We start from the raw sequence: 139,280 nt of genomic DNA, 5'->3' as shown, positions 1-139,280 counted from the left end.
GGAAAGTTTCACCTTTCAGAACATTTTCAGGCTTCGTGAGAAAGGAAATACACCAAAGATTACAGAATCACAGGGCTGGAGGAGACCTCAGGACGATTCTTGCAACCCTTTCCTTCCCCTGAACATTTCTTAAGTGGAAATTTGGTGGAGTGTCTTCACTGGATTGGAATAGTGCAATTGGTTGATTGCCTAATTGATTTGCCTAATACGTGACCCTTTGAATGCTTCATGCAGTGCACTCCTTGTACAGAGATCTTTGGCCAAGCTTGTAAGTTGTATTGCTAAGGAAGGCTGTATGATGCAATGAAAGGGGGACAGGAAATGAGAGGAGGCTGACCTAAAGATTCAGTTCCTCAGGGCCTGGTAAGATGCACAGAAGTTGGAGACGGGGCTGTGTAGACACATGCATGTAGTCCTGTGCTTCTGAGCGGTCAACAGGAAAAACGTTTGTGCTAGCACACCATTTACTTTCAGTACACAGAATAGTGAACATTTGCTAGGATAAACAGACGACTCATCCATCTGATGAAGCGGGTCTTTGCCCAAGAAAGCTTATGCTCCAAAATATCTGTTAGTCTGTAAGGTGCCACAAGACTTCTTGTTGTTCTCGAAGCTACAGACTAACACGGCTACCTCTCTGATACCAATCTATTTCTGTACCTTCACAAGATTAAGTCACAACCAAATGGACCTCTGTAGCAATCCTTAAATAAAATGCAAAAGCAAAGGGGGCAGGAGGAAAAGCAAAATATTTAAGGGAAAACATTCTCCACACTGCACTCTAAAGTCATAGAATCATAGAACACTAGGACCGGAAGGGGCCTCGAGAGGCCATCGAGTCCAGTCCCCTGCCCTGACGGCAGGACCGACCACTATCTACACCATCCCTGATAGACATCTATCTAATCTGTTCTTAAATATCTCCAGAGAGGGAGATTCCACAACCTCCCTTGGCAACTTATTCCAGTACTTGACCACCCTGACAGTTAGAAACTTTTTCCTAATGTCCAACCTAAACTTCCCTTGCTGCAGCTTAAGTCCATTGCCTCTTGTTCTCTCCTCAGAGGCCAAGAAGAACAAGTTTTCTCCCTCCTCCTCATTACACCCTTTAAGATATCTGAAAACCGCTATCATGTCCCCCCTCAATCTTCTTTTTTCCAAGCTAAACAAGCCCAATTCTTTCAGCCTTTCTTCATAAGTCATGTTCTCCAGACCTTTTATCATTCTAGTTGCTCTTCTCTGGACCTTCTCTAATTTCTCCACATCTTTCTTGAATTGGGGTGCCCAGAACTGGACACAGTATTCCAGCTGAGGCCTAACCAGCGCAGAGTAGAGCGGTAGAATGATTTCTCGTATCTTGTTCACAACACACCTGCTAATGCATCCCAGAATCATGTTTGCTTTTTTTTGCAACAGCATCACACTGTTGACTCATATTTAACTTGTGATCTACTAGAACCCCTAGATCCCTTTCTGCTGTACTCCTTCCTAGAAGTCTTTTCCCATTCTGTATGTGTGAAACAGATTATTCCTTCATAAGTGCAGCACCTTACATTTATCTTTATTAAACTCCATCCTGTTTACTTCAGACCATTTCTCCAATTTATCTAGATCATTCTGAATTTTGACCCTATCCTCCAAGGTAGTTGCAACCCCTCCCAGCTTGGTATCATCTGCAAACTTAATAAGCGTACTTTCTATGCCAATATCCAAATCATTAATGAAGATGTTGAACAGAACTGGTCCCAAAACAGACCCCTGCGGAACCCCACTTGTTATGCTTTTCCAGCAGGATTGAGCACCATTAACAACTGCTCTCTGGGTACGATTAGCCAGCCAGTTATGCACCCACCTTATTGCAGCCCCATTTAAGTTGGACTTGCCTAGTTTGTCGATAAGAATATTATGCGAGACCGTATCAAATGCTTTACTAAAGTCTAGGTATACCACATCTACTGCTTCTCCCTTAATCTACAAGTCTAGTTATCGTGTCAAAAAAGCTATCAGGTTGGTTTGACATGATTTGTTTTTTACAAAACCATGTTGGCTGTTCCCTATCACTTTACTACCTTCCAAGTGCTTGCAGATGACTTGCTTAACTACCTGCTCCATTACCTTTCCTGGCACAGAAGTTAAGCTGACTGGCCTGTAATTTCCTGGGTTGTTCTTATTCCCCTTTTTGTAGATGGGCACTATATTTGCCCTCTTCCAGTCTTCTGGAATCTCTCCTGTCTCCCATGACTTTCCAAAAATGAGAGCTAACGGCTCAGCTACCTCTTCTATCAGCTCCTTGAGGATTCTAGGATGCATTTCATCAGGCCCTGGCGACTTGCAGACATCTAATTTTTCCAAATGGCTTTTAACTTGTTTTTTTTTTATTTCAAAAACTAACTCTACCCCTTTTCCACCAGCATTCACTATGTCAGGCATTCCTTCAGGCTTCTTTGTGAAGACCGAAACAAAGAAGTCATTAAGCATCTCTGCCATTTCCAAGTTCCCCGTTACTGTCTCTCCCTCCTCACTGAGCAATGGCCCTACCCTGTCCTTGGTCTTCCTCTTGTTTCTAATATATTTGTAAAAGGCCTTCTTGTTACCCTTTATGCCTGTAGCTAGCTGGAGCTCATTTTGTGCCTTAGCCTTTCTAATTTTAGTCCTGCATTCCTGTGTTATTTGCCTATGTTCATTCTTTGTAATTTGTCCTAGCTTCCATTTTTTTTGGATTCCTTTTTTAGTTTGAGATCTTGCAGGATCTCCTTGTTAAGCCAAGGCAGTCTTTCCCCATATTTACTATCTTTCCTACATAGGGGAATAGCTTGTTTTTGGGCCCTTAATAATGTCTCTTTGAAAAACTGCCAACTCTCCTCAGTTGTTTTTCCCCTCAGTTTTTCCTCCCATGGGATCTTACCTACCAGCTCTCTGAGTTTACCAAAATCTGCCTCCCTGAAATCCATCATCTCTATTTTGCTATTTTCCCTCCTACCAGTCCTTAGAATTGTGAATTTTATGATTTCATGATCACTTTCACCCAAGCAGCCTCCCACATTCAAATTCTCAACCAAGTCCTCCTTATTTGTTAAAATCAAATCCAGAACAGTTTCTCCCCTGGTGGCTTTTTCAACTTTTTGGAATAAAAAATTGTCTCCAATGCAGTCTAAGAACTTATTGGATAGTCTGTGCCCCGCTGTATTAGTGTCCCAGCATATATCTGCATAGTTAAAGTCCCCCATCACCACCAAATCCTGGGCTCTGGATGATTTTGTTAGTTGTTTAAAAAAAGCATCATCCACCTCATTAGGTGGCCTGTAGTAGACTCCTAACAGGACATCACCCTTGTTTTTTACCCCTCTTAAACTAACCCACAGACTCTCAACACGTCCATCTCCTATGTCCATCTCCACCTCAGTCCAAGTGTGTACATTTTTTATATATAAGGCAACACCTCCCCCCTTTTTTCCCTGTCTATCTTTCCAAACCAGGCTGTAGCCTTCCATACCAACATTCCAATCATATCTCATGAGGATTCAGTAACTGATTTATAACAACATGAGAGAAAAATAAGTATAGAATATCACGTGCGCTGATGGGCAGTATGATGATAGTACAAGTATCTGTACATATATGCACAAGCATTTCTACAGGGCATATTACAATAGTACTGAGCTCCATTAAATGACTTCTTCGCCTTCTAAGTCACAGATTACCCAAGAGTAGGCAGGCCTCAGTGCTGAAAATTTCTGATCTAGGTTTCAAGGTTCTAGACCCATGAGTTTCCCCATGAACAGCCCAAACTTTATATTCGCTTCAGATCTGCCTCAAGACAGGAACTCAGACTGCAGTGAAAAGAAGCAAGCATGATGATTGTCTGAAGAATGACTTTGCTCTTGGAAAACACTTACTTTGATGCCAGAAGCCTCAGGAAACACCTAAAGAGGATATCAAAAGGAGACAAATGGAGGCTTAACTATCATCATTCTTGCCTTATGCCCTCTTCTTGAAGAGGAGCACAGTTATACCTGTGTTCAGAACTGCTGCATTGTCCATCAGCCATGCACTCAGAGCGTGCTGGGCTTATTTCTGCAGGAATCTACCAAAGTGGCTCCCTTCCAAGTCTTCGTCTACCAGCTCACATTACTAGCTACATGTGGGAGTGCAGCTTATTACAACAATTTCACAAGTTCATGTTTAGGAATCTTAGTTGCTAATATAAAACTACCCCAAGTTTTTCTGGAGAAGAGAGAGTTATTCTGGTTAGAACATTCTCTTTAGGGATCCTTTGAAATGAGAGAAAAGCTCACTCTATATTCTGTACCTCTTTCTCCAAGGGAAATGTGGTCCAAGTGTCTCCCATCTATAAGGCTCTGTTCTCAACACGATGCAGAACCATGGGATAGAGTCTTCAAGTAACTAACAGAAGAACTTGATTTGAATCCAGACTTTGGAGATCGAGTGACCATCACAAGAGAAGGATAGCAGATATGATGGAGAAGAACTATTTCAAGGGTATGATCTAAACATTCCCCAAGGATGCTTCTTTCATAACTTGAGAGATTCTGCCCAGCTACAACACTATTGCACTTTTCCAAGCTGCTTCTTTGTATGCAACAGGCCTCCACATCCCAGCCCAACAAGGCACACATTTTTCATTCAGATTTCTATAACAGCAGCAACGAAGGGTCCTGTGGCACCTTACAGACTAACAGAAAAGTTTTGAGCATGAGCTTTCGTGAGCAGACTCACTTCATCAGATGGCATCTGAGTGAGCCCTGGGCGGGGCCAGTAAAGGAGTCTTCTCGAGTTCGTAGCACATTTTTATGCAGGATACGATGTGCTTAAAGATTCTCTGCGAAGAGAGACCTTCTCCTTTCAATTTGGGAGACAGAGAGACCAGGAGTCTATCCATTTTCCGGGTGGGCTTGGTCCTGTCTATATAGAAGGCCAGCACCCTCCTCACGTCCAGGAGGTATAGGCGCGCCTCTTCGTTAGAGTTATGAGGCTTTAGATAAAACGAGGGTAAAACAATAGGTTCGTTAATATGAAACTCTGAAGAAACCTTAGGAACAAAGACTGGATGCAGCCGTAGAGTCACCGCCTCCTTGGAAAACACAGTGCAGGGTAACTTTGCCATAACTGCCGCAAGCTCGCTCACCCCGAGAGCTGACGTGATTGCGAGAAGGAAGGTCGTCTTTATCGTAAGTAGGCAGAGGGAAATCGTGGCTAAAGGCTCGAACGGTAGTCCCGTTAGCGCATTAAGCACCAAGTCCAAGTTCCACGAAGGTGGAAGCGGTTTCTGAGGCGGGGTATAGGTTTACCAACCCTTTGAGGAACCTGGTAACCATGGGATGGGCGAACACCATGTGCCCTTCCTCTTCGTGTCTGAACGCCGAAATGGCGGCAAGGTGGACCTTTAACGAGGATAGTGAGAGTCCTCCTCTCTTGAGGTCCAGTAAACACTCTAATATTACAGGTATAGGCACCGAAAGGGGGGCTAGTTGTTTCGTAGAACACCATGCCGTAAAGCGAGTCCATTTCTGCTTGTAGGTCTTTCTGGTGGAAGTCCTCCTGCTACTTTCTAGGACTTGCTGCACTTCCTCCGTACATGTGCTCTCTAGGGAGCTGAGCCATGGATTAACCACGCTTGTAGTTGCAGGCCTCGGGGGTGTGGATGCACTATAGACCCCTGGGCTTGCGTGAGCAGATCCGGCGCCACCGGAAGGGGCATCGGTGGCCGGTCCGACATGCACAGGAGTAGGGGGAACCATTGCTGTCGATCCCACGTTGGGACTATCAGTATCATTCGGGCTCCTTCCCTCCTGGCTTTCTGCAAGACTTTGTGGATCAGCACTGTGGGAGGAAAAGCATAAAGCAAGGGGCCCCTCCAGGAGATCGCGAATGTGTCCCCCAGGGACCTCCGTCCCAGTCCTGCCCTGGAGCAGAATCGTGGGCACTTCTTGTTGAGTGGCAAACAGGTCTATCTGGGGAAAGCCCCATGAGTGAAAAATCAGTCATAGCAGATGGGGACGGATCTGCCACTCGTGCATGAGTGCGCGACGCCTGCTCAGCTGGTCTGCCTTCACATTGTGAGCGCCTGGTAAGTACGAGGCTTTCACGGTTATATTGTTGGCGATGCACCAGTTCCACAACCAGACTGCTTCCGCACATGAGGCAAGGGACCGAGCTCCTCCTTGCCGATTTATATAAAACATGGTGGATGTGTTGTCTGTACTGATCCCAACTACTTCGCCTTGTATATGGTCTCGAAAGTGTCTGCAGGCATTGAACACTGCTCTGAGCTCCAGTATATTTATGTGCAGTGACTGTTCCGTGGAGGACCACAGTCCTTGCGTCACCTCTTTGCCCATGTGTGCTCCCCACCCTATGTGGGAGGCATTTGTAGTAAGAAAAACCGATATTTGTGGTTGGTGGAAGGGTACCCCTGTTAGCATGTTCTTGGGATTTACCCACCATTGCAGGGATTTACACACCTCTGTTGTGGGCAACACCACCCTGTGAATGGTGTGTGCTGCCGGTTTGTGTGTGCTCGCCAGCCAGTGCTGCATGCTGTGCATGCGTAACCTGGCGTTCTGTAGTACGAACGTTGCTGCTGCCATGTGGCCCAGCAGCTGTAAGCACGTCAGAACCGGCACCGTAGGGCTGAAGGTGATGACTTGCACGAGGGAGCCGATGGCCCAAGAGCGTGTCTCTGGTAGATACACTCTTCCTGTAATAGAATTTATGCGTGCCCCTATGAACTCTATGTCCTGTGTAGGATCTTTCTTTGATTTTGCCAGATTGATAACCAGGCCGAGCGAAGAGAACGTGCCTGCTGTGACACGTATCACGCGTAGTACCTCCTCCTTCGAGGCCCCTTTAAGTAGGCAGTCGTCCAGATACGGGAATATAAATACCCCCTGTCTGTGCAGGTAGGCTGACACCACTGCCAAGGTCTTGGTGAAGACTCTGGGGGCCGAGGAGAGGCCAAACGGTAGGACCATGTATTGAAAATGTTCTTCGCCTACCATGAACCGGAGGAATCGTCGGTGAGCTGGATGGATAGTTATGTGAAAATACGTGTCTTGTAAGTCGAGAGCTGCGAACCAAATCTCCATCGTCCAGGGCCGTAAGAATGGAGGCGATTGTGATCATCCGAAAGTGTTGCTTGCGCAGGTACCGGTTGAGGCCTCGAAGATGGACCTCCGGCCTCCTGTCTTTTTCTCCGTGAGGAAGTACCTCGAGTAGAACCCTTTCCCTTGCAGTTGCTCCGGCACTTTTTCCACTGCCCCTATGAGCATGAGATGGTCTACCTCCTGCTTGAGCCTCGCTACGTGGGAGACCTCCTGGAGGTGGGGCCTGGGTGGAGGTCGTGGCGGTGGGAGCGACTGGAAGGGGATGGCGTACCCCGTGGCTATGATCTCCAGCACCCATTTGTCTGTGGTGATCCTTTGCCATTGGTCGTAGAATGGTCGGAGGCGCTGGTGGAATAACAGCTTCGGATGGCCTCGTGCGATGGTAGTGATGGCGCAGCCCTGGATCTGTGTGTCAAACTTGTGGCCTTTGGCCCTGCCCCGAGGACGCACGGCTCTGTTGGGAACGTCGCCTGGGAGTTCTGCACTGCTGGTGCTGTTGATGTCGCCCTTGCTCGTAACCCCTGTGGTACTGGGGACGCTGTGGCTGGTACTGGTACCGTCTTTGCTGAGGGTAGTAAATCCCCAGGGTCCTAAGTGTGGTTCTTGAATCTTTACTGGAATGAAGGACCGAGTCAGTTGATTCAGCAAACATCTTCTGTGTGTCGAAGGGAAGATCGACCATCTCTGCCTGCAGATCCCTCGGTATACCCGAAGTCTGGAGCCAGGACTCCCTTCGCATCACCACTGCCGTAGCTATGGAGCGTGCTGCTGTGTCCGCAACATCCAGGGCAATCTGAACTCCTGTCCTCGAGGCCGCGTAGCCTTCTTACACGACGGCCTTGAGCACCGGTTTCTTGTCCTCTGGAAGCGAGTCCATGAGGGAGGTTAACCTAGTGTAGTTGTCGAAATTGTGGTTCTCTAGATGCGCTGCGTAATTTGCCATTCGCATCAGTAGTGTGGAGGAGGAGTAGACCTTTCTGCCGAACAGCTCTAGCTTCTTGGCATCTTTGTCTGTTCCCCGTCTTGAATGGAGATGTCTTTGATCTTTGTTGCGACGACTCTACCACCAAGGAATTTGGTTGTGGGTGGCTGAACAGGAACTCCATGCCCTTCGCCGGCATGAAGTATTTCTTGTCCGCTCTCTTGTGGACAGGCAGAATAGTCACAGGGGTCTGCCATACCGTAGTGGCGGACTCCAAAATTGCTTCGTCAAGCGGTATTGCTATTTTGGAGGAGGCCGGAGGTCTCAGATTTTTGAGGAGCTTATGGTGTTTCTCTTGCACCTCTGCTGTCTGGATGCCTTGCGTGAAGGCCACCCTTTTAAACAGCTCTTGAAACTGTTTGAGATCGTCCGGAGGATGGACGTCCCCCTGCCTTCTAGTTGGAGTCTGCAGCATGAGCGGAGGACTGAGAGAAAGCAACTCTGCAGCCCTGTCTGGAGAGGGGCTGCGGTGCCTTGTTTTCTGTGCAGCCTTCCCCCTCCCTTGAGGGGGTGGCTCCGCCCCCTGACGTGCAGGGGATCTCGGCCCCGTCCGCGCTGCGCTCGGCACACTCTTGGGCAGTGCCGCGCGGGCGGTGTCCTCCGGTGCCTGCAGGCTGTGTGCCTGCGCGCTCTGCACTGCTGGTTCCCCGGGGGTCAGTGCCGCTGTTTACGGTGCCGCCGGTACCGGCGCTTGTTTAGCCGGCGCCCTGCCTGGGGTGCAGGGCGGCTGTTTGATCATCAGAGGCTGAGCCCCCTCCACATGGCTCTCCGTGCCGGCGCCGATCAGCTGTTGCTGCAGCTGGGGGCTGTGCGCTCCTCCCGTCCCGCTTGCTGTTGCTGCCGGTAGGGATCGGGTTGGGGAGACTTTCCTCCGTTTTTGCGCTGATGGGGTGAGGGAGGTAGCTTTCCTTTTATGGGACCTGGAGGGTCCCTCCTGCTGCGGCCGCTCTGGCACGTCTGGCTGGAGGGCCTTGTTGAATAGCAGCATTTTAAGCCGCATCTTCCTGTCCTTCCTTGCTCTGGCTGTTAATTTTGCACAGAAGGAGCATTTCTGCGTGACATGGGACTCCCCAAGGCACCTTATTCTGTGACTGTGCCCATCAGACGCTGGCATTGCCTCTCGGCAAGACTCACATTTCTTGAATCCTGAAGAACATTGTTGGTGAGTTTCAGTTGTTAATGGGGTACTTAGCACCGTCTCTGTGCTGTTTTCCCCCTCTCCGATAGACTGCTGCGGCAGGAGGGCTAATGGCCCTAGGCTCCTGGCCTCTGGTGCTCCGCTTGTTACTAGGACTGGACTGAATTCATTCCGCTTGTTGTTTCTTGTTATTTCAAAAAAACCCACAACTGGCTAACTTAAGAATAGACTAAGAACTTGAAAACTTTAAAGAAAACAGCTAAAACCATTGAATACACTAACTTGGCCGTAGCCTAGTCGGATTCTGTCTGCAGCTGACGGCAGTTAAGAGGAACTGGTGGGGACCGGATCGCGCACGTGGCCAGGAGCGCGCAAGGGAGCAGCGCGCACCGGCACATGCGCGGTCCGGCAGAAACTGCTTGGAAGATCCGATCTGCAGCGCCAGGCAAGCCTGACACCTAATGTGGAGCACCCACGGGGACACTCAAAGAAGAATCATTGTTTAATGGGAAAGGAAATTTATTTCTTCAGTTGAAGGTTGCATTAGTTCAGTAAAGAAGATCAAGTGAAGGAACCAGTGTCTGATAACTCAAAGTCAGACCTGGTAGCAGTGGCTCTAGTTGAGGCTGAGTATCACTTTTCATTATAAGACCCTGCTTTAAGCTGCTCATAAACACTGCCAAAATTAAGCACAAAACAGCTGAATTTATTGATGCTGGATGTCTGCCTAAGGCTATACATCTTGGGAACATTAAAGCTAAAATGGTTATTGTATGAAAATGCAATCAAGGAAATGACTTGCCTATATTATAAAAAAAGTTTGCAACAGTTTCACTGAGATAGTGTTGCACCTCTGAGATTTGGAACAAAGATTTGACATGGAAAAAAAAATAGTACTGGTGTCAGGGTTGTGGGGAAATTGTCACAGGGCTGGCAAGAGGCACATTTGGCCAAGATTTCTTCATTAAGGACTTATGCTTAGTAGAGCCATGAATTTGGCAGCAAGATTTTTTTCAGAAGTTGTCTGCACTGAGAAAGCTCCAACCTACGAGCGACCATGCCCACAGAGAGCCCTATGAGGTTGTTTCAGTCCCTAACAGTTAACCATTAACAGCCCAAGTTAAATGAACCTTATAGCTACAAAATCCAAGCAGTGAAAAGTTAGAATGCCCAAATTAAGATTGCCTGTGTAAAAGACAGTTACCTTTTCTGTAACTGGTGTACTTTGAGACTGTTGCTGGACTGTTGCTCATATCCATTCCAAGTTTGGGTGGGTGCTAGCACATGCTCAGTTGTCGGAAGCTTTTTACACTAGCCAGTACCCATAGGGTCGGAGCAGTGCCTCCTCGAGTGCTGCTGATATAGCAACTAATATATGCATCACACGACCCCACCCTCTAACAATGCTTGGGATTCTCCTGGTCCAAGTGCAGGACTCTGCACTTGTCCTTACTGAACCTCAGATTTCTTGCAGCCCAATCTTCCAATTTGTTTAAGTCACCCTGGACCCTGTCCTTACCCTGCAGCATATATACCTCACCCCCTAGCTTAGGGTCATCCGGAAACTTGCTGAGGGTGCAATCCAACCCCTCATCCAGGTCACTGATAAATATGTTGAACAGAACAGGACCCAGAAATGAACCTTGGGGCACTCCACTAGAAACAGGCTGCCATCCTGACACTGAGCCGTTGATCACTACCCTCTGGGCCTGACCTTCCAGCCAGCTTTTTATCTATCTTACCATCCATTTATCCAATCCACATTCCTTTAACCTGCCGACAAGAATACTGGGGGAGACCATATCAAAAGCTTTGCTAAAGTCAAGATAAATCACATCCATTGATTTTCCCTTATCCACAAAGCCAGTTATCTCATTGTAGAAACTAATCAGATTGGTCAGACATGACTTGCCCTTCATGAATCCATGCTGACTACTCCTGATCACTTTCCCCTCCTCCAAGTGCCTCAAAATGACTTCCTTGAGGAGCCCTTCCATGATTTTTCCAAGGACTGATGTAAGATTGACTGGCCTATAGTTCCCTGGATCATCCGTCTTCCCTTTTTTAAAGATGGGCACTACATTTGCCTTTTTCCAATCATCCGGGATCTCTCCCGATCTGCACGACTTTTCAAAGATAACAGCCAAGGGCTCGTCAACAACATATACCACCTCCCTCAGAACCCTCGGATGAATTAGGTCCGAGCCCATTGATTTATGGGCATTTAGCTTTTTTAGACAGCTCCCAACCTGTTCTTTCCCCACCAAAGGCTGTCCACCTTCATCCCACAATGCATCACTTATCACATTAGTCCGGGAGCTGTCCTTGTCCGTGAAGACAGAGGCAAAGAAAGCATTAAATATTTCAGCTTTCCCTACATCATCTGCCACTGGGTTACCTCCCTCATCCAGTAGGGGCCACACGCCCTCGTTGATCACCTTCTTCTTGCTAACATGTCTGCAGAAACTTTTCTTGTTATCCTTCACATGCCTCGTGAGTCACAATTCCAGTTGCGCATTCGTCTTCCTGACAACTGCCCTACATTCCTCGAGCTATATGTTTATACCCCTCCCTAGACATCTGTCCAAGTGTCCTCTTTTTGTAAGCTCCCTTTTTGTGCCTAAGTCTTCCAAGGATTTCCCCAGTAAGACTTTCTGGTCTCCTACCATATTTCCTTCTCTTGCTGTGCATTGGGAGAGTTTCTTTCTGCACCTTCAATAGGGCTTCCTTAAAAAACTACCCGTTTTCCTGGACTCCTTTTCTCTCCATGGTAGCATCCCAGGGGATTCTGCCCATCAGGTTCCTGAAGGAGTCAAAGTCTGCTTTTCTGAAGTCCAAGGTGTGTAATTTGCTGCTCTTTCCTTTGGTCAGGATCCTGAAGTCTACCATCTCATGATCACTGCTTCCCAGGTTGTCACCCACCTCGACCTTCCCTATTAGTTCCTCCCTGTTTGTAAGCAGTAGGTCGAGCTGAGCATGACCTCTAGTCGGGTCCTTCAGCACTTTTACCAAGAAGTGATCCTCAACATTTTACAGAAGTTTCCTGGACTGCTTATGTACTGCCGTATTGGTCTCCCAACAGATGCCACGGTAATTGAAGTCCCCAATGATAACGAGAGCCCACGATCCAGAACTTTTTAAACTTCTCTCAGTTGTCTAAAAGAAGCCTCATCTACCTCAACATCCTCATTTGGCAGCCTGTAGCAGACACCAACCACCACGTCTCCAGTGCTGCCTACACCACTAAGTTTGACCCAGAGATTCTCAACAGGCTTTTCTCCCTCTATGTACTGGAGTTCCAAGCAATCATAGTGCTCTCTTACGTACAGTGCAACCCCTCCTCCTTTTCTCCCGTGCCTGTTCTTCCTGAACAGTTTATACCTTTTCATGGCAGCGCTCTAGTCATGCGAGTCATCCCACCAAGTCTCTGTTGTCCCAATCAAGTCATAGTTCTTGGATTGAGCCAGGGCTTCTAATTCCTCCTGCTTGTTACCCAGGCTTCTGGAATTAGTGTACAAACACCTTAGATAACCAGTCGATCTCCCTGCCCTCACTACTCGAACCAAGGGTCCACTTTTGCTGTATGTTCCTCTTTGCATTTCTTCCCGGCCTCCAAGTTCCTTTCTACCCACAGGGTTTCAGTCACCTCCCCCGAGCGAACCTAGTTTAAAGCTCTCCTCACTAAGTTTGCAAGCCTACTTGTGAAAATGCTCCTTCCTCTCTTGGGCAGGTGGACCCCATCTCTTCCCAATAGTCCTTGTGCCTGGAACAGTGTCCCATGATCGAAGGATCCAAAGCCCTCTGTCCAACACCACCTGCGTAACCATGCATTTACTTCCTCAATTTGACGGTCCCTACCTAGCCCTTTCCCTTCGACAGGAAGGATGGATGAGACCACCACTTGGCTCCAAATTCTTTGGCCCTTCTTCCCAGTGCCACATAATCCACAGTAACCCGCTCAAGGTCATTCTTGGCCGTATCATTAGTTCCCACATGCAGAAGTAGGTAGGGGTAGTATTCCGAAGGCTTGAGCAGTTTTGTAAGGCTCTCAGTCACAACCTGAGTTCAAGCTCCTGGTAAACAGCACACCTCACGAGACTGCAGGTCCGGGTGGCAGATGGATGGTTCAGTCCCTCTTAGGAGGGAGCCCCCCACCCACCACCACCCATCTTTTTCTTCTGGAGGTGGTTGTCATTGAACTCCCACCCCTAGGGCTACACATCCCCTGTCCCGCAGTAGAAGTTATCTTGCAATTTTCTTCCTGTGAGGCTCCTTCCAAAGCATTAACCACTGCAGAACCTGTGGAGAGTGCCTGAAAGCGATTACTTATCTCTATATCGATGGGGGACTCGTGTACTGGCCTTCTTTTTCTTCTAGAAGTTACATGCTGCCAGTTCTCTGCTTCATCCCTTACCGCCCTCCCTGGTTCTTCTACTGCTGTGCTTGCAAGATTAAATGCTCCCTTCTGTCAAGGAAATCTTCATCCTCCCTGATTGAGCGTCGGGTCGACACTTGAGCCTCCAGACCTCTAATTTTTAATTCTAAAATGGAGACCAGCTTGCACTTAGTGCAGACAAAATCCCTTCTTGCCTCAGGGAGCAAAACAAACATGGCGCATCCCCAGCAGGTAACACCAGCAGACCTGTCACTATCCATGCCTGTCATCCTAGAACAGTGATTTAAAAGAAAGGCAACGGTCTCTGGCCCCTTCCACTCCCTTCCAAACTCCCTCTCTACACTCCCTGTTTGCTTGGATACTGCTTTATAAAGCCCTGAACTGCCTCAAAGTCTCTTCCCTTACTGAGGCTCAGCATATCAGCAGAGGCTTCTAGATAACAAGCTTATTTAGAAGCCAACAGATTCCAACTGCCAGTCCCAGTCCACCCTCCATGGGGCCGGGGGGGACAAAACAATCAACAACCACACTCCACAAAGCAGAAAGACACCACAGCCACAAAGCCCCAAACACCACACACCCAGACAGCCTCTTACTTAAGAATCCTGTTTTTGCTTCTCCTTTACTTGCCTGGAGAACTTCCTCTCTAACACCCTGTTCACAAGCTCACCTGCCTGAACACCGCTTTATAAAGCCCTGAATTACCTCAAAGTCCCTCCCCTTACTGAGGCTCAGCCAATCAGCAGAGGCTTCTAGATAAACTTATTTGGAAGCCAATTTTGGAAAAAAGTGATTGCAGCACATCTGGGTGTACTGAACACTCATGGTCCATGAAAGATCTGCTGAGCTGGTCCACCAAGCGAATTGTGAACCCCGATAGGTAATGGGTCTGTTAAAGGATGTGCTGCTGAATACAGAACTCCCAGAGTGTCATGGCCTCGTGCCACAGAGGAGAAGACTGTGCACCCCCCGCCCATTTGGTTATATAATACATTGCTATCAGTCTGTACTCACCAACACGCAATGTCCCACTAGAATGTGCCAGAATGCCTCGCAGGCTAACCTGATGGCCCTGAGTTTCCTCACGTTTATGTGGAGTTGAAGGTCTGCTCTACCCCACAGAGCTGGGGTGTGGAACCTATCCAAGTGCATTCCCCACCCAAGCAGAGGCGTCCATTACCGGGGAAAGGGTTGGGGGGTTGAACAGAATTTCCATGTAGACTACCTGTTCATCTAGCCACCAACACAGGATGGCACCATTACCACTAAATCTATGCTGTCTCTGATAGGACAATACACTGAGGCTAGCCACAGCTGAGGAAGGCTCATGCGCAATCTAGTGCGTTGGACTACAAATGCACAAGCTGTCATGTGAACCAAAAGCTACATACAGCATCTGACTGTCGTGGTGGGTATGGTGATGATGTTGTGGATGATGGCCTCCACTGCCTGAAACCTGCTGACAGCCCCTACAAACTATCGACTTCCGTTGATCAGAAGACAAAGGTTGACAAATGGTTTGGCAGATCAGCAGCATGTGCTGAAGCACCCGATCCCGAGACCACCCCTTGACCAGCCAATCGTCCAGATACGGAAGGAGTTGTACTCTGTGCCTGCATAGATGGGCTGCCACCACTGCCATACGTTTGGTGAGGATTCTCAGGGTGGCGGACAGATTGAACGAAAGCACTCTGAACTGATGATGGCTCCCATCCACCAAATACCTCAGGAACATCCTGTGGGGAGGGTAAATAGCAATGTGGAAATATGCGTCCTGTTATCGAAAGCAGCAAACCAATCCCCATGTTCAGGCATAGGCAGGATGAGACCCAAGGTTATCACATAAAACCTCATCTTTTATACAAACTTGTTCAGGCCCTGTAAGTCCAAAATAGGCCTCAGACTCCCCCCTTGGACTTCGGGATTAGGAAATAACGGGAACAGAACTCCGGCTCCTGAACTGTGGCAGGATCCCCTCTATGGCTCCACTTTCAAAGAGGGATTGTAACTCCTGCCTGAGCAGGCTCTCTTGACAGGGGTCCCTGAAGGAGGACAGGGAAGGGGGCTGAGAGGGTATGAGGAAAACAATGGCGTATCCCCTTTCTACCGTGTGAAGGGCCCATCAGTCTGAGATGATGCTGCACCATGCATGGTGGGAAGGAGATAGGCAAAACGGGGGGGGGGGGGGGGGGGGGGGGGGAAGAGAGACAGGATGCCAGAACAACACTGGGAAATTGATTCACTGCTCCTGATCTCGCCGTCAAAACGTGGGCTTAGGTCCAGGTAGGCCTTTCTCGTAGCCCTATCCTTGGGACTGCTGACTGGGCTGTTGCCTGCCCATGTGTCTCCATCTCCGACTATCGTCCTTTTGTGGTTGGGGAAACTGCTGAGTATGCAGATGGAGGGCAAAGTGTCTACACTGGTTTGAGGGGGCATGCAAGCCCAGAGAACACCATGTGGCCCTCAACTGTTTAAGACTGGGGTCTTTTGTCAGTTTTCTCTGAAAATAATGAGGGCCCTTCAAAGGGGAGGTCCTGAATTGTCTGTTGGACCTCATGATAGGTCTGAGACCTGTAGCCCCACCTTTGCGCTTGACTACCCCCATGCCATGATCCGAGCAGCGGTGTCTGCAACACAGCGCCACTTACAACACTGCCCTGGAAACCAGTTTGTTTTCCTCCACCAACATTGTGAAGTCCAGTGTAAGCTAAGGGGGGACCAGTGCGGCAAACCTGCACAGTGCACCAACAGTATTATAAGCAGATCAAGGCGCTTAGGGTCTCTGTTTTTTGGGGAGGGACCCTTAACGCTCCCTGTGGTTTGCTGCATCCAAAACCAGGGAGCCAGGTGGGTAAATACGTGTTCATTGCCCTGGGAAGGAACAAAATAGCACGTCTCATTCTTGTGAGCCATGGGTAGGGCTGGAGCCACGGTCTGCCAAACTGTTTTAGCTGTTGTAGCCATGCTGGCAATTACCTTGATAAGAGAGACACACACCCTGGTAGGTCCAACAGAGGAGAAAGATGTCTGTAACTGGGTCCATCTCATCCTGAACCTACTCCACCTGGACCCCCAAGTTCTGGGCCACATCATCATCAATAACCGTGGGTTCAGCGCCCGTTGGTGTCTGATGCCTCTCTCACTATTTCCTTCTATCTTTCCCTGTCCAGTGTCCCTGTCTTACTTTCTGTAGACTAGCTCCGCACTAACCTACTATATCACTTATCCATTCTCTGTGGGGTCTGCCTCTCCTATTGGAGCCATCCATTATGCTGTATGCCGGGTCTTGATTTTTTGTTCGTCGCTCATTCTGCAAATATGCCCAAATAGTTGTAGCTTCTGTTTTATAACCTGCTGCAGCAAGTTCTCTTTTGGCTGTATCTTTCTATATACTTCCTCACTGGTGACCTTCTGCATCCATCCTACTTTCACAATCTTTCTATAACAACTCCTTTATGATGCCAATATTCTTCTTTTCGAATCTTTCGCTACCACCCATGTCTCACATCCGTACAATATGCTGCTGAACACACATTTTCAAGAGGCTGAGCTTCGTTCCTAAGCCAATTGCTTTGCTTTTCTAGATCTTATCCATCGCCTTCAAACTCACTCTTGCTTTCGCTATTTGTTGCTATTTCCTTCTTACAGTCTAGATTGTTATGTTTTTCCCCAGATATGTGGACTTCTCTATGTTCTCTTGTTCAGTCCTATCTCTGCTGATCTTCCTTCCTATTTCCTTATCTCCAAATACGATTGTTTTTGTTTTATCAATGTTCATAATCAGTCCGTACCACTGGGCCACCCTTCTCAACAATTGCTGGAAGGCCCTGCCATTCTTTAGAACAGGCGAGGCCGATGATCCCATGACCGCCTTGTCTGGTGAGAAGAGGCGAAGTCCTGCTACCTCCATCTGCAGGGTGGGAAGCAGGCAACTCCTAGTCCCCTGTTTGAGCCCCAGCAGGTACTACTGGATAAACAGATGGCTTGGTGACACCCAGAGCTAAGGGTATGCCTTCCCCAGTATACCCTAGGCTCTGCATGTGGCACAGCAGCTGGTTTGACCCTTGGCTCGGCACCTCCCCAGCACCAGGATCGTCAGCACTGAGGGAATCAGGATTGAAGGAACTTGTGTAGGCACCACAGGTGTCCATTCCTGTTCTGATGGTGCTGTCAATGCTGCCTATGCAGTCACTGATGATACTGACACTGTCGCCTCTGAGGTACACACCGGGTCTTGTGACTATTCCTGTAGAGGGACACCCAGAGATGCTGACTGTGCCAACTGCAGAATCTGAGGGGCCCCTGGCATCCTCAATGGCAATCCCATGGCCTGCTCTTGAGATTCACGAAAGGCCCAAGAGGTCCAAAAGGGCCATTGCACAGCACCTTGTATAGCCAGCGGACACCCCATATTGTCCACGCAACAACTAGGGTGCCTGAAGCAGCTGCAGTGGGATGGCCGTGTACTCCCAATGCACCCAGAACTGGAATAGTAGGAGTCTGATTCGGACGCCAACTCTGATGCAGACAACCACGGGGGAACAAGGGGTACCGGTGTGCCCATGTCTGCTGGGACAAGGTCCTCACCGGTGCCAGAGAATAGTACACCTAAAACTGGCCCCCAAGCTGTTGGGCTGCAAACAGCTCTAACGGCACTGGAGTGATCGTTTCATCAGATGCATGAGTGGGGGGGTGGTTTCAGAGGGATATTTAAAGAGTGGGGTCCCAGTAAGAGAGAGGGCCAGAGCTGACAAGGTCTATTCAGCAAAGTGGAAATGGCCCAGTATCAACAGTACTTATCAAAAGAGGAAAAAAGTCAGATCAGACAAGGGGATGTGAAAATATTTAACCACAGGACTCCTGCCTTATTCACATTCCTGCCTTAATTTCCGTAGCAAAAATCTGCATGCCTGCTGCCTCACTTGTCACAGAAGCTGGAAGGTGAGCAGTAAGTGAAGCAGTAGATAATGGGAAAATGTGTTGGAAAAATGCATTTTATCCCATCTCTGCCACAAAGTTCTGTGATTCCCACCAGTTTCAGAGGGCTGGTGAGAAGCTGAAGTCATTAGATGTGTATCGAACTTGTATCAGAGTTCATGCCATAGAACATCTTTGTATTTAAATGCATACGGTTTGGGTACTGTGAAGTAAATAAGGCCTTGAACAAGGGTGGGCAAAACACAGTCTGGAAGCTGGATCCGGTCCACCTAGCACTGCTATCTCACTAACTCACATGGATAGCAAATGTTCTGGCAAGTCACAGGGCATCGTTAAAGTGCTATAGGACTGCCTTTTTTGTTTTGCGCTGGCAAGTGTCCAGCTGCTACCCCCACCTTGTCCTTCCAGCAACCCAGCTGCTTCCAGGCTGCCCACTCCCCCCATTCACAGCTAGTAGGAGAGAGAAGTGATGAATTATGGTGTGCTGCCCCATACCACATCTCTACAGAGCAGAGGCCAGGTAGAGGGACAGACAATGGAGCTGCTTTGCACTGAAGAATGGCGAGTGACTGAGATGAGTGCCTCTTATGAGGCAGTGCACTGTTTCCAAGATTTCTCCAGCCAGCTAATAAGCTCCCTCCCGCTCTCCCTCTCTCTGAAAATAGAGGACAGCTTTCACTGTCTTAAAGAGACAGAACATAGCATCTCAGAAACTTACCCAGCAGCACACTGTCACACATCAACACAACCTTTGTGACAAAGTGTGTCTCAGTCTCTTTCACATACTTGCTCCAGCCCCGCCTCTTCCACCTGACACCTTACTCCTTCTAAGGGGCCCAGAGCTGGCCCCTGACAACCACCAAAATTCATGCAGTGGACCCTGCTGCAAAAGTTATTGGCCACTCTTGGTCCTAAGAGCAAAGGGTGGATCTGGACCGTGGCTTGCCTGGATGCAGACCCCAATGACTAGGGCTCCTCTCCTCAGCATCTGGCCCACTGCAGGCTGCTGCGGGTGGAACCCCAAGCCCACAGACCAGCATGAGGCAATCCAGGGCAGGATCCAACCCACAGACCCTCTGTGGCAGGGCCAGAAATGGCTCCACACACCACTGTTGCTCTCTTTCCCACTACCTGGAGAATGACAGCACCAAGAAGTACCAAAACTCTGATCGTCCAGAACTGCAGCAGCCCCCTACAACAATGAACCCCTCATTTTTGGCCTCACCCCAGAGACTAGCAGGGTTGCAAAAATATTCTAGTGCAAGAATCTCATGGCCCTGAAAGACAAAGTACAGATACTGAAGAAGACAGAGAGGTAGAGAAGGAAAGTCTCAGAGATCAAACTGGAACAGAAGCAAAGGAATCCAATATTTGGGACCCTCCTTCCACAGAATGTTACTGTATCCTATCACACTGAGAAGTATCAGATAGGTAGCTGTGTTAGTCTGTATCTGCAAAAACAACAGGAAGTCCTGTGGCACCTTACAGACTAACAGATATTTTGGAGTATAAGCTTTCGTGGGCAAAGACCCACTTCATCAGATGCATGCATGCAAGTTAGTCAGTCTATAAAGGTGTCACAAGACTTCCTGTCGTCTCACATTGAGGATACCCATCCTGCAAAGAGAATCTCACTTAAGAACAGACATAATAGTAATGGTGGATTTGGTCATTAGAAATACAGATTAGCTGGCTTAGTGCTGAACGGAAGAACTATATGGAAAATTGTATGCAGGGTGCCTAGATTAAATGTTCTGAGAGATCCGCAGACATATGTTCATACCATGCTAGGGAAGAGCTTGTATGATGGAAAACGTTAAGTACAAATGATGTAGGCGAGACAGGTCCTGGAGACCAAATTCAGGTTGCAAGATAAGTGATAAAGACCAGGACCTCCACATCCTACAAGCAGAGAGAAAGACAGAATGGCAGAACCTCAATGTACAACTAAAATGATGGTATTAGAGGAAGGGACTTAGGTTTATTAGGAACTGGGCTACCATTGGGGAAAGCAAGAACCTATACAGAAAGGATGGGTTCCACTTAAACCAAATTAGAGTTGTAGAAGAGGCTTTTTACATTAAAAAGGGCCAGGGAAAGAAACTGAGAATAATATAGCTTGAACAGACATCCAATGGAGAGGATCTATTAAACAGGGATTCGCTATATTCTGGAGAAGAGGAAAAGATAAAGGTTGACAAAGTAGACATACAAACTCAATTAAATAGTCAAATGAGAGTCCCATTCAATTACATCACTTTGAGCCACGCAAATATTGATCAATTTTTAAAGTGCCTGTATACATGCACTAGAAGCCGAAAGACTAAGATGGGTGAATGCTAGATATTAAATGAAGGGGCGCTCCACACGTGCAGCTCTAATGAGCCACATTTTGCCACCCACCGCTGCCCCATTCACTGCCACAGTAAAATAAGATTCTATGGCTTCCTTCCTGGATTAGTTTTAACTGTGGGTGTTTTTATGTTCTCCTCTCTCACCCTGCACCCATAGGGAATAAACTAAGTTTGTAGAAAGCAATGAATAATTCCCAGGCTGCAGAAGAAATAACTTAAGGCACACAGTGTGTGTTTTACCAGTTCTGTCCCTCCTCTTTTTTTTTTTTGGGGGGGGGGAGGGGGTTAAAGACAGGTTACTCACTGTAGTAACGGTGGTTCTTCGAGCTGTGTCCCCGTGGGTGCTCCACAATAGGTGTTGGGCTTGCCCGGCACCGCAGATCGGATCTTCCAAGCAGTTTCTGCCGGACCGCGCATGCGCCGGCACACGCCGCTCCCTTGTGCGCTCATGGCCATGTGCGCGATCCGTTCCCCGCCAGTTCCTCGACCAACCGCCTCGGATGCCCCTGCAAAACACTAACAGAGATCCGAAGCGGGGAGGATGGGCGGGTAGTGGAGCACCCACGGGGACACATCTCGAAGAACCACCGTTACTACGGTGAGTAACCTGTCTTTCTTCTTCGAGTATCCCCGTGGGTGCTCCACAATAGGTGACTACCCAGCAGTAACCCAAGATAGGAGATGGGTAAATCGGATCATGTGCAGCTTGTCCCCGAGAGGACCGCTGTAGAGAGACGGGTATCCTCTTGGACTACCCTGTGAAGGGCGTAATGTTTGGCGAAGGTGTCGTAGGATGACCAGGTCGCCGCTCTGCAAATGTCTTAACGCAACGCCCTTGAAAAAGGCTGTTGATGCCGCCACCGCCCTAGTGGAATGAGCCCTGGGCATGGCCAGTAAAGGAATCTTTTTGAGTTCGTAGCACATTTTTATGCAGGATACAATGTGCTTTGAGACTCTCTGCGAGGAGAGACCTTCTCCTTTTGATCTGGGAGCGAGGGAGACTAGGAGTCTGTTTTCCGGAAGGACTTGGTCCTGTCTACGTAGAAAGCTAGCGCCCTCCTCACGTCCAGGAGGTGTAGGCGCGCCTCTTCGTTGGAGTTATGAGGCTTTGGATAAAACAAGGGTAGAACAATAGGTTCGTTAATGTGAAACTCAGAAGAAACTTTGGGAACTAAGGCTGGATGCAGCCGTATGGTTACCGCCTCCTTGGAAAAAACAGTGCAGGGTGGCGTTGCCATGACTGCCGCAAGCTCGTTCACCCTACGAGCTGACGTAATTGCAAGAAGAAAGGTCGTCTTTATTGTAAGGAGGCGGAGGGGGACCGTGGCCAAGGGCTCGAACGGTGGTCCCACTAGCGCGGTAAGCACCAGGTCCAAGTTCCACGAAGGTGGAATCCGTTTCCGAGGGGGGTATAGGTTTACCAACCCTTTGAGGAACCTGGTAACCATAGGATGGGCGAACACCGTGTGCCCTTCCTCCTCGTGTCTGAACGCCGAGATGGCGGCAAGGTGGACCTTCAACGAGGATAGCGAGAGTCCTCCTTTTTTGAGGTCCAGTAAATACTCTAGTATTGTAGGTATAGGCACCGAAAGGGGGGCCAGCTGTTTGGTAGAACACCAAGCCATGAAGCAAGTCCATTTCTGCTTGTAGGTCTTCCTGGTGCAAGTCCTCCTGCTACTTTCTAGGACTTGCTGTACTTCCTCTGTGCATGTGCTCTCTAGGGAGCTGAGCCATGGATTAACCACGCTTGCAGTCGCAGGCCTTGGGGGTGCGGATGCACTATGGACCCCTGGGCTTGCATGAGCAGATCCGGCGCCACCGGAAGAGGCATCGGTGGCCGGTCCGACATGCGCAGGAGTAGGGGGAACCATTGTTGTCGATCCCACGTTGGGACTATCAGGATCATCCGGGCCCCTTCCCTCCTGGCTTTCTGCAAGACTTTGTGGATCAGCACTATGGGAGGAAAAGCATAAAGCAGGGGGCCCCTCCACGGGATCGCGAACGCGTCCCCCAGGGACCCCCATCCCAGTCCTGCCCTGGAGCAGAATCGTGGGCACTTCTTGTTGTGCTGAGTGGCAAACAGGTCTATCTGGGGAAAACCCCATGCGCGGAAAATCGGCCGTAGCAGATGGGGACAGATCTGCCACTCGTGTGTGAGTGCAAAATGCCTGCTTAGCTGGTCTGCCTTCACATTGTGCGCACCTGGCAAGTATGAGGCTTTCAAGATTATATTGTTGGCGATGCACCAGTTCCACAACCAGACTGCTTCCGCGCATAAGGCACGGGATCGAGCTCCTCCTTGCCTGTTTATATAAAACATGGTGGAGGTATTGTCTGTACTGATACCAACGACTTTGCCTTGTATATGGTATCGAAAGTGTCTGCAGGCGTTGAACACTGCTCTGAGCTCCAGTATATTTATGTGTAGTGACTGCTCCGTGGATGACCACAGTCCTTGAGTCACCTCTTCGCCCACGTGCGCTCCCCACCCTATGAGGGAGGCATCTGTAGTGAGAAAAACAGATATTTGTGGCTGGTGGGAGGGTACCCTTGTTAGCAAGTTCCTGGGGTTTACCCACCATTGGAGGGATTTGCGCACCTCCGGTGTGGGCGACACCACCCTGTGAACGGTGTGTACTGCCGGTTTGTATACGCTCGCCAGCCAGTGCTGCATGCTGCGCATGTGTGACCTGGCGTTCTGTACTACGAACGTCGCCACTGCCATGTGGCCCAGTAGCTGTAAGCACGTCAAGACCGGCACCGTAGGGCTGAAGGTGATGACCTGTACGAGGGAGCCGATGGCCCGAAAGCGAGCCTCTGGTAGATATACTCTCGCTGTAACAGAGTTTATGCGACCCCCTATGAACTCTATGTCCTGTGTGGGGTCTATTTTTGATTTTGCCAGATTGATAACCAGGCCGAGTGAAGAGAACGTGTTTGCTGTGACGCGTATCATGCGTAGTACCTCCCCCTTCGAGGCCCCTTTGAGCAGGCAGTCGTCCAGATACGGGAATATAAATACCCCCGTCTGTGCAGGTAGGCTGACACCACTGCCAAGGTCTTGGTGAAGACTCTGGGGGCCGAGGAGAGGCCAAACGGTAGGACCTTGTATTGGAAGCGTTCGTTGCCTACCATGAACCGGAGGAATCGCCGGTGAGCCGGATGGATAGTTATGTGGAAGTACGCATCTTGTAAATCGAGGGCTGCGAACCAGTCTCCATCGTCCAGTGCTGTAAGGACGGAGGCGATTGCGATCATCCGAAAGCGTTGCCTGCGCAGGTACCGGTTGAGGCCGCGAAGATCTAGGATGGGCCTCCAGCCTCCTGTCTTTTTCTCCGTGAGGAAGTACCTCGAGTAGAACCCTTTTCCTTGCAGTTGCTCCGGCACTCTTTCCATTGCCCCTATGAACATGAGATGGTCTACCTCCTGCTTGAGCCTCGCTACTTGGGAGGCCTCCTGGAGGTGGGGCCTGGGTGGAGGTCGTGGCGGTGGGAGTGACTGGAAGGGGATGGCGTACCCCGTGGCTATGATTTCCAGCACCCATTTGTCTGTGGTGATCCTTTGCCACTGGTCGTAGAATGGTCGGAGGCGATGGTGGAATAGCCGCTTCGGATGACCTTGTGCGATGGTAGTGATGGCGCAGCCCTGGATCTGTGTGTCAAACTTGTGGCATTTGGCCCTGCCCCGAGGACGCACGGCTCTGTTGTGAACGTCGCCTGGGAGTTCTGTACTGCTGCTGCTGTTGATGTCGCCCTTGCTCGTAACCCCTGTGGTACTGGGGACGCTGTTGCTGGTACTGGTACCGTCTTTGTTGAGGGTAGTACTTTTACTTTTTGTATGGAGGGGTGTAAATCCCCAGGGTCCTAAGTGTGGCTCTTGAATCTTTACTGGAATGAACGACCGAGTCAGTTGATTCAGCAAACAGCTTCTGCGAGTCGAAGGGAAGGTCAACTATCTTCGCCTGCAGATCCCTCGGTATACCCGAAGTCTGGAGCCAGGACTCCCTTCGCATCACCACTGCCGTAGCTGTGGAACGTGCTGCTGTGTCCGCAACGTCCAGGGCGATCTGAACTCCCGTCCTCGAGGCCGCGTAGCCTTCTTGCACGATGGCCTTGAGCACCGGCTTGTTGTCCTCTGGAAGCGAGTCCATGAGGGAGGTTAACCTAGAATAGTTGTCGAAATTATGGTTCGCTAAGTGCGCTGCGTAATTTGCCATTCGCAACATTAGAGTGGAGGAGGAGTAGACCTTTCTGCCGAACAGCTCTAGCTTCTTGGCATCTTTGTCTGTTCCCCATCCTGAATTGAGATGTCTGATCTTTGTTGCAACGACTCCACCACCAAGGAATTTGGCTGTGGGTAGCTGAACAGGAACTCCATGCCCTTCGCCAGCACGAAGTATTTCTTATCCGCTCTCTTGTGGACAGGCGGAATAGTCGCAGGGGTCTGCCATATCATAGTGGCGGACTCCAAGATTGCTTCATCAAGCAGTATTGCTACTTTGGAGGAGGCCGGAGGTCTCAGATTTTTGAGGAGCTTATGGTGTTTCTCTTGCACCTCTGCTGTCTGGATGCCTTCCGTGAAGGCCACCCTCTTAAAAAGCTCTTGAAACTGTTTGAGATCGTCCAGGGGATGGAAGTCCCCCGGGGCCGTAGCCTCGTCCGGGGAGGAGAGCGAGGAACCGCTGGGGTACGTCCCTATGGACCCTTCCGGTTCCTGTTGGTGATGGTACACCCTCTCACTAGAGGTCTGAGAGGGAAAATCTCGGGGTTCCATAACCAGTCCCCCCTGAGATGCTTGAGTCTCTGTCCCCGGTCGCAATTGCCCTCGGGGATATGCGATCGTCTGTGGGGATCTTTCCCTAGTAGATTGCCGATGGTGTCTATGCCCCGCGTGATAGGGGCGACCATGGCAGTATAGGCACTGCTCTTGGGAAGGTGACCTAGAGCACTCCCTTGGTGCATGCCCTCTGCGTCTGGGGGAGCGAGATCGTCGAGAGATCTGGGACACTGGAGAGAGTGATTTTGAATAGTATTCCAGCGGTTCAAACCCCAGGAAGGGTGAAGGTGGTCCCAGCCAGGGTGATGCTGGTTGCAAAAATGGAGAAGGGGGCTCCGGGTAGGCTAGGGGGTACCCCTGCCTTCTAGTTGGAGTCTGCAACATAAGCGGAGGGCTGTGAGAAAGCAACTCCACAGCCCTGTCTGGAGAGGGGCTGCGATGCCTCGTCTTGTGTGCAGCCTTCCCCCTCCCTTGAGGAGGTAACTCCGCCCCTTGACGTGTAGGGGATCTCTGCCCCATCCGCGCTGTGCTCGGCACGCTCGAGGGCGGTGCCGCACGTGCGGTGTCCTCCGGTGCCTGCAGGCTGCGTGCCTGCGCGCTCTGCACCACCGGTTCCCCGGGGGTCGGTGCCGCTGTTTGCGGTGCCGCCAGTACCCACGCTTGTTTAGCCGCCGCCCTGCCTGCGGTGCAGGGCGGCTGCTTGATTATCGGAGGCTGAGCCGCTGCCACGTGGCTCTCCATGCCGCTGCCGATCAGCTGTTGCTGCAGCTGGAGGCTGCTCGCTCCTCCCGCCCCGTTCGCTGTTGCTGCCGGCAGGGATCGGGCTGGGGAGGCTTTCCTCCGTTTTTGCGCTGATGGGGTGAGGGAGGCAGCTTTCCTTTTATGGGCCCCGGAGGGTCCCTCCTGCTGCGGCCGCTCCGGCACGTCTGGCTGGAGGGCCTTGTCGAAGAGCAGCATTTTAAGCCGCATCTCCCTGTCCCTCCTTGCTCTGGCTGTTAGTTTTGCACAGAAGGAGCATTTCTGTGCAACATGGGACTCCCCAGGGCACCTTATGCAGAGACTGTGCCCATCAGACGCTGGCATTGCCTCTCGGCAGGACTCACATTTCTTAAATCCTGAAGAGGACATTGTTGGTGAGTCTTTCAGTTGTTAAACGGGTACTTAGCACCTTCTCTGTGCTGTTTGCCCCTTCTGATGGCCTGCCGCAGCAGGAGGGCTGATGGCCCTATGCTCCTGGCCTCCGGCGCTTGTTACTGGGACTGGACTGAAAGCTGTCCCGCTTGCTCTTTGTTTGTTTGTTTTTTTTTTGAAAAATAACAACCGGCTAACTTGCAGTAGCCTAAGAACTTGAAAACTTTAAAGAAAAACAGTTAAAGCCTATTGAATACGCTAACTTGGCCTTAGCCTAGTCGGATTCCGTCTGCAGCCGACGGCGGTTAAGAGGAAGTGGCGGGGACCGGATCACGCACATGGCCAGGAGCGCGCAAGGGAGCGGCGCGCACCGGCGCATGTGCGGTCCGGCAGAAACTGCTTGGAAGATCCGATCTGCGGTGCCGGGCAAGCCCGACACCTATTGTGGAGCACCCACGGGGACACTCGAAGAAGAATCAGTGTTTCAACCCTCCTCCATGGGGGAGATTTAGTGCCAAGGCTGAAGGGGGAGGGGAAGATGTGTTCTTCCCCTATGGGGTATTAATGCCAAAGCTGAAGGTGGGGGCATTGTCTCTCCCCTCCCCATGGGGCATGAGTTAGCGCCAGGGGAATAAGAGTCTCTTCCCCAGGCCCTATGCGGGCGAGAGTAGCCATGTATCCCAGAAGCCATGGAGAGGACAGCACCATCTGTAGCCCCACTGGTGCCATTGAGACCTAACCCCAGCTGCTCCCCCCACCCACCAGACCACACTGCCAGCTGCTCTCAGTGCCAGGGTGGGAGGGATTGGTACCTTCTCAGTGCTGCCTGCCCCATGCTGCTACTCTTGGCTGGAGGCATACTGAACCCAGTCCACCACAGCGTGAAGTTCACCTAACAGGACCCTGACAGCCAGACACTGCAAACTCCACACAACTTTCCAGCAACTCTGGGACTGGCCCTTTAAATGCACTTGACACCCCCCCCACCCCCACTTGAGTGCAACGTCAGACTCTCACACAAATGCCACCACACCCCGACCTATGCCTACCCTGCTTGAGGCACAAGACCTGCCCGCTCCTACCTTTTGGCTACTGCTGGCATGAAGACAAACACACACTGTGGTAAACAGGGAGTGCAGGCCAGCCACCTACCAAAATGGCAGAGGTGCCAGGAAAAAAGGTGCCAGAATGACATTCTGTGGCTTCCCAGGAAAAAAACAAACTGGTTATGTTTTGTACAAAGAGTGCTTTGTAAGGTATTTTATGAAAAGTCATGATTCCTGAAACTCATTATCCTGTCAAAAATATGCATATTATTGTATACAGAATAATGAAATTTAGATATAAGACTTACCAAAATCCATGAGATGACCACAGCTTGCTACCCAGTGACGACAGGTGTAAACACCCTCACCTGCCACTGACCCCCAAGGGACAGTAAACAAGAGATTTATAGCTCAACAAGAGACTACTGCTCAAGCTCCAGATGACAGACTGCTTAACTCTGACTCACCACGGAACATCCAAAAGACCTGATGTTTGACTATTTCCAGGAACATGAATGGTGTATAATAAAACCAAGGTCAGTGGCATCACGAGATGGGAAGGAAATAGGCAGACAATACCTGGAAACAAGGTACTGAGAAGCCTCAGTGAATGGGATGGAACAGTCCTACCCAGTGCGTTTTTGGTAAGAAAAGAGGGGCCGGTATTAAGCCGGCTCCCCACCTCACCAACCCCCTTCCACGGTTCCTGCAGCTGGGACTATCAGTGGGGCTCCACACCCCAGCCAGCTCCCAACCCTGGTCCTAACTAAAATATGGTCTGTTTAGTATTCTGCCTGCAACATTCAGTAGGGTGAAAAAAACCAACTGCTTCATTCAATCTTGCTTGGTCTGATAAAGATTAGAATATAACCAACTATCACATATACAAAAATCACTTAAAAATTCTTTTCCACAGTTAACGAAAATAAATCATTAAAATAAATTTACTCATGTCTTTGTCTAAAGAGCTCAGGGCAGATGAAGTTATTCACCTTCTGCACTAACTATGGTTCTTTGAGATGAGTCCCCCATGGGTGCTCCACTGTGGGTATATGCGCACCCCTGTACCTCAAATTGGAGATTTTTTTGATAGAAGTGTCCACCGGTACTATGCATGTGCTCTCCCTAACATGAGGCCTCAAGGCTATCTAGTACTGCACAGGCGAAAGCCCCTCACTTTCTTCACCACCGCAAAGTAGAGGGGAGAGTAGGTTCTGGAGCACCCATAGGGGGACACACCTTGAAGAACTATTGTTACTGCATAAAGAGAGTAACTTCTTTTTTGAGTAGTATCCCTATGGGTGCTCCACTGTAGGTGACTCCTAAGTAGTACTCAACACTGGAGGCCGGGACGTTGGAGTGGAGTCTTATGACAGTACTATGGAGTTGAAAATGACATTAGGCACCAACTCTTCATTGATCACCTAATGTGCTGAGAGTGTGTGGGCAGAGGTCTAAGTACTACCCTACAGATTGCTGAGATAGGAATATCTAATGAATGCAACAAAGCAGAAATGGACCTCATGGGCATGCATACAGACTCAGGATGGAAACAGGTCCTTGCTAGCTATGGTTAATGCAGAAACCCATTTGGATAGTCTTTGAGCCAATCACAGTTTAGAAATCACTCTGAACTGAAGGAAGAGTTTAAGGGATTTCCCACCATCCCTAGTGAAGTGCAAGTACAATGCTAATGTTCTTCTAATACACAGTCTATGCAGCATCATCTCCCTGTTACCATCAAGTGCTTTTGGGGGAAAAAACGGAGATGGATTTGTTGATTTACCTGGAAATGCAGACAGTGGTGGGAAAAAAACAGGAGATGTGGCCTTAGATATAGATATTGATATTAATTAAAAGGGCCATAAATGGCAGGTGTGCCATCAGGGCTGCTACTTCTCTTATATGCCTCATTGAAGAGACTGCAGTTACAAACTGATCACCTCTTGTACACATCTTCACATGTGTGTGAGGTAAGTAGCCATGGACTCAAAGAAAGGTCTAGTCAAAGCCCTGAGAAATAGGTTAACATCCCAGGCTGGAGAATATCACGTCTCAGGTAAGAAAGAGATTCTCAATGCACTTATGGGGAATCTATACATCTAGCAGATGAGCAAACACCAAGTATGTGTCTACCTGATTGTGGAAGGATATTTTCCCTGCAGGATGTGCTTTAATGGAGCAAAGTGAAAGTTTTGACCCTTTGACATCTAAAATGCAGTGTAAAAATCAAAGGGATGGAAGCTGAAGTTCGGCCCACATGAATAGAATAGCTTTGACTTAGAATAGTTTCCATTTTGTACTTGTGTGTTGCGTAGTCACATTGACTGTGCGGTGACATCTTTCAGCTCCTCAGAGATTTCTGTCTCTAGATCTTGAGCTAAAAAAGGAGCCACAGTTGCAGAACTACAACTAACCAGTTTGGGTAAAGGACTAGTCCATTGTTTATGAGAGAAAGTGAGGAATCAGCTGAAGAGGAACAGGACACATTGCTATCTGTGTCAGGTATAAGAGTCATACTTGTCTTGCTCAAAGGGGGGCAGGGTGACTCTCACTCTCTCGTTGAATTTTCAACAGGGCCTTGAAGAGAAAACTTGGAATAGGCATACCACCCCATGGGAGGATGAGGGCACCTCTGAAGGAATGTTTCCACAAGCCAGAACTGGGGAAGCAATGAGGATACGTATTTTTCCAGAGAATAATGAAGAGATATTCAGTCATTTTTCCCTAAAGGGGAAAATACACGTGAAAAAACCCTCTGATTTCCTTTCCCATTTATGGGTTGTGCCAGAAATTCTGACTGAGGCTGTTGGCTTCCATGTTCTGTATCCCTAGTAGACAGGGATGAGCAAATTCTGAAGGACATGCCATTTCTGAAGGCTGAGTGCTTCTTTGAAGAGGGAGGAAGATTAAGGACACACTAAGCAATTTATGTAGAAGTCCATCATGACCTTCATGTGAGTATTCTTGATGAAAAGGCAGGAGGGTGTCCAAGCATTCCTGCTAGCACTTCACTCCAAAGTGATATGGTCACTTCTGTGGAAGCTATTTGCCCTGAACGTTGTGGTTGTGGAAGCAATCCCCCAGGCTAGCAGGAAGACATCTGTCCCCAGATGATGAATGTGTGTACTTTAGCCAGCGTGCCACTGAAATGCTGGTCGCTGTACCAGGGTTACTGCTTCAGTTCAATGAGAACCTTGTGGAATTTGGGTGGAGCAGTCTGTACTGAAAACCGTCTGCCCAAAGGTAGACTGTAGGAAATCTTGTAGTTCTACAGCTAGAATAATTGTTGCTACCAGGACCATCTTGAAAAATCTGTGTCTTCCCCTATTGTTAAGGGCCTTGAAATCTAAAATAGGATTCCAATCTAGCTGCACTTTGAAGATCAGAAACAGGAAAGAACCCCCGTGGCTCCTGAGTTGCATAAGGAGTGGTTCAATGACAAAAAAATTATGTATTTCCTGATTAAGCAGACTCTCAGGAAAAGGGTCAAGGAAGGTCAGCTGGAAGAGGGAAAGGGTGCAAACTGAATGGTGCAACTCTCTGAAATCATCCCTGGACCCATGTCAGAGGTGTGAAACAGGGCCAGGCAACTTCTGAAGGGCATGCTAAGTGTGTAGATGACAGCTGACATTGCAACAGTTATTCAGGCCCCTGATCACCACATGAAAAGCACTTGGGAGAGGTGCGTTGATAGATACTGGCCTAGGATGCAGGCTGCTTCTGCTTTTGAGCCCTGGTGCTCTTACACTATGACTCATAACTGTTCTCAGATGGTGAGGACTGAATGGTTGAAAAAGTGTTTCTTCTTGCAGTGTAGATTCCCAGGAAGCATAATGTGGTCCAAGAATGCAGGAATGGAGAGAAGGATCCATCTCTGTGGAGAGTTGAGTCATTCATCCTGGAAGTCTTCTCCACCTCTCTGGGCAAACCAGAAAGCTGTAGCCAAAAAGTCTGCCTCAGTACCACTGTGATGAAGACTGGGCAAACTTTTGCATCAGCTACATACTGTGTTTGGTCCACTGTGATTATACGATCCTCTTTAAGAACAGGCTGTAGAAGGGTACTTTTCTGGAAGAGAAAGATACTTGCTGGAGGGGTAGCTTCCCCATCCAAGTCGTCCTTTCTGCTCCGAAAAGCTTCCTCCAGACTTGGCTCAGAGCATCTGGCCAGCCAGGCTACAGGGACTATCTGGTGCGCTCTCTCTTAGGTTGTGAGACATGTATGCCTATGGCCCAAGGATTGCAATAAGGCAATGCGACGGCGCTCCATAGGTGGAGGAGGTTCCCATCAGTCTCACACCATAATTATGGGCTCACTTGGTGGAACAGGGAAGGATCCTCATATTGCAACAGTGGGTTATGAATTCCTCCTGACAACGATCAGACTTGTCTCTGGGAAGAGGCGGTACTGACAGCATACAGATCAGTTCCAGGAGCAGTTCTTGAAGTCAGGGTATGCTCAGTACTGAGGCCCTGGTACCATGCAATGTGGATTGCTCTTCTTCCCCAACAACCCAGTCTCCAGGGTACCAGAGTTCACGTTGTAACCTGGGTTCACTGTACCACAGGGGAGTGCCCAGGATACTTTAAAAGTACCAGTATTTCAGAGGGTGCAGAGCACTCACTAGGATAACAGAGCCCGTGTGTTACCGTGGGCTCACACGGCACTTCAGAGAAGTGTTCATTATATATGGTCGGTACTAATAGGAGAGAAGATGCAGAGCACTCCCTAGATGGGAGCTTTGTCACACCCAGTGACAAAAGTTTCCTGTGTGCCACACTTTCAGACTGTACAGTAAATTGTCTGTCTCTTTACTATTACCTCAGGGCCTGACTGCCTCTGGCTTCTCAGGTGATGTGCAGCCCCTGCTGAACAACAGACAGGGAGGAGGCACAGTGCCCTGAGTGCTGAGGGACACACTGGGGAGCCAAACACTCCATAGTATTTTTTTTCATTTGCTGGTGCTGAGGGCTGCAGGATTTTTCCTCATCTCTCTCTAGGAGGTTTTTTTCCCCTCCTGTGTTCAGGACTGCAGGGACGGAACCACTCTACCTGTTCAATCACTGGGAGTTTGTTTTCCTCTGGTACCAAGGACTACAGGGAAAGAAAAACTCCTCTGCCTGGCCAGTAACTTTGAGTTTGCTTTCCTGCAGTGCCACTGTTGGTGCAGAAGGCCACGTTGGAGTAATCCCCTCTGGCGGGCCAATCACACAGAGCCCCCCACACTTTTCAGGAGTCCTTTACAAGAGGGGTCTAACCCTTTTGAAGTTAAGGGCTCTGGGATAGTCCTTCAGCAGAGGATTCCCCTGCAGACTGAGGTGTCCTCTCCATAATGAACTTTTAACTTTAGCTCCCAGTTCCTATAACAGAGAGGTAGCCATGTTAGTCTGTGTTCTAACAAAACAGCAGTCACGTAGCACTTTAAAGACTAACAATGATTTATTAGGTGATGAGCTTTTGTGGGACAGACCCACTTCATAGCCATAAAATTTCCAGTCCAGACTCAGTTATGTAGTACAGAGGTCCAAAGAATTGCAATAAAAACTGACAAATCAAATATATAGGACTGAAGAGGGGGATGAGGTGTGGAGGATGTTAAGTGTCTTGCCTGAGAAAATTACAAACATCAAAGCAAGTGAAGCAGTCCTTGTAATCAGTGAGATAATTGGTGTCTTTATTCGTATCAAGTGTTAATGTGCCAAATTTGAGTATGAACCCCAGTTCAGAAATCTCCCAATGTAACCTGCAGTTAAGGTCTTTGTTGTAGGATTCCTCAGTCTTTAACAGAATGGCTCACTATTGAAATGCTCACTGACAGGCTTATATGTATTGAGATTCCTAATGTCTGCTCTGTGTCCGTCCATTCTTTGGCAAAGTGTGTACCCGATGTACATCATAGAGGTGCACTGCTGGCTCATCATGGAATATATAATATTAGCTGAGGTATGGAGAATGAGCCCCGATCTTGTAATTAATGTTGTTAGGTCCAGGGATGGTATCCCCAGAATAAATATGTGGGCAAAATCAGCAATGGGGTTTGTGTTAAGGAAAAGTTCCAGTGTTAGTATTCATGAGGTGTGGCCTGTGATTGCTAGTTCGACTCTCTCTTAGGTTAGGAGGTTGTCTATAGGCGAGGACAGGCCTGTCACCTAGGGCCTTCTGGAGCGTGGCATCATGATCTAGAATAGGTTGTATGTTTTTAATGATGCTGGGGGCTATAGACAATGACAAGTGACGTCGTTATTGATCTTCTTGGGCCTATCTTGAAGTAGCTGATTTCTGGATGTGTCTGGCCTTGTCTTTTTTTTAAGCTGCTCCCGGTGGGTAATTAAGTTTTACGAATGCTTGGTAGAAGTCCTGAAGTTTTTGGTCTCTGTCAGTAGGATCAGAGAGATGTGACTGTATCTAAGGGCTCGGCTGTAAACAATGGATCATGTGGTCTGTGCCAGATGGAAGCTGGAGGCATGTAGGTAAGCACAGCAGTCAGTGGGTTTCCAGTACATAGTGGTGTCGATATGGTCTTCAGTGATTTCTGCTGTGGTGTCCAGGAAGTCTCTCTCTTGCATGAAATAGTCAAGGCTGAGGTTGATGGAGGAGTGCGGGTTGTTAAAATCTCAGTGGAATTATTCCAGAGTCTCTTTACTGTGGGTCCAAATAATAAAGATGTCATCAATGTAGTGTAAATAAAAGGAGAGATAATACAGGATAGGAGCTGAGGAATTGTTCTAAATCAGCTATAAAAATATTAGCGTACTGTGGGGCCACACAGGTGCCCATAGCAGTGCCGCTAATCTGGAGGTACAAATTGTCCCTAAATTGGAAATAGTTGTAGATGAGAACAAAGTTACATAGGTCACACCCCAGATTTGCTGTGGTAACACCAGGGATGGTATTCCTGATTACTTGTAGTCCATCTTCATGTGGAATATTGGTGTAAAGAGACTCTCCATCCACGGTGGCAAGGACGGCATTGTCAGGAAAGTTTCCAATGTCTTGTAATTTCCTCAGGAAGTCAGAGGTATCTCAAATACAGTAGGAGTGCTGGTGGTATAGGATTTTAGGCAGGGAGTTCCTTAAGTAGATGTAGTTTTCTTTGGAATTCTAAAGCAGGATCAGAGGAAAGAGGTCTGTAAAATGTGTATTGGAAAGTTGTCTAGCTGTCTCCTGTTCATAGTATGACAGTCATGACAACAGCACCCTCTATCAGCCAGCTTAATTATAAAATGTCAGTTATTTTTGAGAATCAGGACAGCACAGCATTCACCACAGTTGAGATTGTTCACCTGGTGTTCTTTGCGTATAATGTCAGTCTGTGCACAGTTGTGGACGGATTGTATATAGAACTCTAGACTGTCATGACTACTGCGGGAGTCCACATAGAATTCTTTTGGTGTTGGTGGGGGGTGGTGGAATAAAGCGAGTCAGACTGATGTTCGTTAGTATGTTGGAAGTTTTCATTACTGCCATCTAAGGGAATAAGGGCCTGAAGGTCACCACAAAATTGTATTAACTTCCTCAAGGAGGTGGGGCAGAAAGTCCATCCCCAGGATAAGAGACTTCTCCTGGGTTGAGTTTGTAGCTGGAGAGATTAATAATATTATCCAGTGAGCTGTAGTTGTTACAGTGATGTATCCTGGGGTATGAAGTAATTAAGATGGTTTGTCCTTTTTTTGTTATGGAGTGGAAGGTGTGTATTATAGATTTCTTGTCTAGTGTAGGCGAAGTCCCATGCTGTGAGGTTTTGCATGGATGCTTGATTATTGATGAGAAGAAGTGGGTCTGTCCCACAAAATCTCATCACCTAATAAATCATTTTGTTAAAGTGCTACATGACTGCGGTTTTGTTTTCTTCCAGTTCCTGTGACACTGCCCTTTTAGCTCTGGCAGAAGGGGCACTTTTTGAGGCTTAACCAGGTAGTAGAGACAAAGAAAATGTCTGTTCCAGGAACTGCTTGTCGGAAGGCACCCCTCAGGCCTGGTCTACAAAGTTGATCCTAGATACATCAATTCTAGCTATGCTAATGTCGTAGCTACAATTGTGTATCAATCAGTTTTGTACCCTAATGTAGATCGGGGCTCTTCTAGCTCATGCCAACGTCCCTTAGTCAGGGTAGATGGCTGAGCCCAGAGAGATCAATCTTCCCATGTGTTCACAAATGCAAAAACACAAACTCTGGAAGACTGATAAGCAGAATGTCAAATGCCTGGTAAGTACAGACATACCCTCAGACCTGAGTAGCTCCAGCCATGAGGAATGCAGGAGAGAGAAGAAAATATTTTTTGAAAAAGGAAACAGTTTTCTAAATGCAGACGGGGTGGGGTAGAGTGGAAGGAGTTCCCCAAAAGGAGAGGAAAGAAACTCAAGTTTACTTCACTTACCCCCCCATCCAATCCCCTGAAGACTTGTCAGTTTTCATTTTTTTTAAAATCTGATATATAGTTGTGTCAATTCATTTTCAGCACTATTTCCAGATCTAAAGAAATGGGTCTGTCCCACAAAAGCTCATCACCTATTACATAATTTTGTTAGTTTTTTTAAGTGCTACATGACTGCTTTTTTGTTTTATGAAGATATAGACTAACACTGCCACCTCTGTGTACCTACAGTTCTAAAAGTTCTGTCTGTTTGGATTTTAAAAAAACTAAGGAAGTTAAAGGGAAACAATTATCTTAGACTATTAAGGAGAAAAAAAGAACAAAAATCAAAAACAGCTCTTCATGCTAATAATGTAGACAAGGACAACTGCTCTCTCAGAGGCGGTAGAAAAGGAAGTGAGGGGATTTCACCAGCACAGTGGCTAGACAGCCTCAGGTAGCCTCGAAGCAGATCACATGCATGGGCTCAAGAGACACTGCTACCAAAAACCTCTGATCAGAGGCAAAGGGGTGCACATACACCTACAGAGGAGCACCCATAGGGACGCTACTTGAAGGAGAATCTGCTCATACAATAGCTAGTGCCATCCACTACCCCTTTCATGAAGTGGTAAACAAATTGACTATACATTTATCAGGAGCTGGTCTTTAGCAATTTAAGATGGTTCATTTCTGAGGTGAAAATCTGCGGCCATTTACTCTGTTTTCACATGAGTGGTTCATAAGTTGCTTTGAGAACATTCATGTGATTTAGCTAGGTGTGTACAGCAAATTGTTGACTGAGCAATCACAGTAGCTAGCGGGGTTTGCTGCTTCACACTAGCAAAGCATCCTAAGACAGTCCAGATTGGAGAGTCAAGTGGTCCCATGATTCCAGGTTGCACTCTGGCAATCTGTCAGAGGCGGAGTTACTAAAGAGAACTCTTTTCCTGGGGTCTGGCTGGTGCATCCTGCCAAAAAGCTCAGATTCTAATTACCATATTTGGTGTTAGAAAGGACCCCTCCCCATGCCCAGGTCAGATTGGCAGGATGCCTAGAGATTTTTCCACCTTTGTCTGTAACATGGGGTAGCTCACTTACAGGTTTAAATGGTGGACTCTTTAACTTGAAGTCTTTCAAGCATGATTTGAGAACTTCAGACTGATGGTCTCTGGCTGAATTACTCTTACAGGAATGGGTGGATGAGGCTCTATGACTTCCAGAGTGCAGGAGGTCAGAGTAGATGACCATGATGGTCACTTCTGGCCCTAAAGTCTGAGCGCCTACGAATGCCTCCATAGCTAAAAAAGAGTAAAACTGTCGAGGCAAAAAAGCACCCTTTAATTGGAAATAAAATCCTGATAAGGAAAACAGATAAGAACACAAGCTCTGGAAAGTCTAGTGAAGCAACAAAAGTCTCAAACAGCAGAAAAATAAATTAAAAATAAAAATTCAGTTCATCAGAAGCCAGCGAACTAATCATCAGGATCACTGAAGGAGCACTCATGAAAAGGTCATTACAGAAAAACTAAATGGATCATTTGCATTGGTCTTGACTGAAGACAATGGAAGCGAGATTCCCACATCTGCAACATTCTTTTTTGCCTCTGAGGAGCTATCTGTAAAGGTCCATAAATTAATGTCTGTGTGGGGAAGTGTCAATTACTACTCATAACACATGAGCTACGGGTCACCAAATGAAATTAATAGGTAGCAGGTTTAAAAAACAAAAAGCACAAGGTTTTCATACAATGCAGTCAACCCATGGAATTCTTTGCCAAAAGATGCTGTGAAGGCCACAACTATAACAGGGTTCAAACAAGAACTAAAGTTCACGGAGGATAGGCCCATCAATGCCTATTAGCCAGGATGGGCAGGAATGATGTCCTTAGCCTCCGGCTTGCGAGAAGCTGGTGATGGGTGACAAGGAATGCATCACTTGATTACCTGTTCTGTTCATCCCCTCTGGAACATCAGGCCTTGGCCACTGTCGGAAGACAGGATATTGGGTTAGATGGACCTTTGGTCTGACGCAATATAATTGTTCTTATGTTCTTAACTGTGTCTGACTGAGGTGTCAATAGAGGTGGTTTTGGAACAGATTTATAAATTAAACAGTAAGTATTAAGTCACCAAGACCAGATGGTATTCACGCAAATGTTCTGAAGATACTATCACATGAAACTGCAGAACCATAAATGAGGGTACATAGCTTATCATTTAAATCCGCTTCTGTATTAGAGGACTGGAGCATAGCTAAGTTTGATTTTTCTAAAAATACACCAGAGGCAGTCCTCACAATTACAGGTCAACAAGCCTAACCTCAGAACCATGCGAACTGATTGAACCTACAATAAAGAATACAATAATCAGACACAAAGATGAACACAGTTTATTGAGGAACAGTCCACATGGCTTTTGTAAAAGGAAATTATGCTTCACAAATTAGAATTCTCTGAGGGGGCAACAAATGTGGAGAAATGTGATCCAGTGGATCTCTCATACACCAGCTTTCAGAATGTATTTGACACAATTCCTCACCAACACACTGAAGTAAACTAAGCAATCGTGGGATCAGTAAGGTTTAAAACAAACCAAATGAAGTACTTCACAAAACACAGCTTGAGAGATTTGCGGCCAGGGTATGTTCAAGACCACAACTGAAGCTGTATTCCAGAAAGAATTAGATAATTTTATGGAAAACAGCGTCGCCGATGGTTAACCAAGACAGTCAAGGGTCGTAGGTGCCCCAAGGCCTCTGCCTGCCAGATGCTGGGAGCAGATGACAGGAAATGGATCAATCTGCTGCCCTATTCTGTACACTGCCTTTGAAGCATCTGGCTATGGTCAGAAGACAGAACCCTGGATTAAGGATGGACAACTGGGTCCAAGTCAGTATGGCCATTCTAATGAAAAGTAGACCTGGCTACAACCAAGCATAATGCAAGCAGACATTGTGCAGGATTCCTGCCTCAATCTTGTCAATGAAACTTGACTTGCAACACCTTCTACTTAAGCTATTGCCTTAAAGTTTTGAAAGCCTTACCTCCTCCACGCATGTTGCAATATCATATTGTTGCAAGTTCTCTCTGAACTACACCATCTGTTCTAGATTGGATGGTGGTTTTGCTATGTGAATAAACGTTACTAGGATAGTTCCTAGTTGAGATCTCAGAACTCATTTTCAGGTGCCTAGAGTCAAAAAGGGCATGCATCATGCACATGCCATCTCTATTTTAGAAAGGTATCAAAGCTATGGTTCTGAGAGTACACATTTTTTTCTCTGTAGACCTTTTAATCAGCTCATTTCATATGCATTGTTAGACTGTTCCTGATAGTCAAAAAAAAAGCTAGCTTTTGTTCTTGATCCCTAAGTACCTTGAGCCTCCTATGTCTCTGGCAAACATCAACAGAACACTCTGTGTTCTCTTTCAAACTATATAGGATTATTTAATATTTGAAAATCTTTTAGCTAAAAAGCTCAACTACAGAAAGTTACCTTCACATCTTGGATATGGACACGATGGATTTCACTTCAAGCATTACCTTTACATTTGGAACGCTCCATGGAAATGATGTCTCTCAACAAGTAATAAGACATATGCCTGGCTCTTCCCTCCACCCACATAGCCCTTTCATCTTACTGAAGAAAATTAGAAAGAAAGTTCTCTTACCGACAACTCCAATGGTTAATGTCCCCTGCGAACCCCACCTAGCAAGTCGACATCATGACATGTCAGGTCGGGGCAGCCTCAACCACGCTTCCCTGATAGTCAGGTAATAAAAGGAAGGAGTTAAAACAGGAAAATGACACTTACAGGTTTCTGGATAACATCTGAAAATTTGATGCAACATTCTGATTTGTCAGTCAGAGCTTCTGGTAACCTCCAAACAAGATGTTAAAATATCTGCCTATAGAAACTCCAAATACTTGAAAATGTCACAGGTTCCTGACCAATATTCGGTTATTTGACAGATATACTGTGCCCAGGTAATGTTTTGCTTTTATAAAAACAAGATACTAAAAAACAGACTACAATCAGGATTTTCGTTTTAAAAGACTAAGATATGCCTTTCTGCTTGACAGATTTTAGATGCTAAAATTAAAATATACCAGGTTTGCCACTTTGGACTTTTGTCCACACAGATTAAGTAAGCCAATTAATTACACACAAAGCAGCTTCATACAAGTCTTAAGTTAACAGAAGCTCCCCCTTTTTTCTTCCCTCCTCTCGGAGAAACAGGAAAACACTCATCACCTAGCACACTCTTTCTATAAGGCTCTTGGCCGTGAGCTCAAATTTGGCAAGCTGTAAGTCATACAAGTTACCTTACTCACACAAACAGTTCTATTGAAAATCAATGGGAGAGCAAATATTACAGATTAGTAATTTTCAGGATTTGACCTATATATAGGAAAAGCAGCGAGGACCCAACCTTGTAGTACTTCACCAAGCAAAACTATTGTGGAAATGGAGGCTTTCGTCTGCATTGAGACTCCAGGATTGGGTGCTCTGCATAATACTGCTTCTTTACTAAACTCTAACATTTCCTTACAAATACTTTACGCTTGTTTTATTACTAGCCTTATAGCAAGAGTGTTTACTGCATTTTTTTATTACTCAAAATACAACAAATGGGCTTTGATAATGAGATCCAAATGCAGAGGGGGCAAAAATATAACCAAGGTGTCTATAAATACAAAAAAAACTATTCGCGTGGCTATCATGTACTACTTTTGGTTGTAAGGATTTTGAAAAAAATGCTTAAGCAGTATACTTGTTGAAAGATATCTTGTGTCAACAAATACTCATGAAATTGAGTCCTATTAGAATAAATTATAAAACTAGAAGAGACATTAAGGCTAGTCTGCATTTACCAAGAGCTAAATAAGCTGTTAAAATTTAAGAATTTAAACCTTTTAACATGAAATTAAATCTACTAAAACAATTTTTACCATTTTTGCTCAAAAAGTTTTGGAATTACTAGAAATCTGGCAACCTATTTTTTTAAGTCAAACACCATCATATAAATACAAACATTTAAGCAACTGCTATAAATGAGTGATCAAATAATTATAGAAATCCCATTTCATGGCTCTCCCCACCCCAACCCCATTTGCATAACTGAATTTAAACATGGGTGTGTGAGTTGAAGCCCATTTTCAAGATGAAAAATCCTGCCACCCTTTATCTTCTAAGTTATGCAGAAGGAAAGGTCAAGAGAGGTGCCTAAGAGTACTTTTCTCTACTATTTGATTCTGTCAAAGTGGTATTTGAAAATTGGTATAAAATTCCTCTTTGGTACCTGTCACTGAACATGCTATATTCTTCCATTTCCTTGTATGTTTTTGGAAATATATCTTTTGATGTGGTCTTCTCTAACTCAATGTATACCACTGATGCCCTAAACTGTGGGGAAGAGTCTTAAAAAGAAGGGTTTTACTTAAAGAATTTTAGCAAGGTCTGAGGTGGTGAATTTGGTCATCCACAAGTTGCATAAAGAAAACAAAGCAGCTTGTTAAGTCTTGCAAGTATCACAAATTAACTGAATTTCATTTTTCTATTTGTGTAAAACTGGTCACTTCACTTCCAAGGTCAATCAAAGCATTAGTATTTTTGCCTACATGTATCCAAAGATGCAGTTTTGTAGTTCAGGCAAACAATTTTAATGCTACTACCATTCACTGTTTTCTGTATCAGACTATATTAGAGTAACTTTAGCTTTGTCCTCAAACATTTTGACACTTTCCCTCTGTCAGGGGTTATTAGCAGTCTGAAATATGCAATGAGAAAAGCTCTGTTCCCTTCAGGGAGGAAAAGTATACTTTATATTGAGGGAAGAAATCTGGTATACGTGAAATTAAACTGGAGTCAAAGTAATCTACAAAAAATGAAAATACTACTGAGGCTATGGGATTTTGTTTGATTACCAGAAAGAGATGCATCTTTTCATTGCAATTACTTTAACTATTACAAAGCCAGACTAAGAAAATGCTAGGATGTATGCTGTTTCAATAAAATTACAAGCCAGAGAGTCATTACAAGCAAAAACCTGTAACCCTTACATAGGCCATACTTTGCTGCTTGAACAAAGAGTAAGGACTACAGGATTTGGCCCAATGACTTTAAGGCAGTTTTTCTTAAACTGGTGAACCATGATTAGAGTGGCTGTGCCTGATATTTTCAGTGGATCTGTACCTTTAAAACTAGTACATTGACACGAAGGGAAACTCATTTGGAGAAGCAGGTATATTTTCTCACTCCAGCTCAGTCAGGTCAGAAGCCATAAAATCCATGCAAATGTCAACCAGACTCTCAAAAACAAAAGGGTATGTGGGGAAAGGGAAATACTCTCTACATTTTGATCTAATGCAATTGTTGTGGAAAAACACCAAACAGTACCAAGAGGCAAGGGAATGTGCACCCACTGAAATTTAACGTCCCCAACAATTTGTGTTTAGAGAACTGCAATAGAGTAATAGAGCTTGATCAATATCATTGAGGAGAGAGCAAGTGTTAATTTGGACCCTCAGAAAAGTTGTTTTCTCACTAGCTGCCTTTTTTTTTGGGCAGGGAGCAGGACAAAAGCTGTAATCATTTTGGCTTTTTTTCTTTCTTGAAAAGCAAGTCTTCAGGGGGATACTTCATAGCCCAAAATATACAGACAAAACTAATTCATGACTTGGCAGTCAAAAGGACCTCCACGCTTGTCAAATGTAGAAGTCAATAAAAACAACATAAATACTCCACAAACCAGACTAGTTATCATCCAGAAAGATGGTGACTAGCGCTTTTTTTTTTTTTTTTTTCCCCCTAAAAACATGCAAGTCTTTTTTACAGGCAGGAAAATTCTAAGGCAAACTGCTCATAATGGCAGATCATCAAAATGCCAGTGGAAGAATTAAACAATGTAAAGAACAGTTATGTTGTCTGTAGCAAAGAGTCTATATTGCCACAGCACTTTAACTTCAAAGTCTCAATCTTGTCAAACATTGGCACAAATTTAACCATTTCACCTAAACTAAGGTTCTTGGGAAACGGGGTCTCTTATGTTTGCACACCATATAGGACAAGGACAGATACTTATGTGGGAGCTGCTAGAGGTCCCCACAACACATAAAAAGGAATAGGGGCTAGTAAATTGCAGTCTGTGCTTCCTTCTCCATGTTAAATTAGAAATTATCTCATAACTGGTAATAAGACCTGCAGGAATGTTCAGATGCAACTGAACTCTTCCAAAAGCAAAGTAGTAAGTTTCAGAACTAGATGGTATCAGATTATACAACAACAATTAAACAACACTGTCCCCTTTGGACTGCTTGTAATTTCGCCTAGCTTTCAGTCTGATATCCACAATACTACATACTGGAAAGCAGAAAAAATTGGAATGAATTTGATCACTCACATAGGCAGTTATACTTGAAAACAATGTTTCTTCCAAGAATTACCAATGAAATAATGTTTTAGGACACAATTGAATTTGAAATAGGTAATGTTTTGAATAGATTTTTGAGTTTTATTGAAATTTTACATGAACAAGAAATTGGAAATACAATCACATCAAGGAACAAATTGCCACGGCTTTGACGTTTAAGCCAAACAAATTTTTGTAGGGCAGATTTTCAAAAAGGTGTGAAGTTATAACAATTTAAAAACACAGTTAACCTACTTCTAGGAATGCAAAACATACAATCATGTTATTTTTCAATACAAGAAATCTTAATTTTGTTTTAATTTCTTAAAACTACTAAGACAAAGCACTAGCTTTTACTTTTATGTACAGCATACTCCTATGTAGTCTACCCAAAATCCAAAAAAGGAAACTGTCCAAAACCAGAGGTTCTGCAAAATCATGATTGAACAGTGTGCCCATTCTGCTTTTTTAAACTGCTAAAAGGAAGCCTAAAACAATAAAAGCACTGAAACCCCAAATGGAGTTTGGGAATTCTGCAAGCCCAATAATGTCCAAGTGCGTTATGAAAAAGGAAAATAAAAGACTCGAATATATACACGAGAGTGATTCTTCAGCCCAATACAAATGGCAGCCAATTGCTACTGAAAGATGAAACATTAAGCCAATTTTTTGAAGGATGTGGAGCTACAGCCAATTCTATGTTGCCAATATCATTCTCAAGCCCTCCTCACTTGTCTACTTCCACTGTTGCCCATAAGTATCCTGATAAAATTCCTGGTTGTCATTATTGTAACCATAGTTACCGGCATAGTCACCACCTTGCTGGAGAGGCTGCTGAGCGATGGGTTGGGAGCCCCAGTTCTGCTGGTTGTTGGTCTGGCGGCGCTTGGAATCAGGTTGGTTGTACCCATCTGCCTTTCTCTTGCCTCCTACGTTGCCCCCACGGTTGCCCCTGGCTCCACGAGAACCACGTCCTCTCTGCTGCTGTGCAGGACCCCCTCTCCCACCCCTGGCTCCTCTTGGTGGTCCCATGGGTGCCCCCCTCTGTGAATAGCCAGCTCTACCTCTTGGTGGTGGTGCTCCCCGCCCCCTAGGTGGTGGTGGAGCACCTCTCCCACCCCTTCCTCCTCCTCTTCCTCTTATAGCATAGCCATCATCATAGCCATAATAGGGATCTTCATAGCCACCACGGTAGTCATGATAGTCGTAACCATAATAGTCATCATAATAATCTTCATAGCCATAGTAATCTGGGGGATAGCCATATCCACCTCTCCCCCCACGACCTCTGCCTCTAATAGGAGGTGGCATACGAGGTGGAGGGTAGTAATAATAGTCTTCATACCTAATAAAAAAGAAACATGCATTAATTTGTCTTGTAAACTACAATTACTTTCTGCTCAAATTTAACAATATGTGGACTGGGGAAGGACCACCTCCTAGTTCATGTTCTATAGCAGCACAGAGTTCTGCTATCTGTGCATTATAACACTTACGCAGTGCTTCTGGAGGCTTGTCTGGCAGCCTGGCGTTCTTTCCTTTTCTTATCTGGTGGTTTTGCTAATACTATCTCAATTTCTTCCCCCTCTATTTCTTTTCCATTCATTTCATTCATTGCCTGTTTGAAAATCAGGAGGAAAAAAAAACACCACATTTGAACTTACTTACAGTCAACAGCATAATTGTTAGCCATTCTAAAAGTACTCACTAGTGGAGTTGGGAAAAAAAAAGAGGGGTTGAAACTGAAGGGGAAATATAAATAATCCTTTCAGGAATCACATATTGCAGGGTAAATCTAAACCAATTAACCCAACTCTTCCACTCTCAAATTTCTGGGTGAACTGCCAGATTATCCGAGCCACTGTCAATTAAAAAAACCTTCAACACGTCATTCTCAGGCTAGTAACACTGACATAGCTGCTTACCTCGAGGGTTTGCTGTACCAAACATGTTCAGAATTCCCCGTAATTTTTCAGCTCTCGTTTGCTGCATGCAGTGGCAGGTTCGGTCACAAGCAGCTTAGTGACCTGCCCACTTGAGCCCTTGCTCTGCTGCGGGCAACTAGGTGAGCTAAAAGCCTTCCCCCAGCAGCACAGCTGTGTGGCTGGGAGAAGGCAGGGAAAAGGGGCTGCAGAGCTGTGCGTAACTCACATTAAAGCAAGTTATGTGCAACTTGAAGCCCCTTATGTTCAGGGCTTACTGTACAGAATGTTCAAAGCAGTAACGTTCTGTGCATAATGTTCCTGTTACCTTCACAGAACTGGGGCTGCAGAGACGGTGGCAGCCATTAGGGGCCACTGAAACTCTTGCAGTGCCCAGCTCTCCAACTCTCAGCCCTGTCTTGTGGAGACAGACTGTGGTGATCTGAATCAATCCTCATCTGCTTTGGGAACGAGGGAGGAACTGGAAGACCCAGCTACAGCAAACAGTGAGGAAGGGCAGGGCTGGGCAACATCATGTGTCCACCATGGGGACAGTAAAAGAGAGGGTGAAGGTGTCTGATCTCTGGGAGGTATCCTCACACTGAAACGGGGATTGTCATAGGAGTCTCTCTACTTCTGGAACATTTATCATCTATATTGTAGACTTATTTGTTGACACTTTATTTGAAATTACCAAAACAAATTAAACTTTAGTGATTCAACTGTTTCATCAAGATATGCAGAATTTTAAAGTAGCATGTAGATTGTTTTTTTGTTTTTTGGGGTCAAAATTCCCACAGGAAGAGAAAATGCCTTAAAAAAAACACACCAAGAATTTTTCTATCTATTGAAGTGATTTATTCAAATCACTGGCATTTTCTTTTAACAGGAGCAGTATCAAACAGACCCGGCACTATGTATAATTAAATATGCACTGTGATGTACTGTGAAGTTGAGAAAAAAATAACTGATTACCAGCATACACATCTTGTATACTTTTCACCAAAGGCTACAGTCTTTTTCTTACTTTTAGATGGCTAAGCAAAAAACCTACCTTTACTGCCGCCCCTCTGTCCTCAAAGTGAACAAAAGCATAATCCTTTAATTTCTTTACTCTTTCCAGCTTTCCAAACTCCGAGAAGGATTTTTCTAGAATTTCTTCTGTCACTGTGGTGGCTAAGTTTCTCACAAACAAAACTTTTACCTAGTGAAAATAAGTATCAAAGATGTAAGTAATTCCAGAATTAATCACGCACCAGAAGGGCTGACCTCCAAACAAACCCTATTCCTACATTCTGCCCCTCTTCCTAGTGACAGGTATTAGTTGACTCTTGGAAAAACTCAGCATCTATTTTCAGAGCGAACAAGTCATATCCTCTGGAGTTTTCAGTTTTGTTGGTTTTTCTTGCTGGCAACCAGTGTTCCCTCACAACTGTGCAGCCACCCAAGATTCAATCAAATGCCACCTACTTGATCAGGAGAGCTGCTTACACCTGGTGACTTGTGTTCACATGCACCTTTTACCACAACTGCGCTACAGATACATTGCTCCTACCTTCCACTTTGAAGCCCCTGATGTGGTGCTCCAGGAAACCTCCTACCCCATCCCCACCCCTCAAGCTTGCTATACGGAATGGATAGTATGGGGGACACTGAGGTCAGGGTGTGGCCCCCGCACCATATACCCCCTCTACAGCACAGAGAAGGGAGAGAGGGCTCAGAAGTGGGAGAGAGCTGATGAATAATTCTTCAGATTGATGAATGCCTCTCTGCTTACAGATGGCACACACTCATTCACACTTCCCCAGCAGTCAGCACAGTGTGACACACATGCAAGACACAATCACCTCTCACCACGTGTTATTGTGGTTACTACTTTGTACTTCCCACTGCACATATGCTGTAATAATTAGTTCCAAGTGCTATTATTTTAGGGTTTTTTTTAATCAAGTCTACGAATTTCATATTTCTTCTTCTTATGCTTGAATTTAATTCTTTGAGTAGAGAATTCTGAAATGCCTAATTTGTCCTGGCTGGAGTAATTATCCCTATGGTAGGTTCAAAAAAAAAAGTGTGTTGCATCGTTTATTCCTACTGGTGGCACACATCCACACATTACCTCAATACCTGTTCACACAAAAAAAGTCTGCAAAGGGATTTAAAAAAAAAAACAGAGAGAAAGGGAGGGAGGGAACATCGCTGACAGCCAGCATCACGTGCACCATTGTCAGCATTTCTTACTGGGAACTCAAGTCCAGAGGAAGATTGTTCACTACATTGTTTTCTGACTACACTGAGGTGGTGCAAGAGAAGGAGAGTGTGCCGCAAATTTATTTTCTCCAGTGGAACAGAGCTGGCTCTTATGCTTGGTCTCTTTAGCATGGGGGGATGGGAGGAGAGAGAGAGAGACTGCTGAAGTGAGATTCCCAGAACTCTGATCCTAATCACATCTCCCTCATGCCCTATTTTGCCCAGGGCAAACCCATATCTGTGCAGGTTTGTTTTTTGTTTTTTTTAAATTAAACAGAATAATGCAGAGTTTACTACTACTACTACCAAACCATACGCCTTGGGAGTATATCAATGAGTAATGGGTAGACTCATCTTCTTCTACAGCATCCTTGTATCTGCAACAGCCAGACACAAAATTCTACAACAGACAGACCAGTGGGACAGTCATACTAACTCTACACTAATCAGAATGGCCATTCAAGTAGAAGTGCCCTGTACTGTCATACTGGACAGGTACATTTGATTTCTAGCGCTCGTCATTTCCACAGTAGGGGCTAGAACACTGGATAAAGGAACATTCAAAATCACAGAAAATTCCTTCTAACTTTTTAAGAGAGATTCCCCCAAATCAACTGAAGACTGACATCACTCAAACGCAGCACCAAGCTTCCTGCCACCAAGATGTAAATAAAATCACCACAGAACACAGTGTAGTTCTGCCATCCCTACCTTTGCCATGACCTCTGGATCTGGTTCCTCCACAGGATCAGCCCATTCCACAGTCACAACATTTCCCCAGACTTTTACTTTCCCACTCATCAACCGACGTCGAGCTTGTGCCGCCGACTTGTGATCTTCATATTCTAAGAAGCAGAATCCTCTGTTCTTTTTCTTATCATCAGGTTGATGATAAAGGATTACATCCACCAAGCCCTCTGTAAAAACCAACAGCTGGACATAATTTCATGAAGTTTAAAGCCAGAAAGAATAATTAAATCATCTAGAATCAGAGGGATAACCGTGTTAGTCTGTATCCACAAAAATGATAAGCATAAGCTTTTGTAGGTAAAGACCCATTTTGTCAGATGCATGTAGTAGAGATTCCAGATGTATTTAAGAGCCTCTGGAATCTCCACTGCATGCATCTGACGAAGTGGATCTTTGCCCTCAAAAGCTTATGCTTCAAAAAAAAAAAAAAAAAAAAAACGGTTAGTCTATAAGGTGCCACAGGACTAAATCATCTAATATGACCTCCTTTGTTTCACAAATTCAATCCCAAACATCTCTACAGTGAGCCCAGCAACTTCAGTTAAATCAAAGCTTTTTATTACTCAGGATACTAAATTGGTATGTGCCACATGCACACAACAAGGAAAACTGACACATCCCCATATTCAAGATGGCAATGAGACAGCGAATTTATTAGCTGAGGTACGCCAAAGTGATCCTGACAGGTGAGCCACGCTGCAGAGAAACAACAAGATCGGACAATCTGACCCGGAGAAGATTTTTCCCTAACAAAAAACTGGAAAATTAGATCCTGAGCATGGGATCAAGACACTAGCCAGGCATCTAAAATAGGATTTTCTATGCCATCCCAAGACCACTGGCCCCAGCGCTGACTCCTCATCTCCACCTACAGGAGAGCCGATGCTTCAGAAGAGAAATATCCATATTACAACTACGTATGGGAGTGAAGGAGGGAAAGAAAAGATTAAAAAGCCCTCCGATCCCTACAGGAAGCCAGCTAAGGCAAGAGAGTGTACAGTCACCATAACACAGAGCTACAAGAGCGATAAGGACTTTGAGAAAACGCAGCCAATCCCCACAATGAAAGGGGGAGAGAAGACTTCGTAGACTCCAAGATTCCAGTTAGGTCAGACCACCATGATCTAGCTCAACTCCAGCATACAGGCCACAGAACTTCTCCCAAAAACTGAATTAAAGGATGCATTTCATGAAATTCTCTATCTTGTCATGAAGCCAGCAACCAATAAAAATACCCCACCTCTTCTGGTAAGCTCTTCTATTTGATCATCCTATTTGAATATAGACAAACTGATCAACTACCAACCATGTGATCTTGTTACGCCTCTATCAGCAAGGGTAAAAAGCTACACAGCATCACATCTTCTCCACAGTACCCACCCAGTGAACTAGCCACCTCTCAATATTAAGTCTCTGCGAACTCAGTCAAATATTAAGTGCATCGAGATACTTCTGTAAGACAGATACACGCACCCAATTTACAAAGAAAACAAAAGAAGTCAGATTTTCTGAAATTAGTACGCTACCAAAGAAGCCTGCTACTTCAGATTCGCCTTCCTAAATTCTGCATGCCAGACCTTTTAATTATAGAAAGCAAATAGGATGGGGCATGAGATATACAACATATTTCATCTCAATACCAACCAAGAAACATTAAACCAAAATATTTAATGAAAGTTAAGTTTTCAATATCATATCTGAACCAAAAAGTTTAAGAGAGTCTTCTACACTACAGCACCGTTGGTCAGATAATCCAGGAGTCCACAGGACTTTCACTTCCATCCCCCAAGCAGGTGCTGAAAAGCAACATATACCCCAGGTTCAATCCTGTATTCTAATACTCAGTTGTGGTGTCATACTCTTGCATAAACACATCTATGCAGTCTGTTAATCTGCCTTAATACTACTAAGGTCACTATTAAGGTTTTGCATTACAGTGTGATAGGGCATGTATTTGACTGACTGATATGGTTTTGATCTCAACTCAGGTAAGTAACAAGTATAACAAACAGTAGTCAGTAGGGGTGAAATTTGGAACTCATGGTTTCCAGATCAAGGAAGTTTCCCTGCACTAAAGAGTATTGTGCAACAGTACCTCTCAATCTTTAACCATCCTGCTTCTGAAGTCTATGTATACTTTGTGCCAATCCCAGTTGCAAACAAACATGAAAAAACTCCAATACAATGTCAATTTTAGTCTCTACTTTTGGTTTTATATTTTTCCTTAATTCCTAAAAACTTTAATACTTCAATCCCTTCTGTCCCAGGACAGAATTCAAGGGATCGTTTCCCTTATCCATCTGAAAAGGGACAGCAGCCGGGCAAGGAAGACTCAAATCTCTCCTCTCTACTCCCTGCAATTCTTTTACCTCTCAAGAAAGCAATGGGATCAATAATTCTACAGGAACTCCCTGCATCTTTGCCAAATCCAATATGCAGGGTTGTTTTCTCCTCACACCCAATGAGGGGGAGGAGATGGTGGCAGTGTGGGTATTATCCAAACAGGGTTAGAAGTGGTACCTCTCCCAGTTACTTCCACCCTGGATCAGCTCCACATTTTGTAGCTAAGAAGTTGCTTGATCATTTCCCTTCAACCTCTGAGCTGACACTAGGTTCTGCTTCCATTCTTCACCAGACAGTCCATCTTCACAGGCTGCCCCAGATCCAAGTTTGACCACACAAAGCTATCCAGAATTTTAAAAAAATAAACTTTATTTAAAAGGTAGGTCAACTAACTGACCCCGTTCCTCCAACCCATTAAAAATAAATAGATAGATAAATAAAACAAAGGCCACAAAACTGAACTCAGCCTTTTAAATCTTCTGATGTAATTTAATTTTTCATATGGGGAAAAACTCGACATCTAGTACACACAGCAGAGTGGTGAATACAAAAGAAACATGAAGCTTTAAACAGGCTATTAATCTGGAAGTTCATATAGCTTATTGTACTCCCTACCAGCGATGAATCTGGAACTCCATTTAAAATCATCTCCCTCTCCAGTTGGCATTTAAGTTTACCAACTGTTACTACCTTGTGTGAAAGTTTCTGGCACTAGTCCTTTACCATACAAAAACTCTTTGTTAAGCAGAGACACTTTACCTGTGACTTTACTGAACTCTTCCAATATGTTTTCCTTGGTCTTGTTCTTTGGAATTGATCCAACAAACAGTCTGTTGTTTGCCACGGAGATGCACACGCCAAGGTGTTTCCCAGGACGTATTTCATAGTTGTCACACTGAGAAATATGAAGAGATGCCACTAGTATTTCATTTTTAACCCCCACTTTAATATAGACCAAAAGCATAGACAGCCAAAACAATTAAATTCACACATTAGGATCTTCAGATAAACATAGTACCAATCTTATACTGTAATAATGCAGAAATCATGCTAGATGAGCCACAATTCAGTTGGTTTTTAAGGTGTCCAAAAAGCTGTAACAGAAACAAATACCAATAGCATTTCTCTCCACTCTACCCTTTATACAGTGCTTATCTTGGGCCAAAAGTGAGTTCTTCCTGCATCAGGATAGTATCCTGGTTACTGTGGCTGCTCAACATTTATATGATTAAATTGACATGAAACAGGACCAAATGAATGAATATGCCCATTTAATATACCTTATTCTTGAAGATGTAAACACACCATAAAGCTGGCTTTTCCTCAGCAGTATAACAAAACCTGATATTTACAAATCCACTTGGAATGTCCTCATTTTGGAAAAGAAAGCATTGTTTGATTTCACATTTTATCTATGTTTCACACTCGACTGTGTCTACACTAGCTTCCTGCTTCAAAGGGAGCATGACAAGTTAGGTGTCGGGCAATTATTAAAGTGCTGCGCTGCATATGCAGCATTTCATTAAGCTAATTCTCCCTCACAGCAACTTCAAAGTGTCGGCTCGCGTGTAGCCATGGCTAACCTACTGGTACTTCGAAGCTGCCCAGGAAGCTTAACACTTTGAAGTTGCTGCGGTGGAGAATAAGTCTAATGAAGTGCAGCATATGCAGCGCAGCACTTCATTAATAATCTCCCGACACCTTAATCACCATGTTCCCTTTGAAGTAGGGAGCTAGGGTAGACAAGCCCATAGTAGCCCAGAGTGATGAGAATATTTTTCCTTTTGTGATGTATAGACAAAGCTTTTTCTATTTAAAAGCCCACAACGTTTTCAAGTATTCTACTAAATTTTTGGTTTGGTATTTTTAGTTGCTATCAGTTAACCCATATTTATCCCAGTTCTAGTCAAAGCCATATTCACTCTACAGATGATGGTGGCAACATTATGATGAAATGTCTGTAAGACAGACCACTCTTCCTCTTTTCACAGACTTTTTTTTTTCCCTCCAGTTTACCCTGAATTCCTCTATGACTTAAAGATGGGATTTTCAGAGGAGGCAAAGCAGATAAGCTTAGCAGGTAGGACTGTCAAAACAACTTTAGGCAGAAATCCCATCCAACTTCCTCAAACTAGGATTTTGAAAGTGACCTACGTATTTGAGATACAGCTCAGGAAAAACCAGTTTCATAAAATGCCCTCAAAGTAACCTAATTCCATTTAAATCTCAGGTGAGTAGGCATGTTAGCCTGTAGCTTCAAAAATAAGCAGTGCTGTAGCACGTTAGAACCTAACAAATTTATTGGGTCATGAGCTTTCATGGATAAGACACTTCTTCACATGACACACTTGGCTCCTATTTGTGAGTTCAAAACACAGGTTTACCTCTTCCTTTCACTAGTATTATAATTCTTCAAACTGAAAACAGTTTTTGGAGGCTTTTTTTCCACAGCTGCTCATCTGTCAAAGCTTATTCATCTACACAGTAACTGATATTCGATATGGGCATCCTTGTGGGTGCTTCAGATAAGGGGCCTTGATGCCTTGCACTTATAATGGGAAAATTTTCAGCAGTGGCATCCCCAGGAGCAGAGTAGATATAGGAGTATGCAGCTCATGCTTGTAGCAGCTGTCAAACATTGTGCGCCTAAGAAAAATACCATAAACCCCAAGTAGAGAGGAGGTATAGGTGGTGATCTGTTTTAATGCTATGAAATGTGGTGGGAGCTTTGCTGTGACCTGAACCGTAAAAATCTAGATACGTCCCTATGAAGTCCAGCAGCGAAGGCGGCAATAACTGGGATTTTTGGAAGCTATGCTGGTTAAGAACCTGACTGTATGATAGTAGCCTTATTCTGTAAAGACACTACTATAAGGCTGTCATCGAGATAAGGAAATATTTTGATGCTCCATCGTGTAAATGGTTGCTACGACTGCAAATACCTTCCTGAAAACTCAGGGTGCTGCTGTAAGCCTGAAAGGAAGGACTCAGTATTGGTAGTTTCTCTCACCAAGGGTAAATCTGAAACCCGATATGTGCTGGATGGATACGGACAGGGAAGCAGTCATCCTGTAGGCCAGGGATGAGCAAATTTTTGACACTGGGCCCCACTTTTTATCCCTGCAATTAGCAGGGACCTCAACCTGTCTAATGTAAACCAAACTGATGGAAATTTCAGTTCTGTTCATATAAAAAAAAACTATACATGCTGGAAGTACGTAGAATGTAAAAAAGTTATCCATTTTATAACTGGTATTCGAGAAGTGTTGTTCATATCCATTCCAATGCAGGTGTGTGTGTACATGCATGCCCATTGCCAGAAGTCTTTCCCCGCTAGGTACCAGGTCAGTACAGTATAATGGCTGCTGTTATGGTCACAAGAAAGGCTGTTTTCTAAGTTAAAAACAGGCAGCATGAGGGGCCCCCATAAGCTTTTATAGCACCAGATTAAGGCCCCAGGAGGGCAAATGTCCAGGGGATACAATTCAACCATTGCTGAACTTGGGCCTGTGCATTCCCTTTGATCAACCAGTCATCCCAATATGGGAACTGGACCCCATGCCTGTGGAGGAAAGGTGGCACCAGTGCCATGCACTTGGTGAAGACCCTCGGAGCTGTCGAGAGGCTAACGAGAGCACTGTAAACTGATAATGCCCCCATTCACTGCAAACCTTAGGAACCTCCTGTAGGGAGGGTAGATCACAATGTGAAAATATGCGCCCTCTAAGTCAAGAGCAGTGAACCAGTTCCCTTGATCCAGGCATGGAATTATGAGTCCCAGGGAGACCATGAGAAACCTGATTTTTTTTTTTAAAAAAAAAAAAAAAACCCACAACCAACGAACCTGTTCCAGCCTCACAGGTGCATGATGGGCCAACAGACCCCCTTTCTGATTTCACTATTAGGAAATGATGGGAATAAAGGCCCTGACCTGAGGGGAAACCACCTCTATCACACCTGGCTCAAGAAGTGATTAGACTTCTTGGGCAAATGCGTTAAACAGTAGGAATACTCCAACTAGAGCCATGTATCTCCTGAGAGGGGTCTCCTGAAAAGCAACAGGGAAGGGTTTAAGAGCTGAATTGGATAGCATATCCTTTTCTACCATGTAGCGGACCCACTGGTTCAATGTTATATGGCACCAAGCAGAGTAGAAAGCAGATAGGAGAAAAGAAAATAAAGGATGGGCTGGATCCCAGGTAGGAAGAGGTTTGGTGTGCCTGACTGCACCTTCAGAAGTTTGGTTTAAACCCAGGAGAGGCTTCTGCTGTCCCTGACCCTGGCCAGGTTGGCTAGATCGCCCCCTGCCACGATGCGCCTGCCTCCTATCGTGGTCTCTAGGATGCTGCTGCTGTTGAAACAGCATAGGAGGATGGCTGGGGGCACTGCACCTGTCCTGGATTACGGGAGCATGGAGACCTAAAGACTGTAGGGTCGCCTTTGAGTCTTTCAGACTATGTAGTCCCATGTCAGTTTTCTCAGAAAACTGAAAGTGGGTCCCTCAAAGGAGAAATCCTGTATAGTCGGTTGTACCACCTGTAGTAGGCTGGAGACCTGCAGCCATGCCCCATGTCTCATGGCAATCCCCGATGCCATAACCCAGTTACCGGCATCTGCAGCATCCACGGAGGCTTACAGGGCTGCATGAGAAAAAAATCAGTTTATTTTCCTCCACTACCACTGTAAACTTTTTTAGTATCCAGAGGAACTAGTTCTGAGCATTTAAAGGAATACTCACTCACCAGAACCTGCTGGTTTGCTATACGTAACTGTAAACCCCCTGTGGAATAAAGCTCTCTCCTGTGCAAACCCAGTTTCTTGGCTTCTCTATTTGTGGGAGAAGGGCCTTGAATACCTTGCTGCTCCCTGTGGTTGGCTACATCAAACAACCAAGGGAGTTGGGAAGGGAGTGAGTGAACAAGAGTTCATTCCCTCTCAGAACGGACAAAATAATGCCCTTCATTCTTAGCAACTGGCTGGGCAGACGCCAGCACCTGCCACACAGTTTTGGTCATTTGGGCAATTGTTTTCATGATCAGTAAGGCCACGCTAGAGGATCCCGTGGGTGATAAAATGCCTGTCATTGGGTCTGCCTCATTCTTAACCTTTTCAGCTTGGACACCCAAGTTCCAAGCAACCCTACAAAGGAGCTGCTGTAGTGCTTGACCATACTCCAACACAGGAGAAGCAGGGGAAATCACCACTGCTTTGTCTGGGGAGAACGATGAGGTGCCAGCCTGGCCCAAATCACCCAGGTCCAAATCCATTGAGGGGTCTTCACCCACCATCGGGGCAGAGGAAACATTTGCGTAGTCAGCACTATATCCCCCACCAACAGTGGTACTAAAGCTGATGCAGCTGAGAAAGGCACAAGGACCACAGAAGTTACCAGCAGTGACATGGCCCACATATACAACACCAAGGCCAAAGAAATTGTTACTGATGAAGCTACACCAGCCCTGACTCAGTCAAAAGTTGGCACAGCAGTCAGGAACAGCACCAAAACTGGTCTGCCTCTGCCTCCCACAGCAGTACTCCCAGCACAGCTGAAGGTGCCCCATGTGATACCATGGGAACCCCCGATGGGGCCCCAGAGTGCAGTTTAAGAGACTGGCCCTGGGATTCATGATACACCTACAGAGTCCAAAAGAGCCACTGTGGAGGTGCCTGCCAATTTGGATGTGTCTGACTATACTTGGAATATTGGCTCCAATGGGATACAGAACAGCCACTCCTGCTCCTGTCCAATCCTAAATAGGCTCCAACTCTGAACCTTACACAGAGGAACAGGGAGGCACCTGACCCGCAGGTACCTGACTCAGCGCCAACTGTGTCAGCACCACAGGTGTCAAAGATTGCACCAGCATAACCATCTTGCCATGTGATGGAGGCCTGCTCCATTTGTGCACCAAAGTCCTTGAAGGTGAGGCAATCGCCGTGATTCTCAGGAGACTTTGTACCGCCCAGAATACCTCTGGCATCAAAGACATCTCTGGCAAGTGAGGGCCGGGTCTCTGAGTTTGCATCGATGCATGGCTTGCCGAGTCATGCCCTTGCCATGGTTCAGCCATCAGCAGCTCAGGCTCGACCCTTCTCCTTAGCACTGCAGGGGACCAGCCCCCGTTATGCTGCTTCTGCAGAACCAAGGACAGTGATCTATGCCTCCTGGAAGGGTGTGGTGCTAGCCCATCACCCTAGTGCTGAGCCCCTCTGTCACAGCTGAAGTTGTGCTCTGTGCCAGTGTACTCTGCACCAAGGCTAATGTACTTAGTCCTGCTGACAGCGAACGCTCCACTGGAAGTGTGGCTTCCATTAACAGGACTTTCAGGCATTGTGCCCTGTCCTTTAGAGTCCTCAGTTTAAAAGTCCTACAGCTCAAACGGTGATCTCTTTGATGGCTCTCGCCCAGGCACTGTAGACAGGTGAGTGGGGAATCACCCTTCGGCATGCATTTGCCACACTCTCCACAGGCTTAAACCCTGGAGGCCATGACATGACATGGTGCCAGGGCCGCAAGAGGGGGGTACCAGCCTTCCAACTCGGGCTTGTCAACTATATACACAAAGAACTATTAATACACTAACTAATGAACTATGAACAACAATTATCTACAAATAAGTGCTACCAGCAAAGAAAAAGGCTACTAGCATGACCAACAGGGAGTTCAAACAACCATCAGAACAACAAGAAGAAAGTCAACATGGAGAGGGTCAAGAGCTGTATATATTGGCTGCTATAATGGTACTACTCCCGGGGGTGCCACAGCATCCCGATGGCTACTAGCTAGGGCATTGTTTCCCAAACTGGGGTCATGCCCCCTGCAGGGTGCAATGAGGAAAATCCAGGGGTGGTGCGAGGTGACTCGAGCCCTGCTTTCTTTCATAGAATCATAGAAGAGTAGGACTGGAAGAGACCTCGAGAGGCCATCGAGTCCAGCCCCCTGCCCTCATGGCAAGACCAAGCACTTTCTAGACTATCCCTGAAAGCCATCTATCTAACCTCTTCTTAAATATCTCCAGTGATGGAGATTCTACCACCTCCCTTGGCAATTCCTTCCAGTGTTTGATCACCCTGACAGTTAGGAACTTTTTCCTAATGTCCAACCTAAACCTCCGTTGCTGCAATTTAAGTCCATTGCCTCTTGTTCTATCCTCAGAGGCAAGGAAGAACAAGTTCCCTCCCTCTGCCTTATGATACCCTTTTAGATACCTGAAAACTGATATCATGTCCCCCCTCAATCTTCTCTTTTCCAAACTAAACAAGCCCAATTCCGTCAGCCTTTCTTCATAGGTCATGTTCTCTACACCTTTGATCATTCTCGTTGCTCTCCTCTGGACCCTCTCCAATTTCTCCACATCCTTCCTGAACTGCAGTGCCCAGAACTGGACACAATACTCCAGCTGAGGTCTAACCAGCGCAGAGTAGAGCGGGAGAATGACTTCCCCCCATCCCAAGAAAGAGCCAGCCCTTGCTTCCAGCTCTCAGCAAGGGACTTATCTTAATTGATTAAATTAACCAAGTGAGTCCTTCCTTCACAGCCCCTGCCACTTTACATGGATGACCCCTGGCTTGTGCAGGGCTCAGATAGCTAGAGAGGGCTAGATGGGGAACTCCAATTCACAGCAGGCTCAGGCAGCTTGGTCCAGCAGTGCAGGGCATGGCCCACAGCTGGGGCCCCTGCTTGGGTGGCTTGGCCTGTAGTTGGCCCCAGCTGCAGGGGACTCCAGCAGCTGGCCCACAGCTAGCTCTGACTTGGCAGAGCTGGCTCCGGCTGCAGACAGGGCTCAGGAGGCTGGCCCACAGCTTGAGCAGCTGGACCCGTGCCTTGGATGGCTTGTTCCGTGGTGGGCCCCCGTAGCCTGGGACTCAGGCAGCTGGCCCCTGTAGCAACATAGCTCAGGCGGGCAGCGGCTCACAGGGCTTAGGCAGCTAGCAGGCAGGAAGCTGGCCCCGGCAGCATGGAGCTCAGGCAGCTGACCCATGGCCTGCAAGGTTCATGTGTGTGGCAGCTAGCCCTGGCAGCATGGAGCTCGCGTGGCTCAGGCAGATGGTCCTGGCAGCGTGGAGCTCGATGCTGAAAAGTATGGGAACCACTGGGCTCTGGAAAAAACAGTAAGTCCTGTGGCACCTTAAAGACTGACCTATTTTGGAGCATAAGCTTTCACAGACAAAGACCAGCTTTGTCAGAGGAAAAAAAAGACTTCTAGCAACTGGACATGCACGTAATGCACATACCTGCACTGGAATGCACATGATCAAATCACTGGAAGAAGAAATTATTACTTGGTATATAAATGAATACACACACAAACAGTAACCTATTTCAACACTTTTTGGATGAGCCTGAGACCCAGCAGCCAATTGTGTTGTGCCTCCCCTTACAAAATTTTACATAACCTCAAGGGGACCCACCCCTGGCTTTGCACACCTCTGCTATAGGTCAAAGGACAACAACCAGCCTCCTTTGTGTAATAATGGGATAATTATCAATGCTGTTGTCATTTTGTAGTGTTAGTGCCTGATGATGTTTAGGCAGCAAAGATCCAGTATAGGTCTCATCCTCCATTATATTATGGTGTGAGAATATGTCCTGAGTAAAATCACTTCCCTTTGTACAGGTGGAACCACTTCTATCACTCCTGTGTGTGGTGGGCTACTTCCTGTTTTAGTAGAATCTTGTGTGAATGGTTTCTAAAGAGGGACAGAGAAGACGTGTTCGAAATGCCTAGAAGTATACAGCATGGAGTATCTTGTGTGGTTATCATCTCAAGAGCCCATGGGTTCGAGGTGATAGTGGAACCAGATGGACTAAAAAAAGGTAGCAATTGGCAGTGGAAACTGCTGTTGATGTAGGAGAGCTGTCGAACTCTCAACCAATGGTTTAAAACAATGGGATATTGGTTGTGACAGGTGACTTCTTGTTGTGATCACTGTCTGGGTTGTCTGTCTCCTACACTGTTCACAGGGTCATGATTGTTGGTATGGACAGCTATGTTGAATACAGTAATGTCCCTGGCTCCTTCTTGGCTTTTGGAACATATATACCTAAGGCAGGAGTGTCCAACATGTGGCCCACAGGCCAGAATCTGGACTGCAGAGCCTTCTGATCACAAAAGCCTTTTCCCATGGCAGCCAGCTTTGCAAAGACAGGTGGGGAGGGGACACTACATTGACCAGGCCAGAAAAAGCCAGGGAAGCAGCAGCAGCCGCTGCCACCAGAAGCATGGCTGTTCTGCAGGAGCCAACCCCTGCAGTAGAGAGCATGAAGATGTGGCTGGTGAGCAAGGAGCAGCTGCCCAGGAGGGGCTGCAGTTTGTCAGCCCCAGCCAGCGCACACTCCAGCTGATGTTGCAGACAGGCAAGTGAGTGGGGGAGCTGTCATGAGGGTGTAGTGCTCCCAAGGGGGACAGCTCAGGGAAGCGCTCATCCTCCCCCACACCCTGGGGTGTGCATGCATAGTGCAGCCCGCCTGGGTTTGCGCAGCTCCTGCATGCGGCACAGCTCAGACCACAGGAACTGCCCCATCCAGTTAAGCAGTGGTGTTCCCAGCTTGCAAGGGTCTCTCTCCAGTCTGGGGGAGCCAAACCTGAGGTGGCCCAGCACAGTTCCTCATGGGCCTCCTGCTTGTAGAGCCATGCAGCCTGCAGGTGGGACAAGAGGGTACGGTGACTGAGCGCCCCGCCCCCCGCCTGACATCACACTCAAGACCAGGGCAGAAGTTTCTTCCCATGTCATCAGCTGTGTTGCCTGCTGCACGCCCAGCACCTCTGTTACCCAGAGGCGGTAGAAGAACCCCAGGAGAACAGTTGAGCTTAACAGCTGGGTCAAGACACTGAATACCGTCAGCTTCAGAAGCCTGTTCCTTTAGTGTGGACCACCTATCGCTGGGGTCCTTTGCTGCGCCTGCAGTGCAAGTAATACATATTAGTGCTATGTGGAGGTGAGTGAAGAAGCAATGTTAGCTAGACAGGCGGCAGCTGGGTTTCTATTTGTACAGCACCAAACTTGTGGATGATAAGAGCTAATAATGATGTTCCAGGACAGTGTTTTCTAGCCTTTGAGACAGTGGAACACCAAATAATATTCTTCTTCGAAAAATTGTCAGACCAAAAAAAACCCCAAATATCAACAAAATGAAGCAATTTAATCAAGTATCATAGCAATGAAGCAACACTGTATCTGCTGAGGATGTTCAATGATCTTAAGTAACCAAGTATCTAAATAAATATACTACACTTTGCTGTTTTGAATGATTACGCTATTTTGTGTTCAGCCCCTATAACATGTATAAACACTGTCATGTGGCCCCAATGCAAAAAAAATTGGACAACCTGACCTAAGGTTTTTAGGGTAGTACAGGAGTCCATTAGGGCAGCATTTCCCAAAGTGCATTTCACAACCCAGTACCAGTCCTTGGAGGAAAAAAAAAAAATATGTATATACTGGTCCTTAGAAAATATACAAATTATCACTATGTGCTAGTATTGCGAACAAACAGTGAAAATCCATTCATTTTTCATTGTGTGTTTGTTTATATTTTTGGGCTGCAAAAAATGTGCTGAAAAAACCACACTCCAACTACATAAAGTTCGGGGAAACCCTGCTTTACAGTATGTTTCCAGCCTGCGAGGTTCTCTCTCCTGTCTAGGAGCAGAGTTTGCAAAGAGATTTTGGCCCTCAAAAGGGAGGTCCCTCAGCTTTCTGTTTCTTTTATCTCCTTAGGAAAGCCAGAGACAGAACCAGGAATCACTGTACATCATGACTACTGTTGTCAGTGAGCAAGCTGCTGCATCTGTGGAATCCTGTGACGCCAGCAGAGCTGTTCTAGCTCTGAGCAAGCCTTCTGCCATATTGGCTTTAAAATGTTGTTTTTGTTCCTCTGGCAAATTTTTCAAGTTGTCAAATAAACTGTAAGTGTATTCTGCAAGGCAGGTAGAAAAATTGGCAATTCGAAATTGTAGAGATGCTGGTTTCTTCCCAACAAGTCTAATTTCCTACAGTTGTCACATAAGGCATGGACTGGAATTGACTTTGTTTGCCCCGTGATGTATAGCATCTACCACCAAAAAATTAGAAGCAGGGTGAGTAAATAAAAATTCTGCCCCTTTTGATGGTACATGAAGTTTTCTATCAGCCCTCTTATGGGTGGATGTTACTGAGGCAGGAGTTTGCCCTATTTTTTTGGCAAGGTCAATGAGAGCATCATTTATGAGTAAGCCATTTTGAGTCACTTATGTTTATGTTGAGGCTCTGATAGCTCAGTTAGACATTTCTGAAGAGTCAGCCACCCTTTTAAAAAATTCTTGAAAGGACTTGAAATTGTCCCCTGCAATTGGTGGAGATATTGTCTCATCTGATGAGGAGGAGATAGCATCTTAACCTACTCATATCTCACTCAGGTTCCTATTCCTAACCATCTAATTCCTCCTCTGGTTCAGCGTGGGAAGAAGGCTGTGGTATGGTTTCAAAGGAGACTGAATTTGTGGTTGGTACTGCACCCAGGGGTCTCAGTATGGCCATGTTGGTGGCAATGAAGAAGAGTTTGGACTCTATGGACTGTGGGAAATTGTGCTCACATAACAGGCTGTGAAAGTCACTGCGTGCAGGTGACACCTAGTAATTGATACATTTTTTTCCTACAACTCTTACCTTCTGGTAAAACTCAAACCCAAACAGACCAAAGTCTTATTGTTCCAGGACTGCCCCTAGATACAAAGGCACAAGCCTATGACGTAAAAGGTTGAAGAAACAGCATGACTATCTGTATATAATAGTGTTGGGACAACCAAGAAAGTAACAGTATATTTTAGCACTGCGAGGCAGCAATTCACTGCATAAGCTACAGCAGAGCTGAGCTCTGAAGAGGGATTTTAAAGAAGGTATGTTACACTTGGTGGAGTGATATTGTTATCTAATCCCAAAGACAGCAGGTTAACTTACCAATTTAACAGCTTCTTGTGCTGAGTCTTTGCCACAGAAGGTAATAAAAGCATAACCTCTGTTCTGACCAGAGAGAGGATCCATCATAAGGCGCAGATCCCAAATTGGACCAGCCTTCTCAAAGAGTGGAACCAATTCATCCTCATACAAGTCTCTGGGAATCTTCCCAACAAAAACCTGGAGAGAAAACAAACCCTCCTTAAAAGCCTCTGTAATATTTTGTTCTGGAGTTAAGCACTGACAATAAAATTCTTTGGGAACAAAAACTGCAATAGGTAATGATTTATAAAAACCAAAGAAAAAGCCCCTAGTTATTGCTATGAGATTGTTTACTATAGACGTATTTCACAATTAGGGTATGTCTACATTTAAACCTTTGTAATAGCACAGCTGCACCTGTAATGACTTGCTAAGCTGAAGTAGTACAGCAATGGGAGGGCTTCTCCTGTCCCTGTAGTTAATCCATCTACCCTAGAGGTAGTAGCTACATTAATGGAAAAAGTCGGTCGACCTAGCCTTGTCTACACTGGGGGACAGGTCAGCTCAACTATGGCAAGGACGACCAGGGATTTCACACCAATGAGTCATACTACTTTATTGGGTCACCTAATTTTTAGTGTGGATCTGGCCTTAAAATGTTTCAAACCATTTTTTTTTTTTTTTTTTTTTTTAAACAGATATTCCATTTTGGCTTGTCTAACTTTGCCATTCATAAGTAACACCCCTATTCCAAGGCTAAAAATGTATTGCAGGTTACCGGATTTAGGTAAGAGCTGAAACCACCACAATTCCTGTGTGTACACAACTCAGCTGATACAGCCAGTCACACCCTAACTTCTCCATTTCTTGAGTCTAAACTTCAGTAGCTTCTGTGGAAAAGCAGCAAGTTCTCACCCTTGCTCTACTTGTTTGCTATTGGATTTTTTTTTATTATTGTTGTCAAGTTGTAAACATCTACCAATCATAGTTTACACTGTGAAGCACACAAACTTATCAACTCTACAACTTTTTGCAAAATATGGTGAACAATAGATACCCTTAAATATTTTCCTCCCAAACCCAGTTTGAAAGTTACGCCATTTTTAAAAAAAAAAACAGGACCTATTTCCCCCAAGTGCTTTTGGAAGCAGTTCATACAGAAATACTACTCAGATTTGAACGATACTGATAGTGCTCAGTATGTAAACACAAGTATTATTACAAAAATGGACTTGAGAAGACAACTCTCCAGCTTAGAGATAAGTTGTGCTTATCAAAATTTCACCAATTTAGAGACACTTCTCCAATCAATTTTTTCCATTGTTTTTAAAAAATGCAATTTTCTAAGAAAGCAAAATAGCATGTCTTGACTTTAAGCAGTTTTTAAAGAAGTACAACTTATGAGCAGACTCAAGAACATCAAACCTTCACATTCTCAATCGTTATCTAGACCAAGATTTTAAAAAGTTTTCTGTGTAAGTCTAGTACGGTCAACATGCAGTTACCTAAAAGCCGTGGACAGTTAACACATATTGATGTAATTAAAAGTAAGGCTTATACTTGATTGCCTAAGCAAGTCAGAGGCAGCTTGCTTTGTCTACATTAAAAGTCACAGTGAGACAGCTAACATATTTTTACTCTAGGTTATGTCTACACAACAGCAGGGAGGTGGTGATCTCCACCACAGATATATGTTTGTACAACAGCTCTGCTCGAACTACTGTATTGCATACATGTGCATATCTACCTGCACTAGGAATCAAACCTCTGAGGTGCTAGGTAGATCTATGCCTGAATAAAAAGTGTGAAAGACAATAAGCCTGGACAGTGAAAGAAGAGAAAGGTGTCTTCTCATTGTCAGTATCAGAGATTCTTTTAAAAGCAGCTAGAAAATTCAAAGAGGTGCAATTTTCAAGCTGCTTGTTTTCCTTCAACAAAACCCAAGACTATAATTATTTGCCTAATACTCTTAAAGAGCCACCCAAGGATGGTTAGTATACTGTTTAACCATGGGGAGAATAACAAAACTTTAAACACAACATACTAGAGACGGCGCGAGACTAGACCCCGACAAAAACCACTAGCCACATTATCAGTACCTACATTACATTCTAAATGTATTAAATATTCAGAACACAAGTATATTAAAAAAAGAGCATAGACTGTTATACAAGTGAATTTGAGAAAGATGTCTCCCCAACCTGCATGCCCTACCTCATAAAATCAGTTTCCACATCCTATCTGGTGTGGATCCCAATCCCATCCTCACAACCATCCAGATTTATCTCCAATCCCTCATAGGATTCCCTGAAATGGTTCCAGCTCCACAGGTAGTGAGAAAGACAGAATTGCAGGGACCAAATATAAATGAGATGATGGCATTGCAAGAAAGGAGCAAATTCTACTAGGAATGGGGAACATTTAGAAAATGCATGACCAAGCATTTCCCAAAATGTGGTCTGTGGCCCAGTGCAGGTCCTCAGAGAAAAAAATATTGGTGCTTAAAAATATAAAAATTATCATGCACGACCCTATTAATTTGGTACATTTTGGATTTTCCTGCATAATTAAGGTAATAAGTTAAGCACTTAAGTATTTTATAACAAGATTTATATTATTGTGACTAAATAAACCATAAAAATTTATTCATTTTTCATTCACTTTTTTAATATGCATTTATATTTTTGGCCACAACAAAGGGTACTGGAAAAAAAAAAAAAAAAAAACAGGGTTCTAACTATGTAAAGTTTGGGAAACCCTGGCATGACCTATATAGGATGGCTTACACCTAAAGAAAGAAACTGAACTAGAGTGCTCCCACATAAAATTAAAAACAGAGATATTTCAAACTAAAGAGATGGCACAGAGGAGCACAGTTCAAAGAGACGTTCCCCTCAGAGAAGGATTTATTAAAGATGAGAGGACAAATGTTGATAATATACACTTAGTATCTGAACAGAAACAGTTCAATTTAAAAAAAAAAAAAAAAAAAAAAAAAAGGATTCCCATTCAATTACATCTCATGAAGGCAGCCACACAACCTTGAGAAGTGCTTATCTATAACTGCTAGAGTACTAACATGGGTGAACTTGAAAGACAGATATTAAGTAAGAATACTAATAAGCACCACAGAAACTTGGCAGAATGATGATAATCATACAATCCTAGGGCTGGAAGGGACTTTGGAGGTCATCAAGAGTCCAGCCCCCTACCTAAAGCAGGACTAACCCTAACAAAGCCATCCAAGCCTGGACTTCAAAAAGCCAGCACCCGAAAAAATTTTTAGGGATAGAGATTCCACCACCTCTCCAGGCAACGCATTTCAGTGCTTCACCCCTCTCCTGGGGAAATAGGTTTTCCTAATATCCAACCTACACCTCTCCCTCTATAACTTGAGACCATCACTCCTTGTCATGCCATCTCACCACTGAGAACAGCCTCTCTCTATCCTCTTTAGAGCTCCCCTCCAAGAAGTTGAAGGCTGCTATCAAATAGCCCCTAAACAAAGATCCCTCAGCTTCTCCTCATAGGTCATGTGCTCCACTCCACTAATAATTTTAATTGCCCTCCGCTGGACCTGCTCTAATGAATCCACGTCTTTCTATAAGGGGGGGGGGGGGGGGGGCGCACGCCAGAACTCCAGATGTGGCCTCAACAGGGCCAACTAGCAGGGAATAAGAACTTCTCTAGATCAGCTTGCAACGCATGGCAATAGAGTACAAAATGTAGAGCAGGAGTCAGCATGACTGGCATGCAAGCCACTTTTGAGCAGCACCTTAGAGAGCTCAGCCCCACCTCCACCTCTTCCCATGCAGCAGGGGAGCAGAGACAGTCAAGTCCTGCCCCCGCACCTGCCAGAGAAGGAGGCAAAGCACCTGCACCACCCCCCTGAGTTCCTACCCCCTCCACGAGGAGCAATGAAGGTAAGTCAGGGCACGGGGAGTCCTGGGGGTGGGGGGATGGCAGTGAGTCTGCAGGGAGATGGGGATTCTGCAAGGCTGCCCCAGCCAGCTTGGGCTCCCTGTCCCCAGCAGGCTACTTGAGGTTGACATCTGCCCTTAGGGCTCCCTGCCACAGGGGTGTCCACAGGACAATCCCAGCCAGAGTCTCAGTGGCTGAAGGGCTGCCAGTGGAGTCCCATGTGCTGGCTGGCTCCCCACTGCAGAGCTGCCCTGGCCTGGGACTGACAGCAGGTCTCCCTTCCGTGAGGATGTGGGGCTCCCCAGGCCCCATCTGATGCCTGTGCCTGCAGGCGGAGCTTTGAGACACAGGCAGGCTCCTTGCTGCCTTTCTGCTGTGGGGCTCCCCAACCCCAGCTGGAGCTCTGGCAGTGAGGCTGCCCAATCTGACTCCCCTTTCCTGGGGCTCCGCTGCGCCCTGCACAGCTTGAGCCCTCTGATCCAGCAACCTCTGCTGGTCTGCCACACAAGGGATTTTCACAGACAAGTCCGTTTGAACCTGCAACAGTGGACACTTCTCTCTCATTTAATGACTCACTTCAGTTTGCAAACTGTAAGAAAGTATGAGAGGAGATGGGGGCAAAGAGACTCTGGCAGAGTGGGGTGGGGACTGGACCAAGAGGGATCTTGGGGAGGACTGTCTCAGCAACCGCACCTCCACCCTCACTCCCACCATGTGCCCCCAACCCCAGAGTCTGAGGGGCAAGTGTCTCTCGCTTGCACCTCCTGCCACAGACGGGTGGGTGTGTCTGTCCCTCCCCACCCCCCCTCAGAACAGAGAGGTGGGGTCAGGAATGTCTCATGCCCCTCCCTTTCCCCCCAGACAGCTGGGAAGCAGCCTGGGGGGCAGTCCACTAAGGAATGTCACCTTCCTCTGTCAGATGAGGGATGTTGCTGGATCAGAGAATCTGGGATAAGAATTTCAACCTGTATATAAAATCCAAGACATTTTTAGATATTAAAAAACCTAGCTGAACAGAGATTTGAAGACAAACAGTAAAGCTCATCTTTATTACTAAAGCTGCTATACACAGGACTATTAGTGACTTTATAAAATATCACTAGCACTCAGATAGCACCTAGAGGTCAAAAATTTGCCACTCCGCTTTGGGAAGGTTGCTGACCCCAATGGAGAGTAACAACAAACATGCTATACCTACACATACATTCTCAAATTAATTAATAGCTCATCTGTGCAGCCTAACTAGTTCTTGGTTCTTGAAAGTTCTGGGTCTTCAATTCCTGTTTCTCAGAAGACTAACGTGAAAAGGCAGAAACTGGGTAGATAGGATTGTTTTTGTTCTCTGTTTATGTGATGGTAGACCTTGGCCAAGTACAGCAGAGTTAATTAGGACACTGTAAAGAGAGATAATATATAGGAAAAGCTAGTGGTAGCACAGAAAAGAACAGCAGAGTGGATGGGGAAGAAAAAAGGTAAGATCTAGGAAGCTATGTGTGCTCTGGATATTCCCCTATACCAGAGGTCAGCAACCGAACTGGAGTGCAAAAATTTGACCTTTTAACCTCTACGTATGGTGTGAATGCCAGTGATACCTTTCAAATTCAAAACAGTCCTACTTACAAGAGCTTCATTAATGAATATGCAGAGCTTTACTGTTCAGACCAGGGGTCAGCCGCCTTTCCAAGGATGAGCATTAAGGCTCTTGGCTGAACTAAATCCAATGTAAAATTCTGAATGGTGCCGCAAGGACAGTAAACTCCTACCAAACCATGATTATAATGGGGATTGTTTCTAGGATGCTTTAGAGTTAATTTGTTCCTTCCATTCCTGAGGCCTGGCCACACGAGGGGAGGGCGCAATGGGACTGGCTGTATAAGGGAGAGGTGCTCCCCTGGGGCATAGCAGAGCCTGGCCATGTGGGTGGCAGTTGCAGTGTCAGGGAGCATTTGAAAGTGGATTGGATGCTGATCTGGGTGAGGAGGGAGGGAAGGGTGGGGTGGGGAGGGCTGGGGTCAGCAGGGAAGCTGCACAGGGAGGGAAAAGAGGATTTCCTCGCCTGAGGGAGCCAGGATTGGTCTGAGAGTCCCAGCGTGGCAGCCGGGCCTCGGGGTGCCCAGTCCCCACAGGGCTGATGGCTGCAGCAGCCTTGATGCCCAGCACTTGCTCCGTCCAGGGTTAAAGCTCACCTGAAGCAACAGATTAGGTCTTGCACAAGCTGGACTGTCAAATCGTTTACCAGAGCCATTGCTCAGGTGGTGGGAGGGAGAGGTGACACTAACCTAGGGGGAAGAGGTAGATATGCTGGACGGTAGGGATAGGGTCCAGAGTGACAGACAAATTAGAAGAAGACTGGGCTGCAAGAAATCTGATGGAGGTTCAATAAGTGCAGAGTCCTGCACTTGGACCTGAAGAATCCCAAACATTGTTACAGGCTGGGGTCAGACTGGCTCAGTAGTAATTCTGCAGAAAAGGACCTGGGAGTTGTAGTGGATGAGAAGCTGGACATGAGTCAACAGTGTGCCGTTGTAACCAAGAAGGCTAATGGCATATTAGGTTGCATCAAGAGGAGTGTTGCCAGTAAATCCAGAGAAGCGATTATTCCTCTTTATTCGGCTTTGCTGAGGCTGCATCTGGGAGTACTGTGTCCAGTTCTGGGCCCCCAGTTATAGGAAGGATGAGGATACACTGGAGAGGGTCCAGCAGAGGGCGACCAAAATAATTAGGGGTTGGAGCATATGACTTATGAAGAAAGGTTGAGGGAACTGGGACTCTTTTGTCTGCAGAAGAGAAGACTGAGGGGGGACTTGATAACAGCCTTCAACTTACTGAAGGGAGGTTGCAAAGATGCTGGAGAGAGGCTGTTCATAGTGGTTACCGATGGCAGAACACGGAACAATGGTCTCAAGTTGCAGTTGGGAAGGTCCAGGTTGAACATTAGGAAAAACTTTTTCACTAGGAGGGTGGTGAAGCACTGGAATGGTCTACCCAGGGAAGTAGTGGAGTCTCCATCCCTGAAGGTGTTTAAGTCTCGCCTTGACAAAGCTCTGGCTGGGCTGAGCTGATGGGTTTGGTCCTGCCTAGGGCATGGGGCTAGACTTGACAGCTTTTTTAGGTCTCTTCCAGCTCTACTGTTCTATGAAAGGAAGCTGGCTGCATGCTAAGTCTTTGACTCAGGAGCAGCCCAGGGTGGTGACACCTCTGAATGCAGAGCCTGTGGCATGCATAGCATGTGCCTCTCTGCTGCCCCCTCCCCGTACCACCACAGTGACAAAGCTGCAGGCCCCTAGGCTGCCTCCACACACAGCACTACAGGAAAATCAGTGGGGCAGCAAGGGGGCCAGCTCTTCTTTGCCCCACCTTTGGCCTGAAGGGCCAGCCCAGTGCTCGCAGTATCTCCACCCCACCTTTGGCCTGAAGGACCTGGGTCTGTCCTGCCCCACCCTTGCAGAACAGCTCCTGCCTCACCTTTGGGCTAAAGAACCCAGCCCTGTACTCCCAGCAGCTCCACACTGACATGCCACACCTTTGGGCCAAAGGGCCCCACTCATGTCAGAAGGATGGAGGCCAACTATGCTCTCAGGAGATTTCAGTGTGCCCATAACGGAGACTGAGCACTCCAACCCCTCCGCACTGGGACTGAACTGACACAGATGATGCCAGTGACAACTACAGATTATCAGTGTCTGCAGCCTGGAGACCACCTTTGGTCCTGGGACCTGCTTCTGTTTAATGGAAAAGGTCACCAATAGGAAGAGGCTTGGCACTAGGAGGACAAACAATTGCCAGTGCCAATCAATAAGTGCCCAATAGGAGGATATTGATGAAAAGCAACAAGCTGTGGAGACTCAGCCCTTGAACGATGGCATGGTGGGGAAGGATGACCAAAGACCTCAGGCTGCCATTGCTGGGTGGGACACATGCCTCTACAGATCTGCACTCCATGTCCTGAAGAGCTGCCTCCTGCCCCAGTCTCTCTGTTCAGCGCTACTAGTAGCTTTCCCTCACTGATACCAGAAGAGTAAGTGAGCAACAGGCATTTGATGACCAAGGGACAAATGGCAGCTTGCATCTATGACTAAGGCCCACTGGTGTTGAAAGCACCTGCATGTCCAGAATGTCCTGCGCTTCTTGGAAGGCCTCAGGCCTAGACAATTGGTGAAGGTGACGGCAAGCATACAGGGCTGTGAAATGTCTTCTCTGGTGGATGGTCTGTGACAGTCTTCTCTCTATCAGTAACAGAGAGGAAGCCGTGCTAGTCTATACACTATCAAAACAAAAAGCAGTCAAGTAGCACTTTAAAGACTAGCAAAATAGTTTATTAGGTGAGCTTTCGTGGGACAGACCCACTTCTTCAGACCATAGCCAGACCAGAACAGACTCAATATTTAAGGCACAAAGAACCAAAAACAGTGAGCAAGGAGGACAAATCAGAAAAAGATAATCAAGGTGAGCAAATCAGAGAGTGGAGGGGTTGAGAGGGAGGTCAAGAATTAGATTGAGCCAAGGATGCAGACGAGCCCCTATAGTGACTCAAAGTTCCCATCACGATTTAAATCATGTGTTAATGTGCCAAAATTGAATATAAAAGTCAGCGTGGCCGTTTCCCTTTCCTGAACGGTGCGATAATTCTTCTGTCAATGACCTGAAGGTATGTGTGTTACTGAAGAATGCCCCATTCCATTAAAATGTTGACTACAATCGCATTTGCTCTGATCCAACTGACAAAGACCAAAAACTACAAGAACTTTCCACATATTCATAAACCAGAATTACCCACCAGGAGAAGTAAAAAAACAAATCAACAGGGCCAGACGAATACCCAGAGACCAGCTACTCCAAGATCGGCCCAAAAAAGCCAAGAACAGAACACCACTGGTCATCACCTACAGCCCTCAACTCAGACCACTGCAACGAATTATTAGAGACATACAACCTATCCTTAATCAGGATGCCACACTCCAGAAGGCCCTGGGTGACATGCCTGTTCTCTCCTACAGACAACCTCCCAACCTCATGAGGATCCTCACTAACAGCCACAGTTTATACCCCAGGAATACCAGTCCTGGAACCTTTCCCTGCAACAAAGCCCGCTGCCAGCTTTGTCCACATATCTGGAAATACCATCACTGAACCTAAGCAGGTTACTCACAGAATCATGGGCACTTTCTCATGCTCCTCTACTAACACCATATATGCCATCATGTGCCAACAACGCCCAGATGCTTTGTATATTGGACAGACTTCTAACTCCCTTAGACAAAGGGTCAAGGGGCACAAAACAGACATCAAAACACTCCAGATCCACAAACAAGTTAGTCAACATTTTAATGGAATGGGGCATTCTGTCAATGACCTACAGGTATGTGTGTTACTGAAAAGGAATTATCGCACCGTTCTGGAAAGAGAAGCAGTCGAGCTGGCTTTTATATTCAAATTTGGCACATTAACACATGGTTTAAATCGTGATGGGAACTTTCTGAGTCACTATAGGGGCTTGTCTGCATCCTTGGCTCAGTCTAATTCTTGACCTTCCCCCCCACCCCTCCACTCTCTGATTTGCTCACCTTGATTATTTTTTTCTGATTTGTCCTCCTTGCTTACTGTTTTTGGTTCTCTGTGCCTTAAATATTGAGTCTGTTCTGGTCTGGCTATGGTCTGAAGAAGTGGGTCTGTCCCACAAAAGCTCACCTAATAAACTATTTTGCTAGTCTCTAAAGTGCTACTTGACTTCTCTCTATCAGGAACCAGTGAATTTTCCTTCCTTGTGCTCCTCTCCCTTCTGGGTGCTGAAGCTGAATGGTGCTGAGCCAGCAGCACCAGTGCAGCGCTCTGCACCAAAACTAGTATCGGCTCTAAGTCCAATCATTGGATACAAGCACACACTCCATGAAGCCAAGGGATAGGGCATGCTTCATCTTCAGGCTAAGTCCCAAATGGTGGAGGAGACAGGACAGTACTAACTAGCCAACTATTTGAGGTACTTAATATAACAAAACTATTTACACAGAGGAAAACAGGGAGTGCTATGCTAGACTAAACACTAAACTAAACATGCAGTTCTGATTACCACCATCACTGTCAACAAGAAAGATCTAAGGAGGAAGGGACCAGAGGTGCCCTGAATACTGCAGCATTCATGAAGCACTCCAGGGGACATCTAGGCCAGCTCCCCTATTATGTACAGTTCCTAAAACAACAACAATTTTAGATAACTTGATAAATCACAAAATATACCCTCCTAGATGTTGTAAAATGCTGTATTGACCTGTAAAATGAACATGCTTTTGGTGATCAAATCCTCCTAAGATCTGTGATTTCCTTGGGAAAGAAATGTATGTCTCTTGCTCTGTTTTACCTTCATTCCGACATATATGCCACGTTATGGCAGTCTCTGACCCAGCATACACTCATCCCTCACCATATGAGCACAATTGGTTCCCAAATTTCTGCTCACAGGCAAAAACTCATAAAAGCAACACTAAATTCCCATTAAAATACACTTAAGTCTCCAATTCGTTCCAAGGGCTTGTAATTTGACATAAACCAGTTGAGTTTAGGTACTTTTCAGATGTATTTGAATAGTTTTGCACCAGAAATAGAATATAGTGTATGTATATAGAGCAGGGATTCCCAACCTATTGGTCCCATTAGATTTGTTAAAGGTCCCCAGCCGGGCAGTTTCCAGATGCATGTGGCTGTTAAGTCATTTGCAGTTTCTTAATACTGCTGCCTCAAGCAGATGCCTATCAATAGCAATAGCTGCCATCTCCAGCAGTTCTCTCTAGCACTAGAGATAGCAATTACCTTATGCCTAGGTGCTGAAACCTTAATGCTTGAGTTAATAGCTGGGCTGGTCAGTTTCCTGGCTCCCAGAATGGCAGGAGCTTGGAACCAGGGGCAGGCTGGTTCCTGTCTCCCCCTGGCTTGTGGGGCCAGGAAACTTATCAGCTCATGGCTGGTCAGTTTCACGTTCCTGCCATTGCAGGAGAGGGAACCAGGCTAAGAGCCTTCTCCCTCTCTTCCCCGAGCGGAAGGGCTGTCAGACAGTTGCATGTTTAAGGGAAGGGAGGGAGGAGACTCCAGCTGCAGGTCTCCCTGCTCCCCGCCAGGGACCCCACAGCCGGAGCTGAGCCAGCTGCAGGTCTCCCCACCCCCCCAGCTAGGGACCCCACTCATATAACCAGGGGAAGTTTACTCATATAGCAAATAAAGGTAGGTACATATGTTCCTCATTTTAACGAGTACTCATAAGTAAAGTACTCATTAAACACGAGTTGGGTATATATTGTTCCTTTTAAGAACGTCTTCACTACAGATTTGAGAAAACACAAAGGATACCAATGTGATATTTCTACAGAACTCAGATGTTTAAGAAATTGATGTACCTTCCAAAAATCTTAGGAGTTGTGGAACATTCATTCATTCAGTCTTAAAAGAGCAGCACTCTGATGTGGAAACTAAGAATCCTTCCTCCTTCGGTTTTCATGCAAAGGGATATCCTCGTTTGTTATTCCAAGTTATGTGGTTAAAGTTTTGTTCTGCATGGTGTTAGAGAACAATTCTTAAAATCGTATTTATCAATTGTCCTTGGATAGCCAAGAATGGGACATCTTGACCAGTCATGACTATGGGTGACAATCCATACCTTAAGGAAAAAGAACATCCATAACCTTACTCTCAAGGGACAAATTTATTCACTCCAATTTCAGATCTATTAGAAAAACCAAATGTTACTCCAAAAGCTGTTTTTTAAGTTAAGAAAGGATCTTTTCATTGTGAATGCACACATATAACACCTGGATGTAAGAATGGGTCAGTTGTCTAGTCTATCAAAATAAATCAAAACGAACATGTAGTCCTGATATAGCTGCAGTTTTCCAAATTCCATTGGGTAGCTTGAGCATTTTAAAAAAAGGCTATGAATCTTTGGATTCAGGAATATTCTAGTCTACCTTTTCTTTAATGTAAAGGTTTTTGAAAATGAGCCTGTTTCCTATCTGAAAATTTCATCAACAGTCATCTCACTGTTCAGCTTCTCTTGAATGTTTTGAAAAGACAGTCCCACGTCACCAAACAATACCAGTTTACATGAGCTGTCTTAAAGTGTTCAGCAGGTCACTGATGACTACATTAAATAAAACTGGTGCTAACACTTGGCATTGTAGAACTCCAATCCAGAATCAGAGCACCTAAAAACCATCTACCTCACAGCCTCAGCTAGCTGCTACGACAATCTATGAAGAATATCCGCCGCCTCCTACAGCACAACACTGGTGCATCAAGCTGCAGTACAGTCAATAGCCCCAAAAGAGGCACACATTATTCTTGCCAGTGTACATGAGGCAGAGTGTCTGACGAACTCTCATTAGGTCTGATCTATATAGCCCATCCCAAGTGTCAAGATTAAAGGTAACAAAACTATAGGTCAACTGTGACAACAGGATTGTGTGAGGAAAGAGGGATGCCATCCATCAGCCAGCATAAAGGCTATTTCTGGTCAATGAAGCCATCCGGGTGCCTAAAAACCAAACATAACAAGATCTCCAGACTAATCTGACTACAATGCAAGAAAAAACCTTCTAGGTAAGGGCTACAAAATCTTCAAAGCAACTCCTCTTGTGAATCAGCATTAACTTCTTAACTTAAAGGAGCTGAGGCAAGCTGTCCTTTATCCAGGCCACTATATACACTAGGTATCAAAAGAGCTCAACAGCAGCATGAAGACAATGCCATATGGGTGTAATCACTATCTCCCTAGTGGCTTCATGAACAAAGGTGACTGAATCTTGGGAGACTCCAACCTAGTGCTCTCAGGCAGAAGTCATACTACAGCTAATTCAATGCTACTTTATATTGTCCTGAGGACTAAATGGATACTTGTCATCTATACTAAGTCATGTATTCACATCAGCAGAAGCACACAACAACTCATTCACCTCTCTTCTTCCTTTCCCCTCCCCTGCTCATTTAAGCTAAGTAAGTGTTTGTCAGAGCCCCAATCTCAGTTTAATTTTCAGCATCACTGCAATGCTTATAAGACAGTACTAAAAACAGATGAAAGAACCAGCCTTATAAAATGATTTCCTGCCTCTTTCCATTTCTAGGCAATTGTCCATTATGAATATTCGATAAGCAAATCATTCTGAGGCCTGATTAGATGTAATTCAAGACCCAAGTTATATCCACCAAAAAAAGGTTTATCCAAAGTAATTTACTCACATCAGTTTCACTTATTTAGGTAATGTTATTAAAACCACCATACAGAAAACAGCACTTCCTAAATCCATGAAAGTTACAAATACTTGGTAACCTGCATTGCAGCACGACAGGCACAGGGATGAAGGGGGGAGAGGGAGGGGGATGGCCGAGAAGAGTGGAGAGAGCAGCACGAAGGTTCAGGGCTTCCCCCAGGCATGATTAACTCTTCTGGAGGCCAGAGTGGGACCAAAAGCTTTCCCCCCTCCCGCCCCAGGATTCAGTGTGTAGGAGGGGGCTGTTGGGGAGGAGGTATGAGATCTGGGTAGTAGGGAGTGTGCAGGAGTGTACTGGGGAATCTGAGTGGGATGCCAGGTGCATAGGTGGGCTGTGGACAACAGTGGGGTGGGGGTCAGGAATGGGTTGGAGGAGGGGGCCTGGGTGGGAGGAGAGGTACAGGAGCAGGGTGAGGGTGGGGAACTTACCTCTGCATGCCACTGCTACCCCCTCCTCCAGCTGGGGGAATGGTAGCACAGAGGAAAGCTTCCCAGAGAGGCATTTTTCCTGCCACTAACAGACACGCCCCCCCCCCCCGCCCAATGCAGCCCCCCAGGCCAGAATTCTGGCCAAAGTGACAGAAGACGCTCCAGGCAGCGCAGGCCTACTGTTCCCCCATCTGCAACTGGGGGGAAACCAGTGGTGCTGCTTCCTTCTCCCTAAACAGGGAGAGCCCACGTGCCAGACATGGCCCCAGCTTGCTTGACTCCAGCCTGTGAGGCTCAGTGCTCCATGCCCCCCCACCTGCCATGGGCCAGATGCTGGGGAGGGGGTGCTCTGAACTTTGGGCACCAAATCCAGGCAAGCCACGGGGACTTCCCCACCTCTGATTTAGGATGAGGCTTACCGGTTAACCATTAACATCCCTAACAGTAATTTTTTGAAAGTTGCCAGGATGCTTGTGCCACTGAAACAAAATGTATGAATAGTCCACAAAATAAAGGCAACCCACACACAAATATTCATTTATGTAATATACGCTCTACCTCAACATTTTATTTACATCTGCAAGTGTCTTCACCACCTTCTGCATGAAGTCTCTAATGATACTAATGTCTCAAGTAATAGTCACATCGTACAAGGAAAAGATCATATCCTCCCCCACACCCCATGCAGATGGGTTTGGCTGAATGCCTGTTAAGCCATCTGATATTCTGATCTAAACCTATTTTAGAAGCCCACTGAAGGAATTTTATTGTCTACACCAGGGGTCTGCAACTAAAACAGCAAGAACAAGAAGTCCTGTGCACCTTATAGACTAGATTTTTTTGGAGAATAAGCTTTCATAGGCAAAGACCTACTTCATCAGATGAACGTAAAATAGCAAGAAGAGTCATTTTCTCAAATTCAGTTATTAAAAAAAGAAAAAAAAAATCAATACTTCAAGAGCTGCAATGTATGTGAATACAAGACAGTCCCCAATAAATACCAAACCATACTTTTAGTAACCCCTATTTTAAAGAACAGGGCACACTATGATTTGTACCAATTAGAAAGTTTAAGGTAGTTTTACCCCTGATTGGAAAGTAAATGAGGACAAGGAAGCCACTGCACCTGGTTCCTAAACAGGAGGAAGCAATGTTCCCATCAACCCTCCACACCCATTACCAGGCTTTACCTCCCTTGAACTCCAATCTACCCCCCCAGCCCAGAAACCCAGTGCCCCCATCCCCAGGCTTAACCCTTCTCAGCCCCAAACCTACCCCACCCCATCCCCAGCATTAGTCCTTCTCATAAGCCCCGCCACCCCCATCAGCAGGATTAACCCTTCTCAGCCCCAAACCCACCCCCGAGACTAACCCATCTGTGGTACTGGCTGGGGAGCCTATGCTGGGGGGGCCCCCCATGTGTGCCCAAGAGAAGGAAAACTGGTGTGGAGGTGTTCCGCTGGCAGCGGTGAGCCGAGCTAAGCCACATCCACCTGACGGGTGTGACCACTCAGGTAGCAGGGCAAGTAAGAAGCTCCCTGCCCTACCACCGCTGAACTAATGTAACTAAATTGAGTTCATTTAACAGTAGGATCCCTCCTTGCTGGCCGTTAAACCAATTAAATTTAGTTCTACTGTTTCAGCAGCAGCAGGGCAGAGAGTTGCAGAGGAGCCAGCAGCGGCAGTATTAAAGAGCCACAGGCTGCCAATCCTTGTCTACAGCATTCCTACTTCTTCCGCCATTTGTGGTTATATTCTGCAGAAGCAGAACATAATTGAGAAAAGCCAGTTCAATACTGATGTGTGCCCTGCAAGGCTTTATAACTTTACTTGTATTGTTTACTTCTAGTTGCTTGAATTGTTCAGTAGAAACATTATTTTACAGTTTTTGTTTTTAAATCTGCACATACTAACCTCAGTTCCAATACCAGGCTGAATGCCTGAGTAGACAGTGTCTGGCGGAGGGCCCCCATATTTCCTCTGTCCAGTAGTCACATCCAGAGTATAACCTGTCCTCTCTAGCAAAGCCTGAAAAATTATTGTAAAAAGTTGTCACATTAGATAGCTAAATGATCTTTTTAATATCAAAATAGTTTGAGATTAACAAGTCCTTATGTGTGCTTTGCAAGGACTATACAGCAAGCTATAGGATTCCTCAGGAGGCTGTGCAAACTTGGCAGGAGGGAGGGAGGCGGTGGGGTGGGGGGGCAGAGAAGTGTTACATTGTACAGAAAAGTTTACAGCAAATATTTGGTTAGCTTTTCCAACAAGAAAGATGAAACACTTTGGTTTTAAGATATGTTGCTTCTGGGACACCTGCCAATACATTTCCAGTACCTTTTGTATGATATATTGAACACATCATGTTCCACCCACCAAAAGATGCGTTTTTGCAGTTGAGGGGGGACCTAGTGGCCTATCTATGTTGGGGCTGTGAAAAACAAACCTTATTTTTTGTTTGCTTTTACCCTATATGGGGTCATGCCTGCTTGGCTCTCATCCATCAAAATTCCATAGCAAGATATGTGCTCCTTGAAACTTTTGGGGGAGGGGAAACATAGCACATCTTAATCAACAATGACTAGGAGACTACTGAATTTAAATCCTGGGGCAGGGAAGAGAGGAAAGATCACATTTCCCCCCTTCAGTTGTTCAGAGCATACAGTAAATTTTATGGATGTATCCATATACTTGTATGATACAAGTCACCCTCACTTCTGTTTGCAGTCACCACTCTCCCATTGCCCAGCTATGAATGCAGTGCTGCCACCAGCAGAAGTAAAGATCAAATTAAATACAGAACTGTACAAAAATTCATAAAAGTTTTTAGTGCTGTGATCAGCCTCTGATTTGTCCGCAATTTAAGTAGACCCTATATAAACATGACATATCTTAAACAACTGTTATTCAAGTTTCCAGAAATATCTATATTACCACACATTTGGATGTTTAAAATAAAAAGCATGCAGGTCAGTGTTCCCTCTAATTGCTTCCATCTCCATTTCCCACATGACCACACAACTTACAGGAAACTTAGATGCAGCCACATTCTCTTCTTTAGTCTAATTCTACTCCTCCAAAATTATACACTTACCGCAACCAAAGTTGATTTTGAAAGATGTGCTAATTTACTAGTGGAATCACACTTCTCTAGTATGTGTCTTACATGCATTCCCTAACAGCATCAGCATGGAAAGGTTCCAAACAGTGTTATGCTACTTCAGCGTATGGAAAAGGATTTATTATACTCAAATTCATGCTACCTTTCTAGAGACAAGTTATACCAGCTTCTGTATTACAAAAATTAAATGTAAATACATTACCTTAATCTTTGCTTCATCTGGTCCCTTTGTTGACTCTTGTACTTTGCTCCCTTGTTTCTCTCTCTGCCTGTAGGTCTTCATAACTCCACATAAAAATGCACTTTTGTTCTGCAGACACAATTTATAAAGTAATTCAATTGCAGTATATGATAAAGAGCCATCTAAAGCCACTAAATCTTACACATTGCAAAAGCCAATGTGTCATGTTAAAGGTTATTTTGGTTATTACATTAAGAACATCCCAGGTGATAGTTAAAGACAATAAGGCTCCAGCTTGCGCTACAGGTCATACATTCACTCAACATAGCGATCATTCCAGCATCAGAGACTTTTGCCTTCCACTCAAAATACCAATACAAAGGATGTATACCAGACTCACAATTTGGGTTTGAAACTGCAGAGCAGCAAATATTTGCTTTATGAGAAGATGTGCCAAAACACTATTACACTTATTTGCTCACACTTCCAGAGCTCTCCCCTTACCTGTACATGCGACAGGTCACTTTCTTTAAACTGCTGTAATACAGAGAGGGCTCCTTCTTCATTAAATTCCCTAAGAGCATCAATTGCTCGCTCATCAAGATCGACATAAGCTACCAACCCTAAAAAGTTAAAGACAGAAAAGTTACAGATTTCTATTATATAAAAACAAGATGGCTACTGACTAAGCTACCTGCTTTTCAATCAAGCAACATTTATACTGAATATCAGTAAACAGAATTATGTAATTAAGCTTAAATAATGCATAACTACACAACTATATGAAGAACATGGGTACATGAATGAAAGAGTTAAATTAAAATGTATATACCTAGGCATTAAAGTAAAGTACAGTAAAGTAAACCAAGAGTACAATAGTTTCAGAAGCTTTGGGAATCCAATCTGCTTCATAACACAATGCTACATACCAGGGTTTGAAATAATGCACTCTGGCTCATATTTCCAACCGATCTATGAACCAAAAGCTTTGTGTTTCCTTCCTTTGAAAGGAATCACTCCAAAATAAACTGACAGGGAACACTGCCTATGCCTTGCTCACTTGCCTAAACCCTACTGGTAATGTGCAATGGGAGCGACCTGACTGAGGATCTGCGAAACTTAGTTACCTCCTGCCTCACGTCAAAATGCATCAGAGATGGAACAACTTGTTCACTCATCCCATCTACTTCAAGTAGTAGAGTTTAGAGTGGATTTTTAGCTTGGGAAAGTGCAGAAAACATTTTGACCAACCCACACTTTTTAGCAGCCAGAATCCAGAAACACATTATTTCGAGCCCTGTTATGTACCCCAAAACACACTGTTATTAGCTGTACAGGTACAGACCCAAAGACAGTGGACCAATTCTGAAGCGCATATGATTATGAGATTTAGAAATTTTACTCTTTGGAATATCAGTGGTTTCATGAAAGATGTGGAGTGCTCCCAGTTACAAGCAAAAAGGATTACACTTCCTAAAAAAACTTGCTGAGATTTAACAGACTTCAGTATGAATCCACATACAGAACTCTCGACACTTGGAACATTCTCAAATTTAAGTTACTGCACACTCCTTAAGTCTCCACTGGCGTTCTGAAACGCAACAACACAGAACAAGGACTGCATTTCAGAAATGATCCTGCATATTGGAAGGCACCTGTATCATTCACAAGTGAAAAGAATCAGCAGATTAGAAAATCCCAAAGTACCGCCCTGAATTTGGCCATGGTATCAAAAGCAACAGAGCTTACAAAAACCCTGCACGGTATAGGATCTTCAGTTGGTATTAAGGAAATTTCAACAAATGTGTTTTCAAAGTTACTCATGCAATGAAGTCTCACTAGGTAGGTAATTTGGGGTTAAATACTCATACTTGAGAACTCCTCACAACACAACGTAATTGCAACACCTTCTAAACTAGAATCCCACAAGTTGTTTGCCCAACCATTTACATTTACCCCCAAGCCATGATGCGGACATCATCCTAACCTACACTTAGAGAAATGCATCTTTAAGCAAATAAAAACTTTAAAAAAAAAAAAAAAAACTAACTGGAGTGACTTCCAAAAGAGATCATCCACACAAGCCAGAGTATCAATATGGATGGATAAGATATTCTGAGCTGCCATCACTTAGTTTGTGGAATTTTTTTGACTAAGGTATTCAAGGTAAGCGCATGAAGCAGTTTAATTAATGGCTCTAAATCTATTTGAAGAACACAGCACTCTAAAGAGGAAAAGGAAGCTTCCATTTATAAGATCAAAATAATGGGGGGAGTTACAAAAAACACTACAAAAATCCCTCTTCCTGAAAATGGTCCCTCTTACTGTGATTTCCAGAGACCACTTGGTTCTAGCAAGATATTATTCAATTTCCTCAATGGCTTATTCCTGGACTTTTATCAAAATGCAGTTAAAGCAAACACTTCAGGTGTAATGACTGACATGGATTCAACTATTCAGCTGGCACTGGACAGAACATAAAAGCCATAGGCAGACTAGAGTTCAAATGTAGTCCCAGGAAAGATGAGGTAGGTGCTTTTCCCACTAAGTCACTTACTCAGCCCTTAAGTATTCCAAGAGTCACTGTGAGGAGTTGACAGAAAAGTAAAAGCAAAGGGATGACTGATTTGGATTAAGAAAAATGGGCAGTTTAGTATGCTGAAACATACATCTTGTGAAAGCCTACGCAACTGATGAACCATCTCCTGAAGCAACTAGGATGTCATTCAACACTAAGGATGATTAAAATAATTAGCATGTCAGTGTCAAACCCAGTTTGCCTTCGGGGAAATTAAAGTAGCAATACATTCAAAGCTACACAGATCAAACAGCAAGAATTTTAAAACCTTAATCTATAAAATTTGAAAATGGTATGCCCTCACTTTCATAACCAATCAGAAACAAGAAATGCATATTATACCTGTCTGAAATATTTCATCAAGTCTCTCTGCCACCTTCTGTGGGAGGCCTGCCTCTATCAGTGTCTTGTAGTGTTCTGTGTGAGTTACACTGGAAGTATCCATTGGTTCTTCCTCTTCTTTTAACTGTACCGCATTACCATTCACCTGATTAGCCATTTTATTATGCTGCTGGAAAAAATTCAGGAGCTATATTACATTAAGCCAGAAAGAACTAGTATGTAGGACAATGCACGATTCATCTAGACTAATTGGCATACATGCTGCAAATGACCTGTATCAAAATTGTATTTAATCCTTTTAGGATGCAGCTCTCCTAAGTTTCAGTAAGTACAGTCCTGTAATATTGTGGAACGTGTACATGGAAGAATTTACATTTTAAGTACTTCATGTACATCAAGATCTAAACTTTACTTTGATTGTCAGTAAGGTATCTGGTTACCATAGCAGCTGGAGTGTACTAGTGTATTACATAGCACCCTTCAATCGGTGAACAATAAGCTACAACAGAACTAATGTTAACTTCATCTCCCATTTCTCTTAAAATGATTAGTTCTTATGCAGGGTACCTTAACATATCACCGGTCATACATGTTTGACAACTTTCACAGTTTCCTGGCTTTTTGTCATGACTTCTTTCAAACCCAACTTAATTTCATATGAGAAGCCATACTCTCTCTCGGCATGCTTCAGAACTCAAACAGGAAAAGTGCCATACTAAGACGTTACATTTTCAACCCACAGTAGTACAAATCTTAAAGTGAGAAACGCTTCAGGTACGAAGTTTTAGAGTTTGCAAATCGTATTTTAATGTGATATTCTGCATTTTACTATTTCCAAATGAAGCCATAACTGCAGCAGCTGTAATTAATTGTGTAAGTGAAAGACTTGATGCAACAACCAATACAGAGGTTGCAAAGACATGCATTCACCAAGCACAGTTAGGCTATGTCTAGATTTCAAGGATTTGTTGACAGAAGTTTTTGTTGGAAGATATCTTCCAACAAAACTTCTATCAATAGATCAGGGCCAAATTACCAAGAGCAGATCACTCTTGCAATCCAGTGCTCACAGAGCACAGCCAGACTGCCTGGCCACTCTCTTAACAAAATGGCCAACCGGAAGCACAGCAAACAGGGCTGCCGGGTGTCCTGGAAGCTGGGTCTGTTGACAGAGGGCCCCACAGAACATCCAGACCAGCTTTCTGTTGAAAGAAGCGTTATGCCTAGGCAGGAGTGGGATAAGACTGTCGACAAAAATGCTGCATTCTGTCAATTTACTATTGACAGAACGCCTTGGGAATCTGAACATTCCCTGGGTTTTGTCAACAATACCCTCTAGTGTAGACACAGCCTTACTGTCTTAGACAACTCCAATGGGGTTTACCTATTCACTGTAAAGCATGACTCAATTTCTCCATTAGAAAGCCAAGAGATGTTTCCAGCTCAACTTTCATGGCCGAGATTACAAACTACCCAACAGAAATATATATCAGGATGGTCAACAATATAAGATCAGCTGAGATGCAAATGGTGCAGGGTCTTATAAGACATGGAAGAAGAGTTGATGATGCATATATCAGCAATGGAATGGTAACTAGGCAGATATAGACAACCTGACAAGAACAATGCATATGTACTAGAATACCAGACATGAAGATGGTTCAAGAATAAACTCTAACGCTGAACTCTCAAAATAACTAGTCATCTACCACTGAACAAGTTTCCTAAATAAAACTACACCCATGACAGGCACAGACAATCAGCACATCAAAGATTCTAAACTAAAGCCTACGCACTGTTCTGAAAATGCATAAGGACAGATATGCTTGCTTGAACCAAATCATTCTTGTTAGGCAAACAATTCTGCAATGTATTTAGAAAATTACGGTGAATGGCAAGGGACAAGACTAAAGTGACACTTCCTTACACAAGCTACCTAACAAAGCTGACTTCTACAGCTGCATGGTATACACGTATACAATTTAAGACTATATACTTTTCTTCTTGATCATGCCACATTATGCTACTTGACAAATTCCAATAAGGTATAGTGTATGGTTTCTATTTAGTGACAACAGAACTGTACAAAACATACATGTTAACAGAACCATGCTTTATCATCACTACCCTAATGTTAACCAAGCTCATGTTATATTAAATCTCAAAACATTACTGTGATGTTACGTTTGTGCCGTGAATTACACGAGTGTCAGTAAAAGAAGAATTAAGACTAGAAATCTGCTTGTATTCCACCTTTTTTATAAGCTGCCTCTCGCCTTCCAATAACCTGAAGTAATTTTAGGTACTCTCCCTTTCAGTCTCATCCCTTCTCTCCCCACATCTCAAGCACTCTGCCAATGTTTGTAGTTGACAATAATTTGTCTTTACTTTTAAAGTCTCTTATAAGATTTTCCACAAGAAATTTGGATACACAGCAAAAAACATGGAAGTGATTACACAAAGTATACTAGTGAAACAGACAAAGCCTCAATTACAGTAATTGATGATAGAATGCTAAGACTGGAAGGGACCTTGAGAGGTCATCCAGTACAGCCCCCTGCCCTCATGGCAGGACCAAGTACTTTCTAGACCATCCCTGACAGGCATTTATCTAACCTGTTCTTAAATATTGCCAGAGACAGAGATTCCACAACCTTCCTAGGCAATCCATTCCAGTGTTTGACCACGCTGACAGCTAGGAACTTTTTCCGTAATGTCCAACCTAAACTGCAGCAAGGGAGGTTTAAGCCCATTGCTTCTTGGCCTCTCTGCGGAGAGAAGAAGTAGTTGTTTTCTCCCTCCTCCTTATGACACCCTTTTAGATACCTGAAAACTGCTATGCCCCCCCCCCCCAAAAAATCTTTTTTCCAAACTAAACAAGCCCAATTCTTTCAGCTTTTCTTCACAGGTCATGTTCTCTAGACCTTTGATCATTCTTGTTGCTCTTTTCCGGACCCTTTCCAATTTCGCCACATCTTTCTTGAAATGTGGTGCCCAGAACTGGATACAATACTCCAACTGAGGCCTAACCAGCACAGAGTAGAGCAGAAGAATGACTTCTCATGTCCTGTTCACAACACAACTGTTAGCTGTGTTACTTGTAATAAAGATATCCACAAGTCTGTAGTTTAAGTTGATGCTTTTTTAAGAGACTTTTAATAAAACTGGATTAACACTTCAAATGTCATTTTCACACAGTACTCAAACTCGCCTGATGGAAGATGGTAATATTTTAGTCATGTTCTCAGGCTTGCCTAAAACTTGCGCTGAGATTACTGGCTGTACACTTTTTGATGCTAACAATGCATCTGCAGTTCCACAGCTAAACTCTCAAACTGCACAGCACTCATTGTTTCTGTAACCTAATGAAAACAAAAGGCAGTCAAGTAGCACTTTAAAGACTAGCAAAATAGTTTATTAGGTGAGCTTTCGTGGGACAGACCCACTTCTTCAGACCACAGCCAGACCAGAACAGACTTGGCTATGGTCTGAAGAAGTGGGTCTGTCCCACAAAAGCTCACCTAATAAACTATTTTGCTAGTCTTTAAAGTGCTACTTGACTGCTTTTTGTTTTGATAGTGTATAGACTAGCACGGCTTCCTCTCTGTTACTATGTAACCTAATGGTATGACATATTTAGTGTTACTATCAATTTGGTAATACAACCCAATTAAGTTTTTACTGCAGTATTATACAAATGCAGAATGTACTTCTAGTATGAATTTTAAGTCTGTTTTACTTCATTTTAAGTGTATTCGTCAGGCTATACATACTTTACTTTGCAAAAGCACTGGCACATTTGTATGAAATCACAGTTTAACACTACTGTAATTCATGTGCACAAACCACCAAAGATTATTCATCCTTAGCTATGCATTTCCTGTGATGTTTCTAACTGCAAACTCTTCCTTAAGTGTGGTTCTACTCTGCAACATGAAGGTATTATGGTACAAGTAATTTTTGTCTCAACCATTTCCAGATGACACCCCCATTATTCCAATTACAAGCACAAAGACTTTTTCATCCGCTGGTTTTGAAAACTCAAACCAAAATATGAGTGTTAAACAGAGATTTTTTTTCCTTCATGCTTTATCAACATGCAAACTTCATTACATCCTCTAAAACAACGCTTTGACCCCCAATGATTTCAGTGGGGCTACATAGGTATAACTGAAATTCAAGAGAGTTATACTTATGCTCAAACAGGAAGATAATCCAGCTCTGCTTCACTTAGCTATGTCAAGCTCTGCAAGGGTACCAAACACAAATAAAATATGTCAAAGTGAATATTCTATAAAAATGAGTTACTAAAAGGTAGCATTTTTACTTCCATTATTCAGACCAGAAAGAATTTTGAAGTGTAAAATAAAAAGGAGAAACATTTGAGGTTGCATGTGGATCATGCCCATGATTGGCACAATTGCCAACCAACCAAACATGAAAGCACAAATAAAACTGATTAGGTGCATGAGCACAAGTAATCAAAGTTTCTGGGGGACAGGGACATTCTTTAATCAAGATGTATGTAAAGATTATAGATCCACTCCCAGAAGGATAAAGTTATTTTCGTACGTGTGAGAGATGCATGTCAGAATGTACAAAGATGGGTGGATTTCAGGAAGCACATACATGTGTACAGAGAGCAAGCAGAATATGTAAAGTTTGGGAGCAATTGTAGATTGTAAGTGAGGATGTCTTGTGCAGTGTCCATTCCATTACCTAACTGCACCATTTTGAAGTAGAAGAATGGTGTTTTTTTAAAAAAAAAAAAGACTCCATATGGGCATGGCCATACAGCAGGTTTTTTTTTGTTGAGTTACCTGCCTATGCATATCTGAAAGTCTTAGTAAAGTCAGTAATCCTCACTGAGGTCTAGTCACACGCAAAACTGGTATTCCCACAGTTTTTAGTTACCTTGGAAAAAAAAAGGAGGTTGGCGATATGCTCAAAGAACCTAAGTGGTCAAACCAATGCTTCCAAAAAAGAAAGCTCTTCTTTAGTACAAGTACAAGATGATACAGTAGCTGAGAACTGGGACTTTGTCCTTGAACCACTATTCATCTGGCTGTAACAGTTGTGCTACCATGGAGCCGCAAAGGCTTACCCAGCCATCTTTAAAGTGCAGCAGGCATAACTAAAACCCTTAATTTTTTTTTCCATTGAGCCTGTACCAAAGCCATTTTTAAGTTACTGCTTAATACCCATACACCTGGCCATCATCACCTCCTTGATAACTAGTGCTTAATTGGAGATTTAAGGGCATCACATTTAACATTTTGAAGTGCAGCCACTTATGGATTAAAAAGGGGATGGGAGTCCACTAATAATTATGTCTTACCCCAGTTGTTTTACTGAAATACAGTAGACCAGATTTCTCTCTACCTCCTCCAAAAGTTATCTTTAGCCTAAAACCATGGAAGTTCAAAGGCAAAAGATGACAAAGTGATAAGTGAATGTCACTCATAAGGGAAGGCAAGGGTTTAAAAAGGAAACTGAACTGCAATTTGAATTACTGAAGAAAATAGCTCAAACTACTGATAGTTTGGAAAATTCTGTGCACACATGCACAAAACTATAATGCACTAGTTTTAACTTAATTCAGGTAGCTTTCAACCTGGGTCTGTAGACCAAGGGTGGCCCACAGAACATCTCAAAGATTTCTAAAGTGGTCCACAGGAACTTACATGGCCACCCAGAAAAGATTCAAATGCTACGCAGCTGATCAACTGTACACCAACAGCCAGCAGCATGTGTTTCTTACACATCTGCATGTGTATCTGTGTACATAAAATTTAGTGCAAAAAGCGTGGAAAATATTGAAGGGAACATTGGTCCACAGCTTCAAATAAAATGTAGTGGTCCACAAAATGGAAAAAAGTTGAAAAACTACTGCCTAAGCTATACTTGTGATACAAATTAGTGATTTATTACACTTTATTACATAAAGGAAAACTACAAAACATTAGGGTGAATTTTGTGACCAAGCTACGGACATAAGCTTTTGCAATGAAGTTACTGCCTTTCTGCAAATTAAGAGCTTTGCAGATTACCAGGATCCTAGAACAATAAATAAGATTGTTAAAAAGAATATTTAACCACACCAACCTTACTGAGTAGTCATTATTAATTTGATTTTACCCCATGATATGGGCAAGCACAGGGACAAATTCCCCAGATCTAGAGGGAAGGGGGTTACCATCTCACATTAAGATGCTATGATCATATTCCCTCATCATCACAGCATGAAAGCCTAAGGCTATAACTTCACTGAAAACTTAACTCATATCACATTATCTACATGTGAGTCAACTCCCTCTCAAGTTAGCCCAACAACATGCCAGATGCACAGAATGATTCTGAAGGCTTCTTTACACTTAAAACCCTGCAAATGCAATACTGAAGGGCTTCAGTAAAGATGATACTTATGCTAATGAGACAGTTTCTAAGGGGGAGGCGGAATGATGATGAACAGGTGAACTGCATAGCTCACAGATATGCACTTTTTCACACCTCTGATATAACTACAGTGTTTGATCTAGTTTCCTAGCATTTATCAGGTGACAGATAGCACTAACTATCCTGCAACTCAAGTTTCAAGTAGTGCTACACCCAAATTAAGGATGTCAACAGCGCTCAAGTGAACTTTAATATTATATCTATCACTCAAATTAACTCTGGAGTGAAGACATACCCTAACATCCATGAATTTATCTTCCACAAAAAATTAAAAAAACCACACACACTTCAGTCCTCTATCACTCCACAATAATGACAAAATAAATCTATTAGTGTTTTGGCATATACAAATATTACTGAGATTCACATCATAACTACCAAGAGTAAGCAGACAACTAAACAGATGTAAAATATTTACATGAAAAGCAATTTTCAAAGAAAAAATTCATAAAGTAGTATTTTGCTAGTCTGCAAACCCCATAAATTGCACAGAAAAGAATCTCTTCACAGATTTTTTTTTAAAAAAAGCACTGTAATTTATAATTACTGAAACTCTCTTATTCCTTGAAAATGTTTGTGGCCATCAAAATGACCTCCACAGCACAAAAGTATCAAAGCTGCTGGAACCTCCTCTCTCAGTACTAGGAGAGAAGACAAAAAAAGATAAAGAAAAGTCTAAGCAACTTCCTCTAAACAAGTCTATTCTTAACTACAGATCAAACAGGGTGACATTCAAAGAGTAATGAATATAACAAGACCACTAAAACGCAGTAAATCCACGTTTCCTAATTAAAATGTTACCAACTGGAAGTCTGCTAAAGTTCACCAAATAAAATGCAGTTTCAAACTAACTGAATCCCGAAGAATTTTATCTTTCCAGTCAGAAGCAAAAATTTATCATCTAGAACAAAACAGGTAAGTGGTAACTTGAATGATATGAAATAAACGTAGCGCAAAATTTAGCTTACTAAAACCCAAACTATCGAAATACAGGCCAGGAGTGATTTTACAGGTAAAAGAGATCTCTTCAGCATCACCATGATAATACAGAAAAATCAGCATGAAGTCTACATATTCCTTAGTGAAGCCGCGCCCAGGCGGTAGTGGAGGTAAAGGGTCTCATCGGGTCAGCAGCCGTGGATTTTGCCTCCACGAAGCTTCCCTGAGAGCTGCTATGCAATGACACCGGCTGAGGAAGCACGCTGCCTTTTACCCACGCCGACACAAAGAGAGCGGGACGCCGTTAAGCCCGATGCGGGGCAGAGAGCAGGAGCCAGCCCTGCCTCTCGTCGTGCAGCGCCAACCACACGCAGGGACCAGCCCACGTGGCGGAGCGGAGCAGGTGAGTCTCCTGCCCCCGAGCGGCCCCGCCGCCAGGCCCAGCACACCTCCCCCACGCACGGCAGAGAACCAGCCACCGGGCAGGCCGTGGAGCGACAGTCTCACCCCCGTGTGCTACTGGGGCCTGAGCTGCCCCGCACCCCCACCGCCATCCCAAGCACACACCTGGCGCCCGGAGGCGCCTTTGCGAGCGCGGCCTACAGCCCCCGCCTTCCACCAGGCCCCGGCCGCCTGGGCCCGCCTCCTCCAGCGCCGGGCCTAGCCAGAGTGTGGCTGACTCCCCACCCAGCTCGACTCGGGCCCACCGGGGGTCTCCCCCCCACTTGAGCGCGGGGGCCCAGTTCTCCTCCCCGCCACCCCCCGGGGGCGCCCCGCAGCACTCACCGAAGCGCGGCCTGTGCGGCGCGGCTGGGGCCTAAGCAGCGACTGCAAATGGCGCGCGCGCGCCTCCTTTCGCCTCATGGACGGCGGCGCGACCCCGGCAACGCGCGGGGTTTCCCGGAACTGCTTCCAGGGCTCGCCGCGTTAGCCAATCAGCGTATGGAACATCAGACGAGCACCAAGTAGAACCTATTAGCGCTGGGAGGCGGAACCCCACTTTCGTTCACGCCAATTAGCAACGTCAGCGCTCCCAAGCTCGCAACCACAAAGGCCGACGCGTCTGCAGGGGCAGGGCCGGAGGCGGGAGCTTGGAAGAGGCCGCTGCGCCGTTCTGAACAAAGGAAGGGTCGCGAGCGGGCTGAGGAGGGGCTCCACCCCTTCGTGCTTGACCGGAGCGCGCACGTCCCGAGCGCGCCTCTCCCTCTGCGTTCTCTACTTCCTCCGGAACCGGAACCGAAAAGGCGGGAAGCGCCGGCCTGCGGCCGAGGAAGCCAGCTGGCCTCTTCTGCCGCGGCGCCGTTACCGTGCGCAGCACCGACGGCCAGAGCCTGGGCGCGTCCGCCCCCCGCCCAGAACCGCTGCTCGGTCCCTCTGAGCACGGGCTGGTTGGCAGGGCCCTGCCGAGGCTGTTGGCGCTGCCCGGGAGGCCATGTGCTGTGTCCCGCCCTAGGCCTGCACTGAGGGTAAGGGCCGCTTGAGGGTAACTGCGTGGCTGGAGTCGGGTACCTCGTCCAGACTGCAGCGCCACCTGCGCAGGGGAGGAGCCGTGGGCCTGCGGTGCTGCCCACTGCGCCTACTCCAGTGGGGGCGGGGTACCGCGCTCGAGGGGCCGCCTGTAAATCTGATTTAGCACGTTTCTGTATTGAGCTGGGCGGAGCAGCCACAGGGTCAATCTTCCCTGTAGCGCAGACCTCCCCTTACCAAATGGGCGAGACAGCTGCTCTGTGAGTAAAGCAAAGGCCTGGCCCTCCAGTACCAGCACAACAAAGGGGCCCTGGAGTCCCAATTTAACAGAGAGTCTGGCCCCAAAGCCTGAAGGAAAGCCACATGCACATACAGGAAGCATCTGTCAATGCACCAGTGTGCTACCACCTTGGGCAGTCCATGCAACTATCCCACTTGCACGCCAATGATCTGCACGTGTAGCACAGCTTGGAAATACTAATACAGCTCTTGTTGCAAATATTAATATAATAGTTTTCTGTTAGTGGAAAGGAGAGGAAAAGGCATTCACTGAGGCTTAGATACTGAGTAGTAACAGAGAGAGAGCCATGTTAGTCTATATTCTGTCAAAACAAAAAAGCAGTCCAGTACCACTTTGAAGACTAACAAAATAATGTATTAGGTGATGAGCTTTTGTGGGAGAGACCCACTTCTGCAGATCATAGCCACACCAGAACGGACTGAACAGATTTCAGTCTGTTCTGGTATGGCTATGATCTGCAGAAGTGCGTCTGTCCCATGAAAGCTCATCACTTAATAAATTATTTTGATAGTCTTTAAAGGCTTAGATGCTGTTTTGTGTGGGAGGTGAACTCTTTAAATTGATTACTCCACCCACATAAAACAATAAAAAGTAATAGAGCAAAACAGACAGCAAACTAAACTACAAATGACAACACCACTCCACGGTGGGTGAAGCTGCTGCTTCAGGAGACAAGCTCTCACCCTGTGGTTCTGCACATATTCCAACACCTGCTCTGCCCCCAGGCCTCTATTCCTCCCTCTTCCCTACCTCTTTCTGCTTATCCCCTTCCAGCCACATCTCTGAATCTAAATGTAGTAATTAACATTTGGAAAAAAAGTCAGTTTTCCACTACATGCCAGATTATGAATAAAAATTAGTCACAGCTTTTTTTACATAGTCTGAAGTTTGCCAGAGATTTATTTGGAAAACCTTTGTAGTAAGGGCAAGTCAGCTGTCCTACTGAATACAACTTAACTATTATGGAATACATTATGCTGCTCTTTTTTGGTTTATGTTTTCTTAATCAGCATTTCTAAGCTGATTTTATATTTATATTTTATATTTTTACATTTATATTTACACCTTTATACATCCCTTACACCTTCATACAGTAATCATTCCAGATTACATCCTATTACTACATATTTGATACACTGAAACAAAGACATTTTAAATTAACCAGGAAGAGTGGTTTAGTGTGTTCATAAAGATGTTTATTCTGTTTAGAAAAAGGGAACACTAACTTATTTTGTGTGATCACCATAGGAATAGATGTGTTTATGAAATGTCATTATGTATTTGTGTTAAAAAAATGTTTCCAAAGATAGTAACAAAGAGGAAGCCGTGCTAGTCTATACACTATCAAAACAAAAAGCAGTCAAGTAGCACTTTAACGACTAGCAAAATAGTTTATTAGGTGAGCTTTCATGGGGCAGACGCACTTCTTCAGACCATAGCCAGACCAGAACAGACTCAATATTTAAGGCACAGAGAACCAAAAACAGTAAGCAAGGAGGACAAATCAGAAAAAGATAATCAAGGTGAGCAAATTAGAGAGTGGAGGGGTTGGGAGGGAGGTCAAGAATTAGATTGAGCCAAGTATGCAGACGAGCCCCTATAGTGACTCAGAAAGTTCCCATCACGATTTTAACCATGTGTTAATGTGCCAAAGGTTCCAGGACTGGTATTCCTGGGGTATAGACTGTGGCTGTTAGTGAGGGTCCTCGTGAGGTTGGGAGGTTGTCTGTAGGAGAGAACAGGCATGTCACCCAGGGCCTTCTGGAGTGTGGCATCCTGATTAAGGATAGGTTGTAGGTCTTTAATAATTCGTTGCAGTGGTCTGAGTTGGGGGCGGTAGGTGATGACCAGTGGTGTTCTGTTCTTGGCTTTTTTGTGCCAATCTTGGAGTAGCTGGTCTCTGGGTATTCGTCTGGCCCTGTCGATTTGTTTTTTTACTTCTCCTGGTGGGTAATTCAGGTTTATGAATATTTGGGAAAGTTCTTGTAGTTTTTGGTCTCTGTCAGTTGGATCAGAGCAAATGCGATTGTACCTAAGAGCTTGACTGTAGTCAACATTTTAATAGAATGGGGCATTCTGTCAATGACCTGAAGGTACGTGTGTTACTGAAGAAGAATTATCGCACCGTTCTGGAAAGGGAAACAGCCAAGGTGACTTTTATATTCAAATTTGGCACATTAACACATGTTTTCCAAAGATGGTAACAGTGAGGGAGCCGTGCTAGTCTATATACTATCAAAACAAAAAAGCAGTCAAGTAGCACTTTAAAGACTAACAAAATAATTTATTAGGTGAGCTTTCATGCGACAGACCCACTTCTTCAGACCATAGCCAGACCAGAACAGACTCAATATTTAAGGCACAGAGAACCAAAAACAGTAATCAGGGAGGACAAATCAGAAAAAAAAATATCAAGGTGAGCAAATCAGAGAGTAGAGGGTTAGAAGTGGGGGAAGGTCAAGAATTAAATTAAGCCAAGTATGCAAACGAGCCCCTGTAGTGACTCAGAAAATTACCATCCCGGTTCAAACCACATGTTTGCATCCTGGGAAACCTCAGCATAAATCAAATTTCACATAAATTGGGGAGGAAGGGCTGGGGAGATCCCCAGAATTCCCCTGGCTGGGGGAAGGGAGCTGCTGGAGCCTCTGCTCCAGTTGGCAGCTCCTGCTGCACCTGCAGGTGGGCAGGGGCGGGGTTAGAGGCAGGGCGGGGCACGTCCTGCTCCAGCTACCAGCCATGGTGCCTCTGCCGCCCCCACAGCCATGGCATAGGTTGGCCCCAGGGCTGCTCAAATAGCGTCAGTGCCAGCTGCAGTGCAGCTTGGGTGTGGGGCTGCTCGGGCGGCGACAGCTCCAGCTGTGGCATTGGAGCCCTGGGCAGCTCCAGCCATGTCTGCCCTTCTCTGTCCCCATCGTTGCAGCACTGGGCAGCAAGGCGGGAGCTGCCTGCTAAGGAACCCCTGAGCTGGCCGGCAGCATGGGAGTAAGAAGCGAGGCGGGGTACAAGAAAATAGGGTCCCCCCAGACTCAACTTACATTAACATAAAACCGTGTTAGTCAAGTCTGCACAAAGCAAGGGTCTACTGTATATTAAAATTAAAATATGTATTTTAGACAAAGGCAGTGTTCTTTGAAGAATTATTTTAAAATATTATGCCTGAAGATCCAAGCATTTAAGGCTAATGCTCAATACTCAGACTGTACATCTAAAAATCTACGCAAGGGTGTTCTTTGAGATATGCGGTTCTATCTTCAGCAACAGACAACTGAAATATTTTAAGCAAATTTTAAACTTGTCCTGTAGACTAACAAGTTCTGAATAAATATGTAATTCACAACTGTTTCGTCAGTAAATGCAGAACTAGAAAGTATATACCTCTGGCTTGGTAAATCCTTGTTAAATGACTTAATTGCTTCTTTATGGCTTTTTTAATAGTTTCAATGTTATCTTAATAGATCTGGCAAGCTGAAAGAATATTCATTTTTCAGTTACTGAATCCCATCTGGAGGAAGACTCACAGCAGCAACAGCCTGCTGTGGGACCCTGCAAAAAGAGTCAAAATAGGGATAGGAAGAGGAAGAGGTTGGACACTGAGATCCATGGGGACACAAAGCCTTCCCTTGCCTCTTATACCAGCTGCTAATAGACAAAACTGAAATCACACAGGTAAGTAAAACATTGTGTGTTTTGTTATGGGTATTTTAAATGCAAGTTTAGGGACCCATGCTGTCCAAATACAGCAAAACCCTGTAGAAACAGGAAAGTTCTCCTGGCATGGAACTTTAACATTATGAGTAGATGACATGCACTGATCTGCAACCCATCCTGGACAATGATCCTTCACTCGCACAGACCTTGGGAGGCAGGCCTGTCCTCGCCTACAGACAGCCTGCCAACCTTAAACAAATCCTCACCAGCAACTGTAGACCACACCACAGTAACTCTGAACCTGGAACCAATCCCTGCAACAAACCCCATTCTGCTCATATATCTACACCAGCGATACCATCACAGAATCTTACATCAACCATACCATTAGAAGCTCTTTTATCTGCAAGTTTACTATTATAATATATGCCATTACGTACCAGCAATGCCCCATTGCAATTTACTTTGGCCAAACTGGACAGTCTCTACATAAAAAAAATAAATGGACATACATCGGACATCAGGAATGGTAACATACAAAAACCTGGAGGAGAACACTTCAGTCTCCCTGGACGCTCAGGGTGCGTCTACACTACAGCTCTGTTTCAGAAGAACATCTTTCAAAAGAGAGCATTGAAAGATGCTCTTTCGAAACGGAGCGTCCACACATGCCAGCAAAGACCTAAGTTTCAATCCGTAATTTCGAAAGGCCCCCCCCAGTGCAATTTTCGAAAGAGTGTCCATATGCCAGGGCGCTCTTTTGAAAGAGCAGGGGCAGGAAGCGCCACAGGCAGGGTCGCATGGCGGACGACCCCTTCCAGGGCTGCCGCCCACCGTCCCCTTAAAGGCCCCTTCCCCCCCCCAGGCCTGTCCCCAGGCAAAGAAGAGTGAGAGACAGAGGGAGAGACTGAGAGAGAGAGAGCACGGAGCAGGCATCCCAGGCCCTCATGGACCCCGAGTAGCAGCACCTCAGCATTGAGGCTGGCCGCTGTGCTCCAGCAGCTCCGTGTGACCACTCTGCTAGCCACCTTCCCGAAGGCTGTCCCAAGGTCATGATGTCCCCAGCCAGTCCTCTGGGTCACCCGCTGCCTGTAGAGCTTCCCCACAAGCAGCGACTGGTGGGACCGGCTGGTGCTGGAGGACTGGGGCAATGACCGGTGGCTGCAGAACTTCAGGATGACCAAGGGCACATTCCTGGAGCTGTGCCACTGGCTCACCCCAGTCCTCCAGCACTGGGACACATGCATGAGGCCAGCGCTCCCCGTACAGAAAAGGGTGGCCATCACCCTATGGAAGTTGGTCACCCGAGACAGTTACTGATCTGTCGGCCTCCTGTTCGGCGTGGGCAGGGCCACCGTCAGGGCTGTCCTCATTGAGGTAAGTTATGGCTGGCTCACATCCACCCTGCATCAGCAGAGCCGGGGTGCGCGCCCCAGCAAGGGGCCCTGTCGGGGAGTGGTGGGGCATCCCCCGCCAGGGACCGGGGTGGGGAGCAGTGGGGGGGTGGGTGTGCAGGATGCAGCCCAGGCCACACTCATGAGCATGCCTGCTCACTGCCCCGCAGGTCATCCGTGCCATCAACAAGGTGCTCCTGCAGCAGTTGATCTGCGTCGGGGACCTGGATGACGCCATGCGGGGCTTCCAGGAGCTGGGCTTCCTCAACTGCTTTGGGGCCCTGGACAGCACCCACATCGCCATCAGGGCCCCAGAGCATAGTCGTGGGGCCTATGTGAGTTGGAAGGGCTACCACTCCCTGGTCCTGCAGGCGCTCATAGATGCCAACAGCCGGTTCCAGAACATCTTCATGGGCTGGGCTGGCCGCGACCATGAGGCCAGGGTTTTCAGGAACTCGGGACTAGGACACAGCACGGCCGAGGGGACCTTCCTCCCCCGGCAGGAGCTGCTCGTCAGGAACACAACAATGCTGCCATGTATCATGGCTGATGTGGCATCCCCCCTGAAGGCCCGGCTCATGAAGCCATACACGGGGCACATCCAGCCGAGCCAGGACTATTTTCATGAGCAGCTGAACCAGCCTGCAATACTGTGGAGCAGGCGCTTGGCCGCCTGAAGGGGCACTTCAGGTGCCCCTACATGAGGCTGGAGATGGGCCTGACCAAAGTCCCGGCAGTGGTTGGGGCCTGCTGCACCTTGCATAACCTTGTGGAGGACAAGAATGAGCCCTCCATGCAGGGGTGGGCCGCCCAGCCGGTGCACAGGTATGAGCAGCCCCCTGCCACCCTGTGCTGCCTAGCCCAGCAGGACAGGGTGCGGCTCTGGGAGGTCCTGTGCCAGGCCTTTGAGGGAGTGCATGGTGAGGGCCCCCCCACTGCAACATGCGCACTCATGTACGCACACACCTCACCACCCCACACACTCCCCACCACCACCACCACACATGCAGCACAGGGAACGGGGGTAGAACACAAAAATAAGCATTTTATATAAATAACAAAGCTAAGTCTTCTTACAGCTACTTACGGGGGCTGGAATGGGAGATGGGGGCAGGGGGTAACTATTTACAGGGGTGGAGAGGCCCCGGGCCAGCTCCCATGAGGGGGGCAGCTTAGTGCTCCTGGAGGCTCAACAGGTGTGATCCCCGTCGCCCTCACCCTGCGCGTTCCCCCTGTGTTTGGGGGCCCTGTGATGGCCGGTGCCATGGTCAAGTAGGGGTGCACCTGGGGCGAGGCGTCTGTGGGCTGTGCGGGGTCAGCACAGGGGGAGTGGCAGGGTGGGAGCCACAGCCTCACCCTGGCTGGCCCTCGCCAGCAGTATGTGGGCCAGCTGGACAAGGTCAGCCAGGGCAGGTGGGTTGGGATCAGGGCAGCGAGGTCGGGCATTTGGGGGGGGTTCACTGCGGGAGGTGGGATTGGAGGGTGGACCAGGGAGTCGGGGGAGGATGGAAGCGGGGAGGCCAAGGGGGGGACGGGGGAAGTGGGGGGGCGGGCAGGTGATGGGCAGATGGGGGACAGTGGGGTGGGGGCAGGAGGAGCAGCTGCGGGAGTGGCTGGCGATGGGGCAGTGGTCGGGGCCTGGTGGCCGGCTACGGCCTGGGTCAGGGTGTCAAGGTTGGCTGCCACCCAGTCCCACGCCTGCTGCTCCATCTCCAGCCACTCCCACAGCATGCTGGAAAGGTCCCGCAGTGCTGCAGTGTGGGCAGCCTCCCCTGTGTCTTCCTCCCCAGCCAGGTGGTGCCAGCGAACAGCCTGGCAGCGGGTCCACACAGGGACAGCTTGGGGTCCACGTAGCTCCCCCTTACCCTCTGTGGTGGGGCTGGTCCGGTTGCTGGCCGTGGAAGCTATGGAGACAAAAGGGGAGAGCGGGGGGCCCCTGAACCTTTTTTCCCCCCAGGTGCCCTGTGATGCCCATGTCCCGGGGTTCCCTGCCTGGGTGCCAAGGGCATGGGCTGCCCCACGCTGCCCACCCCCCGGTCCCTCCACAGCCACCAGTCTGTGTTGCTGTCCCACCCACATGGTGCTGAGTGCCGCGTGTTGGCCCCGCATCTGGGCCCGGAGAATGCGGTTGTTTGGATTCCACAGGCCACGGGTGGCGGGCATGTGGGGGGCTGTGGCAACCCTGGGCAAGACCGGATACCCCCTCCTCAGTTCGGGGGTGGCTGGTGTGTGGGCCACCTACCTGTGGGTCCCTCCAGGAAGTCGGGTGAGGTACGGATGAATGGGGCCCGGCTGGACGGCCTGGATGGGATGTTGATGACGAGGGCCCCCTCGCTTGAGCCCTCGTCATCACTGGTGGTGTCCAGCCTCCATGGGTGCCTGGTGCTGGGTGCGGGTCTGGAACGGTCCTCCTCTGTCCCCATCTTGGGCTCCGGCTCCGATGCCAGGACCATTGTGTCCAGCAGCGTGGCCGGGGGTCCCGCCTCCTTGGGCCGAAGGAGGCAGTCCAGGTCTTTATAGTAGGGGCAGCTGGTGGGCGCAACCCCTGACCACCCAGCCGTGTCCTGGGCTCTGCAGTATCCCTGGCGCAGCTCCTTCACCTTAGACCTCCCCTGGTCCGGGGTCTGGGTGGGCTGACCCTGGCTGGTGAGGCCCATGGCAACGCGCTGGAACGCCGCCCCGTTCCTACGCTGGACCCGTTTGGTGCAGGATGTCTTCATCTGCCCAGAGGGCAAGGAGGTCCTGCACCTCGGTGTTGGTCCAGGAGGGGGCCTGGGGCATGGGGGGCTGGCTCCCCTGCTTGGAGGGCTCCCCGGTTTCTTTGGGAAGCCCCTAGGGTGGGTAGGGGTTGGGGTGTTGGCCATGGTGCCAAGGAGGGCTCAGGGCTCACTGGGGCATCATGCTAGGAAGCAGGCTGTGCAGCGGCATGGGCTCCCTGCTGCCTGCATGCTCTTAGTTTCCTGCCTGAGGGCTTCTTGGGAGCCTGTGTGCTGACACGTGGCCAGACGCTGCAACCATAGAGCTCCACTTGTGCTGGGAGCGGTGCCACCGCCTGCCAGCTGATTGCAGCCACGGAGGACCCGCTCTTTCGAAAGGGTGGGCTACAGGAGCGTCTACACATGCACTCTTTTGAAATAACCTTTTGAAGGAGGGCGCTTTTCACATCCCAGGTTGGGAGGACCAACTTCAAAAGAACTGGGGAGTGTCGTGTGTAGATGCTCTGCAGGTTCTTTCAAAAGAACTGTCTCTTTCAACCTGGATTCCGAATGTACTTGCTGGTGTAGATGCAACCTCAGTAACAGATGTAAAAGTAGCAATCCTACAACAAAAAAATTTCAAAAATAAAATGGAAAGAGAAATTTCAGAGCTGCAATTCATTTGCAAATTTGACACCATCAGCCAAGGACTGAACAGAGACTGGGAGTGTTTGGCCCATTAGAAAAGCAATTTCTCCGCTCTTGATGTTCACATCACATTAGCATCTGACAATGGGCCGTATCACCTCTCGTGAACTCACTTATCTCCTGTCTTGATGTTCACTACTCTACATTAAGTGCCAATGATGGGCCATTTCCACCCTGATCCACCAGCTCTGGCCCTCCCCTTTACTGAGACCCGCCCCCCCTTTAAATCCTCCTCTAATCCCCCACCCCACCTCATGCATCTGATCAATTGGGTCTTTGCCCATGATAGCTTATGCTCCAAAATTTCTGTTAGTCTATAAGGTGCCACAGGACTTCTTGTTTTTGAAGATACAGACTAACATGGCTACCTCTCTGTTACACGCACAGAGTAGAAGCCCTGGAGCATGTTAACACATGGCTTTGGAATCTGCAGACAGATCCATGCTTCAAGAGCGGATAAGATCGTCATCTTACAAAGCACCTAGTACCACACCTAGTGCTTGCTACTTATGGGTACTGGGAGTACTATAAAGAGCCAGAGCCATACCAGATATCAAAGACATAGCATTAATAGTTTCTAATACCTCTTCTGAAACTCTAAAGCAGGTCACCAATTTTTCCGAGGTGGAGTGCTGAAATTTGACCTTTGACCTATAGGTACTGTCTGAATGCCATTGTTACTTTTTAAAGACACTAATAGGCATACTTCAGCTCCAATAATAAATAAACTAAAATGCAGAGCTTTATCATTTAGATGATGGTTGGTAGCATTAGCTAATCTTTTGTTGATCCACGGGCAGCATGGCTTTGAGCGAGCTTCCAACCGCATGAAGGATAGGGGGCAGAACAGAGCTCCCACCTCATGTGCCAATGAAAATTGACTCACATGCCACTCTTGGCACCTGTGGTGGGGGTTGCTGACCCCTGCTATGAAACTTAATGGAAGTCATTTGACTTGGATTCACCTGTAATTGAAAGGCCAAAAAAATAAACAGGCTCCATGATAAAGTTATACTATTTTTACAGTTCACCATGTATTAATTAGTAACACAGGATATATTTTAAAAAATCATTAAGATCACAGTTTTCAGCTATCCAGAACATTCCAAAAGAATCATGTTTTTAAAAGAATCCTTTTCTTCTTAAGCCCTTTACACCTGTGTAACCTTTGTTTAAAATGTAATTGTGCTAATGTCATGAGCTAGGCCTATCCGTGTGTTTTTGCTCCAATAGTCATTCACTAAAGCCAGAATCTTACATGCACACAGCTGTTTACAGGATCACTATCTACCAGAGAGCAAATAACGTGAAAACAGTGTCTTAAAGCGACACCCATCAAAATAAAATCACAGATCTATTTCTTTTAACATTGCATTCCTATACTTACCCATAAGATTACAACAAAAATATCAAAGTGTTTTTTTCTGTTTATTTACAGTATGGACTTGACAGCAGTTTAGAGGCTTATCTTGTGCTTATTTAGACCTCACTACAACCTAATCTGCCATCTGTCTTTAAAAATACTCATATAACTTCCTCAGAATGTCTAGGAAGAGGATAGAACATTAACTGTTATCTACAAAAGCAGCCTACATGCTTTAGCATAAAAAAATCAATACAAGTCAGATCCTACATTAAGATCTACTAATGCAGAGTCCTTCAGCCTTCTTAACCTTTATGCTTTGAATCTGTCTCACTCCAATCAAACTAAATCTTAGCCCAGTCTTTCTAATATCTCTCTGCGAATGTCCACCAACTATCAACTGAAACTCATAGTAGCTGAAAGCATGCTCTTTATCTTTCCCTATTGATACTGGTGAAAAATATTCTGGACTAAACAATGGAGGATTCACTGTTTTCTATTTGCTCTCTAATTCTAACGGTGGAAAATAGTGGGGGGTGACGCCAGTGTGAGGAAGTGGAATGTCTGAAGCATACCCATGGGCGTGGTTCGGAAGCAAGCTGGTTGCAGGTTACGTAGCCATCTCTGCCTGTGAAAGTGGGTGAGCCAGGAGGCCCACAGGAGTGTTCCTTGGGGAGCACTGCAGAGAGCATAATTCAGGGTGAACTGCTTAGAGGCAGAGCTGCAGCAGCCCAAGACAGGGGTTCCTCCACCGTAAGGCACACCAAGCAAATCAAAAAGAGAAGTTCTGTCTCATCATACTGGCTTACAGGAAGTCATGTAGTCTCAGAGAGTTATCAGTGTTAGTCTGTAGCTTCACAAAAAATAAGCAGTCCTGTAGCACCGTAGAGACTGACACATTTATTAAGTCATGAGCTTTCATGGGTAAGACCCACTTCCTCAGATGATGATCATCATGACAAGGAGGTTCCCCAGGCAGTGTCCGGCAACTGCGAGGAGGACAGTGGTCATCAGGTGAACGGGGCACCTCATCTCACCATCAGCCAGGACTTTTTTTATCTTCGCATCTTATCCCCTCCTCCCAGGACATTTTGCATCTGGACCCTGATGAAGGGGAGGGCACCGCTGGTGTAAGTTCTCATTTTTAATCATGCTACAAGTGGATAAAGGCAATTGGGTGTGATCTGTGCTGGGTGCTGCACCTACATAGCCCAGGACCTCCCAGAACAACTTGTTAACATATCTGGAGACAGAGCACAAGCGCATCTCCATCAAGCTCTCAGATGGGTAGTTTTAGTTCTTCTCACAAGGTTTTCAGGGAGGCCTATTTTACTCCAATCTCCACAATTGGACACCTTTCCTTGCCAAGCCACCAGTAAGCTGGCATAATTGCACCACAGAGCAGTGCAGCATAGCTATCAGCCTTCTGCCCACGTTCATACCTCATCCATTCCTTATCAATATTTGTTATTCTAGGGAGGCTAAGGGAAAGGAACATCAAGCTATTATGATAGCCTGCCTGTACCACCCCCACCTCCTCCTTTTCCTGGGGCCCTGGGGAAAGAGAAACTTTCACTGTCCCAGCCAAGGGCAAGAGTCACACAGCCCTGATAGCACCAGATGCACTGCCATGCCTGCCCCCCATTCCCTGGGCTGCTGTGGGAAACTTTCACTGACAAAGCTTGGGAGGGGAAGCATGTGGTGATCATGAAACACACACAGTCCCAATGGCACAAGCCACACTGCCAGTCTGTGCTCTCCATGCCCCCCACCCACGGGCTGCTGGGGGAAGGGAAAGGCTCAGTACCCCAGGAAAGAAGGGACACTGCCACTGTCACATCCCTTAGGCCCCCACTACTTGCTTGCAGCATGCGCAGGTGCAGAAACTGCTTTTGCAATCACAGGCTTGAAAGCACACCCCCAATCGGTACCTTAGCATAACTGGAAGTGAACTGAGTCAAGCAGGTCCTGTAAGATATCTGTGTAGTACCTGATGCACAGAGGACGCTTAAAAGCCAGATTTTGTCCTTGCATATAACACATCCCTATTTTGTGCCGCAGAGGCTCTGTCATGACATTCCTTTATGGGTAGTAAAATGTATCTCATCTGCAACAAACGTTTCACCCAATGGGTGGCCTTCACTTATGTTTTGTTGCAGTGTGTGCAGGAGTGGGCTCATTGACCACCACTCCACCCCTTCCCACCCAACTGTTAGACTGGCACAGATCTACAGAAGAAAGCAAGTGTGGGAAGATGTGTTCCTAGAGTACATGAATGCTGTCTGCATGGACGGGACAAAGTTAAATGCGTGGAGGAGAACGATGCTGGAGGACAGAAGGGTAGACCAGGAAGACAGGAGGGTGGATCATGGGGAGATGAGTGCACTCAGCGAGCATGAAGTTGAGACCGAGCATGAAATGAGGCAGCAAACACAGCACAGGTGCCTGGTTCAAGAGCACAGAGCCCCACTTTAGCCCATGATGAACCACATGCCTTCCTCTCCATGTTCCCTAACCTCCCCCTTCCCGCATTAGCACCCAAGAATGTGGGAGGGAATGTCAAAGGCAGCCGTGCGTTCCATTCCTGGGGTGCTTTGCAGAGCAGAAGACTGACATTCTTCACCCCCGTAGCCCCTGCCATGAACTCCTTTACTGTCCCGTGAATAAAAATCATTAAGCTCATGAAACCAATGTCTTTATTGTTTGTGTTGCATTGGGAACATGAGGAGCTTATAGGATTTATAGGCCAGCACGCATCAGACATGACTGCCATGTCGTTGTCTGGTCATTCAGGTTTTTCAAAGCTTCCCTGATTAGTAGTGCCCCTCGCTGTGCTCTCATTATTGCCCTGGTATTTGCTCATAATTACATAACAATGCTTGCTCATCTGCTATATGTTCTTCTCTCTGCGATCTTAGTCTCTGAGTCAGTATCATCATCAGCACCTTGCCGAGATGACTCGTTAGGGCAATTGTATGGAAGTCCAAGGATGCTCATGAAATTGGGTTCAGGGTGTGGGAGAGCATGAGGGCTCCAGCTGGAGGTGCAGGTTTTGGGCTGCACTTACCTCAAGCAGCTCCTGAAAGCACCATATCCCTCTTGCAGATGGCTATTATGTAGAAACAAAACCAAGAAGTTCTGTGCACTGCTGTGTGCAGGCACTCTCCTGCAACCCACTAGCTGTTGTTCCCAGCCAATGGGAGCTGCAAAAGTGGTGCTTGGGGTAGGGGCAGCATCTGGAGCCCTCTTGCTGACCCTACGCTTAGGAACCAGCCTAAAGGGGACATGCTGTTGCTTCCAGAAGCCATGCAGAGAAGGGCAAACCCCAGATTCCACTCCTCAGCAGGAGCTGATGAGCTGGAAGCAGTCTCTCATTCCAAGGGACAAGACCTTCTTTTAAAATAATAAAAGGCTGAAAATCCAGAGAACGCATACATACATAAGTCAGCCAGGCAATTTGAGAACACCCTGCAACTGCCCCCAGAAGTTAATGAAATACCTTCTGCTACATATTTTAGATATTTGTGTGTCTGTCTGTGAGAGTCTTATTCTTCAAGAACTCCAAAATAAGAGCTAGGACCATCAGATTTGGTATACAGCTTCCTCTGATAACTTAAAGCAAGGTCAGTGTTTGGTTACGCCAGGACAATGGGATGTGCCTGGAATCTGATTCTCCCTCCTTAAACAGAAAGGCAGGGGTCTGATAGCAGGAACAGTTATGCTCCGTAATGACTATGGGTTGGGAGCAGGAGGAAGCAGCAGGTGCAGAGGACAGTTATGCTGCAGAGTGACCACGTGGTGTTGGCAACACCTGTTAGAGTGGCCAGCTGCAGCCAGTGCCAAGGCTCTGCATGTTCCAGGCCACTGGCCATTGGTAAGTAGCCCCACGTGCCACAAAGCCTCATCCCAAACCACTCTGGCCTGAGCCCTTGGCACCAGCATCAGACCTGAGAGGGGAGAAGCCCCATACTGTTCTCCCTTATCCAGGGAGCAACCATTGGCCAGGACTAGCCAACACAGCTTCTGTTGCCACAGCCACAGCCTCCTGGCTAGGAGCATCCACTGCCACAGCCTTCACCCTTCCCCTTCCTTAGAGAAGCCGCTGGCTAGGTTTGGACAGTGCAGGCTCCACCACTGCAGCCTCTCCAGCTGCCAGCCACTGGCCAGGCAGCACAAGTGCATCTGTCCTCAGGGATGCTCCCAAGGCACCCCCCCCCCCCCCCCCCCCCGCAATCCTTCCAACCCTCTGCCCTGACTCCTGCACCTCAATAAGGATGAAAACCCTAGGAACATCTGCTAGTTAGTTGACAATGAAATTTTCTGCAAGGCAGAATGTCAGGTTAAACGTAGAGGTAGAATATACAGTAGACCCCCAACTTACGCAGAGGTTGTGTTCCTGCACAGTGCCACGTAAGTCAAATTTCATGTTACCCAGAGGAGCCAGGTTCCTGTCTCCTGTGTCCAGTGGGGAGCTGGGATCCAGGTGCCAGCTCCCCACCACTCAGAGTCACACAACTTGAGTGCACATACCTCAGGGTTCTACTGTATAAGCTTTTCTATTTGCAAGGCATCCAGCACAACAGGGCACTAGCTCTTGCTCATAATGAAAATATTAGAACTTACAAAAGCCAACACAACAGCTGCATAATTTCTCACATAAAAGGAGGAAAAGTGTACAGCAAGCAATTATTTCTAGCTGCTTATTTCTTTATGCACACTTAAATAAAAGTAACAATTCAGCCTGTGGAAATTATATCCTACTCAGAACATTTTCTGTACCAAAGACTCTTTGAACTGCCCAGAAGTTGGTTAGAAGCCTCTCTTCCAGCCGCATAATCCTGAGGTCCAACCAACTTCCCTGCACTAATTAGTTGCAGTATAGTTAAGTGCACTAGCCTGCACAAGCTGAAACTACTTACTACTTGGAAATAGAATGTTAGGAAATTTGCCCCAACTCAGATTGGCAGCTGGAGAATGTAAAGCAGGAGTGATAATTCTTGCCCTGTCTTCCTCGCTGATTATCTGTTTTTAGTTCTCTACTTATAGAAGCTACATAGCAGCTAAGTAGGTTGGTCTGTCAGTAGAGATATGGAAAAAGCTGTTGACCAGAACAGAACAATTGTATAGTATCAAGTGTAACATAACCCACCCTTTCAAACGGGGATTTACACATGCACCTGGGAAGTAGGAGTGTTACTTACCAGCTGAGGCTTACTAGTTAATTAACTGGTATGGGTTAAAGCAGCTTCTTGCCTGCTGTGGGAAAATGGTTAGTCTGTCTCACCCATAGGGCCAGTGCAGGTTGGGCACTCCAGCCAGTTCGGAGTAGCCCTGGGGGAGGGGCAGAAGGAGATGCTGGGGAGGCTGCTGTTGCCCAGCTGGAGGTGAGGTTGGGGAGAGAGACTACAGCCCAGCTGCCCAGAAGCAGCTGCCCCAACCCCCACCACCCCATTTAATCAATTATCCAGTTAAACAGTTTTTAACAAGTTAACCAATTAAATAGGTTTTTACAGCCCTCCTAGGAAGACTGCAAAACAGAACCAGCATATGGTAATTTAAACTTTTGCATAAGGAAAATTTTTAAAAAGGAAATTAGCACAACAGGAGTACAAAAAAGGTGATTTTCCCTAGCCTCTCCAGTGTATTAGAGGATAAAATTTTGAAGTAAGCCACGACACTTGCTAAGAACCACTGTTCCAAAACATCTGAAGTGAGTCTGTGCTCACAAAAGCTCATGCTCAAAACTTTACTATTAGTCTATAAGGTGCCACAGGACCCTTCGTTGCTGTTCCAAAACAGAGTCTGGTAAGCCCCCCTTCTCCCTGGCAGTCTGGGAAGGTCATCCCAGTTGGCGTAAATAACCCCCTATGCAGCCACATTCCAGAAAGGGATGCTGCAGGGTCGGGTATTGGATTATAAAGGGCAATTGACAGGATTATTTCACTACCTTCTGCTTTGATCCTGTAGACAGCACGAATGGTCATGTCCATACAAAGACTACATCAGGATGCCGGAAGAGACATCACCACTTTAGACATCAGTGTTACAGATGAGACATATCGACTTCACATATTGATGTTAACAATTGCATTCTTCAAAGGACTTCTTGTTTATAGATCAAATGTTCTGTAAACTGTGCACAGAAACTCTAACTCCAAGTATAAGAGAGGCAACAGTTAGTCTGTCTTCAAAAACAAGAAGTTGTGTGGCACCTTATAGACTAACATAATTTGGAGCATAAACTTTTGTGGGCAAAGACCTGCTTTGTCAGATGTAACTCCCAGATTATTTATTGATTGTGCTCATTTCCTTACTGTGTGCTCCTATTCCTTCCTCTGACTCTCAGCTTTCTATATAACTAACCATTCATGTCAGTCAGTGCATTCTAAAACTCGACCACATTCAGAATCACTCCACCAGCTTGTTATAAACCCTGGTTGCTTCACCCAGTATCCAGACTTTATTCCAGTGTAAAGAGCAGGGTCTCTTTAATTGCACGTTGGCCAACAAGTCCTCCTTACAATGCCAGCTGTCTCTCACAGATCATTTCCCAGCCCACTCTCACCCTTTAACAAGGGTGAAGGCTTATTTGAAGCTGGGAAACAAGTATAAATGGCTCCATGAAAGGTGTAATATGGAGTAAGAAGGTGTTAGTTTTTAATAAAAATGTGAGATCCATAGGGTCCTGTTGCAGGTTGAAATGATGCTTTTTCCTTGTCTGATTTACTCAGATGTGGGCTACAGAAATACATAGAAAGGACTGCAATTCTAGAATGAAGAGATTGTGGGAAAAATAACCCAAAATATACATACAATGCAATGGGGGCAAATTTAGATACAACAGATCAGGAAAAGGATCTTGGAATTATAGTAGATAGTTCTCTGAAAACATCCACACAGTGTGCAGCAGCAGTCCGTAAAGCAAATAGGATGTTAGGAATTATTAAAAAGGGATAGAGAATAAGAAAGAATATCATACTTCCCCTATATAAAACCATGGTATGCCCACATCTTGAGTACTGCATGCAGATGTGGTCTCCTCACCTCAAAAAAGATATATTGGCATTAGAAAAAGTTCAGAAAAGGGCAACTAAAATGATTAAGGGTTTGGAAAAGGTCCCATATGAGGAGAAGCTAGAGAGACAGGGACTTTTCAGTCTAGAAAAGAAGAGATTGAGGTATATAAAATCATGAATGGTGTGGAGAAAGTGAATATTGAGAGGTTATTTACTTGTTCCCATAATATAAGAACTAGAGGACACCAAATGAAATTAATGGGTAGTAGGTTCAAAACTAATACAATTTTTCTTCACACAGCACCCAGTCAACCTGTGGAACTCCTTGCCAGAGGAGGCTGGGAAGGCTAGCACTCTAACAGAGTTTGGAAAAAGAGCTCGATAAATTTGTGGAGGTTAGGTCCATAAATGGCTATTAACCAAGGGTAAAGTATGGTGCCCCTAGCCTTTAGTCAAAAGCTGGAGACAAATCGCTTGATCATTATCTTCAGTTCACCTCCACAGGGGCACCTGGCACTGGCCACTGTCGGCAGACAGGATACTGGGCTGGATGGACTTTTGGTCTGACCCCGTATGGCCGTTCTTATGTTGTTAAGGTGATAGTTGAGCTGAGAAAGAAAAATTAAATTTTCATAAAGCCACTGCAACACAGAACAGGCAACTGAATTTTATTTTGGTAGCACATCCTCTAAGAGCAAATTTAGATTATGGTTGTTGGTTCAAGCATACAGTCTACAATGCAATGATTACAAAGAGAATCACTGGCTATACACAAAAACCAAACAGTTTAATCATCATTTTTAAGTTTCTTGATTTTGTACTTATGACGTTCAATTTCTTTCTGGAGCCGCTCTATTTCTTCCTTGTGATGATCAATTTCTTCTTCATGATGTTTCCTCAGAGAGGCCAGCTGTTCTCTCTCCTTCTCCCTGCACAATTGTACATGGCCAGTTCAAACAAATAAAGTTACTTGGGAGTTTGAAATTAACAAACTACTTAGACAGACAGCACCCTCCCCACCCACCAGTATGTTCTAGGCATACTGTTTCTTAGCTTGCATAGTTACTTGAATCACCTTCACTTCAGCAGACCTGCAGGCACAGCTGGACTGTATGAAGGACTCTAGAGCTTAGCACCATGGCATACAAAGGCCTTTTGGTCAGCTACACTCCCAACCCCCACCAAGCAGGTAAAATATCCTACAAGGGTGTCCATCAGGACTGCTTTCCTGTTAATATTTACCACACCTGGTCCTATCTAGCAACTGACAGAAGTGACCCAAGAAGAGGCTAGAGGTCACCAGGATTCACTACAATTTTGACACACAAAAATCAGGCTGTGAATGGGTGAGTTTGTAGGATCTACAACATATGCAGGTGGCTACCTATGGCGATTGGATCCTACAGAGATGGGTATGCACAAGAGCAGGGTGAGCACTAAGTGGATAGGACGTGATTTGACAGGCTTAACCCCAAGCAACCATGTCCTTTTCTAAAGCAGAGCGTCCACAGGTTTGGCCACACAGCTTTGGACCAACAAGAACTGCAGGAAATGGCAGGTGCTAACACTGGCGAAACAACCTGCGCTAGGAGCTGCTGACTGCCCGTCCTTGCACAAGGCAGATCTTTTAACAGAAGAGATTTGGCCGATGGGCCGCATCCATCCCATCTAACACTTCGATCCAGCCCAGCGGCTGCACCTGGCTTACCCGCTGTTTACATTATGCTGCCAGGTCGCAGGCGGTGCTGGGAGCCACAGGCTATCTACGTAGTTGCAAGAACGGCGGGGTGGGAGGGCCCTTTGAATAGCAGCCAAGCAAAGAGCTCCGCGTTTCTGGCTCCCGGCTCCCTCCGCCACCCCGGGGCCCTTTGCAGCGGCCGGGGAAGACGCCTCAGCCACGCGCAGGCGGCGAAGGACAAGCGGGCCAGGCGCGCCGCGGGCCGCTCCTACGGGCCGCGGGGTAACGTCACTAAGGAGGCGCGCGGCCCACACCTCCCGCAGGCCTGGCGAGCGCCGCCGCGGGGATAGTCCGACGCCTCCCCGGCCCGCAGCGCCAGGCGCGGGAGCGCACACGCCAGCCAGCCCGGGGGAGACTCACCGGAAGTAGCGCTCCTCCGCGGCCGCCTCCCGCTTGCCGAAGGCGCCGCCTGCCTCGCGGATGGAGCCGCCGCCGCCGCCGCCCTTGCCGGCCCCCTTGCCCAGCTCGCCCAGCTGCGGGGAGAGACACGTCAGGGGCGGCCCCTACCTGCTCGGCGCCCGGCCCCGGCCCCGGCCCCGGCCCCGGCCCCTACCTGCTCGGCGCCCGAGCCCGAGCTCGAGCTCCAGCCCCGCTGCTGCTGCTGCAGCGCCCAGACCCCGCGCAGGCCGCCGCGCAGCCCGACCCCAACCGCCGCCGCCATCGCCCTTGAGCCGCACGGGCCGCCTGGCGCAGCCCACCCCTACAGCGGCGCGCGCGAGGGGCGGGGCTCAACGGCCGGCCACGGCCCAATCAGCGGCGGCTGGGGGGGTGTGTCCCGGCTTGGCCACGTGACCGCAGCGCCGCCGTTCGTCACTGCGGGTTCTGAGTCGCACCACGTGCAGGCGGGGCGGGCGGGGCGAGAGGAGCGCACAGGCGCGGGGGCGGGGCGGGGCGGGGCCTCCCCAGCCCTTCCCCTCGCAACGCCCCGCCCACTCGTGCCGTATTTCCCACCGCCCGCCAGCTCCCCAGGCACGGGCACCCCAGACAGCCGTGTGTTGGTCAGCGCCACCCTGGGGGGCCGAGCCCCCCTGCGGGGCCAAACGAGCGCGAGCCCCAACTGGCTTTGGGGGACAGCGAGACAGGAAAACGGGCGGGTGTGAGGGCACGGACCGCAGCGGGGGAGCCCCTAGGCTGTCCCCGGGGCGCTTCAGAGGCCTCAGGGCAGCCAGTGGACGCAGCCAGTCAGCTCCACCCTGGTTCGCCTGCAGCCATGTCAGGCCTGGAGGAGCATAAAAGGAGGGAAGCCAGCCCAGTTCAGGGCTGACCAGCCAAGGGGGTAGGCTCTGGCGCTGGCGCAAGCTGCCAGTGAGCCAGAGGGTAGAGCCTCAGGCTCAAAGGGGGAGCCCCCTCAGAGAATCCTTCTCCTGTCAGTGGAAAAACTAGATTTGAGGGGCCATGCCCCAAACTTATCCTTAAGCCTCTGGGGTGGGGGCTGAAGACCCACACCCTAGGCCCCAGCAAGGCAGCCTAGCCTCTAGGCCACCCTGCCATCAGTGGGAACTGTGCACACTACCGTATTTGCATGTCTTACTATGCAGTGGGATGGTTTTTTCCTGTGCCTTCAATAAGACCTGTTAAAAATATTGCCAGTTCTTCTTTTTCCCTTTCATCTTCATTTCCCAAGGGATCCTACCCATCAGTTCTCTCAGGCCGTGTCTACACTAGCCCCAAACTTTGAAATGGCCATGCAAATAGCTGTTTTGAAGTTTACTAATGAAGCGCGGAAATACATATTCAGCGCCTCATTAGCATGCGGGCAGCCGCGTCACTTTGAAATTGAGGCGACTCGTAGCTGTGTGGCTTGTCCAGACGGGGCTCCTTTTTGAAAGGACCCTGCCTACTTCGAAGTCCCCTTATTCCCATCTGCTCATAGGAATAAGGAGACTTCAAAGTAGTCGGAGTCCTTTCGAAAAGGAGCCCCGTCTGGACGAGCTGTGTGGCAGCGAGCCGCGTCAATTTTGAAGTGCCGCGGCCGCCTGCATGCTAATGAGGCGCTGAATATGTATTTCAGCGCTTCATTAGTAAACTTCGAAATGGCCATTTGCATGGCCATTTCAAAGTTTGGGGCTAGTGTAGACACGGCCTCAGGAAGTAGAAGCCTGCTCTTTTGAAATCAAGGGTTTATAGTTTACTGCTCACCTTTCTTCCTTTTGTCAGGCTCCTGAAATCTGCTACCTCATGGTCACTGCAGCCCAGGTTGCCAGCCACTTCTATTTCTCCTCCTAGTTCTTCCCTGTTTGTTAGTAACAGAGTGGGAGCTGTGCTAGTCTATATACTATCAAAAGAAAAAAGCAGTAAAGTAGCACTTTAAAGACTAACAAAATAATTTATTAGGTGAGCTTTCGTGGGACAGACCCACTTCTTCAGACCATAGCCAGACCAGAACGTAGTAGTAGTAGCATCCTTCAGTCTACACAGGCTATGGATCGCGCCCTTCATAGTTCCATTTGGGATCATCATTTGCAGCGTCGGCTGTGACTGTGAAGGCCCACATGAGAGTGACAGTCCTTGCTGCATCTGTTGCATGTGTAATGGGTGTCTGGCAGGTACTTACTGTGCTTCTGTGGGCTCACTTCTCTGCTATCTGTCTGATCCTCATCTCACCCTTCTGAAGGCCCCTGTGTAGTTCCTGCCTCCATCTGCTGCGATCGTCTGCCAGCTCGTCCCAGCTGTCCGGCTCGATGTCTGCCTCCCTGAGGTCCCTCTTGCAAACATCTTTGTAGCGCAGCTGGGGGCACCCGGGAGGTCTTTTGCCAGAGGCTAGCTCACCATACAGGATGTCTTTTGGGATCAGCTTCCATCATTCATCCTGTGGACGTGGCCAAACCAGCGGAGCCGCCGCTGTCTGAGGAGGGTGTGCATGGTTGGGATTCCAGCTTGCTCAAGGACGGCGGTGTTGGACATTCTGTCCTTGCACGATATTCCAAGGATGTGCCTGAGGCAGTGCAAGTGGAAGACATTCAGTCTCTTTTCCTGGCAGGCGTACAGGGTCCAAGACTCACTGCTGTAAAGGAGGGTGCTGAGGATGCAGGCTCTGTAGATTGCATTTTGGTGTGGGTGTACAACTTGATGTTTTTCCACACTCTCTTGCTGAGTCTGGACAGAGTTGTGGCTGCTTTTCCGATCCTCCTATTTATTAGGTGAGCTTTTGTGGGACAGACCCACTTCTTCAGACCATAGCCATACCAGAACAGACTCAATATTTAAGGCATAGAGAACCAAAAATAGTAATCAAGGTTGACAAATCAGAAAAAAATTATCAAGGTGAGCAAATCAGAGAGCAGCGGGGGGAGGGGGAGCCAAGAATTAGATTAAGCCAGGTGTGCAAAAGAGCCCCTATAGTGTCCCAGAAAATTTGCATCCCAGTTCAAACCGCAGTTTCATGTGTCAAATTTGAATATGAAAGAGAGTTCAGCAGTCTCTCTTTCCAAAGCAGAGTGAAAATTGTTCTTCAATAAGATGCAAACTCTTAAGTCATTAACAGAATGGCCCACTCCATTAAAATGTAGACTAACTGGTTTGTGGATCAGGAATGTTTTGATGTCTGTTTTGTGCCCATTAACTCTTTGTCTGAGAGAGTTTGAAGTCTGTCCAATGTACAAAGCATCTGGGCATTGTTGGCACATGATGGCATGTATGATGTTAGTTGAGGAACATGAGAATGTGCCCATGATTCTGTGACTAACCTGGTTAGGTCCAGTAATGGTATCTCCAGGTGAAGTAGGAGGGAGACGAGAGGAACAGGAGGCGAATCAAGGGGATGAAGAGAATTGGGGTCAGCAGTAGGACATGCACTGGGGACAGGGATGGGACCAGGAGTATGGATAGGGCAGGGATCAGGGACAGGAAAGGGATTGGGAGCTTGAATGACAATGGTGCCAGGAAATTATGTTGCCTCACAGGGCAGGGTGGTGGTAGGGTGCCCCAGCACTGTAGAGCTTGCAGCACCAAAGGCTTGGGTTCTGGGGATTTCTGGGAATAGTGGGAGCTCCAGCCCACAAGGGACACCCAGGGGGTCAACATGCATAGCTGGAGACTGCTCCTCACTAGGCAGCTGGTTGCACCCTCAGGCAACTCAGGGCAAGGGAGAGGGACAGTGAAGGGGTCAGAGGAAGACAGGTAAAAAGGAGATAGAAGGAGCAACTGGGTGCAGGCATCATGCCCACAGCCCTCCAGGATCCACATCTGAGACGGCTGGGGTCAAGCCCAGAGTTTCATCCTCCTGAGACAGGAAGGCGAGGCCACTGCCTGCCACTTCAGGGCTCCTCCCAGTCATGGCTGGGGCAGCAGCCACCTCTGAATGTGGAGATGGCATGAGGTCAGAGGGGCCACTCACCATGGACATGCTGGGCTGAGACTCGAAAAGGGAGAGAATGGAACCCTCAGCAACTGCCTCAGACACCCCCTGCCCTCAGTCATCAGCCAAGGGTCATAAGAACATAAGAATGGCCAAACTGGGTCAGACCAAAGGTCCATCCAGCCCAGTATCCCGTCTGCCGACAGTGGCCAATGCCGGGTGCCCCAGAGAGGGAGAACAGAAGACAATGATCAAGTGATTTATCTCCTGCCATCCATCTTCTGCCCTTGTTCTGAAGGCTAGGGCACCATACTTTACCCCTGGCTAATAGCCATTTATGGACCTAACCTGCAAAAATTTATCGAGCTCTTTTTTAAACCCTAATAGAGTCCTGGCCTTCACAGCCTCCTCCGGCAAGGAGTTCCACAGGTTGACTGTGCGCTGTGTGAAGAAAAATGTCCTTTTATTTGTTTTGAACCTACTACCCATCAATTTCATTTGGTGTCCCCTAGTTCTTGTATTATGGGAAAAGGTAAATAATTTTTCTATATTCACTTTCTCCACACCATTCATTATTTTATATACCTCTATCATATCGCCCCTCAATCGCCTCTTTTCCAGACTGAAAAGTCCCAGTCTCTCTAGCCTCTCCCCATATGGGACCCGTTCCAAACCCCTAATCATCTTGGTCGCCCTTTTCTGAACCTTTTCTAATGCCAATATATCTTTTTTGAGGTGAGGAGACCACATCTGCACACAGTACTCAAGATGTGGGCATACCATAGTTTTATATAGGGGAAGTATGATATCTTTTGTCTTAGTATCTATCCCTTTTTTAATAATTCCTAACATCCTATTTGCTTTACTAACTGCCGCTGCACACTGCGTGGATGTCTTCAGAGAACTATCCACTATAACTCCAAGATCCCTTTCCTGATCTGTCGTAGCTAAATTTGACCCCATCATGTTGTATGTGTAATTTGGGTTATTTTTTCCAATGTGCATTACCTTACACTTACCCACATTAAATTTCATTTGCCATTTTGCTGCCCAATCACTCAGTTTGCTGAGATCTTTTTGTAGTTCTTCACAATCCCTTTTGGTTTTGACTGTCTTGAACAACTTGGTGTCATCTGCAAACTTTGCCACCTCACTGCTTACCTCATTTTCTAGATCATTGATGAACAAGTTGAACAGGATCAGTCCCAGGACTGACCCCTGGGGAACACCACTAGTTACCCCCCTCCATTGTGAAAATTTACCATTTATTCCAACCCTTTGTTTTCTGTCTTTTAACCAATTCCCGATCCATGAAAGGATCTTTCCTCCTATCCCATGACTGCCTAATTTACATAAAAGCCTTTGGTGTGGGACCATGTCAAAGGCTTTCTAGAAATCTAGGTATATTATGTCCACTGGGTGCCCCTTGTCCGCATGTTTATTAACCCCTTCAAAGAATTCTAATAGATTAGTTAGACACGACTTCCCTCTGCAGAAACCATGCTGACTTTTGCCCAACAATTCGTGCTCTTCTATGTGCCTTGCAATTTTATTCTCTACTATTGTTTCTACTAATTTGCCTGTGGGATCCAGTGGGATCATGGCTGTTATGCCCCCTCAGGACCTTGCATGGCACATCATCCCCATCGTCAGACAGGGTGGAGTGCCGAGCATGTGCACCCCCCTTCTGTGCCTCCCCTGCATGAGCTGCCAGCCCTCCAATGAGGTGGGCTGCGTGGCAGAGGAAGGGGCCATGGGACAAAGGCAGCAGTGAAAAGGGAAAGGAAAAGGAAGACGGGACAGGGAGGGAAGGGCCAGCCCTGTCCAAGTCCTGTCACCAGCCCACCACCACAGGCCTGGCTTTATTGCCTTTCACAATGGTCGCACCAGCACACTTCTCTGGATGCATTGGGCAGGTGTCCTCAGCGCCTGAGTGGTGTTGAAAATGGTCGTGGGGGAGAAGGGGTAGCCCCAGTGTCCAAAGCAAGAGGGCCACCAGCCATGACATGGCCAGTGCCCTGTCGGGTGTTTGGGGTCTCAGGCTTCTCCCCGCACTGGGTCAGGGGGCAGTCCTTCTGGACATGCCCCATTGCCCGGCAGAAAAAGCACCAGGCCTCCACATAGTGTAGTAGACCTGGTACTGGGACCCTTGATGGGGTCCCAGAAAAATCCCCTCTGGGGCAACCTCACCACATACCACTGGCAGTGATTGGACCTGTGCCTGCTAGCAGAAAGATGGGGTCTTTGCAGGCCAGGGGGAGGGGACTCAGGACTGCCAGGGGTTTTCCCAGGGTGGTCGGAAAAGGCACAGGGTTCAGGCAGGGTTGGGGAGGAAGGGAGGAACAGAGGATACCACCACCTGTATGTCCAGCACCTCCAATGACCCAAAGGGCACATGGATGACCCATACCAACATGCCTTTCTTCACTGCTTCCTGGGCAGCAGCCTCAGATACTAGGAAGAATGCTATCCTCCCGAACATCCAAGAGGCCTCCACCATGACCACAGGGTCCACCACACAGACCATTGCCTGCATGTTTCCCCGTGGGGCAAGGCGGACACCAAAATGTGGAGATGTACCTATCTGACAGAGCTGGAAGGGACCTTAAGAGGTCATCCGATCCAGTCACCTGCACTCACAGTAGGACCTATCACCATCTGTGACAGATTTTGTTTATTTAACCGATGCACCCCAGATCCCTCAATAACCCCAGAAGGATGAAGCTCACAACCTTGGGTTTAGCAGGCCAATGCTCTAACCACTGAGCTATCCCCCTAATCCATGCCACTGAGTGAGGTTGGGGAAAGAGCCACAGGCATTGGGGATGGTATTCCTGGCAGCCACTGAAGTGGAGTGTGAGGCAGCAGCCATCTGGACATATGACGTGGGGGGCAGGGAGACAGGGCCCCCAGAACTGGTGGAGGGAACAGGGGTGCAGGAAAGAGAGGGAGCTGCAGCAGATGTAGCTGTAGCAGGGGTGGGAGCCTTTGTCACAGGAGGTTTTGCCTTCCAATATGAGGGCGCTTGCCCTTTTTGGTCCCCTGGCCCTTCCTACCTTTCAGGGGGCTTGTTTTCGAAGTGGAATAGGCAGAGGGTGTCATGGCAGACGCAGCAAGGGCCTTGGAGCCCATGCCTGTGTCCTTGGCTGCCATGGCGGCAGATGACCCAGCAGCCTCAGGTGGATCCATCATAGTGGAGGTGGAGGGAAGAACAGGGGAGGAAGGGAAAGCAGGGGTGTTGCATGACACCCCCGCATCAGGCACATTGGCCATGGGGAGGGAAAGGTAGGAGCAGGTGTTGGGATAGGAGGTAAGAGGGAAGGAGTGGGTACAACGGCACCACCCTGAGACCCTGGCACGTGCCGTCACCCTGATGGAGGAGTTCCCGAAGGCTGAGCGGCAACCACCATACGGCCTGGGACTGCCAGGGAAAGGGATGAGTGGGGGGTCTGACGGTGCTGCAGGGAGGAGATCCACACCACCACAGGCAGCTGCATGGCCCCTCAAGAACAGTCTGCCTCAGGGAGCCCACTAGGGAGCTTCAGTGCAGGAGGAGACAGAACTGCCACAGGAGTGACTGACTCCTTCCCAGGAGTGCCCACTAGCCACTCTAAGCCAAGGCCACCATTATGAGTGTGGCCAGGAGTGCCTGCTCATGGACGGCAGTTACGGGCAGGTGCTGGTGCATCTGCTCTGGTAGCAGGGCAAGTGAGGAGCTCTCTGTGGCTCCCCACGCTGCCACCAAGGGAACTAAATTCAGTTGGTTTAATGGCTGAATCCCTCCTGCCGGCTGTAAAATCAATTACATTTGGTTCTACTGTTTTAGTAGTGGCAGGCAGGGCAGGGAGCCACACAGGACTCTGCTATTGTAATGGAATTATCTCATGGAACCCTTATTTTCACTTTGTGGAACCCTGGGGCTCTGCGGAACACCATTTGGGAACCACTGCACTAGGAGCATGCAGTCCAACCAAGAGACACTTAGGAGCTGAAGAAGTGAAGAACTCTCTTGCCATATTCCAAAAATCTGCATAAATGACTGGTGAATGCACCAAGGCTAATCAGCATCAAATATGTTACCTTGATGCCTGTGGCAGGTCAGTAGATGCATTCTAGATGTTTAGCTGATAAAAACATATCAACTGCACCTGTGACATCATAGAAGAATTAAATGCTAGTAAACTGAACCCTAAACCAGGGATCAGTAACCCCCTGCACAGGTGCCAAGAGTGGCATGTGAGCCAATTTTCACTGGCATGTGAGGCAAGAGCTCAGCGCCATCCCACCTCCCCCATGCAGCTGGGAGCTTGTTCAAAGCCATGCTGCATGTGGATTAACAAAAGACCAGCTAATCTACCAACTACTACCTAAATGGTAAAGCTCTGCATCTTAATTTATGTATTAATGAAACTGTTGTAAGTAGGACTATTAATGACTTTAAAAAGCATCGCCAGCACTCAGACCATAAATAGAGGTCAAAAGGTCAAATTTCAGCACTCCACCTCCAAAAGGTTGCTGACCCTACTTGTAAACTCCTTGGAGTACTCAGAGATCTTCCAGGCGTACATCATCTAGCTATTTGCCTAGTTTTACAACAGGCTTACATATAAAGCACTATTGAATTCAGTACAAGCACATTTCATGCAAAGACTTGTTTGTACAGCTCTGTGTTTTGCACAGCTAGATTTAAATATGCTAATTCATTTATTTTACAATCTTATGGTAAAGATGAGAAGGTATGCAATTTGTCAGTAATAGTGCTGCAACTTTTATATTTTAAGGTCTAATTTTCAAAGCAAATAGGTTTTTAAAAGTGAGGTGAAATTTGCGTCTTGTGTGCTCCTATCAGACTCTTGAAAGGCTACACTTATCTGGGAGGGTTGAGAACCACTGCCCTGTAATAGTCAGTCAATTATTCAGAAAATGTTTTCAGAAGTTCTAGAACACTAAACAAACTGGTAACACTACACTGTGGTACATCTTGCTCTGATGCTGTAGAACAAATATGTTGCAGTAGTAGAAAAAAATGTCGTGTCTGAAAAATGTAGGTATTGTGGGTGTGCGCACGCTCACACGCACACACACACACACACACGGGGTATTTTACAAAAAAAGATTGAGAAACACTGCCCCTAAGCTGATGCTGCTTGTGCATTTGATGGAGCTATGAACTTCTCTATACACAGGGGATTACAAGCTTCACTCAGAGAAAAGTAACAGAGCGGTAGGTGTGTTAGTGTTTATTCTAACAAAACAAACGAGCAGTCATGTACCACTTTAAAGACTAACAAAATCACGTATTAGGGGATGAGCTTTTGTGCGGCAGCCCCACTTCTTGGGATCTGGGGATAGCGCATTCCCAGCACAGACTGACACTGATGGAGCTATACCCATCCCAGAAGCTGAAGGGACCTTCAGAGGTGGTTAGGTCCGGTCCCCTGCCCTCACAGCAGGACCTGGCGCTGTCCCTCACAGATTGTTTGCAATGGATCTGCCCCAGAGCCGTAACTGGCCGCCTGGGACGCAGAGCTCCCCCAGGCGGATACACCGGCCCCCGGAGGGGGCGTTAGGTGTCTCGCCTGAGATAACCGCGGGCCTCCAAGGCGGGCAGCAGCCCCCGGGAGCGGGGCGGGGCGGGGCGGGGCGGCTGTCGCTGCTGAGGCCGAGTGCTGCTGTGCCCAATCTGAGCGGGACCCCGGTTCACGCGCTCCCGGAGCTCCCCGCGGCAGGACGCGCGTTCTCGGGCCGGGCCGGGCCGGGGCCGGGGCCGCCCGTGACACGCTCACCGACCGGCTGCCGTGTGCCCGGGGCCCTGGCGGCGCTGCGGGAGGTGCAGGAGAACGAGCCCGCTCTGTGGCCGAGGCCGCTGGCTCCGCCGGGGCGCGCCGCAGCGAGCCGTTCCGGGACCCCGCTGACAAGTTCCCGCAGGCGCAGGGTGGTCGGAAGCGAGGACGGGCCTCGGGGCGGGGCCGGCTGCGCCCATCGCCACACGTCACTGGCCGGGAGGCCGCGGGGGGCGGGGGGCGGGGCCGGCTGCGCTCATCGCTATACGTCACTGGCCGGGAGGCCACGGGGGGCGGGGGGCGGGGCCGGCTGCGCCCATCGCCACACGTCACTGGCCGGGAGGCCGCGGGGGGCGGGGGGCGGGGCCGGCTGCGCCCATCGCTACACGTCACTGGCCGGGAGGCCGCGGGGGGCGGGGCCGGCTGCGCCCATCGCTACACGTCACTGGCCGGGAGGCCGCGGGGGGTGGGGCCCGGCAGACTGCGCGTGGCCCCTCCGCCAGCCACTCCAGCAGAGCAGCCCCCCGCAAGAGGCGGGGCCAGGCACGTAGAACTGAGCGCTGGGCACGTGACGGACGGCGACCGGGTCACGTGGCTCAGTGATGGCGGCTCTGGGGGAGCGCGGGGTGGGGGGCGCCGCTGAGGAGGCGTTTCTCACCTTCTACAACGAGGTAGCTGCGCGCGGCCGCTCGGGGCTCGGGGCTCGGGGCTCCGGGCGGGGCGGGGAGGCGAGACGAGAAGAGGCCCGGCCCGGCCCGGCCGTAGCGCCCAGGCGCTGCCCGCAGGCGACTCCCCCGCCCCGCGGCGGGGTGGGCCTGCTTGGGCTGCCCTGGCCGTCGGCTGCCGCACCTCGGAGCTCGGCCGGCCGCCTGTGGGAGCCCCGGGCCTGAGCGTAGCGCCAGACCCAGCGCAGGCACGAGCCGCGCCGAGCGCCGGGCGCGCCTTCCTTGACAGTCTCCGCCAGCGACCCGCCCCTCGCCGCTTCCTTTTCTCCTGGCTTTGTCTGCCTATAAGTCATGTCCCCAGCCCCTGCGTGTCAGGAGCTGGGAAGGGTAACAGGGAGGCTCACTTGGCTACTTATTCTCTCTGAAGGGAGCGCTGGGAGACAGGGTGCTGAGCCAGAAGGTTCTTTGGTCTGACCCAAAATAGCTGCTGCTGCTGTTCTGCTTTAAGTTAAATAGACTTTTACACTTGAACTAGTGTTTGTGAGCGTTTTTATTTCAATATCGCTTGGTACTCTGAAGACGCAAAAAGGAAGGTTAACCAAAATTAGACCATACTTAAATACCTCTGCACACACAGCTGTGCCACCTTAATTAAATCTGTTTAAAGGCATACTTATAGTTAAAATTCTGAATGACTGTTTAGATAAGGCTTTAAGGGGAAGCTTATGTAGCTTAGACAATGGTGAAGTTTGAAGCTGAGCTGCATTGGTAGGATGTCAGGAATCAGGTAGTGTAGGGGTAATGCAGAAGAAAGCAAAAGCAGTGTCTGGCTTATTTGTGATTTACAAGGGATAGAAAACAGCGTTGTTCTATAGTGTTATGCAGCAAAAGAATAAAGTGAACTCCACAAATACGTGAGCAAGGAAAGGTCTCCAGTTAGGTGATGCCTGCAGATCTGGATGGGATGTTGTATAGGTTGCCCTTTAATGAAACTCTATGTCATAATAGTCATATGAGAATGCAGCTAATTATGTAGTGATAACTGAGTTAATGAAGTGCCCTCTCTAGGTGAAGCAGATCGAAAAGCGTGACTCTGTGTTAACACCAAAAAACCAGATTGAGAGACTGACACGTCCTGGATCCTCTTATTTCAACTTGAATCCATTTGAAGTAAGTCTGAGCCTTTTCCTTTCTCATTGCCTCCTCCTGAGAGATCTTTTACGTCTATTAGATATTTACCTATCAGTGAAAAATACATTCAGGCACAGTCACAGATGGCAGGGGTTCATCAGCTGGAATGTGTCACCTTACACTCCCTACACAGCCAGTCAGAGGCACAAGCTGTACAGGCACCTCCTTTTGGCAGTTCTCATTGGTATGCTCTGTCACTGCCAGACTTGACCAGTTTATAGGTGGCCTCTTTTGCCTAAAGGTGTAATGTAACTGGCTCACCAGCTTGTGGTCTCGACAGACTCTTCATTCTGTTTATTGCTTGTGCATTTTATTTTGGACCTCTGAAGGAAAGCTTTAGAACTGTTGCTCCTTGGAGTGAAGTTACATAACTGGTAAGGCAGTTTGTAAATTCAAACCAGTAACTCTGTGGCACGGTAGAAAATCCTCAAGATGTGTGAAATGTGGGCATTCCCCCTTTTTCTCAGTATCAGGTGCATACAGGCTGTAACAAAGCCTTAATGTTCTCCTGTGTGCACATAAATGTTAGCCCTGAGATCCTGCCTGAGCTTGCTTGCTGTCCTGTGGGTGCCTTTGTGCAGGGTCTCCATCTCTAGCCTCAGAAGCTCTCAGCATTTTATGTGCCTCAGCTTGAGCTAAACGGGGATTGATTGCTCTGTTTGCCAGTGTGAGGCTGAAGACAAGTTCTGCGCAGAAACCTGGCACTTGCTTAGAAAGTGGATATGCTTTTTCAGAAAGCCCTATGACACCCACCTGCTACATAGGGGTTTTCTCTCTGGAATTAAAGTTAATGCCTAATTTCTGTAATTGACGTGGTCCATTGCAGTGCCTATAGACTTAAGAGTTGGCAAGCACAGTTGATTCCCAGACTTTCCATTCAGTGGACAAGCTCATAAGAGAGATTTCCTAAATTCCTATGTACCCTAATGAATATTTCCTCTGACAAACTTCCAGACTCTGGACTGCTAGACTGACACTCAGGAACCAGACAGCAAATCTCTCCAGGCTGCTCTTATTTCAAGAGGGGGAAATTGCATAAGTCAAACAGCATAAATGGTGAAGATTGACATAGATCTTTGATCAGATCAATAATCAAAAGTAATGTTAGAAATTTTGGGCAGAAAACAGGTTGTTAAAATTGACTTAGCCTGCCAGCTCCAGTTCTCTGTTCCAGACAAGTTAAGCTCTGCTGCAAGGCTGAAAGTGGAGTTAGCAGGTAATAGAGGTTTCCTGCACTCTTGCCTCACTGAGGTACTGGAGCTAGCTGAAGAGTGGAATAGCAACATACTCCAGCCATGTCCCCTCAGCAGCACATCTGTGCACCACCAGGGAATCTCCAGTGTAAGAAAGACATCTCCTGATGGGGGAGATTTACCAACTTTTTGTCCCTGAGTGCCAGGGAAACAGGTGTTACAGGGCTGGGCTGCAGGGAACCTGAAAAATGGTGCCTGTCATGAAACTCTCTGTGCTGTGGGCACTTTTAGGTCCTACAGATGGATCCTGATGTCACAGATGAAGAAATAAAGAAGAGGTTCCGGCAGGTATGTGGTCACTGTGCAGATGTAGCTGCAGAGCTGCTGATGCCTCTGAAGGGGCCTGGCAAATTTGAGCAAAGGTGGATCAGCTGTGTGTGAGCCTAAGGAGAATGTCCATTAGGAACTAGCCCTTGCATTGTTTTGGAGCCACTCTTGCTATCTGTAATGGCTGAGAGAGGTGCATGTTGGCAGGGAAAATAGCGTTTGCTGAGGAGCACTGTGTGGCCTGGTCCTGGATGAAACTGGTTTTGGTTTGTCCACGAGAATGCTGAAGTGCCCAGTGTATGTTTATGTTTGCAAAGTCTATAACCCTTTCTCTAATGATGACTTGTCTGTGTAGCTAAGGAGTCCTGTCAAATCCAAGTGCTCACTGGACAACTCTCTCATCCTGCCAGGGAGCTTCCCAGTACTATAGGACAATGGGATGATATGAAGGGGATTTTACTCCCAACTGTTGCGTTGCATCCCCCCAAGAGTCCCCGTGGTCTGAGGCAATGACGGTAGGTGCCAGAGTTGAGAGGCCCTGAGTTATTTCTCAGTGTCTGAGACTGGCTGACCTTAATTCTTTGCACCTTGCTTCCCTTGAACAGTCAGTGTGTTCAGGCCTCTCAGCTGAAATACCCTGTGCACTAGAATTAATCTCACTGTGGAGCAGGGGACATCTATGTGCTGCAGAGTTTTGAGCCACACCCAGTAAACTGGGGCCTCTGGAGCAGCAGGGCTGAAGGAAGTGTATTTGCGCCACACTGGGAGCAGCAGAAGTGAAGGGCTGAGTATTCCCTCAGAGGGGCTCTTGGTATGCAGGTCATGATGCCTACTTGAAATTTAGCCCTAACGCTGCTGCTGGTTAGAATGTTCTCTTCTACCCTCTGCTGATGGGTCACAGAGTAGTGGAAGGTCTAGAGTCAATTTTCTCATCACTGGGAGAGAATGAAGCAGTGTGGTGCCATTTTAGCTGATGCTTTTCTCCTGTCTGGTGGTGTTTACCTCAGAAAGATGCTTTTTTCTGTGGAGGCAGCTATGACATCAATTAGCTGTAAAAACCTGTTCTGATTTTGCAAAACTTTCCTGCTCCTTGTAGCTATCCATATTGGTTCATCCCGACAAAAATCAGGATGATGCTGAAAGAGCACAGAAGGCCTTTGAAGGTAATACCCTGACTGTGTCACATTGGTGCTATTGTACTGGTGTTTCTCCTTAGCTAGTTTTGATGCTTTTAGTTTGTTAAATCAGGAGGGTGCCTGTTCTGTTCCCTGGTTGGTGAGGGGCTGCCAACTGGTCCCTGAGCACAGAGGTGTTTGGAGAGAGAGGTACAACTATTCCATATTAATAGTTTTTCTTACAGCTACAAAATTTCTGTAGGTGGTATCAGATGCTTTGCTACAATCTGACAATGGACAAATCAAAACTCAAGTGGCTTGTTGGCCTAGTGGGAATTCTCTGTCTGAAGTTGAAAAACAGGGCAGACTTTTGTGGGTTTTGGCCATGTTAAAGCTGTGTTAGATGAACTGCCAGATGCTCTGAAACCTCACCCCTTACTGGGACTGACACTTTCTAGCCTAATCAGAGAAGCTAAGCTTTTGTCACAGATATTTTTAATAAAAGTCACAGACAAAAAGCTCTTAGAAGTCTGTGACCTGTCCCTGGCTTTTACGAAAAATATCCCTTACAAAATGAGAAGGTAGGTTCAGCTCCCACTGCTGCTGGGGTTCTCAGGTTCCCCACTGCTGGACTGAGTGGGAGATCTAGGATTTCTGCCTGGGGTGTGTGTGGGGAGCTGGGCTGCTGCAGGGCCCATTGTCCCCTGGGGCAGCTGGGTGCTTGGGGGCACCCATAGCAGCTAGGAGTCACAGGATTCCCTCACTAGGGTGGGGGCTAGGAGATGCAGGAGTGGAGAGGAGGGGTTGGCTGGGAGTCCCACCCTGGGCCAGAAAATGTTATAGATTTCTGTGATCTCCATGGGACACTAATGAGTCCTAAATGTGGTCCAAGGTGGATCTTTACCATTGGAGTCTATATTGATCTCACTAGTTAGGTTTTGACTGACCTAGGAGATCCCTGGAAACTAAAGTTACAGTAGTCACATAATAGCATTTTGTGAATATGTTTGCAAATGCAGTTAACTGCAGTATTTTTTTTGTTAGCTGTGGACAAAGCATACAAATTGCTACTGGACCAGGAGCAAAAGAAGAGGGCCTTGGATGTGATACAGGCAGGAAAGGAATACGTGGAACATACTGTAAGTATACAGCATATGAGAGCTTTTGGTGGTTAGAGAATTGTTGTCTGTTAGTTGTACATTAAAGTGTGTGCGTAAGGCCAAACAGATGAGCTGTCCAAAACTCAGAACAGATCTCCGCCCTGAGGAGCAAGAATGAACTTTAGTTAAACGCAAATAATTGGTGTCAATACAGGGGTGATTTGGTGAAGTATTATGGCCTTGATTCAAGGTCAGACTACATAGTCTAATGGTTCCATTTAGCCTTAAACTCTAAGAGCAAATGATACAGAACAAATCGGAGCGGGGCAGTGGTTAGAACTGGCTGTGTGCAGTGAGGCAGGTGGGTTTTGGAAAGATGCCCTGCATGGTGCAGGAGGGAGCTGAAAGGTTGGTTTTGTCACACTAAGGCCGTGTCTACACTAGCCCCAAACTTCGAAATGGCCACGCAAATGGCCATTTTGAAGTTTACTAATGAAGCGCTGAAATGCATATTCAGCGCTTCATTAGCATGTGGGCGGCTGCGGCACTTCGAAATTGATGTGCCTTGCCACCGCGCGGCTCGTCCCGAGGGGGCTCCTTTTCGAAAGGACCCCGCCTACTTCAAAGTCCCCTTATTCCTATGAGCCCCATCGGGACGAGCCGCGTGGAGGCAAGGCGTGTCAATTTCGAAGTGCCGCAGCCGCCCACATGCTAATGAAGCGCTGAATATGCATTTCAGCGCTTCATTAGTAAACTTCAAAATGGCCATTTGCGTGGCCATTTCGAAGTTTGGGGCTAGTGTAGACACGGCCTAAGTTAGAGAAACAAGCTGAAAGGGAAAACTCAGGAACTCACTGAACCAGTGGTTCTCAATCTGTTTACTACTGTGGGCTGCGTCCCATGCTACCTGTATGGTCAAGAGGACGTCAAATGGGCTGCAGCTATGTGCTGATTGGACTGTAGGTTGAGAAGCACAGTTTAAAGCAAGGAGCTTTTCATCTGCTCTATGAGCTATTGTGGCAAACATCTCAGTAGGCTGGAACAAAGTAAGCGCATGTGTACGCGTCTATCCAAGTCATAGCATTTACATGTAATGTAAAACACAGATCCAGGTGAAGGTCTTGCTGCAAAACTCAATTATGTGGGTGTGTTGGGTTACAGAATTAGCTGGACACTTACCGCATCCCTATAATATGCTCTTTAGGTAAAAGAAAAGAAGAAGCTGTTGAAGAAGGAAGGAAAGCCAACCAATGTAGAGGAGGATGATCCAGAAGTAGTAAGTTGCATGAGAGCAGCCAGTTTTGATACTACTTAAAGGTGCTGGTATTTCACACCAAAGGATTGTAACGCATTCTCTCTCAAGACTGTCAAAGTCCCAGAGGAATCAGTCCTTGTCCCTATGCAGTTTTGAACAATCTGTTCCCTGTCTTCCTGTCCCAGGTTCCGCCAATTAGAGGAACACATGGAGCAGAGGCTGCATGAGTGACCATCTTGGCAAATAGCCATTGATGGACCTGTTCTATGTGAACTTACATACTTCTGTTTTGAACCCAGTTATATTTTGGTTTCACAACATCCCTGGCAATTGTGTGTAATGTGAAACAGTACTTTTATTTGTCTTTAGTTTTAAACATGATGGTTAATTTTATCAGTTGATTCTAGTTCTTGTGTTTATGTGAAGGGATAGATAGCACTTCCCCATTCACTTTCTCCACACTGTTCATAATTTTTAAAGACCTCTATGATATCATCCCTTAGTACTCTTTTCTAAGATGAACATTCTAGTCTCTTTACTATCTCCTTGTATGGAAGCTATTCTAGTCACTTTTCTTTGTGCCTTTTCCAATTTTAATCTCTGAGATCGGGGGGCCAGAACCTCATGCAGTATTCAAAGTGTGGGTGTACCACAGGTTTATATAGTGGTGTTAGGATATTTCCTGTCTTGCTAGCTACCTCTGTCCAATAGTGACAGTCTGTTAGCTTTTTACACTGTTGCTGCACATTAAATGAATGTTTTCAGAGAACTATCCACAATGACTCCAGACCAGAAGTCAACTAGGTGTTCACAATGATGCCTTCTGACCTTGAAATCTGTGACTGTTGGACAGTTTTTATTTTTACAGTGATATAGAAACATTTGCCAGTGGCTTGGAAGAGTGCGTGGTATGACGGAGAGACTGATTAGTGTAGAACCATGCAGGCTCTACCTGAGCATGTAACTCCTGTCAAACACAAATGCAGTTAATTTAATTGTGCAGTTTTAGTCTTTATCTCGAGTTAGCATCCTGTTAGTGCCCTGAATGCTTCACTGATTTAGACCTTATTGTTTGGCCAATATCTCATTTTACTATGTTCAGTATTGAGCAACTCTGTGTCACTGTACTTTGTGCATTAGAATAATGACATCCTTGAAGTCAGCAGAAATATGGATAGTTTGTGGGACTGCGGGCCACGATTTTAGGTTTGTATAGGCTCTTCCAAACCAAATGTGGCTCCAAATCTTATAATCTTTTGACACTCAGATGTAAATGGTCCACATTACCAATTTCAACCCTATTCCAGTATCGTAAAATTGACAAGCTGATGTGGTTTTCTCCAAATGACAGAGATAAGAACCAGATTGATCATCATCACGGTCAGTGGCAAATGACTCACTGATAGATGTGTGAGTGAGAAGAATTCAGATGTTTGCCTTGACCACCACCTTGAGACCACCTCTGTTAAACTAAAACTAAGAAATATGGGTCGATCACAGAAGGGACATAGATGTTATGACACACACAAGCTGAAGTCCCCTGACACACAAATCCTCTCTTTTGCCGTTAAAGAACAGGTTTCAGGCACTAGCAAACCTTTATGAAGAGGGGAATGCACATGGGATCAACAAGAAGTGAGAGAAGATAACAGTAGTTTATAAACAAAGCTGTGACATCTGTGTAGGCTACAGACAAGAGAAGGAAGGAGTGGATTACTTTGCTCATGGAATATGATAGAAGACAGATGAGCTCTGAAGAAATGAGCTTAAGATACAAAATCTCAGAAACTAAAGGACAAATAACAAGAGAAGTATAGCAAGGTACATCAGGAGATCAATAACCATGTAAGAACAGACCAATAACACTAAATTGATGATCTGGCAAGACAAGCAAGTGGATACAGTTCTTTGTGGTGAACAAGAAGCCATCTACAAAATGGTACAGCTTCTCAGTTGTAAATGGCAGAGAGCAGCAAACACACTCAACAGACACAGAGCAAGAAATATGCTGGACAGAGGCTTCAAAGAATGGCTGAACAGGGAGCCACCTAATAAGAAAGCATACATGCAGGAGGCAGAAAATTATCTTGATGTTAATATACACTGGCAATGCAACTAAGGAAGCCATCAAATCCTTAAAAAATGGAAAAGCTCCTGGTAAGGATAACTTTAATACAGAACTGTTCAAAGTGAATTCTGAGTTAGTAGCGTCTAGCCTGGCCCTGCTATTTACATCTGTCTGGGAAAGGGAAAAGGTGCCTAAGTGGGATGAATGGGATCATAATGAAGATACCAAAGAAGGAGCTCTTAGTGTTTGTAATAATTGACATGGCATCGCACTTTTATTTGCCAAGCAAAGTATTGTCAGATCCTATGGCCAGCCTATATCAGAAACAGTTGACAGCATTCTCAGAAAAGAGCAGGCCAGTCTTTGGAAAGGGCGCAGATGCACGGACTAGCAATTCACTCTACCAAACATAATAGACGAATGCCTGGAACAGCAACAGCAATGCTCCACAAATGCAATAGACTTGGAGGAGGCCTTTGCTTGCATTCACAGGAACAAATTATGGCCCATTCTGTGTGCATAGGGAATCCCTCTATAATCAACATCAAAAGCACCTATTTCAACTTCTCATGCTGCACTGGTCACAGTGAGCTGGGTTTCAAAGTCAAACTAGGAGTACGTTGGGTGTATCCTGTCTATAGTGGCACTGACTGGGTAATGCAGCATACAACAGAAAACATACTAAGAGGCTGTAAATGGACACCCTTCTCATCACTTGAAGACCTGGACTTTGTCGATGGCCTTGCTCTTCTATCACACACCCAACACTATATGCAAGAAAACACAGCTCGGCTCAGTGCATTCACTCAGAAAATTGGACTGAAAATCAACCACAATAAGAAAAATATCATGACCTTTAATATTACACCACCAGTTTGGATCATATGTATTATTTTTGCTGTGTCCAGGCAAGGTTCTACTATTGTAATACACATCCAAAGTTTATGGGCAGGGCCCCGTGATGGCCAAGGGAGGGGCTCCATTGAGGGCTGTGCCAGGCCTTGTGCTGCTTGGGGGAGGGGCTTGGGCTGGCACAGTGCTGTGGGGGGCACTCCATTGGGGGAGCTCGGCCAGGCCCCATGCTGGCCAGGGAATGGGCTGGGGTTGGCACAGGGCTGGGGGCAGCATAGTTTCTGTCTACAACTGTCTTCTGGCCCAACTTTGCTTGCAAGCTGAGCTACGAGTCCTCTAGTAGAGGATTGTTTTCACTAACGTAGTAACGTTCATGTACTGAAGCAAGCCAGGACATCCAGAGCAAAATCAGTAAAGCCAGGAACACCTTCAGGGGCTTAAATACAATTTGGAAATCCTCAAAATACAACACCAAACCAAACTTGCTGCATATTTTATGCATGACTTTATAGTGGGGAATGCTGGGGCGTGAAAAAGTATGACAAATCCAAACTGTCTTCATTCCATACAAACAGCCTCAGAAAAACCCTCCATATATCTTTTGGCCCAGAACAATCTCAGGCCAAGATCTATTGACAAAGCGCAGCCAAGAAGAGCTGAACGCCATCATTCCCAGCAAGTGGCAGAGATGGACTGGGTATGTGCTTCACATGGAAACTGTTTCCATCACCAGAGTAGTGATACGATGGCTACCTGACAGTAAGAGAAAATAAGGCTGCTCAAAAACAGCATGGCAAAGAGCTCTGGAATCCAAGCTAAAAACCTGGAGCACAGCTGCGCAAACATTGAAAGAGTTGCTGGAAACAGACAGGAGTGAAGGAGCTTTGTCACTGCCGTAAACTCCAGAGGCATAAAGGGAGTGCGAGGATGATGATGATTGCCCAGAGCAGCCATGCCAGAGTGATTGATGGGGAACTGTGTAATTTATGTAAACACATAATATTGTTATGGCAAATAAATTAATAATTTAGGCAAGTTGATAACTTGATTGGCTGTTAATATGAACTACAGGAGATGCATTAAACAGCCCCTTGCAGCTCAGGACAATGGCAGTACAAGATAGCAGAAAACACTTGATATAACTTCATAACTGGATTTTTGCAAACTGGATATTGGAGGTGTTCATGTCTCTAACAGGGTTTCGGGGGATGCTCAGTCAGGGATCCCACAATGGAGTCTCTTTCAATAGATATTTAGAAACTAGCCAGTGTTCTGCTGGTTCCAGTCTTTTGCTCTTACAAAGAGATATTCTGTTGACATTTACCAAAGAGCCACTCATGAAATATTACTCTTTACTTACTGTTGGTTTTTAGGCATTTCTTGCTATGTGTTAGTTATTAAAGGTTCTTTTGTTTAAACCCAGGTTTCCCATTTTCCTATGTATGCTTTGTGTAAAATGTTCCTGTAGTGAAGTCCATAATACCTGGCTAGAGCACTCATGTCCTTTCTGTAGCAGCAGGCATGGATGCAGTACAAGACTTTATAGAATTATAACAGGTCTTGAGAGTGAGAGCCTTGATTCAGACTTGGCTTTAGTAATAGCAAGTGGGGCAAAAAGAGAGCATGACAGGATAGCAAGAAATTCTTTTCTAATGCAGGCCATAGTGTGGAATAACTCCTTCCTCTCTCCCACTTGATTGGGTTCCTGTTAAGGCTCACCCTCTTGTAAGAAAACAAAAAGCAGTCAAGTAGCGCTTTAAAGACTAGCAAAATGGTTTATTAGGTGAGCTTTTGTGGGACAGACCCACTTCTTCAGACCATAGCCAGACCAGAACAGACTCAATATTTAAGGCACAGGGAACCAAAAACAGTAAGCAAGGAGGACAAATCAGAAAAAGATAATCAAGGTGAGCAAATCAGAGAGTGGAGGGGTGGGGGGGAAGGTCAAGAATTAGATTTAGCCAAGTATGCACACAAGCCCCTATAGTGACTCAAAGTTCCCATCACGATTTAAACCATGTGTTAATGTGCCGAATTTGAATATAAAAGCCAGCTCAGATGATTCTCTTTCCAAAACGGAGCGATAATTTCTTTTCTGTAGCACACATACCTTTAGGTCATTGGCAGAATGCCCCATTCCATTAAAATGTTGAGTAACTGGTTTGTGGATCTGGAGTGTTTTGATGTCTGTTTTGTGCCCATTGAGAGTATGACAAGTTTTTGAGCACTAAAATTCAGTCTTGTGGGCCTCCTAATGGTACTTGATTCTGACCTTGGCTGATCCATGACTTTCTTGTTTGGAAAGGCGATACTGGGTAGAAATGTGGGAGAGAGGGGCTTTGTGAGGCAATGCTTGTGCCCCTGCATGCTTTCCCTTTCCTCTCCCTTCCCTTCCCACCAGCTGCAGAACTTTGCAGTCCAAGTTGTGTGAACAGGGTGTTTTGGTTCAGCATTATCCTGTTCCTCTGGCTCTGCAGCTACTGGTGAAGGGGTTCCTGAGGTACAAGGTAATCCTCCTAGAAAGTAAAGACATGTTAGGAGGCAACTCCAGTCAAGTCCTGTGGAAGTCAATGGAATTGCATTAATTTGGATGCCAAGAGTTGAGTGTTTGTGCCACACTACATTATGATTAATGCTGTTTGAATATTGGTCTTATATGAGACTACTTACTTGTTGCTAATAAACCCTGGATGCTAGACTATAGAAGTGAAGGGCTGTAACCACATTACATTGCATTATGTTGTTGCAATAAAGTTCTTTTGCTTACAGTTCAAACAGGCTGTCTACAAACAGACAATGAAGCTTTTTGCTGAACTGGAAATTAAAAGGAAAGAGAGAGAAGCGAAAGAGATGCATGAAAGGTAAGAGTAACACTAGCAATCCCACTATGTGAATGAGAATATTTTTTTCAAGTTTACTGCGAAGAAGTCCTGGGTTGTGACTGCAGGTTCTGGGCATATCAGAACGGAGTCTCCACACTGTAAATTTAAAGACAGTGATATTTTAAGCTGAGGCTGCTGGCATTTCTCAGAGAATCAAATTGGTGTGTATGTTCGTATGCTAAGACTGTGCAAGGGACTGAATTCCAAATGTTAATTATGTGCCTGAGCTCTTTTAGGTGTTGTGTGGTGTCATTTGGTGACATCCATGTCCTGGTGGGTTACCAGACAATGTCTGACATGGTCTAGTGTATATATGTTTTGCCCTTTGCATCTGTGTGGTTTTGAAAGTAGGTCTTGTACTTTGCTTCTGCTAGCTGCTTATAAGTGATTATTTCATCCATTTGTTGTAATAAGCAGTTAGTCTCCCCATTGTGGTCAGAGCAGATGTCTGTGGTGAGGCACTGTGATCATCTTTAACGTGAATGCTAATGGCTCCTTACCACTCTTGTACAGGAAGCGGCAGAGAGAGGAAGAAATTGAGGCCCAGGAAAAAGCCAAACGAGAGCGAGAGTGGCAGAAGAACTTTGAGGTAATCTGCATCATGCCCAGTTGCCACTTGCGTATAAGGGGTCATGTCCACTCTGGAGTAGGCTGCAGAGCATGTGAATGAAGAACAAGGAAAGTCATCCCACCTGCGGAAGGCATGAGGTGTTTGAAGTAGGCACATTTTATTGAAGGGGCCTACAGGAACCTGTTGCTGCCTTACGCAACTGATCCTTACCTCTTTCTGTGTCCGTCAGTCCCAGTAAGGGGTGAGCAACAGCTGGGCTCAGTGGTGCCCCCTCCTCACTTGCTGGGGTGGCAGACCCATGTCCTTTTGGGGGTTGCACCTCATAGTGTGGTGAGTAGTGTCCCCTGTTGAAGGAAGAGGAATGGCCCAGAAGTTTTGCTGGGCTTAGTAGGAGCTGTCCCTTTCTTGGCTCTTATTATTCCTTCCTCCTCCTTTTCCCTGCTCAGGAGAGTCGGGATGGCCGTGTGGACAGCTGGAGAAACTTCCAGGCAAATACAAAGGGGAAGAAAGAAAAGAAAAACAGGACCTTCCTGAGACCTCCCAAAGTAAAAATGGAGCAGCGCGAATGAGTCTGGCAGCAACTCTGCAGAAGCAAGTCTCCTTAGCCTCTCCCTGCTTTGAAGGACTTGTCGGCCTCTAGCGTAATACTCGCTTTTTAGTAGATTGCTTGGTTCCAGTACAACTGAATATTGGTCAAAAGTATTTTTTGTACTCTACATCGAATTAGAGTCGTGGTATAAAATCAGCCATGAACCAGCTGCTCCTGGCTTAGGAGGGTCCTGCTGTTGTTGCTGTCCTGTTTGTTTGCAGCCCTGTAACTAATGTTTTGTACTTCTTGGAGATAGTGTTGTTCCACCACCTTCACGTATAGTTTTGTGAGAGCTGAATTAAACAAGATGCTTAAAATGGTGCCCATCGCCTTCCCAAGCCTTGTCCTCAGCAAGTCAAACTTTGGAAAGATCTCTGCTAACTGGGGTTTTGCGAGCCTGACACAGGTGGGGAGTTGTGCAGTTAAACCTGTAGTCCTCCACCAAAGTGTGGTGCTATAGCCACACCTTGTGTCTGACACCTGAACTGCAATCTTCTGGCCTACCAGCCCAGAGTTCTGGGAATCTCAAACTTGTTAGTCGCCTTCTGTAAAAACAACCCTCTCTTGTTGAATTGTCAGCAGCACTGTTCTTTCTGTAAAATAAATTTTTACCCAAGTTATTTGATTGTCTTGGAATCATTCCAAAGATGCAAATTTGAGCTGTTGAGGGAGAACATCTGCCTTGTGAATGCTCCTGGTTCCTCCTCCAGTGCCTCTAAACTGTCATGAGATAGGAGCTGCTGGGACTTGGCTCTGGAGAGTGGAGATCCTTCTCCAAGTCTCTGCTTCAGCGCTTTGTTCCATAAGCCAGATCAGTGAGCGTTAGTGTGCTGAGTGCAGGATCAGACTGCTGAGAGCTGAGTGAATGCAGTTTGCTGCTGCTCCAGGAATCCTGTCCAGTCGGGCAGGGGGCTGCATGCTCTGCACCTGCTGCACAGCTGTCCTCATTCCCTGCTGTTGGTCTGAGAACAAGGCCCAGGTAAGAGCCCATGTGGAGTGCTGCTAGCCCCGCCAGGGAGGGGATGATGTTCACAAACATCCTTGTTCTGGAAAGGCCTCTCAAGTGCTGGCTGCCAGCAAGAGGAGCTAGTTCTTTTATGGAGGTGGGATCAGCTGATCATGGTGAGCAAGCAGCTTCCCTGCTCATGGAGTTTCCATCCACCTTGCTCAGTCTGATTCTGGCGATCCTTCCAGAGCTGAGCTGTTTCATGATGTGTTACTCTGCTAGGGAGTGCTGTTACCCCAACTCTGTGCCTTGGCTGGCAGAGATCAGCGGTTCTGGTGCAGCACAATAGGGTTGGTAGGCAGGCTCAGTGACATGACCCACACACCAGGCAGTCCCAAGGAGACCTGTGAGATCAAACCCACCACAGTCTTCATCGAGAAACAAGGTCCATTTTCCAGTTCAGGGGAACTTCATAGGTCAGGGTCAGCCAAGATAGGGCTTACAGGCTGGATCCAACCTGTGGCCTGCCCCTTCCAAAGGAGCAGCACTGCTCAAAGCATCTAGTGGTTCTCTGCACTGCATAGCGGGAGAGCTTTGTGTGCTGTCCCTGCCCCCATCAAAATCTCTTGGCTCCTATTGGACAGAAACTGGTCAGTAGGAGCTGAGAGATTTTGCTGGGGGCAGGGACTGTGCGTGCGGCCCTTCTTCCCAGTGCCGAGAGCCCCCTGGAACAGCCAGAGGGCTGGGGCTGCTGGCAGGCAGGGAAGCCGGTCAGTGCTGCTGGCCAGGAGATGCTTGGGTGAGTGCTTCCCATGCAGAGCTTGCCTCTGGCCCCCACCCCCTCCTGTACCCCGTCTCCTTCCAGACCCTGCACTCCCTGCTATGCCCCTCTCCTGCATCCACACCCCTGCCCCATACTCTGCCGCAGGTCACAACCTCGTACTTCACCTGAATTCCCCCTCAGACCCACATGCTCTTCTGCCCCCCAGGGCTCTGCCCCAAGCTCCCTTCTGCACCCAACCTCCATCCCAGACCCCCCCCCCCCAACTCCATGGAAAGGGGCAGCCCAGGACCCTTTAAAAACTTTGGAGTGCCCCCTGCACCCAATTTATTGCCTGTCCCTATCATAGGTGGATCAATTTGCAACAAAAGACAACAGCAAATGTCACTTTTTTTTCTCTTAACAGGTCACAGCCAGGATTCATTGGTGGCCACTATTCTGTTTACAAGGCAGATGGGTCTGTATACTGTCCTTTCCAGTCTTCTCTGGCTCAAGTTCTGTGCAAACTGAAGCATGACCAGGCTCACCTTATACTTGTTGTCCTGGCATTCCTCATCAATGCTGGTTTTGGTTGTCAGCCCAGCTGTCACTCCTTGCTTTCACAGAATTGCGGCTGCCTCCTGGTTCCTAATTTACAGACCTGCATATGATGGCTGGAGCATTCATAGCTGACATTGGTGTGGGCTCCTGCTCAAGGGAAGTAGTGCTAATTAGTAGAGAAACTTCAACTAGGAGTACTTCTCTAGGTAAAGGAGGGAGATTTGCTGCTACCTAGTCCAGACTGAAAGGGGCATGTATTCAGCGCATGTGAGAACAGCCATGTTAGTGATTAGCTCAATAAGAGCACACCTAGCAGCTGTCTCATCCTTCCACCTACTTACCACTAATCAGTTACTTCTTACCATGGAGTTTGACTCTAGTCTTAGCCTCAGCTGAAGAGTCCTCTAGCACCCTCTTCGTTGTGGCACCTTTCTGTGAAGGTGCTATCTCAGTGGTCATTATGCCAGGTAGGAGCAGCGAGAGCAGACAGCATTCATATCACCTCCTCTGTACACAGCTGTGTATGCAAAACATTCCAGCAGTCATGTAGCAGTTTAAAGACTAACAAAATAATTGATTGGGGGATGAGCTTTCGTGGGGCAGACCAATTCTTGACATCTGGAGATAGTGCTGAAAGAGAATTGACGATTATATAACAGGAGTACAAACAAAAAAATTGAAATGAAAACTGACATCAGGTACATAGGACAGAAGCAGGGGTGAAGGCTGGGGCGAGGGGAGAGAAAATTATTTACTGTAAGTGTCTTAAGTGACTCAGGCAAGATCTGAAGAAGTGGGTCTGCCCCATGAAAGCTCACCACCTAATAAATTTAGTTTGTTAGTCTTTAAAGTGCTACATGACTGCTTTTCTGTTTTGTAAAGATACAGACTAACACAGCTACTTCTCTGTTACTATTCAGCTTTGTGTACACAGGCAGTGTTTACCCTCCTCCTCACCCAGGGTTTCTTATAAAGTTGATTCAGCTTTTCATATTAACCACCCAGTCTCCTAGCTGAGCCTCGCAAAGGCCCATGTGCTCATGCTATTTATCTGACTGGAAGGCGACTTCAGGGTCTTGGACCCAACTATTCGTTGTGTTTGTGGACAATGAAAGGCTGTTCTGCAGCCACACAAAGGATCTCATCAGGTGATCCAGTTATATTTGGTTATGTCACCAATTGGCTAATGTGATGTCTCCAGCTATAGCATTTCGCTAGGTTCCCCACAGCACTGGCTGCAGCCTCTTTGGCTTATTCGCCTGGTAAGAGATTTGGAAAGTGGCATCCTAGCTGTCCTGCTGCCAGAGTGAGCAGAGGAGGCAGCTGGCACTGCACCTCTTTGAAAGGCTGCGGAGTGCTGGGCTGCAGTCTGTGGGGAGGAGCCAGGGCTGACTGCCCTGAGGTCAGCCTCTTCCTCCCTTGGCCCCACCCCTTCCAGGGTGGGGAGCTGCACCTTCCTTCCTCCTACCTGACTCCTGGGCCCACAGCAGCTTTTGGCCCTGCTGCATCCTAGTCCTCAAGGCCTACCTTTGCCTGTCCCTGCGCAATCTCTCACTAGTCAAGAGATGATGCTGAATGTGAGTGCGTGGTCCTCCAATGCCTGTTCAACAGGACTGCAGCACTCTCCTGTGGCATGCAGGTGTGTGGTCACTCACCCCTTCCCAACCTTCCTGCAGCTGGGCTTTGCCAGGATGTGCTGCCCATGTCCATTCCAGTCCAACCTCCTCCCCCTCTCTGGCTGGAGCCTTTCTGGGAGAAGCTGCTGAGACTGCTCTAATCTTTGTGCCTATGCAAGGCAGCAGGGCGTGCTCAGATTCTTCCCACCCCCCAGTACAACTAAGGGGAAAGCCCTGACAGCATATGCCTACCGCGGAATGGACTTGTGCAACAGATCATGCACAGCAACGGAGACGCAGAGGTTAGTAGCTTTTCTCTGATCTCCTGCAAGTATCACACCCAAGTCTTCTCTTTTCCTGCAGGGCCAGGCCCACCAAGCTAGCAGAGGGTGGATTTGCCCTCCACTGCTAGCCTTTCTCCTCTTGGCAACATGCCTTGGAGGATTTCCACAGACCTGGAACTGTTGTTTGGAAGAGGCCTGGGAGACTTCACTAAACCCCCAGGGACAGGCCACCCCCCCACTGTTCAGGCACGTGTGGGGGCAGTTCTCTGCGAGGGCACTGTCAGTAATGTAATCCCTGCTGCAGCTGCCTTTCCACCCATCCCCGAGTGCTTGTGCCATGTAAAACCCTGGATCTGGGAAGGAGATGAGGCACAGGCGAGGGTGGGGTGGCAGCCCACAACTTGCCAGTTTCCCCATTGGCCTCTCTCCCAGTCAGGGAAGCTTGGGTGCAGAGAGCATTAGCTGTCTCATTAAATGGGGCTAAGGAACACAGGGTGCTCTGAACACCTCCGCGGGGAGAGCTGGCAAATGCTGGCGCTCACAGCCCAACAGCTGTCTGAGAGGATGAGACTGCTGAACGTATTGTAAACCTGCCTGTGTTCCTCCACAGAGCGCTGACAGTTCTCTGGACTCCTCAGTCAGCTGCTTTCCTGGCCAGCCTCATCCGTAGTACGAGAGCTGCCACTTGGAGTGTGATTCCTATGGCACAAGCCCTTCCTTGGCCCTGGCACTTGATCAGATGCTTGGTGTGCCAGGAGGGCATACCAGTGTCCATTTCACTAGCCTCCCTGTCGGCCCCTGCTCCTGCAACTGGGGGGATCGTTCCAGCT

The 139,280-nt window shown here is 46.8% G+C and overlaps 3 protein-coding genes and 1 long non-coding RNA gene across 7 annotated transcripts; 2 read left to right on the top strand and 2 right to left on the bottom strand.

The window, feature by feature from the left end:
- Positions 1 to 43,738: 43,738 nt before the first annotated feature.
- On the bottom strand, positions 43,739 to 90,979 carry HNRNPR (heterogeneous nuclear ribonucleoprotein R). 3 transcript variants are annotated; one of them, XM_074976284.1, is made up of 11 exons: positions 90,848 to 90,979; positions 82,667 to 82,832; positions 80,251 to 80,369; positions 79,768 to 79,875; positions 78,359 to 78,472; positions 62,865 to 63,041; positions 51,684 to 51,819; positions 48,543 to 48,748; positions 46,636 to 46,785; positions 45,156 to 45,277; positions 43,739 to 45,004 (listed from the first exon to the last, which is right to left on the bottom strand). In XM_074976284.1, exons 1-11 carry the CDS (start codon positions 90,923 to 90,925, stop codon positions 44,395 to 44,397), a joined length of 1,986 nt encoding a protein of 661 aa, XP_074832385.1. In that variant the 5' UTR covers positions 90,926 to 90,979; the 3' UTR covers positions 43,739 to 44,394. The 3 variants fall into 3 exon arrangements, with proteins under 3 accessions (XP_074832385.1, XP_074832384.1, XP_074832386.1); XM_074976283.1 differs by having other exon boundaries at positions 82,667 to 82,835; positions 90,848 to 90,944; XM_074976285.1 differs by lacking the exon at positions 82,667 to 82,832 and having other exon boundaries at positions 90,848 to 90,865.
- A 127-nt stretch (positions 90,980 to 91,106) lies between these two features.
- Positions 91,107 to 104,322, top strand: LOC142001243 (uncharacterized). Its single transcript, XR_012642421.1, has 3 exons — positions 91,107 to 91,527; positions 95,321 to 95,498; positions 103,801 to 104,322. It is a non-coding gene; the product is annotated as an uncharacterized LOC142001243 (long non-coding RNA).
- Positions 104,323 to 109,308: 4,986 nt separating this feature from the next.
- Positions 109,309 to 111,109, bottom strand: ATP5IF1 (ATP synthase inhibitory factor subunit 1). The gene is made up of 3 exons (XM_074976352.1): positions 110,949 to 111,109; positions 110,756 to 110,868; positions 109,309 to 109,586 (listed from the first exon to the last, which is right to left on the bottom strand). The coding sequence occupies exons 1-3, from the start codon at positions 111,054 to 111,056 to the stop codon at positions 109,445 to 109,447; spliced, it is 363 nt and encodes a 120-aa protein (XP_074832453.1). The 5' UTR covers positions 111,057 to 111,109; the 3' UTR covers positions 109,309 to 109,444.
- Positions 111,110 to 121,010: 9,901 nt separating this feature from the next.
- DNAJC8 (DnaJ heat shock protein family (Hsp40) member C8) lies at positions 121,011 to 134,711 on the top strand. Of its 2 annotated transcripts, XM_074976522.1 has the most exons (9): positions 121,012 to 121,146; positions 122,209 to 122,310; positions 123,816 to 123,872; positions 124,948 to 125,014; positions 126,011 to 126,105; positions 127,271 to 127,342; positions 133,011 to 133,102; positions 133,637 to 133,712; positions 134,141 to 134,711. In XM_074976522.1, exons 1-9 carry the CDS (start codon positions 121,078 to 121,080, stop codon positions 134,261 to 134,263), a joined length of 753 nt encoding a protein of 250 aa, XP_074832623.1. In that variant the 5' UTR covers positions 121,012 to 121,077; the 3' UTR covers positions 134,264 to 134,711. The 2 variants fall into 2 exon arrangements, with proteins under 2 accessions (XP_074832624.1, XP_074832623.1); XM_074976523.1 differs by lacking the exon at positions 123,816 to 123,872 and having other exon boundaries at positions 121,011 to 121,146.
- Positions 134,712 to 139,280: the final 4,569 nt, after the last annotated feature.

This window comes from Carettochelys insculpta, chromosome 24 (genome assembly GCF_033958435.1).
Source record: "Carettochelys insculpta isolate YL-2023 chromosome 24, ASM3395843v1, whole genome shotgun sequence".
NCBI classification, from domain to species: Eukaryota; Metazoa; Chordata; order Testudines; family Carettochelyidae; genus Carettochelys; species Carettochelys insculpta.
The sequence above is the reverse complement of the archived record's forward strand: the minus strand, read 5'-3'. Positions and strand labels throughout refer to the sequence as shown.

Excerpts from the sequence above, each read along its gene's own strand:
- HNRNPR (XM_074976283.1), bottom strand. The coding sequence starts at position 90,925 with ATGAGGCGAAAGGAGGCGCGCGCGCGCCATTTGCAGTCGCTGCTTAGG. Across the intron at positions 79,876-80,250 it reads GTGACCTGTCGCATGTACAG|AACAAAAGTGCATTTTTATG; the intron begins GTAAGGGGAGAG and ends TTGTGTCTGCAG. Across the intron at positions 45,005-45,155 it reads CAAGCCTCCAGAAGCACTGC|GTATGAAGACTATTATTACT; the intron begins GTAAGTGTTATA and ends CTTTTTTATTAG.
- ATP5IF1 (XM_074976352.1), bottom strand. The coding sequence starts at position 111,056 with ATGGCGGCGGCGGTTGGGGTCGGGCTGCGCGGCGGCCTGCGCGGGGTC. Across the intron at positions 110,869-110,948 it reads CGGGCTCGGGCGCCGAGCAG|CTGGGCGAGCTGGGCAAGGG; the intron begins GTAGGGGCCGGG and ends CTCTCCCCGCAG. Across the intron at positions 109,587-110,755 it reads GCGGAGGAGCGCTACTTCCG|GGAGAAGGAGAGAGAACAGC; the intron begins GTGAGTCTCCCC and ends ACAATTGTGCAG.
- DNAJC8 (XM_074976522.1), top strand. The coding sequence starts at position 121,078 with ATGGCGGCTCTGGGGGAGCGCGGGGTGGGGGGCGCCGCTGAGGAGGCG. Across the intron at positions 121,147-122,208 it reads TTCTCACCTTCTACAACGAG|GTGAAGCAGATCGAAAAGCG; the intron begins GTAGCTGCGCGC and ends TGCCCTCTCTAG. Across the intron at positions 133,713-134,140 it reads AGTGGCAGAAGAACTTTGAG|GAGAGTCGGGATGGCCGTGT; the intron begins GTAATCTGCATC and ends TTCCCTGCTCAG.